Below are 122,167 nucleotides of genomic sequence, written 5' to 3'. Positions count from 1 at the left end.
TCAGGGTGAATAAAATGCAAGCAAATCCTGACAAATTTCAAGTTTTAGCTGTTGGCAAAAAGACATTTGAAAAAAACCCATCTATACATATTCAAAATTCGAACCTCACATGTGAAAAAACAGTAAAATTATTAGGCATTGAAATAGACTACCAGCTAAATTTTGATGTTCATATCAGCTCAATCTGTAGGAAAGCATCACAACAATTAAATGTTTTAAAACGTTTAGGCTCAGTTTTGGATAGACTTAGTAAACTTACTATATTTCATACTTTTATTCTTAGTAATTTTAATTTTTGCCCTCTGGCATGGCATTTTTGCACTGAGAAAAATTCCAAAAAACTAGAAAAGGTACAGGAAAGAGCACTCCGTTTTGTGTATGAGAATTTTACCAGCTCCTACGAGGACCTTTTACTTAAAGCTAAGGTGCCCTCCTTGCAGATCAGACGGATAAGAACAATGGCTCTAGAAACTTTTAAAATTATAAACAACATAGCTCCTGTGTGCTTACAAAATTTGGTGAATGTCAAAAAGTCTAAATATTCTTTCAGGTATGTAAATATTCTTGAAATTCCACAGATAAAGTCAACCCGTTACGGTAAAAAATCGTTCAATTTTGCTGCTGCTACTTTATGGAACAGCCTTCCAAACCATTTCAGGACTGAAAACAGTTTTCACATTTTAAAAAAGTCTTGTTCAGTCCTGGAACGGTTTGGACTGTCGCTGTTCTGCTTGCAGATAATTCTAATTTCTTGAGTTGTTTATTATTAATGCTGCTTTAGGTTGCTCTGGTCAAGCATGTTTTTTATTTCATTTGAAAATTTGTTGCTTATTTTTATTGCATGCTATGTAACTATGTGAGATTTCAACTTTGCATTACAGTTTGTTTTTTAATTATGTCAAAATGCACAGTTTTTATGTTATTTATATGTTTCTATATTCGGTCAAAAGCTCCTTAGAGCTTGTGTTGCTTATTTTGTACCTATGCCGAATCAAAATAAAGTTTTCTTATCTTATCTTATCTTATTCATCAATATTTGAGATTGGACAATTCGCGCCAATGCCAACTCACCTCACATCAACTTATCTCCACTTTAAACACACTCGCCCCTGTTTTGAACCAACTGGACTCTACTTTGAAAATGACTCGCTCCGTGTGTTATTTAGTAGTCTCAAGTCAGAATGAGATATTCCGCAGGATGCAAACACTTGTATGTAGCCAGAGATTCATATCGCAGTCATGGTTATTTCTGATGTAGCCTATGTCAATTAATAATACCAGAGACATATAATTGTAATATATATGTCTATGAAAAACCCGTGTACAATGATTTTTTTTAGTATAATACCGTACACATGTATGCAAAGTTGCCAGTTTTATATTTAATCAAAATTACTCTTCAGCTATCGTGTTACCAGTATGCTATGAAGATACCTCCCCTTTCTTATCAATAATTATACTACATTTTTGATTGCCACTCCAACATCAGCAATCTTAATTGTTCGGTTGTCTATAGTAGGAATATTTTACCAGTAATATTCATACTAACAAATTAATTAGTCTTTGCTGAGATTTCGGTTATTATTTGCATTATTATTCATTTATATGTTAGATATAACGCTCAGGATAAAATTCGAATATCACGGCCCAGGCCATGTGTAAATTTCCAAAAATCTATGGCTTCCGTGAATTATTTCTTAATTTACAGTTTTTGTACCATAAACAATATCAATACAAGGCTACATTAGTGTTAGATTATACTAAGAGACTGCAAAATATCAAAACAGAAAACAAGCACATTATATCTATAGGTCAACACACAGTATTCAACAGCGGATCGAATCATATTAAATAATATTATTATACTAAAGCTCTGTAAAATTGTCCCTTCTGACAAATTTTAAAAACAATAGACAAACAGTATATCAAACAACAACAATCTCTCCACGAAAAAAAAACAACATTTATGTCATTACCTCATTACCATAAAATTTATACGTATGTCGAATTACCGGTATTATTATTACAGACAAGGATATCTACTTTAGGTGTCTTGGTTTCTTACAGTATTTGTTGTTGCCTACTCATAAACGCATATTACACTTCAACACGGATGCCACATCGTACCCCAGTTTTTGGTTGGGTTCGTGTTAACCAAACTTTTTTTTGTTGTGTTTTGTGTACAGTTGTTTGTTTTTTTGGTCTTTTTTTTTGGCAATGGCGTTGTCAGTTTATTTTTTACTTATGAGTTTGAAAGTCACTTTAAATTTAAATATATATGTCATTATCTCATTATTATAAAATCTGTATACGTATTTAGAATTACCGTTAATTACAGACAATAATATCTGGATCTCTTTGTTTCTTACAGCTTTTTTGTTGCCTTCTCATCAACGCAAATGACACTTCAACTCGGACGCCACATGTGCTGCAGGATCTGTAAAATTACCTTTCCAAAGCACCTGAGATAACCCCAGTTTTTGGTGGGGTTCGTGTTGCTCAGACATTAGTTTTCTTTGATGTGTTTTGTGTACTGTTTTTGTCTTTTGTTTGTGTTCTTTTTTTTTTTTGCTATGGCGTTGTCAGTTCATTTTTTTATCTTCAACACGCGCGACACATGCATGTGGACCATCATCTACTTACCCTTCCAAAGCACTTGAGATAACATCAGTTTTTGTCGAGTTCGTGTTGTTCAGACTTTAGTTTTCTGTGTTGTGTCTTGTGCACTGTTGCTTGTCCTTTAGTCTTTTTTATTTGCCATTTCCTTGTCAGCTAATTTTTGGCTTATATGTGTTTGAAAGTCACTTTGGTATCTTTCTCCTCTGTTTCTCCTTTTTTTTCTTTCTTTTTTCTTCCAAAAACAAGATCGATATAGTTTAGTCATACTTTGATAGTGAAACAAGGGTTACTCGTGCAGTTTTTATGTATTTTAAGGAAATTTAACTTAGGAGGTGTGAAGTGATTTTAAATTATTCAAATATCCTCCAATGTCAAGACGGAAATGTAATGGATGCTTCAAGCGGGAATGTATACAACTACATGCATTGATAACCTTACGGCTTTCAGCAATTCATGTAATCTACACTGTATAGTTTGGCTTTATAAATATTTTGATATGAGCGTCACTGATGAGTCTTATGTAGACGAAACGCGCGTCTGGCGTACTAAATTATAATACTGGTACCTTTGATAACTATAGTCAGTTATACAAAAGACACCGAAATGTCAAAACGTGAAACACTTCAAATGAGAAAACCAACGACTTGAAGTATGACAAAACAATAAACACCGAATTATCTTGACTTAGGACAGCCTTACAGAATATGGCGGGGTTAATATGTTTGTAAGCGCTCAACACTGCTCTACTGAATGCAGCAAAACTTAAAAACACACATGTACATCAGTTGGATATGTCTGAACTCATCGGACATTCTGGGCGCTCTATCAGCTACTTTTGCTATATATGAGCGTCGCGCGGATATATAGTTGTTCGGGTAGAATAACATAATCTGCAATAATTTAAAACGCTAAGTCCACTCGCATTTATTATATAAATTCGTCAGATAAATATGAATATAAAAGTAGAACGTCATATGTCAGTAAGTGAAGGTTGTCGTCACAAGACAAATATAACTTATAGATAACAGCATATATGTAAGTGTAAACAAAGATTGACTTTGATATTACAACCTGTTACAGGTTGTGGATTAATACCCAAATGGGTCATGATATCTCAAACGGTTACCCAAGTGAATATAATATTTGTAACCCGAATTGGATATAATTTTGCTGTACAAAAAGTACACCCCAAAAAATAAATGAAACCATTATAAACAGTGAACTGTTTCCATCACGATTGTTATTCCTGAATGATTTTTTTTAAAAAGTGTAAAATGTATAAATGACTGAATACGCTGAGGAGGAGATTTGATATTATACTCTATTTCTCAATTACGGTCAGATTCGGCAAATCAATATCCAAACTGACAAAATTAAGAAAAAAAATGAACTAAAAATTGTAACGTTCTATAAAAAAACAGGAACATATGTATTGATATAGATAAACTGTTCCCAGAAAAAAATAAATACATCATTTTTGACAGCAAAATCAATGTATTGACGACCGCATTTGAGAAAATGAACCTGTATGTATTGAAGACCACGTGACAAAACAATATCAGCTTTACCTGGCACCACGGTGTAATAATTGGATTGGTAGTATGTAAACGCTAAAGGTAAATTAGTAAAGGTAAGACAGAAATACTTTCTACATGTTAGTTAATTGAAATGCCTCAAATTAACGTATAAAAATGTGATTTCAGTGAAAAAGTCGTGTTTCAAAATGCATTAAATGTATTGCATATCATCGCACAGCGAAATTAGTATTACGATAAAAAGTTTTAGTAGTTCCCTATAAGAAGATACGAAATTATACAGAAAATAGTGACGTGATAAAAAAAGTAGTTGTATTCATTTTTACCCTCCGCCATCCAGCATAATATATAATAACAAAAGGCTAAACTTTACACTTTCAAGACCCTCCCCCCTTTCCAATGCGTCATTTAATAGGACGTTGATTACATAAATAGACAATCTATCTCACGAAGTTTTAAACCCTTGTATTGTTAACTTGACGATTTAATCTATATCGGGGTCAGACAGACTTACTTGTTACATATTTAAATGTAAATGTTTAATTAAAACTGTTTAGTCAAGCCAAGTTATCTGTAAATAGAAAGATACGTGTTTATGTGACTCGAGTTTTTCATAATGGTTGCACAAATTTCAAAACATCAAAAGTTCAATGAAGGATAAAAAAAACTTAATTCACATAGTTTTTTCATTGAACCCCCCCCCCATGATAAATTACTGTTTTGAAAATAATTCAAAAGTGCATGGTGATGGTCATCTAACTTGCATTAAAAAGCGCCAAAATTTTACTATCAAAAGACCAACGTACGATTAATATTTATCTTATATGACTTGTAAGTATAGTACTGTTCATTCATTTCTTCAATTTCCTCACTCGCCAAACTATTATTTCAACGGAAATTTATGTATCAACAACTTATCATATTTAGAAAAAAATATTTTTGATTCGATATGGGATATTTTATTATTTTACAATGTTTTTTATCCAATTTCTGTGCTTTCTCACCGGCATTTTGGAAATGACCCCCGTTTTTCATTTTTTTTTATTATGTTTATATTTTCCAGCGAATTTTCTGCAATATTCTAATTTATTTTACTTTCTTAATGTGTTTTTTCTCTTCGCCTTTAAAAATGAATAATAAAATTTTAGAAACAGGGTCAATCGCATGTGAATCGACTCGGAGAATAGGATTTTGACAGCTAAATTCCCTTTTAATACCATTGTGCATCTCTAAAACTTAATTTTTATCAATCTGATGAATATACGATTCCTGTATCCCTGATATTCTTACAAGCCTTTGCTCATTTTTGAAGGCCGTTCGCGGTGACCTATATTTGATAATTTCTGTGTCATTTTGGTCTCTTGTTGAGAGTTGTCTCATTAGCAATTATACCACATCTCCTATTTTATATATTATAAGCGAATTGTGATCACATATATATCTGCATAGTGTTGAAGAATTTTGATCTGATAATTTTTTTTTTCGTTTAAAATATTCGTAACATCAATGTGATCGAATTCGCTCTTTCGTATATCAATATTTACATTGTAATTTTGATGGATATTATATTTCGTCGGCTCAATAGTTTACATTATCAATCGGTCGACTTAATTCTTTATTTAGTTTCACTATTAATCCAAACATGTTTCGTCAGAATACTTATATACGTTATAAGAAAATTTAGAAATTTAAAGACTATTAATTAAGTTAGAGATTAATGAAATATTAACAGCAATAATTGAATGCTTGAAGAAAATGAATTAGCCAGGGTTAGCCTATACAATAGACTGAATGTAACACTTTTTTTGTAATTAAAGGGAAAGATTTCTATATGCCATCCTCACGAATAATAAGTGATGTTGTTCCTTTATTGCATGGTGCCAGGTAGTGTCATATTGACCTGTTGTCATTTTCTGTCTTACTGCATTCATAATATATTTGCAAATGCACATTGTGATACTTTCAAAATTTCCGAAAACATACAAAAAGGTTTCACACTGATTTTCATATAGTGAATCATTGCTACACATTGCAAGAAATTTTAAATCATAAATATATTAAAAAAAAAATAGATGTGTTATTTTCCTACATCACTTTTCAGAGTGTTCCTAATCTACAATAGCTCTAAATTTGATACATTTTTCTGCAGTAAACTAATTTTATAGCAACTACAATAAATGACTGGTATTTAGAAATATGGTAACATCCCGAACTCTAAAACTTGTGGAGTTTGCTAAAGAGGAGCGTTCGTTTGCCAGCACGGGTTGAAAAATGTGACTTTAAATCAAAGTTTCAAGTTTCAATATTTTTAAGGGGTCCGTAGGGTGCTGAATGTTCTAATTTCCAGTGGCAGCCCACATTTCTGTACTTTCTTCTGGTCGACCCATTTTATACCGTGACATACTGACCCAAAGCTCTCTGTATTATAAAACACATTGTAAAAACTCTTTGATGGTCCGTTGGTGGCTTGTAGCAATGCTGAACATCTGTCATATACTTTACCCTCGTTTTCCAATGGCAGTCCAAATTGAACTGACCCTTTTTAAGGACCCATAGCTGTCTTTGCGGTATGGCTTTGCTCATTGTTGAAGGCCGTACGGTGACCGTTAGTTGTTAATTTCTGTATCGTATGGCTCTTGTTGGGATTTGTCTCCTTAGCCATCCTATCACATCTTTTTTAATACTTATTGTCTTTATTGCTAATTTGTTTTCGTCTTGAACATTCATGAAATAATAGCCACTGGACTTTTAGCAACCAACAATCAACCAATCAATATTACCGGCTGTCTATTCGGCATATACATAAGGATTTGCGCTCACGATTTCTATTATAAAAAGAACTGCACTGCAATACCTGTGCCATAATTGTTCCATATGACGTATAGATAGCCGCTAATAGGATGAGGGAGCAGGTGTGTTATTAATGAAAAGACATCTGCGATGAACGAATCATTATTACCTATTTTTCTATAGTATTATCTTTATTTTCTATTTGTTCATTAATTACTTATTGATTAACGATGTTCTTTTGATTTATATATACGAGTCTAAATTGAAAATTACGTTCAAACCTATGATTGCGTTGGATAAAAACCGCAATTTTTATACGTGTGCATATAAAACAAATTTCGTTGTAGAAGGGTCTAAAAACAGCACATGCAAACAACATTTTCCAAAAGACCAAAAAAGTGAAAAAGTCTATTTAAACAAAACGCATTTGACTAACAGGTCGAACAACTGATGTTCTTTAACCCTGCTGACTGCCATTGGCGATTGCCAAATAAAATTGATCACAAGATATAACAAGATGGATCTTGATATAAATTTAATACTAAACAGAAAAAAAAAATAACTTGTGGCCACGCTGTTATGCCACAAACATACGGTGTCAATATTTTTTTAGTACACCAGATCCGGATTTCGACAATAAATGTCTTTTCAGTGATGTTAGGGATCGAAACGGTATTTGGAAGGCCATATAAAAAGTACCCTCATTTTTAAATAGACTCCTGACTTTTAAGAGTCAATATAGGATGAACGCATCATATATACAGGAGGGAAACTATGATACAAGCCCAAACGAAAAAAATATAAACGAGTCTAAATTGAAATATGATTGCGTTGGATAAAAACCGCAATTTTTATACGTGTGCATGCAAAACAAATTTCGTTGTAGAAGGGTCTAAAAACAGCACAAACAACATTTTCCAAAAGACCAAAAATGTGAAAAAGTATATTTAAACAAAACGCATTTGACTAGCAGGTCGAACAACTGATGTTCTTTAACCCTGCTGACTGCCATTGGCGATTGCCAAATTGATCACAAGATGTAACAAAATGGATCATAATATAAATTTAATACTAAACAGAAAAAAATGAACTTGTGGCCACGATGTTATGCTACAAACATACGGTGTCAATATTTTTTTAGTACACCAGATCCGGATTTCGACAATAAATGTCTCTTCAGTGATGTTAGGGATCGAAACGATATTTGGAAGGCCATATAAAAAGTACCCTCATTATATATATATAAAAGTCTATAAAAAGGACCAACCAGCAAATTTTCTACGTACCGGATCGTCTAGAATAGGCGATACTATATGTCAAAAGTCCAGGTATATATTAATAGAAATTTATATTGAACCTATTGGCACGCATTCACACATATCAATTGTAGATTACGATGGATTATCTAGATTATTCCGGATTTGAACCTGATTCCACAACATTTTACGATCAGAATAGTGAAAATTATGAAATAGAACCATGCGATGAAATTGAAGGAGAGCCTGAGTCAACATCTTTGCCAACACTTTTACCCCCATGTAGAATTTGTACGAGGAAAGCTTCCGGGTTTCACTATGGCGTCAATACATGTGAAGCTTGTAAGGTACTTAGAAATCTTAAATGTAAAATAGAACAGCAACATACAAAAGATGGACAATATCTATTTACACATAGACGTTTACAATAAATGATTGTAGTTATTACAACATTAATATTACAATAAATAAAATTGATTAACTACATGCAACTACTGTTATCGAAATAAGAAGTTGTAGTTTATCATCAACTTAGCATAATTTCTGAATCAAAACCATATATATATGCAAAGGTACAATAATATTAAACATTATGGTCTTGCATGCGATTACGATGGCAGAATGCAAACAAAAAGAGTATTTCGAGGCGGCGGCGACAGCAATTTGCGCATACAGTATTTGTATACAATGTAAAGCTTCACATTTGAGAAGGCAGAAGTCCTGGATGCCTAATTTACTAATACCTTGCATGCAGATGCCTTATGAAACGAATTGTTCGCTTGCCATATGTTCATTGTCTTTGACCTCATTTTCATGGTTCAGTGGCTGCATGCTTGAAAACAATATTTAAGTTTTTTTGTCAGATTAGATTGAGAGTTGTTTCATTGGCATCACATCTTCTGATTGATATTACATTTGTTACTCATACGACTTTCTCTACAGGGATTTTATAGAAGGACATTACAGAAACTGACTAGAGGGCTAACTCTGCCGTATAAATGTGATCAGGACCAGAATTGTCCAATAGAAAAGGAGAGAAACATGTGTTCATACTGTAGATACCAAAGATGTGTAGACGTTGGCATGTCAAAACAAGGTAACAGTATATTTTAATATAACCTCACAGTACGCACATGTAGCTCAAATACTATAATTTTGGACAAGATCAAAGATTTTTTGGATACATTTGACAAAGTGTGAGATATGTTTCATTTTAGAACTTTAGATTGTTAATTTCGTAAATCTTCTGTTTGTGTCATACCACATCTTATTTCTGTATCTAAAATTCTCTTATGACACAAAATATGTTTAAAAATGTTGTAATTTAGTAGTGTTAGGGACGACACCAAAAGCTTAATGTAGGATGAAAAACTTAATACAAATAGTTGTGTTTATCTTACATCGATTTTCGGAATGCAACATATAGATTTGAGTTACAATTATAAACAAAATATAAAACATTCTTTGAAGTGTGTTAATGCAAACTGAAATATAAATTAAAATAAAAATTTGAAAGTTTATATATAGAATTTTGTATTTAGTTTAAAGCAATTTTTATATGAAACAATGTAATTTTGTATATTCCATTTGAGAAAAGAAACAAAAACATGCATTCAAAACCATAAACCCACTATTTATCCATGCCAATAGTGGGCGAATGAAAAACTCAAGAATCCATTTTTTGAGGCATACTTAAAATGCTCATAACTTTTTCCTAATATTTTTTTAAAGTGATGTCCAAGTCAATATACAGAACAAACATATATTGTTGAGGAAAACCGGACCCATAGTGTCAGTGAAAAAAACTATATGAATTAACTTTTTATCTTACATTGAATTTTTGATGTCCCTTAAATAATTCTATGTTTTCAATGAAATTGAAAAGCATTTCAAAACTTTAATAATAATTGTGATATAGAAAAGAAGATGTGGTATGATTGTCAATGAGACAACTATCCACAAAAGACCAAAATGACACAGACATTAACAACTATAGGTCACAGTACGGCCTTCAACAATGAGCAAAGCCCATACCGCATAGTGAGCTATAAAAGGCCCCGATAAGACAATGTAAAACAATTCAAATGAGAAAACTAACGGCCTTATTTATGTAAAAAAAATGAACGAAAAACAAATATGTAACACATAAACAAACAACAACCACTGAATTGCAGGCTCCTGACTTGGGACAGACACATACATAAATAATGTGGTGGGGTTAAACATGTTAGCGGGACCCCAACCCTCCCCTAACCTAGGACAGTGGCATAACAGTTCAACATAAGAACGAACGATAAAAATCAGTTGAAAAAGGCTTAACTTATCAGATGGACAAAAATACAAGTGGAATTGGCCCGGTACTTATACATCCCGACACAAAAAGACACAATGAACAGATCTGAGAGTACTCGCAGTTATCTGACAGCTAGTTCAAAGCCACTAACAACTAATAAAAAAATCATGCAACTAAGACTAAACTATCAATCCGTACACATCCAACATCCAATGAATTTAGTGTAAAGACGTCATAGTCATTTTTTAATTTACTTTTTCTATGTTGGATATATTTTTTTATTAAGCAATAAAACAAGGACGATATACTCATGCCCGTAGAGCCCAATATACCAAAGAGATCAAAGGGATACCGCTGGCAGATGTAAAAACAGAAGCAGTAGATTGTATACGAGTTGACGAAGGCCAACTAAATTGTTTGTTAAACAAATTAACGGAGGTCCAAGAAAAGTATATTCCTGGCCTTAGAGAACGATTTCCAAATCCTGAAGTATTCCATGCAACACATAAAGAAATTTACGTAAGTGTTTGAAATTGTTCTATCTCTTAATAATAGAAAATAGAACACTTCAACCATAAGAGCTTTAAAAACTCGGCATTTCAAAACCTCAAGTAATATAAACATCAGCACACGACGGGTGCCATATGTGAACAGGGTCTACTTAACTCTCCGGAGATCATAAGATAACCCCCGGTTTTGGTTAGGGGTTCATGTTGCTCAGTTTTTAGTTTTTGTTTGTGGTGTTTTGTGCATGTACTGTTGTTTGTTTATTGGTCTTTTTTAACATGGCATTGTTAGCTTGTTTTTCACTTCTGATTATGAATATCCCTTTGGCATCTTTCGCTTCTCTTTGCTATCTTTTCTCTCTCTCTCCATGTGCTTATTAATTATGACTATTTCCCGATCTGCAAAGTTTGTATTTGAATCCGATTAAAATTGTGTTATTTCTTCAGGACAATCAGTGTGTATTTCGTGTTGACACAAAGCTACCTTGTCAGTTACCAAAATGTCTGCCTTGTGAAAAGGTTGATGCAATGAATGAAGACGAAAAAAACATCATTAGTGAAATTATTACATCAGGTCTTGATTCGTTAATACGTTTCCAGGTGGAATTTGTAAAATGCATTCCAGGATTTAAAGATTTATGCCTCTCTGATCAATCAGAACTCCTAAAAGGTATGTTTATGAATTTGTTGCAGGAATGCTGAGTTCCAATTTTTTTGCACAGAAAGTCAAGATCTACATTCTTGCCATATATATATATATACATATCAAAATTATAAAACGATTGCTGATAAATGAATTATCTCCCTTAAATAACGACTTTAAACCAATTATAGCAAGTTTACATCCAATTGGTTTGAGTTTGTAGGTAAAGGTAATATATTTGGCTAGCTTGCATGCTAGCTGAACCGTGAAATCATTATAAGGAAAGGTATACTACCCTCCTTTAAAAGTAGTCTAGTCCAACAAACATATAGATTGGTTATCTGTCGGACTAGTCTTCTCTTAGAGGGGGATAGTTTACCTAATCTAATAATGACTATACGGTTCAGCTAGGAAGCAAGCTAACCAAATATATTACATTTGCATACACGCTCAATGCAATCGGCTGTTAAAAAAAATCAAATAGATATCTCGGACTTATGAATGTTTGTGTATTTGTCAAAGATACTGTCTTCGATATCTAAAAGAGAATGATATGCTTTTGAGTAGACGTTTTGTCATTTCTTTCTTTGTACATTTTTCTATTGTTAGCTTCAGATACATGCAAAATATTGTTTCGATTACAAATCATTTAATACAGTTCTCACACAAAGCCTTCTTTCCATGTATACATACTAATATATTTGAAAATGATCATACGAATGCTGTTGTTCTACTGTTATTCCCACGCGATCAATTTTCTTCCTTTTGACTGATTCTGTTTTTTTTTTTTGCAGCAACTTTTTGTGAATTCGGATATATTGGAGATACCTGTATGTTTAATCCTGATATGAAAGTAATGCTGGGTCTTATTAATATGCCTGCTGACAAACTTCAAATGCATGACTTGTGTGAACCAGAATTTATTGACAGCATGATGGAGTATGCTAGAAAAATGCAGAACCTGAGATTGACTTTTGAAGAAATGACAATTTTAAGAGGAATTATAGTATTATCTACAGGTAATAGAGATTTATTAAATATTTAAGAAAGAACCAATATTTTGTAATAATTTGTTGATTATCGATCATAGCCATTGTTACCAATAGAAGCATCAACAATAAGCATGTATACCTAAAGACCATACCGGTTTTCAAAATAATTTTATGTAAAATGAGATGGCATGTCAGAGTTTACTATACAAAATTATGAATATGGTTATGCAAAAGAAAGGTGTCTCAAAGTCATAAGTCGAATTTGGACCGACAAATAAAACACTTTTGAAAAAAATGTGAACTATTTGAATTAAGTTTTAAGTTAATAAAAAACTTGAACAATGTTTGGACGTAATTATAGCAAATGATATTCAAATTTCAGATCGATGTGAGTTGCAGAATCCAACCAAGGTCGAGGAAATACAGTGGACTCTCGTTCAATATTTACAATTTATGACACGGCATTCTAAAAGTAGATTGTGGACCCTTATTGGCCAGCTAACATCTCTACGCAGTTTAAGATTAGAACAAGTGGTAGGAAAACTACTAAACAACTTTAAACAAACTAGTCCATTTATGAATAGTTTTCCTGTTTTAAAAGAAGTTATAGCAAGTGTAGATCCAAATGCCTAGTGGTGAATTGTCTAATAAATTCATACATTTTTTACCATATTGTTACTTTATATATATTAAATCCTGTTTTGTATCTTGTCGACTTTATCTTGCCTGACATACAGAATAAATACATTGCTGTGTATAATACTAGTATAAGGAGTTATAAAATAGCAAAAAGAATAATACCATGTTATCGGTAAGTTTAAGGATACGAAGATGTGATATGATTGCCATTGAGAAACAAGGCAACAAGAGAATCGGCAGTTTCACAGGCTGATCACCAGAGATATATAAAAAAAAAAAGAAGACGTGGTATGATTTTCAATGACACAACTCTCCACAAGAGACCAAAATGAAACAGAAAATTAACAACTACAGGTCACCGTACAGCCGTCAACAATGAGCAAAGCCCATACCGCATAGTCAGTTATAAGGCCCCGAAATGACAATGTAAAACAATTCAAACGAGAAAACTAACGGCCTAATTTATGTACAAAAAATGAACGAAAAACAAACATGTAACACATAAACAAACGACAACCACTGAATTACAGACTCATGACTAGGGACGGGCACATACATACAGAATGTGGCAGGTTAAACATGTTCGCGGGATCACAACCCTCCCCTAAATTTGGGCAGTGGTATACCAGTACAAAATAAGAACGAACTACAAATGTATAAAAATCATTTGAAAAAGGCGTAACTCATCAGATGGATGTGGACGGTTACTTGTACATCCCAACAACAAAAAGACACTGGGTACAGATATGAGAGTACTCGCAGTTAACTGAAAGCTAAGACAATTTCACAGACATGGAGAGGCTATGTGTTGTTTGCGCGACATTTCAATGATCAAACATAGGTATGCTAATTTTCTAACTGCTCCAAGGTCTTGCGTATTGTGTGCGTAATAAGAGTACAGATTGGTACATGTCGATGAAACGAAAGAAGGGCTTACAATGCGTATTTGCGAACAGACATTTTATAAATACTATGCAAATGTCTTATTTTACCACGATTTAACCAGCCTGATCAAGCTGTTGGGTACTCGTCACATTCACACGAAGCAGAAAAAATGGTACCGTTTATGTTATCATTATCCCTTTCAAAGTTTCAGATAAGAAAATGGGGAATGTGTCAAAGAGACAACAACCCGACCAGAGAGCAGACAACAGCCGAAGGCCACCAATGTTTTTTCAATGTAGCCAGAAACTCCCGCACCGGAGGCGTGCTTCAGCTGGCCCCTAAACAAAAATGTATACTTATAGTTCAGCGATAATGGACGTCATAGTAAACTCCGAAATATACACAAAAAACTAAAAGGCAGTGGCTATTTTGCCGGCTCTGATTAAAGTATTCCTTTTCAAACCGGCTAAAAAGCATATTTCTATAGAAATGGCTTTTTTGCCGGCACCAGCAATATAGTGATTTTCTAAATTTAATTTATAGGTTATTTGTGAAGAATGAAGTTTAATATTTACTTTTGAAAAGTACTATAAAAATGTGCACTGTCAACATAAAAGAATCATATAATTACGGATGTCCCAGTAGTTAAATAAGTAAACAGCTAAAGTTACATCATTTGAGACACATATAATCGTTTAAAAACATTTATCAGTCAAAGTATAAATAACTATTAAGAATGTATACGCCCGTCGTTTTGCGTGTGAATTTTTATGTAATAATCATAAAGTTTCTGACATACGGCGACATATGAACCCCCCCTTTTTTTTTACAAAAAACTCAATAACTCTAAATTAAAAATTTAAATCATCACCAAAAAGTATACAGATTTTTAGATTGATATAACTAAGAAGTGGGTAAAGTTTTAAGCAATAATGATCAATTGTTTTTTAGATACGGCGCGACATGTGAAAACCACTCCTTTTTTTTTTTACAAAAAACTCAATATAATATAAAATTTTGAATCAAAACCAAAAAGGATACAAATCTTTAGATTAATATAACTTAAAAGTGTTTAAAGTTTTAAGCAATGATCATCAATCGTTTTTGAGATAAGGCGCGACATGTGAAAAAAAAAACACCCTTCTGTTTTAGTTACAAAGTCCCGTAACTCAAAAAGTTTTAATCTTATTTTCACCAAAAGTATACAAATCGTTTGACCACCATAAGAAACAACTATATTAAGTTCAAAATTTAGACGGCCGTATAAAATCATACAAGAATAACAATGGTCAGATGCTCCTGACTTGGGACAGGCGCAAAAATACGGCGGGGTCAAACTTGTTTTTTTTTTAGATCGCTATTCTCTCCCTATCCTATACCTCTGGTCAATGTAAAAAAAAAACCAAACACACAACAATACGCATGTAGCAAAATTAGTTCAAAAGAAGTCTAAGTCCGATGTCAGAATAGGTAACAACAGACACTAAACAAAATGACAATAATACATAAATTAACAAAGGACAACTAGCAGTTAACTGACATGCCAGCTCCAGGCCTCAATTAAAGTGATTGAAAGATTGTCTTCAATCTTGTTAAAAACCGATCTCTCACCATTCCCGTTTTCTGATATGTCGCGTGGGAGCGATGAGAGATCGGTTTTTAATTAGAGTAGATTGTCTTCATCATATAAATATTAAATGCAATCCCTCCCATTAGGGGTTTAGTATTATACCATCGTAAAATATATGAGAAGAACATGACCCGTATCATGCCAACAACTGGTTTTAGAATAAATGTGTTTATTTCCGATGCAATTACCCTATACGTGAATCAACCAAGCCAAAATATGCAATTTTTAATGACCTGACAACAGTATCGTTACGTTATCTCTTCTCAATAAGTCTGTTTAAAGGTTTTGTTAGCTTTTGAGGTGAATGTCGACATTTATGTGCTTTGTAAAGAATATTACCATAAAAATCAGATGTGAAATACCTCAACGTATAAGATGTCTGCATGTTGAATTACATTTACGAATGATATCCGTGTGCCGATGATAAAATTTAGTAAATGTTTTGACTAGTTTGTGATATCGAAAACCCTGGTGTAATAATTTTTTCAGTAATACACAAATTTCTCTCGCTAAAATCTAATACTTTGTTACATACACGAGCGAATCTTACAAGTTGAGATATATAAACACCATAAGATGCTGACAAAGGGAAGTCACCAAATAAAAATGGATTGTTTGCACCTGTCCTAAGTCATGAAACTGATGTTCAGTAGTTGTCGTCTGTCTATGTGGTTCATAAGTGTTTCTCGTTTTTATATAGATTAGACCGTTGGTTTTCCCGTTTGAATGGTTTTACAATAGAAATTTTTGGGGCCCTTTATAGCTTGTTATTCGGTGTGAGCCAAGGCTCCGTGTTGAAGGCCGTAACTTGACCAATAAGTTTACTTTTATAACATGTACAAATTGTTACTTGAATGGAGAGTTGTCTCATTGGCACTCATACCACATCTTCCTATATCTAATTAACGATAGGAAATGAAAAATCATCTCCTTGTCATAAATTTTTGTATTGAGATTCCCGTTAATGATAAAGATATCAAAATCGAGGAAAGGCCAGTGTTCATTATTAGTATTAGCTTTATTTAAAGTTAGATCAACAGGATAAAATTCTTAGTATACATACTGAAGTCTTCATTATTGAAAGACTATATGTCATCAAAATATCTATAAGTATTCTTAAATGCTTGCATCAAATGTTGTTTTGATGGGTCTTTGCTGATTTTAGTTATAAATTGTACTCATAACAATACAGAAACAGGTCCGCAATTAGTGGTGCACAGTAAGTCCCCGATTGGAATTCCGATAACTTGACGATATACGGAATCTCCAAAGCGAACAAAAACGTTATCAAGTAAAAATATAGTCCAATTGACATAGTTCTTACAAAATGACATAAAAGAACATCTGGGGGCGGGGGTTATGGTTTTTTCTTAAAAAAAAAAAATTATGATCCCCAATTTGATGAAAGAAAAAAAAATCTGTTCAAGCAGATGACAAAACAAAATATATTCTGAATCCAGATTTCCTCTGTACCTTATAGTATTAATTAAAAAAAAAGAAGATTTGATTGATAACGAAGTAAAACTAAATAAGAAATGTCTAACTCAGACAAAAAACCATACCCCTTTGAAGTTAAATGTTTTAAAAGTTTAAAATTTTCCTTTTGTCAACAAAGCTCTCGGTGCTATCAACATGGCCAATATCCTTACTTTATAAATCAGTCAGTAACTATATAGTTTCTATATACAAACCAATTGCAACGATTATTTTGAATTACAACCACGTGTTGCAGGGTCTCAATATTGACTTACGCACCTATGCTTGTTAACTATTTATATACCAATCCGGCTGGCCAAGTTATTACTGGTAGATTCAGTCGATAATTATGCCAGTCAATAGTTAAAAAGCGAGAAAGCACACGTAGGTACTTTGTTCGAATGGATAAAAAATGCGAGGTCGTTGATGCAAATCAGAATTAAAAAAAAAACCTGAATGGATCTATGAATACACGTTATATCGAATGGTGAAAGGAACACATCCTACTTCCGTGACAAATATGCTGTTGTTCCTGCAGGTAAAGCCCCCAAACATTACACAAACTACTCGGTAAATTGATAGAGTTTTGCCAATTCACATGAAAACTCAATATATACCCCAAGAAACTTACCAAAGAGGAAATCCTGGATAATCATGATAGATCTGTTCTATGTTCCTTTGTAATTTCAAACAAATATATGAAGAACTGGGTCTAACTAATAACATAATTGTCCTTACACACAACGTTATAATGCCTGGTCTTCAAATGTGCGGCGTAAAACTACTTTCATAATTATCAACATCAGTTTTATCAGCAATCAAAGCCGGGTATCACTATTATTGTGAAACTACCTATTCTAGGTGTAGTCAAGGATTTGTATATGTCACTATACAAATCCTTGGTGTAGTGTAAATCAAATGTGGCTATTTAAGTATTTAAAATTCCAAAGATCTGTTTGAGTACATACCATCTTCAAGACTCTCTCGTCTTTCAATAGTTTAAAACATTTTATGTTTTTATTTTCTGTACACAAGTATTCCTCATTTCAAACTCGAAGACAAATTACAAGAAATGGTTCTGCTTTTGTTTCCAAAAAAATGGAATGGTTAACGTATATGCAAGTATCTTGTCTAATTGACGAACAAGTCGTTATTTGTAAACATTCACTCGTATTATAAAACAAAGGTTCTCTGAATTGACTTTATCAAGATTCTTGGTTTCTAGATTACTAACAAAATTCGTAATGTTTCTTTTACGTGTTTTTATCAACAAAAATCGGCAGTCCCACATGGGAACCAAGTATGCTCCTATTCTTGTCGATTTGTTCCTTTAATTGAGGCTGATTTCATACAGGAGCTTTTTAGCAAGAACGGGAAGAAGCTAGCATTATACTATAACTTCATTCTTCGCTCTATATAGCTGCTCACTATTTAGTTTAGAATGAGGAATAAATCAATTTTTGGTGACTATATATGCATCTATCCCATTGATTCAAGTTCAAGTTCAGTCATACAGTAAAATATGTCTCATATTCTGACTTACATCTAGAAATTGACAACCAAGGTCGAGTGAAAACAAAACTTTACAACAAAAGAGAGACATTCAGCTTCCTAATAACAAACTTTCCATTTCTAAGTAGTAACATTCCAGGGCATGCACATTGAGTATATATCTCCAGTTTATAGGAGATTCCAGAGCTTGCATTTCCTATCATGATTTCGATGATAAATAGATTGTGGTTACAAGGAAGCTATTGAACAAAGAGATCAAAGTGAATAAGTTTATAGTATCCCTTCAAACATTTCACGGACACCTTCATGAGTTGATTATGAAATATGTGTTTCACAGATGCCTACGATAGGTTCCAACTTTCGTTACCAAATGCCTTCATCTTTTTCTTGAATGTGACCTACCGAATTAGACTTGTCACATGGTGTATACTTGCACGAGCAACAAGACGGTGTCACGTGTGGAACAGGACCTGTTTGTATAATATTGATGGAATTATCAAAGATTGTATATATAGCGTATTTTCTATCGAATAATGGGGGTTCGTAAACGTTCTTTAAAAAACATACAATACTGTTAACAAAGCAATTTAATGGAAGATACACACGCACACATTTTATTGCAGTTTGCTCAGGTTAATGTTATTCATTTATTTCAAGCTTGATTGTCACTTATTTTATCAACCAGAGGTAATTATAGCACTAAGTGTATATGGTATATAAGATCCACTAGCATTTTGGGGAGTCTTTTCAATGAAAAAATACAAAGTTTTTAAAATTCTTTGAGACATACTTTACAGAACAAATGTACATGGATCAGTCTCAAAATAATCTAATTGATAAAATCTACCATCCCTATATAGCAAACATCTGATATACTATTGTGGTCAACAAGTGTGTAGTGAATTGTGTTATTAAGTGCAAGACAAAAGTCGAGTGATTCGGTCTGTTAAGATTGGTATGTAGAGGATGTTCTATCAAAACTTCATCTTTTGTCTATAAGTGTTTGATGACAGTTGACAAAATTACTGGTACTCCATTGGCGGATCCATGGGGTTGGAGTCCGGGGGGTTGGAACCCCCCTTTTTTTTTGGCCGATCAATGCATTTGAATTGGGACATACCAGGGTTCTCACTAAGGCGAGTCCATGAGTCCTGGACTCATGAAAATTTGTCTGGACTCATCATTTTCAAAACTGGTGAGTCCAACATGTCCAAAGATGCATCAAAATTGAAATATTTGGTATAAACTGAACACACATATCATCATTTTATAACAATAGAATAAAAGAAATCTGAATTTATTGTCATTTCATTGCTCTTTTAGAGCCTAAAAATGATAAATTATATTGCATAAAATATCTTCTTACTGTTGGGACTCACCATGGCCAAAAATGACGAGTCCCTGGACTTGCCTTCAAAAATCATTAGTGAGAACCCTGCATACAGTTGGAACCCCCATCCTTTTGTCCTGGGTTGGGACCCCCTTTTAAAATGGCTGGATCCGCCCCAGTACTCTTACTTGATAAACAAGAGGTTACATTATCAGTACAGGTGAGCTAAAATGATAAAACAAATTACAAACGTATTTACACTAATAAATTCATTGAATGTTGAATGTGTACGGATTGATATTTTAGTCTTATATACATTTTTATTATTAGTTAATATTTGTGACTATAATTTTTTGAACTAGCTGTCAGCTGGGAACTCGGATATACTATCTACATGTATGTTCCTGCTGTCAGTAACTACTCTCATATAAATATACTGCGTGTCATTCTGTTGTTGGGGATGTATAAATACCCTAACACGGCCATTCTTGAGTTTTTGTTACAATGTTTTTCTGCTTTGTATTGATCTGATGAGTTAAGCCCTTTGCAACTGTTTGCTGTAACACCACTGTCCTAGTTTAAGGAAGCTGGCTTGTCATGTTTTGGATTTTTTGTCAGATTTTCAGGATCCTCTCGTTTTATCTATTTGAATGCCTTGAAAAAATATGCCCGGTGACTCCCATTTTTCTTTTCGTAAATCGTTTACATGTATAATGATAAGCCATCTGTAAAAATCTTATAAAATTTTAATTATTTTTTAATAGTTTGTTAGAACTAAACTTGTCAATGATAAAGCTATGAAAAGTCAAGAGAGAATAGTTTCCCGCCAAAATTTCAATGGCTAATATCTCGAAGACAAGCACGGTGCCCTTTGTTTTTTTTTTTTTGCTCTTTGGATCCCTTTATTTATCCCCCTATCAATATAAACTAGTGTTTTGAAAAGTTAATTATTTTGAAAGTGAGAAGCGAACTCCCTTAAGGGAGAGCACTCACAAATATGTTTTACTCCACCGCATTCTGTATGTACCTCTCTCAAGCCAGGGACCTGTAATTCAGTGGTTGTCAGTTGTTCATGGTCGTCATATTTTTTTTGGTGAATTGTTTTGTTATAAATTAGGCTGTTAGTTTTCTCAATTGAATTGTTTAATATATTCCTGGTCTTTTATAGCCCTCTATACAGTTCATGTTTTTCTCATTGTTGTAGACTGTACAGTTGCCTTTGACTGCTTACATCTACTTCATTGGACTATGCTGTTGAAGGGACTTGGGACTTCAACTAAACTACCTTGACCAAAAACCTTCAACTTGAAGCAGGACTTGCGGACAAATGGACAGACAAACAGAACAGATAAATGAACCCATGCAGGGACTGAAAAAACATAATGCCCCACATGGGGCATAAAAATCACCTTCCTCTCTCAACACTACTAATATTGATTTTTTTAGGTTTATCAGCTAAACTATTTTTGATTAATCTGGGACACCTTTTAACATGCATATGGCCAATATGATGAATTTCAACTTGTGAAAAGTAATTTCAAACAAGTTAGTGGTTTCTTTTTTATTATGCACAAATAGTACATTATATACAAATTAATTCAATTCTGTACAACTTTCAATATATTCACATTTAAAACTCATAAAATTTTATAATAGTACATGTATGTTATAAGTTATTATTTCTATGTGCTTACAAAAGCTACCATTTGCTTACAACATAAATATTCAATTGTTTAAAAGGTTACTGAAACAAGTCATAAAAAAGTTATCCAATAGATAGTTTCCTTATCATGCTCTATTCTTCAACAGTAACAATTGCATGAATGAAGGTAAACATCAGACTAACCACTATCATTTTCTATGTTCAGTAGACCGTGAAATTAAGGTCAAGACTCTAATTTGGCATTAAAATTAGAAAGATCATATAATAGGGAACATATGTACTAAATTTCAAGTTGTTTGGACTCCAACTTCATCAAAAACTACCATGACTAAAAACTTTAGCCTGGAGAAGAATAGGCAGACGAATGAAAGGACCCACAGACTGAAATCATAATGTGCCTAAGTGGGGCATAAAAATCAGGCCTAAAGGATTCACTTTAGGCCAAAGAATAGCCTGAAGATTCAGCTCTATCAATATATATCAAAATGGCATTAGTTTGGTTTTTAAAAGGATCTTTTTCAAAAGCCTTACTACTAGGTTCAACAAATCTTTTCATTAGAGTACATTCTCGGTTTCAAAGTCAGCACATTTTTTATTTTTACTGACACTACCAAGGTTCTGCATCAGGTTGCAATATGTTTGGAGTGTGGCAACAATGCAATCTTATATTTATCAATCTATGGCTTCAGTCTTGATTCTGTATTTTTTTAAACAAAACTAATTTATGACTTGTAGTATTTCCCTCTAAAAATCACAGCATTAATTTGGCAAAATGGAATATATACATTAAATTTTGTTTGAAATCTTCAGAAGTAATTTGTACTACATATCAACTGGCAGAAAATTTTAGATGATTGAAGTTCACATGGCTTGTTTCACATATTTTAGAATACAAAATTCTGTAAAATAATTTCATTTCAGCTTACAGGTAAGCAAAATCAATTGCAAAATTATTTTCTGAAGAAGGTGCGTTTATATACTAGCTATATGGAAAGACAATATCATAAGTACAAACACAAGCGACAACACTATTTACTTCATCATACAGAGGCTTGGTTCTTTTCAAGTTTTCTTTTGAAACATATAGAGTGTTTTATTTTGAATGGACTTTCTAAAAATAACTGGCTTTTTTAATAGAAACATGTTAAAGATGTATAGGTAATTTTAAAAACGGTACATAAAAAGGCTATAAATAATAAATTTTTCTCTTTTTTTGTAAGGAAAGGGAACTTTCAAAGGTAAACTGACCTAAAAAGCCAAACACTTATGCAACGTTATAGTGAGAATAATCATCATTTTGTGACTTCATAAAAATAAGGGAAGATTTGTTTATGTGAGGGAGTGAACGGAAAGACCGTGAATGCCTGATATTTTTATGTCACCTTCACTGCATAGGGAGAGACACAACAAGGTTACTGTAACAAATTTTAAGTTGCCTTCATGACAATCTATTTAAGTCTATCTAAGAACATGTTAAGACCTTTTTAAAAAAAACTTAATATAAAAAGAAATAAAAAAACAAAATGAATGACTTTTTCGATAACATAAAACTGATCAGGTTAAACATAACCAATGTACATCATAAAATTATTTAAAAAAATAATTCGAGTCCATCCTCACTCATGCAGGGGAAAAACCAAATAAAATTCTACATACTGTCCATTAAATTAATATTGTAATATTTGAATATGTATATATATAAATTAATGAGTAATCATAAACATGATATTAACCAAATATTTTTTTTTATAATACTGATTCTTTATCTTAAATTGATGAGAGTATACATATATAAACATTATATAAATATAATACAGAATTCACAAGTTTTTGTCACGTTAAATCTGATACTTAGGTTTTACTTTATGACTTGTAGTATTCACATTTATGGTGAGTAGTATTAAAACTAATGCCAAAAAGTAGAAAGCATTAAATAATTTATTTATATTAAGTTTAAACAGGCCATCTACTAGTTTGCTGTTTCCTTTTTACTGATGATAAAAGAAAAGCTAACCAGTTAAAGTTTAGGCTACTAAAGTGCTGTCACCTAGTGATAGTTTGAAAGCCTATTTTAAAGCACAAGATAAATGCTTAATGAGAAACTTGATTGAATAATATGCAAAAATTTTACAAACAAATCAAGAAACTTCATTTCAAAGTTAAGGTGGAGATAACTCTGTAAAATCAGCAGAACGTTTTAATGACATTGTGTTCATAAGGGAATATTAAGTTTCTCAATGATCAAAATAAGTGTTTATCAAACTGCTATATAACCAGTGTAATTTTTCTGATTAAACCGTTGGTTCAAATTTTTTAAAGTTTTTATATTTTTGTCAAAGGGTCAAAGTAAATACTTTGTCAAAATTTCAAGAAAATTAAACGAGCCAAATTAATTTTAGTTAAAGTGTTGGGTACCACCTTAAGGAGCAAAACTTTAAATATTCTTACAATATATATTCTATACATAAAAGATATTAGTAAGTTTCAGTAATGGTAATCATTTTTGTATTGCTGTGTACTAACATTTAAATACCTATATGGGGCAGATACATATGGGCCAATTTTTTGGTAATACCGTTAAATTTTTTTTACATGATATTTTTAATAATGAAACTAAAATGGAGGAGTAATGATCATAGTTATAAGTTGGCCCATTAAATATGGTTTTTGAGATCCTTTACAAATTAACTTAATTTTACTTTTAAAAATTAATTCGACAAAATAGTCAGTTAAAAAATATACACATGATGTGGTTTTGTTATAAGAATTAAGACAACAGACACAGGAACACACAAAGAAAAAGTTGTGGCCTTAATTATAATACTTTTATGTCCTTATATTAAAATTAATTATAATCGCTTGTATTCTTTATCTTTCATCTAGATAGCACTTTACACGTCTAGGGTTATTTCACCTAAATTCACTAACATTTTTCTAAAAAAAAAAGTGCTCAAGACATTTCTAGTTGTCATTTTGATTAGTTTGGATTTGACAATAAAGTAAATGTTCTTTTTTAAAATAAAATTTAAACAAAACAACCCTAACATATACCAGTAGTCATATATGTCCTTAAATAAGTGTTATTCGCTTGTAATAAAAACCGGTACTCAAGCATAAAGCTTTGCAGTACAATCACAGATATTCAGTCATGCATGACACAATTGTCTTCCCATTTTATGGGGGACAGCACTGTCTCTATGTCACACCTGATTGACTTTTTGTTTGGAATGACTTTTTAGCACTTATTATTCTTCATCGTCTTCTCTAACATATGCTAAGGGGAAGTAACCAACCTGTAAAATTAAAATATATTAAGTTAAAATCAAATTTATTAAGAATTGTCTTATATAGGTTATATTGTCCCTTTTTTATGTAAATTCCAAGACATGCATATAGCTTTAATCGCATTTCCAATAAGATAATGCTTACATTGCTTTTAATGTAGGAGCATTTTAACATTTTTATATATTCTACGTAATACATTGTCCACTTTAATTTTTGTTCTTGGTTGATTTTGTGTACATGCAATTGTATTATCTGTACATTTTATACATATGTGCATGTACATTGAAAGCTGTACACAGCCTAATTTGTGAAACTGTATTTGCTACCACTTATCTAAATCATTTATCTTTATGCTTTATACTGTTACTCATTCTAGTCTTATATTCTGAAATCTGACAGCTTCTATAAATTTACCTTGCCAGTAGTACAGTGCTCTCCCTTCCACCAGCCTTTATCACTTCCTGTTTTACTGAGTATTGCAACACGATCTCCACGACATAAAGATAATTGTGATGTAGCATTTGCAGCATAATCATAAACAGCAACTGCATAGCCAAGAATTCTGGAAGCTATAATGGAAAATAATATTTGTATAGTCAATTGTCCTGTACAGTTTCCTGAAAGCTAATATACAGAATGAAAAATATGTTATAGGATATATTAACTACTGTAAATTCAGAAATTATTGCAATGATTTTATTATTGCGAAAAATGCGATAGAGTTATAATCACAATAATTCAAAATCATACTTTGCAATTTTCTATATGAATTTTTATTTAAAAACAGGATTTTTCTCAATATCACATAAATCAAAATTTTGTTTTAGTTTAAATAACAAAATCACAATAATAAATGCACACAATAATTTCTGAATTTACAGTATCCTTTCATTATAACTTAATGAAGATGGATGCACATTAACGTCCAGTGTCCAATTAAATTTTCAGGACTATAACATGTTAAAGCAATATAAATATCAACCCTGCTTAAACAAGACAGACATGCTGAGTTAGATTTTTAACAATGGTACACACATTTCTCCTTACAGACAACTCTACTCTAAACTCTGACCAAAAGTTTACTTTTATCTTATAACTGTTATACTGTACTTACTTGCACCAAATCCAGCCTGACTTTTGATTGGATACAATAATGTGGTTTTGACACCAGGGAAACATTCTTTTAAACTGTTCTGTTGATAAAATTCTACTAGTTCCTGTAAGTGTAACATAGAAAAGAGAATAGAAGTGGGTACAACCTGATCATATAGCAGAAAACATCCAAATGACCATCAGGAAGAAAGGTTTTGTGAACTCTAAAAACTATACTGAAGTGGCAGTTTTATTACACGAAAGGGATTACAAAACAAAAAGTGCAAAATGGCGATCAAGAAATCTGATTTAAATGAAATAACCGTAATTCTTTCTGTAAAATAAAATTTGTCCTTTATCCCAATTTTTCATTTAGGACATATAGCTTTTAGCTTAGGTCATGACCTGCAAATATGACTGTTTTCAGACCCTTGATTATGACCACAAATTAATAAGGGATCTTTCATCAGATATATGCAATGATATCTCAATTTGATTCTGATTTAACCTAAGATACCAGATTTGACATCTTGAAACCTTAAATGTGACCTGATTTAAGTCTAGGTCAAGTATCTGTGACCTTGAACTTCAACATATTGACCTTATAATCAAAGTGATTTTTCTACTATCACATGTATATGTTTTTGAAAGATAATATTTTTGAATATTAACAGCTAAATTCTCAAGCAGAGACAGCAGAAACTTCACTAAGTTTACTTACAATAACTGAGGTAAATCTCTTTTCACTAAGTTTACTTACAATAACGGAGATAAATCTCTTTTCACTAGACAGGAAGTAGAACCCTGGTTCTTGATGAACTTTCATGTGTTTAAAATTATAATCCATTCTACAAGATATATACTGTCTAAACTGACAAATTTATATAAAATCATGTATTTTTATTAACATGCTTACATTATTTTTTATACCTGATAATATGGTGTTGCCTTTGATAGCTATGTCTGGCATCATTGACAAAAGACACAAAGTGCCAACACACCCAAATTGTACAAAGAATGTTAAAATCATACATAAGGCAAAAAGGTTGGCAATTAGAAGAAAAGCTTCAAGAGAGGTCTTTCAGATCACAGTGATCATAAAACTGTCAAAATATCATTAAGTAGCAGTTAATACAGTTTTTGCAATTTTTTTTTAAGCAGAACACATCAATTATTTGAGAATCAAAAAGTAACATGCTTTGTCATATCAAGAAACCAAACACATAAGTTCAGATGGGATGCATCTTTTTTAGTAAATGCCAACCTTTGACCTCATGTGTCAATCAACTTGAGACTGGTACTTACTGGAACAGTTTGGAAGTATTTGGTATCACCTAAATAGTAATAGTTTTCAGCACTTTTTTCTACACGGATATGCCGCACCTGGTTTTCATATCTAGAAGGAAAAGTTAACAGAATCCAGTTACAGGGTAATTAAGGTCATGCAATACTGAAGATTAACATTCAAAGGTTAAAAACAAGTCACAGTAAAAAGTCAAAAGGTTAATTGAAGAATTTGCAGACAGAATGTATTATAAAAACAATTGCATTCAATTGAAGTATTTTTTTCACACTATCTAGCAAATCTATGGAAATTCCACATTCTGAGAAAATAGAATAATGCCAATTTTCATGATTAATGGAAAAGTTCATTGTAACTAAAGATTCTAATCAACAGAACAGCTGTACATAAGGAACAATAGATACACTTGTAGTCTCATTGAGAGAAAAGTTAAGCACAAAATTTGCAAATTCATAGATAAAACATGAAGTTGTACAATACAGTATTAAGAATTAGTAAAAACATGCATCTGTTTCATGTATGGTTTGTTCCACAACAATTTAATTCAACATTATATGCATCAATCAATTATTCAATTGAATTTGTTCATCATCATATTGCATTGCTGTGGTTTTTATAACTAGAGGCTCTCAAGAGCCTGTGTCGCTCACCTTGGTCTATGTGCATATTAACAATGGACACAGATAAATTCATGACAAAATGGTGTTTTGGTGATGGTAATGTGTTTGCAGATCTTTCTTTACTGAACATTCTTGTTGCTACAATTATCTCTATCTATAATGAACTTTGCCCAGTAATTACAGTGGAAAATATTTCCTAAAAATTTACAAAAATTAACAAAAATTTATGAAAATTGTTAACAATTGACTATAAAGGTCAATAACTCCTTAAGGGGTCAATTGACAATTTTTGTCATGTTGACTTATTTGTAGATCTTATTTTGCTGAACATTATTGCTGTTTACAGTTTATCTATATCTATATCTATTCAAGATAATAACCAAAATCTGCCAATTTTCCTTAATATTACTAATTCAGGGGCAGCAACCCAACAACAGGTTGTCCAATTTGTCTGAAAATTTCAGGACAGATAGATCTTGACCTGATAAACAATTTAACCTCATGTCAGATTTGCTCTAAATGCTTTGGTTTCAGAGATATAAGCCAAAATCTACATTTCACCCCTATGTTCTATTTTTAGCCATGGCGGCCATCTTGGTTGGTTGGCCGGGTCATGCCACACATTTTTTAAACTAGATAGTCCAATAATGATTGTGGCCAAGTTTGGTTAAAATTGGCCTAGTAGTTTCAGAGCAGAAGATTTTTGTAAAAGATTACAAAAATTTACGAAAAATTGGTCAAAATTGACTATAAAGGGCAATAACTCCTTAAGGGGTCAACTGATAATTTTGGTCATGTTGACTTATTTGTAGATCATACTTTGCTGAACATTATTGCTGTTTACAGTTCATCTCTTTCTATAATTATATTCAAGATGATAACCAGAATCTGCAAAATTTCCTTCAAATTACTTATTTCGGGGCAGCAACCCAACAACCGGTTGTCCGATTCATTTGAAAATTTCAGGACAGATAGATTTTCACTTTATGAACAATTTAACCCCCATGTCAGATTTGCTCTAAATGCTTTGGTTTCAGAGATATAAGCTAAAATCTACATTTCACCCCTATCTTCTATTTTTAGCCATGGCGGCCATCTTGGTTAGATGACCAGGTCACGCCACACATTTTTAAAACTAGATACCCCAAAGACGATTGTGGCCAAGTTTGGATTAATTTGGCCCAGTAGTTTCAGAGGAGAAGATTTTTGTAAAAGTTAACGAAGACAACGATGGACGACGGACGAAGTGATGAGAAAGCTCACTTGGCCTTTTAGGCCAGGAGAGCTAAAAATGTGATTTTTTTTCTACCTTCAGAGATTTCTATGATTGTCTGTCTCATGCATTTCTCCCCTTTTCTATTAATGAAGTGTTGAATAAATAATTTATCATTATACCCCTGTGATTTTTGTCGAGCCTTCGACTTTAGTCGAAAAAGCGAGACTAAGCGATCCTACATTCCGTCGTCCGCGGCGGCGTCCACAAATATTCACTCTGTGGTTAAAGTTTTTGAAATTTTAATAACTTTCTTAAACCATACTGGATTTCTACCAAACTTGGACAGAAGCTTGTTTATGATCATAAGATAGTATCCAGAAGTAAATTTTGTGAAAATAAAATTCCATTTTTTCCGTATTTTACTTATAAATGGACTTAGTTTTTCTGCAGGAAAACATTACATACACTCTGTGGTTAAAGTTTTTAAAATTTAAATAACTTTCTTAAACTATCCTGGATTTCTACCAAATTTGTACAGAAGCTTATTTATGATCATAAGATAGTATCCAGAAGTAAATTTTGTGAAAATAAAATTCCATTTTTTCCGTATTTTACTTATAAATGCACTTAGTTTTTCTGCGGGAAAACATTACATCACTCTGTGGTTGTAGTTTTTAAAATTTTAATAACTTTCTTAAACTATCCTTGGTTTGTACCAAACTTGGACAGAAGCTTGTTTATGATCATAAGATAGTATCCAGAAGTAAATTTTGTAAAATGACAAATCCATTTTTTCCATATTTTCTTTAAATGGACTTTTTTTCTGCCAGGAAACAACACATTCACTCTGTGGTTAAATTTTTAAAAATTTTGATAACTTTCTTATACTATTTTTTATTTGTACCAAACTAAGACAGAAGCTTGTTTATGATCAAAAGCTAGTATCTAGAAGGAAATTTTGTTATTATTTTGTACCTGAGTATCTGTATTTTACTTATAAATGGACTTAGTTTTTCTTCCAGTTAACATTACATCCAGTCTGCAGTTAAAGTTTATAAAACATTTATTAGATTCAATACTATCCAGGATTTTTTACCAAACTTGGACAGAAGCTTCCTACAATCCAAACACGGTATCAAGCGGAATATTTTTATTGATTTTTTCCCTCATTTTTGTTGATCCTGCAATTCACAGCAAAAGTAGGCGAGACACTGGGTTCCGTGGAACCCTTACAAATTTTTATTTTCAAATCCTCAAATTGGTAGTTTTCAGAATCTAAAGCATCATGGGTAATTTCATTGTTACAATGTCATTGGTTAAATTTCAATTGTTTGAGACAATGTTAGCCAATCACAAACATTAAACATTTTGGTATGTGCTTTTGAAAAAATTATCTAGAATGCATTAGATTCTGAAAAGGCAAATTATTTCATTTTTCAGTCTGATAAATTCTCAAAAGCAAGTGAGAATAAGAAAGTAAACTTACTTTAAACTAAGTGAAAGTTCTCCTCGTCGTCCTGGATTTTCACTAACACGTATTAAAAAGGTTCCATTTGGCAAGGAAGTTAATCTTCTGACTGCTGTATCCCTGTCCATGGGACCAACAAACCTGATTTAAAAGGAGAGTATTTTTAAAATTTTAACTGATTTTAAGAATCGGATATACATGATTTGTAATGGTTGTTGACAATGCTATTTGTTTCCTGGCAATGTCATTTTAGCAGAGGTAACAAAATTAACATTTTATTTAATTAAAATATTTTGAAAGTAATTTAAAATTTGGGATATTTGAACTGTTAAAAAATCTAAAATTTCAGGACGAAATTTACTATTCATCATTCTAGTATTCAGAAGTGTTCAATTCTTTAGATATGCTTAAAATCAATCTGTAAATTTGTTGTGTTTGCAAGGAAGATTAAACAAGTAATTCTTGGTGAAATTTGACATCTTCATTTCAACAACATTTAGAGCAGTGCTTAAAATTTTTTTATAATGCAAGTCAAATAGGTGATTTGCTAAAATAAACATAGTGTTGAAAGTTCAATTTCAATGAAAAGGGCACGGCTTTGTATGAATGTGGTGGAAAAATGAAATAAAATTGAAATTTTTACTAATATTTTGGCACTCTATAAATATCAATCTGTAACAGCACTGAAAATATTTTGTTTTTAATAATCTAAAGTAAAAATTGACCACAAACATACATACCATTTATACACATTTAAATGACTGGACATTTCATTATCATTAGGGACATTCACATAACCAACAAGAGGCGAGTGTGGGCGAGGCGCAGGTGTCACACCATTCGGTGTTGAAGGATACCGAATTTTCACATCCACATAGGATTCTTTGCGTATAATCTAATCACAAAACAAAGAAAGCAGCAATTAGTCATACACAAATTTATTAATTCAATTTGAGGATTTAAGAATGCTGAAAGCTTGTGGAATGGCCAATAAATTCAATAAAAATTCCAAGGTCATACATACATTTATAATAGTAATCAAGTTCAAAACTTCAAAAATTATGCAGAAAACCATATGATCTTTAGCTGTTGTGACTTTAGGAAAACTTTTGCATGCAAACATACCAAATACATCTACAAAGTTTCTGACATTTTTCTAAAGCTTTTAGTATCTCTCTTGGGATAATCCATATTCTTAGCTGCAGAAAAATTCAATTGAAGAATGCAATTACATCAAGACCAGGACTCTTCATCAACTTCTTTTAAAATCTACTATAAAAGTTCGTTGTTTATCAAACAACTTAAGGTGGTACCCCTTTAACTAAAATTAATTTGGCTCGTTCAATTTTCATAAAATTTTGACAAAGTATTTACTTTGACCCTTTAACTAAAAAATATAAAAATTTAAAAAATTTGAACCAACCGTTTTATCAGAAAAATTACACTGGTTATATAGCAGTTTGACAAACACTTATTTTGATCTTTGAGAAGCTTAATATTCCCTTAACAACATAACATAATTAAAACGTTTAGCTGTTTTACAGAGTTACCTCCCTGTAGTGTTAGGTACCACCTTAATAACCAGGTGATCACACCATGTGTTTTTGATACAGATTACATACTTTCTATATCAATCTTTACCAAGCATTGGCAGTACGACCTACACTTTTTGCATGTGTGTCCAGATATAATCAATTGCCTTTATATTAACTGCATTACATGCATTTTGTCTTATTAGGGTAAGTTTTAATTTCTTTAATCACTTCTACATATACCAAAGTTACGAAGTTTTTATTAGTCATAAAAATTCCTAGCTTTTTATTTTTAAGTTGAAGACTGTTTTCCTACCTTATGTTCTTCTTTGACTAAATGTTGTGGAAACCAACCTTCTTCATTGCCCATAGTACCCTGTAAAAAAGTTATATATATGTACTCTAAATGCAAATATACCAACTAAATTATGACAAATTATGACAAATTATGACCTGTAAAATTGACAGCAAACTGTGTTTCTGTATTTTGATTAGAGCTTTCAGCCTGTTTGACATGCCACATTCTATGCTTATTTTTCGATCTATCAAGGAGCATAACTCTTAAAAGGCAAAAATGAAATATTTGATATAGAAATACCACTTTTTCTTCAGTTTTTTTATTTTAAAAATCAGCAGTTAATCTATGGAAATGAAATAAAGCTGTATTTTTGTACCATTGCTTGTTTTACCACTTTTTAGAAATTGGTGGTGTCCCTTTTATTCACTGTCAAATTTAATTGAAAATTCCTATTAACTGTACTCTTTATAAACTCCTTTATTCTTTTTATTGAATCCCTCAACCTGTTGGTATCTTCAGATAAAATACCAATATTTATAAAAAAAAGATTAATTAATTCATGTTTATGGAAACAGGTCCAAGAACTTGTAACTTGTACCTACCTTCCACCACTGAGGATCTGAATTATTTAAAATTTTAATTGTTTGATCTTTTCTGAAATGTAAGGGTCTCTTGCCAGCTGGTGGTGCTGGACTCCCAACATAGTCTACTATTGCTTTCACATGACCTGTAGGAATAAAATATAAAACATTTGTAAATGATTGTCATCAATGTAAATATATATTTAAAAGAAAATAATTTCTTTCTAAAATGACTGAAATCCGTTATTAAAAAAATTCTATCATGTTATATTGCTTTGCAAAAGCATTTGATTATTTCTAAAGTTAACATCATATAAAATAATCATTTTTATGCTAAATAAAGTTGAATTTGAATGACAATATACACTGTAATTAAGATTTTTATTAAAAAAAAACTTCTGCTTGCAAATTTTTTGAAGAAAGTTTTTTTCAACAATGATTTTTGTACATCATGCCATTTTGGATCTAAAGAATAGACACATTATGGACTGTCACAAGGTAGGACCGCTAGCCACTAAACCAAGGGAAGTTATAATCAGAACATCATTTGAATAACAACAAGTATGGGTTCTACAGTGCATTTAGGTACTTGTCTCACTAGCTTATATATGCTGATTTATATAATGAGTGGAAGCAACGGACCTCTGATAGAATACTTTGAAATGGCCTTACATTTCCTGCATCTTCTGGATCCTAACACAAAATAATAATTAGAAATTTTTAAATGCAATTTTAATAATAACTTTCAGAACTCTCTCATTAAAAAAAGAATAAGCTATTTACATCTATTATCTTTTGAGTACTGTAATTTCAGAAATTATTGTGTGCATTTATTGTTGTGATTTTGAAAGAATCGACAAAAATGCCAGATTAATTATTGCAATTTCAGGAAATCTGTTTACAGATGTTTGTATCAGATATGAAGATGCAAGTTCTAATTATTTGGATTGCATTATTCACATAATAAAAACCCAGCAATAATTTCTGAATTTACAATATGTCAAATTACAATAAAGTTTATTTCTCTTGTTTAATAGGTCAACCATGACATTAACACTTTAAACCAACTTATTTTAAACTTAAGTTCTTCATCGCAAACTTTGCTGCAACTTATTTTTGTGATTTTTCAAACTTGACCATGTATACATATGAAAAATCGATCTAAGTTTGACAAATTGGCAACAATTTATACTTCCAAATTATTTGTCACAAAAAAAAAATTGCTTGCAAAAAATTAGTTGGTTTATAGTATTACCTCCAGATAGATAACAAATGTTAACTATAGTGAATTTAACCATAGACAAGTAAAAGAAGGAGTACTTTTACAACCAACATGTAGATGAAAATGCAACAAAATGCTTCCACAGCCTTGTGAAGACTAGATATTTTTGTGATGTATATGTCCAATACAATTTAATAGACTATCTGTGACATATCAAAGATATTATTCATGGTTTATCAAAAAGCTTGTGAAATATTATGTCTATTTAGCCAAACAATTGTTACAAGGCAATATATATGTATGCATGATCAAACTAAATAACACTGGAAAAATACCATGGACTTATCATAAGTAGTTCCCTTCAAACAAACCTAAACACAAACTAGTACATGTACATGTAAACTAAGCAAAATTTCAAAGTCAATAAACCATATCTGAGGGGGTAGGGTTAAGTAATCTCCATGGTAATGAGATGTGTCAATGCTAATACAACTGCATACCAAATATTCTTGACCTACCACTAGTGGTTCCCCATAAACCAACTTAATCACAATCTAATAAATGAAAACCAAGCAAAAGTTTCAAAGTCAATAGACCATGACTGAGGGGGTGGTTCCAAATAATCACCATGGAAATGAGATATGTCAATGCTTATACAACTGTATCCAATGATCATTAACTTACCACTAGTGGTTCACTTTAAACTGACCTAATCACAAACTAATATATGAAAACTAAGCAAAAGTTTCAAAGTGAATAGACCATAATTGAGGGGGTGGGGTCAAATAATCTCCATGGTAATGAGATGCGCCAATACTAATACAAATGCATACCAAATATCTTTGACTTACCACTAGTGGTTCACCATAAACTAGACCTAATAACAAACTAATACCATCGCCGCCCACGCCAGTAGCAGCATACCTGTCTCGCTTTTTGACTCCGTCAAGTGAGACAAAAAAAAGACATCAAGAGGTGAACATAACATCTTCCAACAACAAATAGAAACATTGTCAAACTGGGAAGTAAATAAAACTATTTGTTTGTGTGAGTGAAAGGTTTGAAGTCATTTTCTAAACATTCATAGAATATCATGGCAGTCAGTATTATTGATGAAATACTAGATATCTAAAAGTTGAAAACTACAAAAATTTAGAACAATCTTATAGACTGACTGAATATTGACATTTTACATATATTTTAGTGAACAATACTAGAAGTTTAATAGTCTAGGTTAGTAAACGTATAAACATAAAAAAATATGATCAAAGTCTACAACCAGTATGACGTTACGTTAAAACAAGAAAAGGAAAGAAAAAAATTGAATAAAAACTAAACTAGTGAAAGATACAGAAATACACCACTACAACATTTGATTAGTTATTTTACTGACACTACAAACTTTGATTGACTAAATATTGAAGATAATATTTAGTAACAATAAAAAACCATGACAAAAAAATTGAAGAATGGACACCTTTCATAATGCTAATAAGACATGACATCCCATCATGCAATCATCTCTATCACTGGTCCATACAAGAGAATTGCAAGGTCAAACTGCTGGAAAAATTAGCTTAGTTATGGTAGTATGTTAAGCTTATGAAAGAAGCAGAAAAAGCAGCAGCAGTCTTATTGAAAAAGTAGGTCACTGTGACAACTTACTGATTTTAGCAGATGCTTCTGACTTAGCACCTAAAATTAATTACAAAATGTACACATCTTAATAAAAACTGCATATCTTTTATTGATACATCAAGTGTTTGTAATCCCTTTTTATGTCATCCATACAATACTAAACTTTTTTTTTATTCAAAATCTGAATGACTTGTCCAATCTAAATTATTATCAGGCAATTTCAACTTCAAAAAAAGAAATGAATTTGAATCAAACAAATTGAAATGTCATCTGAATCTAATACATGTATATCAACTTCAAAGATACTTTGACCAACATATAAATGGGATTGGAATTTTACAAAAATATATATTAAGAGTATAATTTTCATATAGAAATTAGATTACTAGGTTTAAATCTGTTTCTGTATATAAACTTCCATAATATAGCAAAGAGTTAAAAAAACTTTTTAAAACATATTTCTCACAATAGAATTAGAATTTGTTTTATCTGATTATAATATTAACTTAAGAGCCTATTAAGTACAGCATCTTTGCTTCAGATTGACAATCTGCACTTTTTTTTAAACAACACCTAGAGCAAGTAAACTGAACTCAAGCTCATGAACAAATACAGCTCAACAATAATGTGAAGCAAAATACTGCCAACAGTTAACCCCCTTACATGGTACCCAATCACAGACAGCCTAACTAAGTCCAAAAAATATTTTATAGAATATTTAGGACTTACCAACAACTCTTGGCGGTACAGGTGGCACTGAAAAAATAAGTTTAGAAGTTAACATAACTTTATGAAAGATGATGAGCAGTAATATAGATAATACACCTCCTAAGAATTATAACTGGAATCTCAGTCTCTGAAATAGCATGTTTATATTTAATGCAATGTATACAATTACTGTGGTTTCATTAATTTTCGTGGGAACCAATTTTCATAGATTTGGGAAACTTTGTATTTTTGTCGTTATTTGATTTTGTGGTTAAACAAAGGTCTTCGTACAATCCTATGGAAAATGTGTACTTCGATGAGCATTTAGATTTGTGATTCACCTGTAACCACGAAATCAATGAAAATTGGTATCCCATGAATCCACAGTGATTATCAATTCAGTATCTTTACCTCAGATGGACAATCTGTATTTTTGGTCTATAAATATGTTGTTTATTATTCAGAAAAAAAACAAAACATAAGGAGCAAATGAACTTAATCTGAGCTCATGAACAAATACAACTCAACAATAGTGTGAAGCATAAAAGAGAAAAAATATTGACCATTGTATTGTAATAAAAACTCTTCAGTGGCAATAGTGTTTTCTTTCAGCATTTTTATATAAATTTTCACTATACAACCCCAGTTGAGCAAATATTCCTAACTCACTTTAATTTTTTTTTAAAAAGAAATCTTTTAAAATGATGTTTTTCAATTTTTCCCTTACTGGAAAATATGTGCAAATTTTTTTTTTCACACTAACTGTTCAACAGGAAGTAACAAGTATGTAATCAATGATATAACATATTAATATTAACTGCTGTGTTATTGAAGTTAAAATAGCAAAAGAATGTAACTTATTTCATTGGTTAACAAAAATTTGAATCCTGTGAATAAAATCAATAAAACATATATTATTAGTCAACTTTTACCCTTTTTAAATTCATCACTCTCAGTAATTGCTTTTTACAATTCATACTCTGTTGTCAAAAGACCTCTCAATATAAATTAAATCCAAGACAAACGCAATTTGGTGTTGCACTTTTCCATAATGTCCCAAAAGACATGAAAAGTAGACTTTAATGAGCAATGCTATGGAAGGTACAAAAGATACCAGCATTTTTTTAAAAACATTTAAGTGTTGCTATATCTTTACAGCAAGCCTTGTCCTGTACAACTAGTAAATGATTTATCTACATGATATACTGACTACAAGGAGGATAAGGAGATAGAAGAAGTGTGGCTATATATGGAATAAATTAATGAGTGAAACACACATTTAAAATCCTACATACAATATATGTCGGTTATACCGATATCTTATATAAGTAACTATTGTTAGTCTTGTATGTGTTTTTTTTAAATGTTAGTTGTTTTATATGTTTTGGAGTTAAGTGTGATATCCTGCTGAATCCAGCCTCTGGATATGGGATTTTCTTGCTGTGTTTAAAATCATTAGTGGCTTTGGGATGTTTTCTGCTCTTTGGTAGGGTTGTCTCTTGAACACATTGCCCATTTGATTTCCATTCACAATCTTATTATATAACTATATAAATATTGATTTATTCACTAAAAATGTATATAATTGTTCAAGAAAAGAAATGGTTGAAAAAGAAAAAAAAAATGATAAAATTTAATGATATTTTTAATATTTTAACATTAAAAAATATCATACACATAGATAACAAATGTAGGACACCTATATTAATAGAGTTGATAAAATTAATGTCTGCAGAGGCTAAACCCACTATGCCACTATACTACATTGTATCACTATGAGCAGAAAAGAAATTTGTGGTAAATGCCAATGCCACAGAAACTCAACCACACAATTTCACTCAAATAGCCATCAAAAGTTCATCATACTACACAATGTACAAGTGCTAACAAATCTACAAAAGGATGTGAAGTGAATAAACTTCTACTGAGACAATGAAGTATCTACAGTTAATAATAATTGTCAACAAATAAAAACAGGAGGAAACAAGGGACAAGAACTTAACTCCAGACATAGACATAGACCATTACATCTATATTCCTTTTATTTCCTACATCAGTGGTAAAACAAAAGATATGGTGCCGTAAAACTGTATCTGTTACTGTGATTACAAATGTGTAAGCCAAAGATGAAACTAGGTATCGTGAAGCAACTAAATGTTTGCAATAGCTGAAAGCAGGCTCAAAGTACTTTTAAATCTATTGTTTAAAAATAAGATGTGGGCAGATTGCCATTGAGATAACTCTCCACCATAGAACAAATGGTGTAGAAGTTAACAACTATAGATCATTGTAAGGCCTTCAACAATAAGCAAAACCCTTGTCACATTGTAAGCTTTAAGAGGCCTCTAAATGACAAATGTAAAACAGTTTAAACAAGAAAAGTAACGACCTATATGCATTTGGTCACTGAAACTAACAAAACTGTTTGATTCATATCAGTATCTGTTCTAATTTGAAATAAGCTAGATCACTGGTATCTATTACGTTGTTTGATTTTTTTATTGTTAATCTTAATTCAATATAAATACAGAATATATTTCTGGTTAATATCATTATATATTTTTGTTAATATTTGTGAACATAAGCACTACAAGTTTTGGGTTATTACTCACTATGATGCCCTGGACAAAGAAACAAACAATATATTATGATTCATATGTATACAAAAATAAGAAGATGTGGCAGAATTGCCAATGAGACAACTATCCACCAGAGTGTAAATGAAGAAGATTTGCATTTATAGAAGAAAAGTTAAAACCTTTTAATTGGAATCATAAAATGTTTTTTACTATTAGAGTTAGGAGATTAATGCTATCTATATAAAAAAAAATAACTTAAAAAATTCTATTGAGTTTGAATCAATATTTGTACGAATAAAAAATTTGTAGGAAAATATTTCTTTTTGGTCAATTTAAAAAGCAATTTAGAACAAGACATACTTGTTGAAAGATTTAACATGCAGATGCTTTTAACTTAATTTTTGTAACCTGTTTAGTACTTTTTTCCTTCCACGATCTTTCATGCATTGCATTTTAAAGAAGAAAGAAACCCAAATTAAAATGTTTGTTAAATACAAACAAAGGTTGGCATAAATAGTGTCAGTGGTTTTTTTAATATTAATATTTCATAGGATAGTTGTACACATAAAGAAAAGTGATCAATTTTAAACCTACGACCATTCCTTGGTTGTCAACATTTACCAACAAATGTTACAACTCATTCTTCTTCCAAAGTTGAGACAGAATTAGCTGATCACTGGTGCTGTCTTGGCTATAGAACTACCACATAATATTTTTTTCATGTAATCTATTTATATGTTCCAAATGAACTTTCATTTATCTAAACTCACTACTTCTATTGGTTGAAAATGTGAGTTGTCTTTAATCTTAGGCTGAATAGAACAGGCATCGTAGTATGAGACTTATGGCAGCTGACTTTGAGGTGGGAAATTAAAAAGGATTTAGTCAAATATACCAAATACATCATCTTCCGGCATTTTTTAATGAAGAGTTTGTTATTCGTTTTTTAGTAAGTAATAGATTCTGTAAATAATAAGATTATGATTGGGTTTCCTTCTAATTTAAAGTTCCTAAAAAGTTTAACATTGACTTACCTCCCTTATTCTGTGTTGGCGACTTCCCTATACATTCTTTATGTACACACTGCTTATTGTCTGAAAAATAGGGTAAAATTGTTTGTTCATGCAGAATTAGTTGCTCCTACCAGTCTACAGAATCATTTGCCATAATACTGCAATAAATGCTATTGTGAAAACGAAAAAATTAAATCATGTAAAGAGTGTTTTTTTACAATTATGCCCCCTCTCTATGACTGTGGATTCATTATTATTCGTTGGATACCAATTTTCGTGGCTTTCATGGGTATATGCGAACCACGAATTTAAACATTCAACAAATAAGATATTTTCTATAGGCTTATATGCAGACAATGGCATAACCACAAAATTAAATATATGAAAGTTTTCTGTTATCCACGAAAATTGGTACACACGAAAATAAATGAATGCACAGTAATCCTTGTTTATAGCTTGATACTGTTGATGGTCATATGCATTGCTGATGGTAATATAACTGACTTACCTTCACATAAATATCCTTGGAAGAATACACCTCTGAAATATACAAGAAGAAAAATGTAATTGCCATAAAAGAAATGGACCAACATAAACAGTATAAATATAGATACTGCCACTGAATCAAGCATGATACAATATTTCCCTTTTGGTTACAGTTACATTTTCAAATTTAAAAAACAAAATGTATTGCATTCAGTGGTGCATTCTGTTTTTCTAATACTTAAGAAGACATGGAGTCAAACTCAATCTTTCTTTAAAATGATCTGCAAATATATCATATGTGATGTCATTTTCGCATGGTAAACTATTGTGCGACATTACAATAGCAAATTTGGGAGAAATCAAAAGATATCTGAGGTCGTCATAGAATTTTGAACAATAAAGATCGATAGAACAACAAATTGACCATATAAATCTGCTAAGAATTAGAGAAATTCTGTAACTTTCTTATCATGACGACAAACTTACATCATCATTCTATAACTTTCTTATCATGACGACAAACTTACATCATCATTCTATAACTTTCTTATCATGACGACAAACTTACATCATCATAATAAAATTGAGAATGGAAATGGGGAATGTGTCACTGAGACAACAACCTGACTAACCAGCCCAAGGACACCAATGGGTCTTCAATGCAGCGAGAAACTCCCGCAACCAGAGGCGTCCTTCAGCTGGCCCCTAAAAATTATAACTTTTTCTAGCATTATAACCCTGCAAGTTAGATTATTGCACACTATATAGGACGTTCTGATCAACCTATTCCTAAGGTATGTTTTACGATAAAATATCATATATAAACCTTGCAAAATTTATTAACAATTGAATATAAATGTGTCATCATTGTATGCAGGTTTATCTTTAATCTTGGTTTTTAGACAGATCCTTTAACTGTGTAATAGATGACAGACACTATCATAAGAAAAAGATTAACAGATTACCAATTTTTGATCTGATAATTTCAATTTTCACCTTGACATGAATGTACATATCGCCTCCGGGTGCAGGAGTTTCTCACTGCATTGAAGACCCATTGGTGACCTTCGGCTGTTGTCTGCTCTATGGTTGGGTTGTTGTCTCTTTGACACATTCCCCATTTTCATTCTCAATTTTATTATGTATTCTTAAGGTCTCTCTTTAATAACAACAACTTACCTCAATAATTTACCACAGGCATAACATTCTGTTGGAGTATCAAATGTATTCATTTTATAATTAGCACCAGCAGGAGCAGGAGGCTGGGTATTATCTCTGAAATAAACAGAAAACGTAGTAGAGACTACTCGTTCTTTGATCACTAAAAATAATTTTCACACAACAGTTTTAAATGTATTTTTACTGTATCTATTTTGATGGAGTAACTATGGAGCACAAACTTGGAATAAGAATTCTTATAGTCTTTGGTTGGAATGGAATTTTCATAATTTTTTATTGGAAAAGATTTCTAAAGCGCTTTTAACTTTCTCAGGATGGAATTCTAAAAGTGCTTGTGCCCGTAGAATATGAGTAAGATATCATTAATTATTCCAACTTTACTCAAATTGATGATATGTTCAAACAAACCAAAATATATACATGTATATCAAAAGGTCACATGGTGTACACTAGATGTTTATAGTTTCTTTTAATATGTTTTTTATTTTCACTAAAAATTATGAAAGGTGGATTTTTTCATCACATACTTTAAAAGAAAAAAGAAAACAGAAAAATATGTATCAAAATACACATTTCTCAACTCTTCATAAGTTAAGAGTAAATATAAAGTTTGTAGGATGAAAACAACTTCACTGTTTCAAACTCATATACATTTTCATAATAAGCAAAGGAAACATATCTTTTTTATTTCAATAGCAAGACAAACTGAAGGGAAAGAAAAACTTACAAAGATAATTTTATTGCCTCTATCCACTTTATTCTCATATCATCTGTTTTGGCAAAAAATGTATAAGCTATCTGTTCATCTTTCTTTGCAAGGATAAAACCACTGTTCCACTGAAAGATAATAAGAAAAAGACAAAATTTAATTAAACTTATAATTATCATCAACATGGTATATCATTTGACAAAATAAAATCTAATATCCAGCATCTGAAGCCCCATGTGGATGGAGAAGGATCTGCATTCTCTTTTGGAGTACATGATTTTCTTTCAGAACAATGAATTGTCTGGTAAAATTGAAAACATGGACATGTTTTTTTTTATACCTATGAAAATATATGTTTGGATTTTTTTATATTTGACATTTGGAACTCATGCATAGTTTTCATGTAGATCATTAATATACAACAACCTTGAATGTCGGTAGCATTAAAATGTCTACTTTTATTTCCATTTTTATCTGCCTTTCTACACTATTGAAAATATCATGTGTATTTTTTCCACTTTTCCACACTATTAAAATATCATGTGTATTTTATCTGCCTTTCTACACTACTGAAATACCATGTGTATTTTTACCAATCTTTCTATACTATCATTAAATCATGTGTATTTTTGTATGCCTTTTTACACTATTGAAATATCATGTGTATTTTACCTGCCTTTCTCTACCAGTAAAATATCATGTGTATTTTACCTGCCTTTCTACACTATAAGTTGACTCTTGTTATATCCAAGTCAGCCGGACCAGAGAAATATTTTGAGATACATGTAGTTTGACTCAAACAATTGTTTTGACATAGTGTAAGTTTCTGACACAAAAATAAATGTCAAGATCTTACAAATCTATTGCGCGATACTGTGCAAATTAAGATTTCTTCTTGAAACATTTCAAAAGTTTGAATTTTTTTTTAACCCCTTAAAAAATTGGACCCCAAAACTTTTTGAAGCCCCCCCCCCCCCTTTGGAGCAATTACCCCAACACTCAATCACTGCCTTTCCTCTGTAGTATGGAACCTTCTTGTACAATTTCAGAGAGATCCATACACTTAAACAAGTTAATGTCTGGAAACTAGAAAAATGTTTTTTTTGGCCCTTTATTCCTGCATGAATTGGGCAATTACTCCCAAACTCAATCCCTTCCTGCCTTTTGTGATATGGAATATTGTGGTACAATGTCAGAGAGATCCATACACTTACAAACAAGGAGTTGTCCAGAAACTACAACCAGATGCTCCACGGGGTGCAGCTTTATACAACCGCAGAGTTCGAACCCTGAACAGTTGGGGCAAGAATGGACACAACATTCAAGCCTGATACAGATCTTAATTTGGATTGTGATTAAATAGTTGACACAACATAGGTTTCTGACACAGAATGAATGTGGTCTAAGAACTTAAACTTAAAAAATTAAAAATGTTAAATTGGACATTTACCTATTATGGTCCAATATCCAAAATCTAAATACATGGTTAGATTCAGCATATCAAAGAACCCTCAAGAATTCAATTTTTGATGAAATCAAATAAAGTTCAATTTTGAACCCTTTAGACCTCAATGTGGACCAATTTGATAACCGGGCACGAATATCAAAAATCTAAATATATGGTTAGATTCAGCATATATCAAAGAACCCCATAAATTTAATTTTTGTTGAAATCAAACAAAGTTTAATTTTGGATCCCGATTTGGACCAACTTGAAAACTGGGCCTATAATCAAAAATCTAAATACATATTTAGATTCAGCATATCAAAGAACCCCAAGGATTCAATTTTTGTTGATATCAAAGTTTAATTTTGGACCACGATTTGGACCAACTTGAAAACTGGCCCCATAATCAAAAATCTTAATACATGTTTAGATTCAGCATTTCAAAGAATCCCTAGGATTCAATTTTTGTTGAAATCAAACAAACTTTAATTTTGGACCTCGATTTGGACCTTCTACTTGTGGTATTAAACATTGTGATACAATTTAAGAGCAATTGGAATACTTATACACAAGTTATTATCCTGTAAGTAGAAAAATGCTTGTTTTGAGCCCCTTTTTGGCCCCTATTTCATAAACAGTTGGGATCCTCATCACCAAAATTAATCCCAACGTTCCTTCTGTGGTAATGAACCTTGTTATTAAATTTCATAAAGATCCATTCATCTAAACTAAAGTTATTGTCTGGAAACAAGATGTGTCTTCGGACAACGAAGAAGACGACGATGACACAGACGATATCATACGAACCCAAAATAAATCCAGATAAATATGGGAAGGGGATCAATATTCTGGTATTAGATTGATGTATTTGTATGTGGTGGTCTTTCATAACTATAATAAGATTATTTTTGTATGTGGTGGTCTTTCATTACTATAATAACATTATTTTTACTCATTCAATTGTTTCAGTTACAATTTTTTTCTAAGGCTTTTATCAAGAGAGGAATTTCAAATTGATCTTAGCGTTATTTAGATCATTTAAAATTGACGAAATTGTTTATTCTCGGATACAAGAGATTTTAGAAAATTTAGATTTCTCTTCATTATCTTCATCTCACTCTTCCTTTTCAAAAGAAAATACAACAAGATCAAAGACGCCGATTGAGTAGTTTTTAGGTGATCACAAACAGAAGTTAATCCCCACTTTATAAACATCCAAGCTCATCAGTGTAAATTACAATAAATAGTTTTTGTAAACATTTTAAATACTTTTTCATAAACATTAACAACGAATCTCTCATTATTTATAAAAAAAAATATAAAAGAAAATCTTATGTAAACACTCATGGAAATAAAGAGTTATAAATCAATACAGTGATCAGTGACCGGAAATTTAATTACATGTGTATAGTCAGATTAACTCTTCAATCCATTTAAATCCTAGAGGTTATATTTTGACATATAGAATTGAGAAAGGAAATGGGGAATATGTCAAAGCGACAACAACCCGACCATAGAGCAGACAATATGTGTATAAGTTCGAGATAATGAATTTTGAATGCTTTTGTTAACCTTGGGACCGTCAATTTAGTTTGATTCAACCAAAATTTTGACTCATCCAATTTCGACTCATCAGGAGTCAAAACACATACATTTATATGGAACAAAGATCAGGACCACATGAAAACTTCAACTCATCCGAAATTTCGATTCAACCAAGGTCGAGATAACAAGAGTTAACTGTATCTTGTGTATTTTTACTTGTTTTTCTACACTATTGAAATATCATCTGTATTTTAACCTGCCTTTTTACACTATTGAAATATTAAAATGACACTACTTTTAACCTGCCTTTTTACACTATTGAAATATTAAAATGACATTACTTTTAACCTGCCTTTTTACACTATTGAAATATTAAAATGACACTACTTTTAACCTGCCTTTTTACACTATTGAAATATTAAAATGACACTACTTTTAACCTGCCTTTTTACACTATTGAAATATTAAAATGACACTACTTTTAACCTGCCTTTTTACACTATTGAAATATTAAAATGACACTACTTTTAACCTGCCTTTTTACACTATTGAAATATTAAAATGACACTACTTTTAACCTGCCTTTTTACACTATTGAAATATTAAAATGACACTACTTTTAACCTGCCTTTTTACACTATTGAAATATTAAAATGACACTACTTACATTTCCCTTTTTCTGTCCTTCTTTAATAGATGGCATATCTTCTACTCTGAAGGCTGCTAAGATAATGGCTTCTTTAAAATTATATGTTTCACCCTACAACAAAAAACAAAATATGCCAATAAACAAAATAAAATCTAAACTGATCCGTAAAAAAATTGTCAGTAAAATACAGAAAAGTGCAAAATATAGTAATCCTTGAGTTAAAACTTCAATTTCTAGAAAATCAATTCATTATTTACTATCTAAAGAAACATGGATTTGAATAGCTATCATTAAAATGTGATTTCACTGGTGAACTTTTGAAAGAAATGAATGCAATCTTATATAAAACGTATTATACAATTGAATATTTATACAAGTGATTTTTTGTGAGTGTAATCTTGAGCGAGTTGAATATATAACAAAACTCTTGGTCCAAACAATAAAATTTCATGATTTTCAAACTGAATTAATTGCCTAACAAATTGTTTTTTATAACTAATACTTTTTGCTCCTAGTATACAACAACACAAGGGAAAGTAATTTAAATTTTGTATGAGACCATATTTCACTCAAGTACAAAAGAATGTATATATTTAAATAGATAGTGTATACAATTTTCTTGACAATTTATAGAATTTTATTCCACCAATATGTTATATTATCTTGTACATTTAATTCTTTGATATCCAAACTTTAATAAAGGTTTCATTTTCAAAATTAAGTTGGTATTATGGAAATAAAAAAATAAGGACACTGCAAAATATGAATACCTTTAATTAAATTAGTGAACATTGTACACAGCTGATATACATATAAATTCACAAATTTCTTATTTTTTTCTGTAATCAGAAGTAACTGGCCTAGCATAATAAATGCATACTTCTAAGTGTCTTATTTTAATAATGTGCCAGTAAATAGGCATCTGTTTAAAACATACCACTGCATAAACTGAAATGAAGCAACCAGAGTGTGAAGGGGAATTGTGTAGACATATAAAGCAAACATTGAGCCTCTATGCAAACAACAAAGATAAAAGTGGTTCATCTGTATAATCAAATATGTTACTGTGGATGCATTGATTTCATGGGTACCAATTTAAATCAATTGAGAAAAAATTGTATTGTTCACGCATTGGTGACAATATAAGGGAATTTGATACGACTGTCATACAAGTGAGAGGTTTAGCTAGCTATAAAACCAGGGTCAATCCACCATTTTCTACATAAGAAAATGCCTGTACCAAGTCAGGAATATGACAGTTGTTATCCATTCGTTAGATGTGTTTGAACTTTTGATTTTGCCGTTTGATTGGAGACTTTCCTTTTTGAATTTTCCTTGGAGTTCAGTATTTTTGTGATTTTACTTTTTTGTATACCGTTATTTGATTTTCATGGATTTGTCAAAGTCTCCACATAAGTCTAGAATTTTTTTTACTTTTTTAAACATTTAAATTTGTGGTTTAACCTGTACCCATGAAAAAATAATGAATCCTCAGCATATTCCTGTAAAATATGGTAGAAATATTCTAAGTTAACCTCATTACTACATTCAAATTCTGATTTGTTTTGAAAGCAGTTTACCAATTTGAAAGGACTTTATAGTAAAGCCTTAATTTGGGTTCAGAAAAATATTGTTTAAACTCATCTCATGTAATATCTTTTTTTAAATAATGGTTTTGTATTTGTAAAACGTGCATTTCTTCTGCAAATCTATAAACCTATAAGTAATCTAGCTAAAGATGCATCAATTTCTAAAAAATTTATACTAAATATAAAAAAAAAAAAAAAAATGTTGAACACAGACTCTAAACTAAGTTTTGGTAATTCATATTTAAAAAACTTAGTAACACAATATACTTTTTACAAATGAAACTTAGTGATAAGGTTCTTAACAAAGATACCACAGAGAAATACCGGTAATACTATGCACAAATTTATAAAACTAAATTTCCTCAATCTTTTTTTTAAAAAGAAATCTAAATTTAATAGTTTTATTGACTAAGACAAAGAATTAGGGATAGTATATAACCCAAAGCCCTGAAGGAGAAAGCTACATATAGGACATTCAATACATCTAACACCTCATACATATATGTCCCTACAACTGTATCTATTATCATCCTTAGTCAAGCAAGTACGGCCGACCAATGTATTAAGTCAGAGCATACTGTAAGATTTACAAGCTTTTTAGAAAAGCATTAGACTTGCTCCAAGAATCTTTCTATATGTCATTTTATTTATTTCTATTTAACTGCTATAAGAGATGCATATTGTATCAACACCTTGATATTGATAACTATAGAAGAAAGGGATTTGCTATGTGTATTTCATTGACTTACTTGACTTAATCCACTTCATCCCAAGGGAGACATAGGGCGACTACAGTTTGTGTATTTTATTATTATACAATAAAGATTTACTTAACTTATCCCTGATGTCAATTCTTACATTAGAGGTCATTTTCCTCTAACAAAAATAATATATTGTCTCTCTTATAGCAATTGCATTGGATAACGAACATATAGGGAAGACTTGTGCACCAAGTCTAAAAGCAGCATTGAATGATCATTTCTGGTTCACATATTGGACTAAAAGTTCAATACATTTATCATTATAAATAATCTTTATTATTGATCTTTTACAAGGCTCTCTTTGTGTAAATATTGGTATCAAATAATAAGCAACATAATATAATTTGCCCATTTGGACTTCTATAGTTAAGGACATGTGTTTTCTTTCTCGTCATGCTTTATGAAATTTTTGTAATTTCACAATATGCTCTCGTCCACGTTTTAGTCAAGACACAGACACAAAAAAAAATCCAACATAAATGTGAAGTATGAGATAAACAAGTATTCTCTAGTGTGCTTGCAATGAATTATATATGTAATGTCTTAAAAAACTTGGAATATTTCTGATCTGATGGAAGATTTTTACAAAGTGATCATCTCATAATAATGCCATACCCAAAACTCGCATCCCCTGTCTGAATTTAAATATTGTGGATTCATATATTTCTTGGATACTGTACCAATTCGTGTTGATTCAGGATTTTTTTTTTTTGATTTTTTTTTTTAAAGATATTGAATCTTGTGGTTTTGTCATATTCTGCATACAAGTTTAAAGAAAATTAATTACCTTTGAAATGATTTTTTTAATTTGAATATAACCTTTCCATGCAAATTGATTTCCCAAGAATAAAAATGAATCCACAGTATTCTCTTTGCTCCAATGACAATTAGATAATAATAGAAAGAGTAAACTATAAAATATATGATCAGAATAGAACATGTAACTTTTTCTTAGACAATATATTCATAAATATTACATTCCTATGATAAGAAAATAGAAAAGTTGAAGTTAGATTTGGGAAATCAAATAATATTTAATTTCAGGCCCAATGTTGTTTTTTTTTTAAGAGAGATAACAATGTATATATTTCTCTCATTTGAATAATCAATGTTCTGATCACTGTTATGAATTTAGTGACCAGTTAAACCAAAACAAATGCAAGAATGAAGTAACATAAAATGAAATGCACAAATGGAAGATATGAGGAATACAAATAAGCTTTTACAACGCAGTGTCCAACATTCCTTTGTTTATGTGTCTTACCGAGAAAAACTTATCCACTGTCTATGATGCAAAAAAGAAACATGAATTAATGATATGATTGGTGATAAATATGATGACATGATGAAATGCTGCCTTCTGAGTGGTCAATAAAATGAGTACATGAATATCTTTCTATAAACCAACTGATTTTTTTAACAATTTTCTGTTATTTTTTATTGATCCACTTAGAATTACAATTGAAATCAGTTGGTTTACAAAACATATTCAGATTCTTCCACACTACTGAATCACTTCTAAAAGACACATAAAAATTAATAATAAGTTGTGTGATGATACTGATATAAAGAAAAATATTACAATAGTAAATAGTGCTATAAGACTATACCAAAGAATACACTCGAAATAAACTACTCTTAATATATATTTGCAGAAACTAATCTCAAGATACACTCAAATAATCTACTCTTAAGATAGCCTTTCTATTATTAGAATATGGTAATTTCAATCTATAGATGAAAGGGGAAGTGATTTGTGAAATCACAGCAAATTGTCAAAGTGAAACTAACAGTGTCCTTATGTTAAAGATATATAAATCTTAACCAATCTTCTATTTTAAACATCCAATGGAAAAGTAATGACTTAAAATGTATTAAGACTGAAATTAACTACATCCCTCCCTACCTAAAAATATTATTTGACAAATGCATAGAAAAATAATAAACTATTTGTTCTCAAATGACATCTTTTTTTTAAAGAAGAAAGATAGCTGCTGGAAAAATACTACCAAAAAAAATTAATGACATTGAAATTTTTGGAATTTTGTTAGTTTTATTTCAAGGGTAGAAAAAGAAAGCATTAGAGCTGTCAGAACGGCATTGTGTTTTATTCTGTAGCAGAAAATAAATTCAAAATTTAATCTGCCACTAACTTCCCAATGGATGTGAATGTTAAGATTTAGCCTACAACTATTCCATTCCAAACAAAGTAGTATTGAGTAAAATTCAACAAAAATATATTAAGAAGGAAGATAATTGCTAATGCTTTTCTTGAAAACAAACCTTTAATTCAATAAATTTTAGATTACTCTTAAAATCTTAATTTTCTTAAATAAGTCACGGTCTCCCTTATACAGAACTAAAAATGTATGAATCTAGATTGACAAGAATTTCTACAGAATTTCTAATTACTAGCACGCCAACTACATTTGACGTTGAATTTTCCTCTTCAACAAGAACATTTGAATCAGAATAAATTTGGATCAACACAAATTTTCTCAATTCTATTTCAAAATAGATTGTTCTTGTTTTCACCCCTATTTGATCAGAATGGAATAGCCCATATGAGAACTTTTTGCAAACATATACCTGATGATGCTGAAGCTGGATATAAAAACATCGGTATAACTTATATGTACATTTTTTGCATAAATTGCTATAAAATAGTGTAGCACACAAATTACGACACAACAAATGCTGCAGAAGAACAATATTAAAACACAATACAAATCAACAATGTGCTTAAAAATGATTTTTCCCTAAAAAAAATGTCTTCTTAAAAAATAACAACATTTGTAACAACAATATTACAAATACTAGCAGGAGCTAAATTTTTAACAAATTGAAAACAGGTAAAACTGCCAAGATCATGAAAATCTATGGTTAACAACATTCAGGAAAAGATAACTCTGAGATTACTATAATTTATTAAAATAATACATACCCGCGATTTACACATTAACATAACTTTGTCAAACAAGAAAATGTATCTGAAAAATAAAGGATATATATATAAACCTAAGAACATATTTATAAAGGCATGTACAGTATCGTTTATTTTTTCAAGGCAACCAAAATAAAATATACAGATATACAATACAACAATTAGTTGATGATTGAGGCTCCACTGTCTATGTATTTTAATCACAAATGTTTAGCAAATTGTTGATGCTTCTGTAGCCACAAAAGCACACAAAAGAATTGATTACAAAAATTTGTCAAGGAGAGACAATAACTGGTCAAGGCGAGACAAAAATTCGTCAAATCATTAATTTTAACAACAATGCTGTAAGGATTACACAGGCCAAATTTGGAAATAAAGAATCTTTAGTGAATGAGAAGAAATCTAATATTTTGCAGATTAATGTAAAGAATCAATTGATTTTAGCAGCTAAGTCTTAAGATACAAATCTGACTTTTAATTTTATAATTGTTTGGCATTGTATTTTCTAATGTTTAAGATACAAACCTGACTCTAGTTTTATTATCTACATGATTTTTTACTTTCAGTTCGCCGTCTTTCTGTAACCTCCCATAATCCTTTAATGTGGTGTTAGGAGGCTGAAAAATAAATACAGTAATATAAGCAATGACTGTGGTAGATCTATATTACTTTGTTCTTAATTTTGATCTCAACAAACAAATTTGGATACAGACTTCCAGCAGGGGTTCAACCCCTTTTCATCTATTCATATCTATTGATTTTTGAGAAAATCCATACCCATACATATTTTTCCTGCCTTTCAGATAGACATACAATTTATATGTGACATCTTAATTAGATGCTCACCACACGGGATCATTAAGATTAATTACACACAAAATTGTGTTCAACTGATATAGTACAGCGATTTTACAGGTATCTTTGCAGAAGATGAACATTAGTGACCCATTGACAAATAAATTGCTACCCATTGTTATATAACATCATTGAAATTGCAACCCATTGCTAGGTTCCAAAAAAAAATAACCTATACCAGTCTCACATCAGTGTATACCTTTATTTTGACAATCATTTTTTTTTCAATTCTTGGAGACATTGAGCATGTTTTTCTATTACATTCATAAATAAAAGTAGTAATAGATTTTTACTGCTTACTTAAAATACTTACCATTTGAAGATCACCAATACTGAAATAGACATGAACTGCTATTACATATTTTTTAACATAAATTTCTATTAAAAATCATAGTTTTTTAAAAATCTTTTTCCATACAAATTGTGTGGGTAATTTGGGATGCTATTAAATAATTAGTTAACCACAATGGGCTGGTTTTGGGATGCTTTTAAAATAACAAGAAAACTACAATGTGCTATCCATTTTTTTCACAAGATAACATTAATACATAAAGTTCCCTTTAACAAAATGAACAATGGACAATGCATGATTAAGACATCACATACTTGCCACTATTTCTACTTCAGGGATTTTAATTTCCGTTTACCTTGTTCTGAAGACATAGATCTAATTAGCAAAAGATGTCAACTAATAAAACTTCAAGTTGACTTAAATGTTGTTTTCAAATTAGCAATTTTGTTCAAGTAAAAGCCATTAATTTACTAACCTGTTTTGAATTTCTTGTATTAATTGTAAGGTTTCGTTGTCACGTTTCACCTCATTTACATATAAGGAGAGATCCTAAAATATTCAAGTTAAAATAAGAAAATATTTATTACAAGTTTAGGGTATTAAAGAATGCAGTGGTGGATCTGCAAAATTTCATAAGGAGGGGCCAACTGACTGCCAAAGAGGGGGACTGTTTCAGTCATGCTTCAGTGATTCCCTATATAAACAACCAATTTTTTCCCAGAAAAGGGGGGGGGGGCCCTTTAAATCTGCCTGTCCATTTTACATGTTTTAATCAATCAACAGCTTTTTCCTAGACTATTCATTCATGACAATACAAATTCTATAAAAAATAATTTGAAAATTTTCACAATTATACATTACTTTCACATGAAAAGTCTAAAAATAACTATTTTTGAAAAAAAGGTCTTCTCATTGAAATGTCGTACAGACACTGAGCTGGATTTGTTTAAATGATTTGATAAATCAAACATTTCTTGAAAAGTTGCCATTTAAAAAAAATGCTATTTCATTTTTTTTTATATATACAATGGACAACATCTGAAATGAAGTAGGAAATACTATTGTGACAACAATGAGTACCTTCAATAAATTCTAATGAGAATTAAAAGCAAATCAAGTGCTAGGGCCATATAACCAATGAGTTAGCTATAAAATGTTTACTACTGTTTAGCCCTGCTAATACTATATCCCTGTAGTTCATATCATATATAGAACTTGGTCCAATTCACCAAGCAATTATAAGACATATATTCTGTACACCAAAATACCTTTTTAAACATAGTATCAAAGTTTTCAAGTGAGTTGTTCATGATTTATTTCATAATCAAATGATTTAGTTTATAATTAAAAAGTGTGAGTTGCATATATAAACCTAACCCCCCCCCCCAAAAAAAAATAATTAATATATCTATATACACATATAAAAGTTTTGAAAAGATTCAAACATTTAAAAAGTTGATATAACTTACATACCTCATAGAAAAATATATCAAACAATCTAGAGATTATGTTAATACACAAATATTCTCACTTGAATCATTTCAATTTTTTTATGCTGGGCCCTTTTATTGCGGACTATACAGTATGGGTTTTTCTCATTGTTGAAGGCTGTACAATGGACTATCATTGCTTTTAATACCACTTCATTTCAACACTGGTGGATAGCTGTCTCATTGGAAATAATACCAGATCTCCTCATTTTGAAAATGATATATTACAAAAAATAATTTTGATGAAAACGTTTTACCATCATTGCTTCTAAAGCTCTTTCCAGTCGTTCCTTCTCTTCAGAACCTTTCTCTGTACTTTTTATTAGTTCCTGTAACATAAAATTGTTTATTAAAAAAAAACCAGTTTATTTACATACAAAGGATTTACTTATATAATGTTGACTATTATATACAGCCATTTTTTGGACAATTCTTACTGAAAATATGGTTAACCAGATGCTCCACAGGGCGTAGCTTTATACGACCGCAGAGGTTGAACCCTGAACGGTTGGGGCAAGTATGGACACAACATTCAAGCTGGATTCAGCTCTAAATTTGGATTGTGATTAAATAGTTGACACAGCATAGGTTTCTGACACAGAATGAATGTGTTCTAATGAACTTAAAATTTTTGTTTTCTCTTAGAGCAATTCACTATGCTGTTGAATATTAATCCTCTCAAAAAAATGTTTGAAGAAATTTTCTTTTTTATTTATGATATTTCAAATGAGAAAAATTGAACCCAATTTTTTTAATCACATCCCCCTTTCCCTTATTCCAAAACTAATCTCAATTAAAATTTCTAATGGAGTTTGCAACAATAACTACTCATTTAAATACATCATAAAATATTAAGATGTAAAAAAACTGCTTGTTATCACTGAATGGTAAAGATTATTTTAATTTATCAGTTGGTAGTAAAAAGTGAATATACATTGTATATTGTATATAACAAAGATTTAAGTTGATTCTGGACAAAGAAAGATAACTCTAATTAAAAAAAAATTTGCTATTTCACAATATTGTGCAATTAGATATTTCTTGCCATTGCGCAATACTGTGCAATTGAAAAGACTTGCTATTGCACAATACTTAATATAATAATTTTAGATCCTGATTTGGACCAACTTGAAAACTGGGCCCATAATAAAAAATCTAAGTACATTTTTGGATTCAGCATATCAAAGAACCCCAAGATTTCAATTTTTGTTAAAATCAGACTAAGTTTAATTTTGGACCCTTTGGACTTTAGTGTAGACCAATTTGAAAACAGGACCAAAAATGAAGAATCTACATACACAGTTAGATTTGGTATATCAAAGAACCCCATTTATTCAATTTTTGATGAAATCAAACAAAGTTTAATTTTGGACCCCGATTTGGACCAACTTGAAAACTGGGCCAATAATCAAGAATCTAAGTACATTTTTAGATTCAGCATATCAAAGAACCTAACTGATTCATTTTTTGTCAAAATCAAACTAAGTTTAATTTTGGACCCTTTGGACCTTAATGTACCGTAGACCAATTTGAAAACGGGACCAAAATTTAAGAATCTACATACACAGTCATGACAGTTAGATTCGGCATATCAAAGAACCCCAATTATTCAATTTTGATGAAATCAAACAAAGTTTAATTTTGGACCCTTTGGGCCCCTTATTATGTTGGGACCAAAACTCCCAAAATCAATCCCAACCGTTCTTTTGTGGTCATTTACTTATACTAACGTTATGGTGCGAAAACCAAGAAAAATGCTTATTTGGGTCCCTTTTTGGCCCCTAATTCCTAAACTGTTGGGACCTAAACTCCCAAAATCAATAACAACCTTCCTTTTGTAGTCATTAACATTGTGTTTAAATTTCATTGATTTCTATTTACTTAAACTAAAGTTATTGTGCGAAAACCAAGAATAATGCTTATTTGGGCCCTTTTTTGGCCCCTAATTCCTAAACTGTTGAAACAAAAACTCCCAAAATCAATCCCAACCGTTCTTTTGTGGTCATAAACCTTGTGTCAAAATTTCATAGATTTCTATTAACTTAAACTAAAGTTATAGTGCGAAAACCAAGAAATGCTTATTTGGGCCTTTTTTGGCCCCTAATTCCTAAAATGTTGGGACCAAAACTCCCAAAATCAATACCAACCTTCCTTTTGTAGTCATTAACATTGTGTTTAAATTTCATTGATTTCTATTTACTTAAACTAATGTTATTGTGCGAAAACCAAGAATAATGCTTATTTGGGCCCTTTTTTGGCCCCTAATTCCTAAACTGTTGAGACCAAAACTCCCAAAATCAATCCCAACCGTTCTTTTGTGGTCATAAACCTTGTGTCAAAATTTCATAGATTTCTATTAACTTAAACTAAAGTTATAGTGCGAAAACCAAGAATAATGCTTATTTGGGCCCTTTTTTGGCCCCTAATTCCTAAACTGTTGAGACCAAAACTCCCAAAATCAATCCCAACCGTTCTTTTGTGGTCATAAACCTTGTGTTAAAATTTCATAGATTTCCATTCACTTTTACTAAAGTTAGAGTGCGAAAACTAAAAGTATTCGGACGACGACGACGCAGACGACGACGCCAACGTGATAGCAATATACGACGAAATTTTTTTCAAATTTTGCGGTCGTATAAAAATTAATAAAATATAATACTTTTGAAGCTATCAACATTGTCTTAAACAAAAAGAAGACAGAATGGTTGTCAAGTTCTAAATATTGGTTATATCATATATTACAAAGTCTACTTTTAAGGGCCAAATTAATAACAATTTTTTTTTTAAATTACCCGTAATAATAGATGATATTTGAGAACTCTCTGCATTGGTACATGTAGAAGATCACGTAATCTAAATTTCCCTTCATTTGCTCTTTTTTCACAGGCCTGAAAAATAAAATGAAAATAGTCACATATTTTATACTTCAAGAGAAATGGTTCATGTAGACAAATCTTACTTAATACTGCAAACAATTCTTTCCAAGACTTTTCATGCTTAACATTATTGCTATAAAGGAACTTTTTGTGAACCACATGCTACACTGCTACCATGGATCTGTTATCACAGAGCATATTCCAAGTCATCAACACTCTTCTCATTGTATTGTGAACACAGAATAAGATGCTAGAGAAGTTAAAAGTTTATTAACAGTTTAAACATCCAATTGTTTCATTGGCAGATTGTATGTATATTTTAACAATTAGTTTTCTCGTTGTTAACACAGAATAAGATGCTGATAATGTTAACAGTTTATTAAGAGCTGTTTCATTGACAGATTGTATGTATATTTTTGTTATTACCCCACCTGGGTAATACTTTGCCAACCCTTGGCAGATTGTATGTATATTTCTATTATTACCCCACCTGGGTAATACTTTGCCAACCCTTGGCAGATTGTATGTATATTTCTATTATTACCCCACCTGGGTAATACTTTGCCAACCCTTGGCAGATTGTATGTATATTTCTATTATTACCCCACCTGGGTAATACTTTGCCAACCCTTGGCAGATTGTTTATATATTTCTATTATTACCCCACCTGGGTAATACTTTGCCAACCCTTGGCAGATTGTATGTATATTTCTATTATTACCCCACCTGGGTAATACTTTGCCAACCCTTGGCAGATTGTATGTATATTTCTATTATTACCCCACCTGGGTAATACTTTGCCAACCCTTGGCAGATTGTATGTATATTTCTATTATTACCCCACCTGGGTAATACTTTGCCAACCCTTGGCAGATTGTTTATATATTACTATTATTACCCCACCTGGGTAATACTTTGCCAACCCTTGGCAGATTGTATGTATATTTCTATTATTACCCCACCTGGGTAATACTTTGCCAACCATTGGCAGATTGTATGTATATTTTGACAATTAGTTCCTGTTGTATTATAAGCAAAGAATAAGTTGCCTGAAATGCTATGTTTATCAACAGTTAATATATCCAATTATCATATTGGCAGATGTTTTGTATATTTTGACAATTGGGTTCTTTTGTATTGTAAACAAAGAGTAAGATGCTAACCAGGTGCTCTTGAAACTAGAAAAATGCTTGTTTTGACCCCTTCTTGGCCCTTAATTCCTAAACTTTGGCCCCATAACCCCTAAAATGAATCTAAACCTTCTACTTGTGGTTTAAAACATTGCGGTATGATTTCAGAGCAATTGAAATACTTCTACACAAGTTATTATCCTGAAACTAGAAAAATGCTTGTTTTGGGCCCCTAATTCATAATTGGTTTGGACCATCATCCCCAAAATCAATCCCAACCTTCCTTTTGTGGTATTGAACCTTCTGAAAAAATGTCATGAAGATCTATTTACTTAAACTAAAGTTATTATTCGGAAACCAATGTGTCTTCAGACGACGCAGACGACGACATCATACCATTATACGATCCCAAAATTTTTTTGGGGTCGTATAAAAATGCTAACAGTTTATTTATCTAATTATATCATTGCACATTGTAAACAAAAGATTTTTACAATTAGTTCTCTCGTTGACAGATTTGTTACAGCAATCCTTTTCGGGGAGGAATAGACTTACCTCTACCTGTAGTCGTATTGATTCTGATCGTTTTAACACATCGTCAATCCTTTCTTGTGCCTTTGGTAAATTAGAACAATAATCACCATATACTAAGAGTTTTGTTTTGTATTTACAAAAAACGTCCTCCAACCTTGGTTTTCCAAGTAATATAGCATTTTGTATCTCTTTTTGAAACACTTCATGAACTCGTAATAATTTCTGAAAAAGATCAATGTATATATGTTAAATATTAAATATGATAATGAAAGCACTTCTGAAATACTTTTGTATTTACAACACAAACAGCAAAACTGACCATTTTTAATCAAGCCTTACAATAATTTTGTATTCATAAAACGCATGAGTAAATAGGAACAGCATCTTTAGCTAAATAGTAATTCACTGTTTTATTGTACAATCATTTACATAAATAAATACAATATATATATGCACAATTTTCATTATTGTACTAGAATATTTCAGATCATATATTTATATATGCTGCTCAAGTTTAGAAAATCCAAATATTTAAGATAATAAGATTGTGTAAATTGTGTATCATTTGATTGATAGATTTTTGGTGTTTTAAAGTCACTTTCAACATTTCAGCCATTTAATGGCAACCAGATTTTATGGGTTGAGGAAGCCAGAGTGCAGTGTGAGAACAGCGACCTTGGGCAGGAAAACTGGCAATCCTGATTAATTATGATTGAAATCAAATGCACCTGCCATGTGCAAGGCTCAAACTCCAAAGGTATTTTATTGAGAGTCCTAATTGAACACAACTTAAAGTACAAACTCACTCAAAACTTAACAAAGATGGTGGCAGTTGTGTATCATGCATGTGTGTTTAGGTATATAATAAATTTAACTTTTTGGGTGTTTGTTTTTTGCATCAAGTCAAAGTATGTTCTTCCTTTGTTTATTATGAGGATAAGGAAGTAACATACTTTGAAACAAGTCCAGTCTTTTACTTATCCCTAAATTACATTTACAATTGGAGTATTCAGTAGATAGTAATTCTTACCTCTATATGGTTAAATATAATATTTCTGTCATCAGGTGGTATTACATCTTTTAAAGGTTTTATAAAATGCTGAAAAGACACAATTTAACATGAAGATATCATTTGGTATAAAAAACAAAACAAAAAGATTAAAAAGATGTAATAATGTACAATTAAAAAAAAATCAGGCCACACTCTTTATCTTCTATATCAAACATAAAGTATGGGAGGTTATCCCAATCTGTGTATTAAATAGACTCATTGGATATTCACCATTATCTTTTCTACTCATAAAAATCTTGAAAATTAGTTGCTTGACAGTAGTTTTTGTTTGTCATTCATTTTCAATACAGATTTTTTTTTTATGTTTTTCACTTTTAATATAGTTGTTTTTTTGTCATCCATTGTCAACATAGTTGTATTTTTGTTATACATTGTCAACATAGGGACAATTGTAAGAGAGTTCCAAATCTTTATTTCAAAATTAACTGGTTTCAGATTCTCGGCTTTGTGTCATTTACCTCATACCATTTTTGCATCAACCACAACAACTACTTGTATTGAGACATAAACAACTGTAATCTCTATAGTAATCAAGCTTGTTATGTCTTGAACAAACTTGGACAAAAATATAGAGAACAATTCCTGTCCATTTAACCTTGCCAACACAACCAAGCCTAACTGTGCTTACTATATTGCCAAGGCAACAATGGATGAGTTGTCATGATGTCAAACAAATATGGCTGTCATGAGATATAAAACCTTTTACTTTTTCATCACTAACCAGACTGGTAAATTTTTAAAGACAACACAGCCAACAGCGGACAAAACAAATTTCATTTTTTTTTTTACCTTATATCATCAAGAACAGCCAATAGAGACTGCCTGTTTGGTATATGTAATTGAATAAAAAAAATTGCACCACTTCTTCTAATGGATTTTTTCCTCGCTCAAGTCCCGAATGGATAGATGATGATAAATATTGGATAAAGCACATATATGATACTATAACCAAGAATGTGTTTGTACACGGATGCCCTACTTAAACTATCTATGTTCAGTGGACCGTGAAAACTCCATTTTGGCATTTGAGGAGGCTCGCTGGTATAAGATTTTCAGAAAAAATTTGAACATTAATTTTTCATTACAAATTTAATTATTACCTTTAGCAGTTGTTACTTTATCAAATGGTACAAAAATCATTCCAAAATATCAATTCGTGTAGGCCCCAGGTGACTTTTAAAATGTAGATATCATTAAAAAGGCTCCAAATTATCTCCCTTTGGTGAAAAAAAAATGCCATTTTTTGGCATTCAAATTGAAATATCTTTTTTAACTCATCGGTGATCTATATTTTTTATTGTTGTTTCAAATAAGCTGTAAGTAAACTAAATAAATGTAAAATTTAAGCGATTTCTGTAATTCAGTTCTTTTTTTATTTCGATATTCAACGCTACACAAAAAAAAAGAAAAATGCCTGCTGCTGCTGCATTTTTTTTGTGTTCATTCATTAGAACAGTATATTCCTTTTCAGACTGCTGTATCTTTTTTATTATAAGAGATACAGAGAAAGTTATTGCATGAAAAATGCTCAGGAGAGTAAGAACTGTAATGCTGGACAGTTATTTCAGTAAAATTTTTATCAGGTTACCTGCAATATCAGGTAATTAACTGGTAAAAGGTGTAATTTATTACATTTGTGTTGAATTTGGAATAAAAACTACTTTTAGTCTTCATCTATTTTGTTTTTTTATCTGCCATATAATAAAGAAGACACCAATTGCTCGATTCCGTAGCGTATTGCACCATACACAACGTATTATTTTATCGTGGCACAAATCTGTGGCTCAGTCCTCAAAATTTTAGTCAACCTCCGTTTTCCCCCCTTTTTCTACGTCTCGTAATGATCAATCAAATCATATTTCCCACACGAATTGAATGTAATAAACACGTTGAGATAAAAAGAAACCTTTTAACTAATCCTCGTTGTCAGTTTCGCCATAGAAATGCTGAAATATTTCCATACTTACAGCTTCGTTTCCGATTTCCGCCATTTGCATTTGTCAAAATATTTGTTTTTATTTTCCTTCAATTTTCCTTTTACTGCATGATTTTACAATTAAAATTGCCGGGATTTCAAGCGCAAATGAGACCTTGTATATCCTCGATTCATACAAGGAAAAATTAGAGAGGACTGAAAACCGAATGGTTTAAGAGTCCTTATGAAAAATCTGTTGTCATCGCGGCATATGCTGCGAATAGCAGTTTTGGACGGCGTATGTCATCCCGGCATATGCCGTGTATAGCGTTGAAAGGGTTAGTTCAACAGAAAAAAGGACATTAACAAAAGTGTATGCTTCTTTCGAAGGCAGATTGTGAGCGTAAATGAACGGTGATCCCATTTTATTATTTCATTTTTCTGTTAAGTATAAGATAAAGTTCTTTTATAGAAAAATATAGAGAAATCCTATATTAAGTTAAAAAAAAAATGATTTAGACCCCTTAAATTAGAAAAATCATATCATAGGGAACATGTGTACTAAGTTTCAAGTTGATTGGACTTCAACTTCTTTAAAAACTACTTTGACCAAAAACTTTAACCTGAAGTGGGACAGATGGATGGACGAACGACCCACAGACCAAAAAACATAAAACATAATGCCCCTCTACTATCGTAAGGGCATAAAAAATAATGCTCCTCTACTATCATAGGTGTTGCATAAAAAATAAACAATGATGGATTGATTTTTGGTGTTTTAACATTCTTTCAGCACTGTTGGTTTTTTCGTGGTGTCAGAAAGAGTACCAAGAGGGAACTACTGACCTTCAACAGTCAATTCTAGTCAATGAAGATTAGAGTCAAAGGCAACCTGCCACTGGCTGGGACTAGAACTCACAACCTCAGGGACATCAGGCTAGTGGTACAGTAGTTAAACAAATTAGACCACTCTGCCAACAAGGCCCAATAAATAAACAAGATCTAAACATTGTTTCCATAAGTTTTACATCAATTAAATTTAAAAGAATTTACCTGGTACATCATGCGTAGTGCATCAACGTAATTCTTTTCTGTGTCATATAATTCTTTGATGCAGAAATCTCTTTTAGTGGTTGGAGGAGGCAATTCTGAAACCTGGAGCAAATCAATATAACAATTGAGGAATTTCCAAATTCACTTAATTATTGTTAGTTTATGTGCCTTCATATGTTGTCAATGGTTCTTTAACTCAGGTTTTAAAATTACTCAAAATTAACAAGTTTGAGGTTTTATATACAGTCCTAATATTAAACTTTTTTTTTTTTTTTTAATTTTATTCAAAGATGAAGCTGTTTTTATGTATCATTTATTGAAATTTGCTTTGCAGATTGCATTTCAAATTTGCTGAATCTATATCATGATATCTGACATATGAAAATAATTAAAAGCAGCTTTATAAAATATTATAATCAGACAACATAAACTTAATAGAAACTTATACATGTAGCATTTCTACTATGAGTAGTAAAAATATTAACACAAGCAAAAAAGACTAAAATTAACATGCATAAAACTATTTACATTTTTGTTATTAACCAGTCAACATATTTTGCATTACCTCTAGGATGCAGTGTTTACCTTTAAGTTTAATGTTATTGTAGTAAAATATAATCCTGGGTTATATTTTTGTTTCTGAACTGGTTTTATCAATTGTTTTTTTTTCAAATTGAGGTAAATCAAGGTTAAATTAGAATCCTTTAACCAAGGATTTAACAATAGGTTAAATTTTAACCATTGGTGACAAAATGAAACCTTAAGGTTAACAAAAAGGTCCATGTGTTTAAATGAAAACTGTATTTTACACTTTATCTCTGCTTACCTGTAATAGCAATATTCAAATGCCTAGTCTATCAACAATTTTCAAAGAAATTATTTTTATTACTCTATAATAACATTACAAGTATGTTACATTTGAAAACATAATTCTAATTTGTAAACCACAATGGTGACACAATCCAATATCAAATCTTATTTCTGTATAAAAAAACAAAGCAAATTAAAACAAACAAAAAGCTTGATATAACTCTTTGATCTATATATGTATGTAGCATATAAATTTAATAATAAGAATTGAATGCTTCTTTTCATAATTTTAGAAAGGTTGTCAAGAGTTGATCATGCAGACATTTTGAGTGTGAACCGCTTCCACAATTCATTCAAATGGGATCCTGTCAACGCCGTATAAAAAAAAGCATTTGATTCTTAACCAATTTGCGATTTTTAAAAATTACTTGATCAGTGCTTACTCTAGATTCTCTGTGCTTTTTTCTAGAACAAAGATCTTCGTAAATTTCTTCGTCATCCTCTTGATAAACTTTATCATATATTTCTTCATTGTCATCCAAATCATTTTCACTATATAATAATAAAACAAAAAAACATGCTTCAACTAAAGGATAAATCACAACATACAAATAAAATGACAACACACAAATACTGATATTGTTTGTACAACACAAGGGAGACAATTATGTTCTTGCTAAGGGGAGATAATATCTGTCTGGGTTAAGACAAACACATTGGGCACTTTTCTGTTTGCATCTGTATAGCATGAAATATGGTGTATGTAAGTGTTAAGTTAAACATACATTTTCAACTTATTTTGCCAAATAAATAATTGAAACATAATTTTGATGTTCTAAATTTTAAATTTTAAGTTTTTTAGCACTTCTTAAAGACTTATTAAGAAAAAATATTTTAGAAAACATTTATTTAAATTTTGAGAAAATTGTTGTCATCAGTTTTGCTCAAAAAATTATTAGGATTTCATTTTGGAAAATAAGAGGCTGTGTCATAAACATTGCTTTGCAAATCTGCTATAAAATGCACTCTAGTGTTGTTTGAGATTTAGTTTACTCTCCTGTGGGATAAAACAGACAGAAATCATCTCCCAAAATTTCTTGTCATATTTTCTTTCTTATATATATATATCCCTGTTTTCAAAAACATTTAATTACTAAAATCTGTTCATACACATCTAAACAGCATGCTCTGTAAGAAAAACTATTAAGATGCAAACTGAAACTAAAAAACTTCATATCACATAAACTTAAAAATTTCCATCTGACAAATCAAATCATAACTATAGCTATTCAGGTTTTGCTTGATTAACATGCTTTTAGTTTATGGCCATAGTTTAATTAACTAAAATAATCAAGCTCCCCCTACAAAAAAAGAATAAAAGGGGCTTGAAATTACAATTTTTAAAAAGATTTAATGAAAAATACAAGTACACAGAAAGGCAAAAACATCATGTTGTCTAAATATTGGGTCCATGTCCTCTCATGGAAAAATCCATCAAACACAAATAGTCAGCAAAACCTGAAGAACTGTTGAAAGTATCTTTAAAGCTTATCTTTGAAAATGGTTCAAATATACAAAGCAATTTTTAGATCAAAACATGTGCACTTGAAAACTACTTTTCTCTCAGCTGATTTTTTTTAATTTGTATTTTACTTAGTTCTTTTTTAAAATTTGTTCAGCAGCGCAATAAATATTGCTCAGGTGAAAATTTTTGGTTCAGGTGACTTTGATTTAACCAAAGTTCTGTCAACAAAATTTTGGTTTTAATACCTAATATAACAGCAGCTCTTCTTGAAATTAAATAGATTTAACCATCTCTTAAATTTGGTTTGGAATCATTTCACACAAATAACACATGTTAAACCTAAAGAACATTTCCTCCTATTTCCAAAAGATAAACTCTCTAATGATACAAATTAAATAAAACTAGATAAAACTACAACAACAAATCTGTCTTTCTGGGTACAACTAAATCCATGCTTTCAACAACATCTATCATCAGCAGTCACATGACTACCACATGACCAATACCTGTGAAGAATGTTTAACAGAACAGATTTCAACATATATTTTTTCTTCCTGGTCGCCCGTTTGGAATTCTGCTTCATCTGGCATGTCATGATCCCTGTAACAGGCACACATTCAATTTTACTCTCAATAGAGAAAAAAATTTCAACTCCCCCTTTTTTGGCCTAGACTTTTACTACTATCGTCTAGTTAGTTTGTGGTCACTCTATGTTTTTTATTCTGACTCAAATGGAGATACTCATTGCAGTTATAATGCAGTGAAATGTAGGTAAAGATGATTTAACTTAATTATAAAGAAGTGTCTTATGCAAAATGTTTCATCCAACCCAAAATGGAATTATGCCATCAACATGAAAAAAATGCAGGTCATTTCTAAAATTTAAGATGGAGAAAATACTAGGCATCAACTGACTTTCTTATAAAAATCCTTTATAACTGGTACAATAATTGGATCTAGACTTAACAGATCATTCATGTATGAAATGTAGGACCAAAGGACTTAATTTTTTAATGCAAATGATGTGTAACTGAAAAAAATTTGATCATTAAGAAATAAACTTGAAATCAATTAAACACTTGCTATTTCCTATTTCCATCTCTGCAGAATGAGGGACAGGACATTTAATAAAGGGAAAAAAAAGGATTAAGGATGACAGAATTCAAAATGGAATCATTGAAACTACACTTATAATGTATTTTGTCACTAAGGCACTAAACAACTGATAATTTTTTTTATCAAAGGATGAAATTTGTGAAGTTGAATGAAACGACATCTTGTCAATCAATGAATATATATCTTGTATACATACTACATAGGCTGATTCTAAATATAAATACACTTGATATGGTATTTTCTTTCAAAAACTAATTTTACTGAAATAAAGTCACTAAAATGATGTAAAAACAGTGAGAAACTTACATTGCCATTTCTGGTAGATGGCCGTAAATATCATCATCGTCATCTGGAACTCTTCTTGTTGACTGTCTGTGACTGGGAGCATCTGTTGGAAAACCACTACAAAAGCAAAAAAACATTTTTTAAAAATGAATGTCTATCCTACTCAATTTACACAATTTTCTACTGCTAAATTAAGTTTTTTTTTTTTAAAGTATACAATATAGATAAATAGTGCCTTCAAATAAATACAGGCATATGTTTTGGTAAAACAAATATAATATCATTCAAAGACAATGGTGCACATGCTGAAATGTCTCACCTGCTTCACTTTTGTTGGAGGTCTATTATACACTGTATGAAGGTTTTAAGACATTTCACAGAAAGCTTATACACAGAAACAAGAGAAACACCAGGAAAAAACAATTATTTTAATGAACAAAACAACAAAAAATAATTCATACATAGGTAATCTGATTGCCAAGACCCTTATTACTCTTTTATAATTACGTTTATATTTAGTTACATGACCATCAGCAGTCTTCTGAAGTCATCTTGATGGATAACTAGATGGATTTCATTCTTAAATATGCTCAACATGCTGATTCATGGTGAGACTCTAATAAAAAAATACATAATAGTAAGCCAATGCATTGGTAATCGTTTCATTTGGACTTTTTGTAATTTGGATATATATTGAACAAGACTTTGGGTCAAATCTGTAAGCATGAATAAACCATGAAAAAAGTATGAGGTCAGATAAAACTTTGAACAAGAAAACTCAACTTTGATCACTGATCCATGAAATGAAGACTAGCTAATGTAAACCCTGTCTGAATGACTGAGACATGTATACCTTTCAAATATCCTATATACAACAAGAGTGCACACGCTGAAATGTCTCGCCTTCTATACTAATCATTGATATTATGTTGATAGTCCTAAGTATAAAGCTAAGCTTTATTTCAACTGTCACATAAACTTAACATTAACCAAGATAACTAAACAAAGACCAATGAACCTTGAAAAAGAGGTCCAGGTCAGATGAACCATGCCAGGCAGACAGGTACAGCTAACAATGCTTCTATACAACATATATAGTTGACACATTACTTATAGTTTAAGAAAAATAGACCAAAACACAAAAACTTAACACTGTGCAATGAACCGTGAAAATGAGGTCACAGCTAAATAAAACCTGCTCGACTGACATAAAGATCATAAAATATTTCCATACACCAAATATAGTTGACCTATGGCATATAGCATTAGATAAAAAGACCAAAACTCAAAAACTTAACTTTGACCACTGAACCATGAAAATGAGGTCAAGGTCACATGACATCTGCCCGCTAGACATGTACACTTAACAATCATTCCATACAACAAATATAGTAGACCTATTGCATATGGTATGAGAAAAACAGAACAAAACACAAAAATTTAACTATAACCACTGAACCATGAAAATGAGGTCAAGGTCAGATGACACCTGCCAGTTGGACATGTACACCTTACAGTCCTTCCATACACCGAATATACTAGCCCTATTGCTTATAGTATCTGAGATATGGACTTGACCACCAAAACTTAACCTTGTTCACTGATCCATGAAATGAGGTTGAGGTCAAGTGAAAACTGTCTGACAGACACAAGGACCTTGCAAGGTACGTACATATCAAATATAGTTATCCTATTACTTATAATAAGAGAGAATTCAACATTACAAAAAAATTGAACTTTTTTTTCAAGTGGTCACTGAACCATGAAAATGAGGTCAAGGACATTGGACATGTGACTGACGGAAACTTCGTAACATGAAGCATCTAAAGTATGAAGCATCCAGGTCTTCCACCTTCTAAAATATAAAGCTTTTAAGAAGTGAGCTAACGCCGCCGCCGGATCACTATCCCTATGTCGAGCTTTCTGCAACAAAAGTTGCAGGCTCGACAAAAAATACATATTTTAATGACCCTAAATGTAAAACCTTTTCAACCTTCTAATTAGAGATTGTGTACATTTAATGGTTGATTATATCAGAGAGATCATAATAATTGCTAAACAAATGAGTTTCCCATATAATAATTTTTAATACATGAACAGGTTCCAGGAGAACGAGTTAAAATTCTTAATTTAAAGTTCAAAGGTGGTTTGTGTGATAAAATGAATTCAATCATTATGTATTCATCAAAATTCAAAAGACCAAAGCTTTTCGGTAGATGTAAAACTGAAAGTGCTAGCTTTAGTTACAAATAAAAGTAACTATAAGGAAAAATATACATTCATATCCAATAGTCATTTCTGAATATGTACATGTTCATACCCAACTACTTATATGATAAAATGACACTGTACTTAAATGGTAGCTCAGTAGGTCAAACATCTGAACACAATTACAGTACAGGGAGTATGTCTATGATGTAACTAGTATTTACATAAGCTAGACTGCACCAGTACTTTAAATGCGTTTATAACAAAAATTCAATAAAATCATCAAAGGATAGGTCTACTGTCTGCCGGTAAATATGCATTTTTGCAATTCTTGAGATAAAACAAAAATTACTGGTAATTAATATCTTTCACTAAAAATAGATTGGCAGTTTGAAGGAAAATACAAAATGTTAATCAACAACTTAAAGACCTTGTTTGAACTTTACAGGAACTAAATTATACAGGAAATTAACAACTTGTTCTGCAATCTATTTTAAGTCTCCTATGAGATAATTTGAAGACAACCTATAATTTTGAAATGGGTAATAAACTTTGGCAGACTGTTAAGCCTAGGATAAACAGCTGATGTGCATAAAAGATGAAAGCATTTAAAAGAACTGACACACTGAAAAGCCTACATGTATCTAAGAATATGTGGGAACATAGAGCATATAGCAATAAGGTTTATTTAAAAAAGAAAATGTGGTATGATTGCCAATGAGACAACTGTTTAAAAGAGACCAAATGACACAGGTAGTTAATATGACAACTGATACTCCCAAAATGAACGTTTATCAAGATTTCAAAATACATGTATGTTTGGAGGGAGTACTAGTCTTAAGCTTATAAGTCAAATAAACTATCTGAAAGATTTAAATTTAAGCATTATCAAATAAAACTTTATACTTCTTGTAGGTTCTCATGACACTGAATATTTACAAGGGCTGCTTTTATTAAGCGTGTATGAATGGGTCTAGTAATTATATATATATATATAAGTCTCTCCCTAAACTTCGTCTAGCAGTTAAAAATAAATAAATTCTGAAGGGATTTTTTTATATATAGAGAGAGTAGCTCCTTTTAAATGACATTAACAAATAAATGATCAATAAAACTACCAACAACCTGTTACTTTTTAATATATATACCATTCCATTTAACTGTCATTAGTTTTAATTCTAGCACAGTCATAACTTCATCAATTTCTTTCAGAAAATTATGAACATAATGGCTTTAACACAAGATGATACTAACAGTCAGTACAGCAAACATGCATGTAACACTTAGTTTAAATGGAGCATAGATTTCATCACAGTGTGAAATCTGTAATCATAATCATCATGTTAAACTGAAACTAGTAGTAGTATAATAGAAATAACAGATGGTTTTTATCTGCTTAGTGCATAACGAGTACAGCTTATACAGAAACCAAAAAGTTAAACTGAAAGGATATCCCCAAGAAAACACTAGGAACTGACAGATCATTGATGGAGGGGAGTTTTTCTTTAATAAATTGATTTTAATAAAACCAAATTCGTAAGGGTTCCACGGAACCCAGTGTCTCGCCTACTTTTGCTGTTAATCGCAGACTCAACAAAAATGAGGAAAAACATCAATAAAAATTTCCCTATCGATACTGTCTTTTGATTGAAAGAAGCTTCCAAGTTTGGTAAAAAATCCAGGATAGTTTATGAATCTAATAAATGTTTTATAAACTTTAACTGCAGACTGTATGTAATGTTAACTGGAAGAAAAACTAAGTCCATTTATAAGTAAAATACAGAAAAAGTGATTTTTTTTTACAAAATTTACTTCTGAATAATATCTTATGATCAGAAACAAGCTTTTGTCTCAGTTTGGTAGAAATCAAGGATAGTTTAAGAACATTATAAAAATTTTAAAAACTTAAACCACAGAGTGAATGTTTTGTTTCTGGCAAAAAAACTAAGTCTATTTATAAGTAAAATATGGAAAAGAGGAAATTTTTTTAAAATTTTTTTCTTCTTGATACTATCTTATGATCATAAACAAGCTTCTGTCCAAGTTTGGTACAAATCAAGGATAGTTTGTGAAAGTTATTAAAATTTTAAAAACTTTAACCACAGAGTGAATGTAATGTTTCCTCGCAGAAAAACTAAGTCCATTTATAAGTAAAATATGGAAAAAACAGAATTTTATTTTTACAAAATTTACTTCTGGATACTTTGTTATGATCATAAACAAGCTTCTGTCCAAGTTTGGTAGGAATTCAGTATACATGTAGTTTAAGAAAGTTATTAAATTTTCAAAAACTTTAACCACAGAGTGAATATTTGTGGACGCCGCCGCCGACGATGGAATGTAGTCTTGCTTAGTCTCGCTTTTTCGACTAAAGTCGAAGGCTCGACAAAAATGAAAAAGATAGTGAAAACTATTGTTTGTTTCAATTTGAAATTAGTAAAAGTTGAAATAAAGATGACTCAAAACTTGACAAATATTCTTGTTCTTGTATATCATTGAAATATTGTATACATAAACATGGTAAACATGAATTTATGTTCTGTTAGAAAAGCATGGATACAAAATAGTGTTATATACATTTAGAATTCCATAAACAACAAAAAATACTACTGTCCCTGGATAGCAGCATTGTAACGTTGTCATGATAACATTCCCTATGCACCTGGTCCAAGCCAGGATCCTGTAATCCAGTATATATGGTGGGTTAAAATACTGTCTGCCATGCATACATATATACAGTTATACAATAAACCTTTGCAGTCACAGGCCTGAAGAGTATTTGTAATTAAAAATTTAAGATTCTATTGGCTAATTAGGTCTGCAGTAAATATTTAAGTTTTTAAGATAAATATTTAAGTTTTTAAGATAATATTTAAGATCCTGTAATCCAGTATATATGTATATGGTGGGTTAAAATACTGTCTGCCATGCATACATATATCGTGTATATACAGTTTCACAATAAACCTTTGCAGTCACAGGCCTGAAGAGTATTTGTAATTAAAAATTTAAGATTCTATTGGCTAATTAGGTCTGCAGTAAATATTTTTACAGCCCAAAATGATGACATTTTACAAGCTGGGACAAGTAGGTCTATGACAAGCACAATGAATGCGATGTATTTGTTTTAGTTTAGGCCATTGGTTTTCTATTTTGAATTATTTCACATGTTTGTTATACATTTTTGTACCTGATGTTTTTATGAATTACTTGACAAAATTGTAATTTGCGTTTTGGTATAGAAGTTTTTTGAAATACTATTGCCCAGTATTACCCATTTCTGGGAGTATTGCCCAGCCCAGGAAAACCTGGACCTGGGTTTTCCCGGGCGGGTAATACTTTGCCAACCCTGGTTTAATGTGGCTTACTTATCATGCTGACTGCAGCAAACATAAAGTGTAAACACCACTGTGTCTTTTAAGACAAAGAAATAAATAAGTAAATAAATAGGGAATGTGTCCATGGGACACAGATGATGCCCCACTTGCATATAAAGTAATAACATGACAAAACTCAAGAACTTTGAAGCTAACCAAATTCATACTTGATCTGAGTTTTGGGTGATAAGATAAAAGTGTATACTTTTCAATTTTCAATTTGTAGAGGGGCATAACTCTAGGACGGTAAAAATGATGCCACCAATATTCAAACTTGATCTGTGCTATGCCCCTGTGGTAGTTAGCATTGTGTATGAGATTCATAACATTTAGTTGAGGAAAACTAAATACAGATAAAGGAAACCAATTCCATAGGTACAGATATACAGACTGCTGGACAAGGGTAAAACTTAATGCATAAAAATTATCATTTTAGCTGGATAAGGGGATTTCAGAACCTGCTACTATCTTTAACCACACATAGTTTCCATAAAATTAAGCATTAAGCATAATTTTCAGCAACAAAGTAAAGCTCATCTGCATTTAACTGCATATCTTTGTAAACAAAAAACAATTTGCTATTCTATGAATACAAAAGCTCAATATTTTCAATATGGTTAGGTGTTCAATAAGTTATGTCAAGGACTGTTGGGCTTGCTTTACAGGACAAAATACTTGGCTCATATTATTTCATTTGTACACAGACTTGTCACTCAACAGCATTAATAACTGTTGCAAGAGACAAAACTGGAAATACAAAAGTATACTCATTTGGAATTTTGAATAGACTGTATACATGTACAATGTATTAAGGTGGTACCCAACACTTTAACTAAAATTAATTTGGCTCGTTTAATTTTCTTAAAATTTTGACAAAGTATTTACTTGGACCTTTTTACAAAAATATAAAAATTTCAAAAAATTTCAACCAACCGTTTTATCAGAAAAATTACACTGGTTATATAGCAGTTTGACAAACACTTATTTTGATCATTGAGAAGCTTGATATTCCCTTAACAACGCAACATAATTAAAACGTTTAGCTGATTTTACAGAGTTATCTCCCTGTAGTGTTAGGTACCACCTTAAATTGTGATTTAGTTCAGTCATGTTAGTAAATGTTTCAGTAAAACAGAGAATGCTTACATAAATAAAACATAAGAAATCATAAACTAATTAAAAGTTGAGTTTTTGAGTAACATGAAAAGGTTTAGATATTACACAGTATGTAATTGCATGTCTTCTCAAATCAAATACAGGTACAATGTACATGTATATAAGAAGTGACTTACAGTACTTTTGAACTCCTCTGTGCAATATCTGTCTTTGACAACTTTGATAGTGTGTGCAAAACCTAAAATCAAATAAAGTTTTTTTTAGATGTCAAAACATAACTCAAAACATTTTTAAGAATTTATAAGAATGGAACAGCAATAGTGATTTGTAATTGAACCCAATGCATAACCAGCTTTAAATCTTATATACTAAAATTCATCCGAAATATTCTGGTCTAACCAGTAAAAAATATCTTGTAAATCCTTTTAGTTTCAATATAATTATATAATATATAGTTATCTTAAATGCCATGTGTGTAGACATGGTAGAACTACATGTAAATTCTGGTTAATACAAGTAAAAATACAAAAAAAATGACAAAAGCAGTACATGTATATATCTATCATTGTCTATTATAAGAAATAACATGCAAGAAATAAAAGACAATAAAATAAATACAAACCTTTCTGAAATCTTTCACATCAAACAAATCTGGTGGATCAAATAAATCCTGGTCCCTTAATCCAAATGCATTCTTACATGTCGCAAGGAATGTACGAATATTCTTTAGACATAAAAACTAAAAAATAAAATATGTAGCAATGATTATTGTGTGAAAGCATGAAATGGTAAAATATTGTGAGAAAAACATTCACTAGTAAATAGAATGGAATAAATAGAATGGAATTATTTTACCAACTCAAGGCTTATATCTTGTTATAAGCAAAAGTTTAGCAAGAACTTTCAATAACAATAGCTTTTAAATTAACTGAATCATTAATTTAGTACCTTATTGCCATGATTGCCTTAAACCCTTTAAAACTAACTGGGAAAACAAGAGGTTCCCAGCATCCTTTCATAAATAAGTTTCATAAAAATTTAAGGAGTAAACAATTTGTGTTTACCAGGTAGATTTTACTGTCTTGTAAAATTGAGAATGGAAATGGGGAATGTGCCAAAGAGACAACAACCCGACCATAGAAAAAAACAACAGCAGAAGGTCACCAACAGGTCTTCAATGTAGCGAAAAATTCTGTCTTGTACATGTCATCTCCATATTAACATGAATTAAGCTGAATTTCCTTTGATGATTAGTTTCCATTTCTAATATTTACTGGCTTTTTTAATTCATGTGTAACTTAATTGTTTGCTCCCAAACCAAGCAATGCTTATAAGTTTAACAATTTTACATAATATACTATTCAGGCATGACAGGGGTGATAATTGACTTGGAATACCCATAAAAGTTTCTTGCAGTCACTGAAAAGGGCACTACTGTGCATGGTGGTGTTTATTGAAAATGACTTCATATGAGGGATATATACTACATGTACTAAGGAAGTAAATAAATGTCATATCAATTTTTAATATAAGAAGTACATGTGTATATAGATCAATAATTCTCACATTCATGCACTTTAACTCTTTATCTACCACTGACGGATATATACGCGGTAATTAACACCGTTTAGTTCGTAGTGACTGATAAATCCGCTTGCCAGTTCACCTGTGTATTCGCAGTGACTGATCTATCCGCTGTTAACAATGCATGCGCAGTCGTGTTGACGGATATTCTCGTAAAATATACCACTGTTAAAACAATACCTAGGGGGAATTTCCGAAATGAACCAATCAAATTCGGTTTTACAAATGAATAAACTTTCAACTCGTATATTCCTTTCCATTGAAAGGTAATATGTTTACATTAAAATACATTGTTTTTAACACGTGTTTTTGTTTGCGAAATGGGATTGAAACAATGGCCGTTAAATGGGCTTCATTCTTTTTCGAATCGGAGGAAGAAGATGAAGAGTTTGAGGGTTTTAAGCAGTCTGATATAGAGGAAAGTGAAGTTAAAAGTATCGGCAGTTACAAATGTATATCAGTTAATCGGAAATAGTAAGCGAGGAACCAGAGTTGGATAACGACATTTGGACAAATAATTTGTTTTTCAACATAGTTTATTGACTTTATTAGTGTACATAATTGGATCAAAATCAAAAATATAAAAATTCAAACAATTGTGAATTAAATGCATTTTTTATTTTTAATTTCTATACTGTAATTGATTAATAATTTCATATTTAATTGCACCGCCATAAAAATTATCACACTGCAAAATATCTCTGGTAGTTAACCTACAAATCAGCTGCAGTAGCTAACTAATAAGCTGTGTGTAGTAGTGAACTGTATGATCGCCTGTGGTAGATAAGAAGTTAAATAATTCCCCCTACATCATGTACATTTCCAATGTCACAAAGTGTATGTTATAACATAAGGAATTGACTGATTAGTCAAATGACATCCTTAAGCCCAATTGACCCTGTGTCAATTGCCTCAACTCACTCATAAAAGGAACTCAAGAGTCAAAAATTGGTTTATGGAACAGAAAATAGGTACATTGCATGTACTATAAGAAAATCAATATTTGCCATGTCTGCATTGTGAATTTGAATGGGGGGATTCAGATTAATATTGCTGATATGCACCTATTAATAAACACTGTAAAAAATGGATAAAAGATCAAGAGTGCATGGTTTCTATATTTGTTTATTTACAGCAATTTACATCAGGAAGTGAAAATAGATCCGATTGGCCTCTTTCCAAATCCTTATCTGTTGGTTTACTTTTTGATTTTTTATTATGCAAATTCAGGAGAAATATTTCAATACGTCTTATATTCAATTACATTAACATCATTTTTTCTTATTTTAATAAAAACTGATCAAAACGAAAACAAAACAAACCTGGGAAAGTTGAGGTCTTGGGCTGAAATCCTTCAGGTCAACCACATTTGGACTAAGATTATTCAGTAAATGACAAATCAAAACACCATCACGTAAAGCCTGTGCTAAGTCGAATGCTGAAGCATCTGGTCCTGTCGTTTTGTGGTCATCTGGCAAAATGTGACAGCGAACCAACCAGTTCGCACACTGTCGCCACTCGTCCGCCATTTTATCTTCACGGATTCCTTGACCCGGAACTTAACTGTAAATGATTATATATTCATAAATGTATTTCAGTAGAAATGTCTCCATTAAAAAAGTCAAATTATGTTGGTTTATACTACATAAAAATCGTTAAATAATTAGCTATTCCATCAACAATTTTTTATACGAAAATAAAAACCTTAGCTTTACATGCTGGTGCCCTTACTGAGCACACTGCTTCTTGTTTCTAAGGCCTTCCTGCTTCACAAGAAATATCTCTTCAAAGATCATAGCAGAAAATATTTCCAGGTAATTAGGCTTGTTTATTCCTTATGAATTTGTTTAGCAGACAATTACCTACGCAATTATATGGTATCAAATAGAACTAAAAATACAAAGTCTAACTGTTTACCCAAAAGATCATGCATCACCATCAGCTGAACTTGAATGATGTATAAATTACTAGTCACTATAAAAATGACTATAAATGCATTCTATAAGAACCTGTCCACACTAGGACATTTTAATTGATTAAAAACGGTTCACTTTAGATTGGTTTAAGGGCCAATGAAAATAAATTCAGATCAGCGTGACGTCGCGCTATATTAGCAGCATGAAAATGTAAATTTCTGTTACTTTCACTATGCTACTATTCCTCGTTACACTTCTTCAGCGATCCCACTACGATTATACCACGTTTTCACTGCGCTTATTCTACGACCTCACTACGCTTATCAAAATCTTTCTACGCTCATCACGTTCTCACTACTACCATACAACAAGTTATCCGATTGCAACACGATCTAACACGCTTCTACTGCGATTATAGCACGTTCTTACTACGATTATACTACGTTTATACCGCCATCTTACTACGTTCTTAGCAAAAACGTGTTCCATATAAATACAGTTCCATTCCTTCTATTTCTGATTAATACGTAGATTTAGTGGAATCAATTCAGTCATGCCACCAAAATCTACTAGAACACATGGGCGTGGTGGTAGGGGTTGATGTAGAGGCAGAGGGAGCTCAGATAGTAACGAATCCTGATCAAGCAGAGATGTCGCACCGACCAATCCAACCTAAATCACAACCTATTGGTTGTCCTTAAAGCTCAAATGACTATGTTTTAGTGAATGACAGCAGAGATGACACAGATGTGTCAATAGATATAGGAAGGTGTGGTATGAGTGCCAATGAGACAACTCTCCATCCAAGTACTAGTAACAATTCATAAAAGTAAACTATTATGTGGCAGATTTTACAATAAGAAGGAATTATTGTTTTTTGTATCCATCAAAAAAGCAATTGCTGAAACTGTGAAACAGACTGTGTAATGGAGTAATGCATTATGTTATTGAATAAAATGTGTCTTTCTGAGTAAATAAAAATAAAAATTACTCTGTGTTTGTGTTTTATGTTAGAATTAGAGGGTTTTCAATTTCAAAATATTAGACATGGAATAGACATCATGACCTACTTTACTGACATCCAGCTTATTTGGAGTGGAATTTTGAAGTATTATTTATAAGTGGAGCCTAATAACATGGACTTATATTTTAATAAAAAGTCTTCTTTTGTGTTTTAATCATAACTTTAAGGCAGATTTTTATTGGTAAAGGCTAAAAAAGGTAATTTAATAATATTGTTGCTAACGTCACGTCTTTTCCGTCCATTGTGGTATGTCACGATCGCAATTTTCTTGTTAGTTCTCAGACAGCCCATTGTAGTTATTTTTATCCCGGGTTTTATAAATAATTGAAAATAGCAATCATATTAAATTTGGATGACGTAAGGGGGTCAAAGGACTTGAGGAATCAATATCATTGGCTGTTTTATTTTTTGCGAACGTTACTGTTCGAGGTTTCCGTCCAAATCAGTGTCACGTGAGCAACATATATTTATATCTGTAACTCTCCTGTATAGGAGTTACGATATCGCCCTTTGCAGAAATAGATTCGGAGTCAGTTCCTTCACATGATGGGGAAGCAAAGAAGGTAAGTTGTATATAATATCGTTACAAGAGGACCTTAAATGTATTCCGTCCATCAAAAAGACGTTCGCAACAAAACATAATGTCATGATAGTAGATGTTGCTAATGTTACTATTACGAATTGGTTTCTTGTGTATTCATTTGATATAAAGTACACCTGCAAATGACATTCTGTATATTTAGAAATTCTAAACCAGACTGTACAATTTTATTACTCCAGGCATATTTTAAACATCACTGTGTGCATACATTTTAACTTTTAAAGATGTTGTTGCTCATGTGACATGTCCAAATGTCGCTAACGTTACTAATTTTTTGGTTTCTTGTGTATTCATTTGATATAAAGTACACCTGCAAATGACATTCTGTATATTTAGAAATTCTAAACCAGACTGTACAATTTTATTACTCCAGGCATATATTAAACATCACTGTGTGCATACATTTTAACTTTTAAAGATGTTGTTGCTCATGTGACATGTCCAAATGTCGCTAACGTTACTCATTTTTGTCTCCGTCACATTAGCAACATGAAAGTAGGAGACAGAACACAATACTGTAAAATCTGCCATAGGCCAAGGTACGGCCTTCAACACAGAGCCTTGGCTCACACCGAAACAGCAAGCTATAAAGGTCCCAAAAAATTACCAGTGTAAAACCATTCAAACGGGAAAACCAACAGTCTAATCTATATAAAAACAAGAAGCATGGTTGTGCCGAAAGAGAAAATGCCTTAATGGACAAGAAGTCTAATTACATACAGACAAACAAAACCTGGAGAGATTTAATAAATTTTATGTGAAAATGACAATTAGAATGAAGGTTGTAGTATGAATCAAACGTAGTCAGGTCATAAGAAGGTCATGATGAGGACGGAAAGGGCATGGTAGAATCGTAATATGGTCTTGAACAGCATGGTGTTAACGTGGTTTAGTCATAGTGGATGCGTAGTTGGATCGCTGTGAGAACGGGATGGTCGTAGTGAGGTCATAATAACGTCGCTGTATGATCGTAGTGCAGTCTCTTCGACTAGAATCACGCTTTCGATACGCTCTCGCTAGGATGGTACAGCAACCTTTGCGATTTTAATATGACCTAACTACGATCTCACTACGCTTCTACTATGACCTGATTTCGCCACGACCGCACCACGGTGGTTTGAACATGTTCAAAGTTGGCCACACTCATCACAATCTTGAAGACCTCACCACGACCTTGAAACGACCTTACCGCAATCTACTTGATCGTACAATGATCATCAAAATTTGCCTTTTTTTTATATGACCGCAAAAATTTTGCGGTAGAATATTGGTATTATGTCTTCGTCATCAGCGTCTTCCGAAGACGATTGGTTTCCGGATAATAACTTTAGTATAAGTAAATAGAAATCAATAAAATTTTAACACAATGTTTATAACTAGAAAAGGAAGGTTGGGATTGATTTTAGGGGTTATGGTCCCATTGGTTTTGGAATTAGGGGCCATATGGGGCAGAAAACATACATTTATCTAGTTTCGGGACAATAAGTTGTGTATACATATTTCAATTACTCTGAAATTGTACCACAATGTTCATACCATTAAGTAGAAGGTTGGGATTTATTTTAAGGGTTATGGGGCAAATAGTCTAGGAATTAAGGGCCAAAAACAAGCATTTTTGAAGTTTCAGGACAATTACTTATGTTTGACTGTATGGATCTCTCTGACATTGTACCACAAGGTTCCATATAATGAAAGGAAGGCTTGGTGTCAGTTTGGAGTTAATATCCCTGAACATTTAGGAATAAGGGGCAAAAAAAGATCCAAAAAGAAGCATTTTTCAAGTTTACAGACAATAACTTGTGTTTAAGTGTATGGATCTCTCTGAAATTATACTACAAGGTTTCTTACTACAAATGAAAGAATGGAATTGAGTTTTGGGGTTCTTGCTCCAAGGGGGGTTTCAACAATCATTTCAAGTGAGCGACCAAAAAAGGGGCCCAAATAAGCATTTTTGTAGTTTTCAGTCAATAACTTGTTAAGTGTATAAATCTCTCTGAAATTATACCACAAGATCCCATACTACAAAGGGATGGTCATAGGGATAATGGATCAAATCAATAAGCAATTATGGGGCAAAAAGGGGGGGGGACAAGGGTTTTTCTGGTTAAAGGACAATTTAGACAATTTAAAAGCAGTGTAAGGGAGGTAATCCAATTCCAATCAAAATTTAAAGAATACTGTTTTATATATGTTTGATTACTTGATTACCTCCCTTACACTGCTTGAAAATTATGTTAAAGGAAGTGATAATTGTCTTGAGATGTGTAGCTGTAAATTTATTTTTAGAAGTTACTGTTTATAATATTAATTTTAACCATGACTAAGTTATTTTATATCTTAATACTTTATGATGCATTTAAATGAGTAGTTATTGTTGCCAACTTAATTAGAAATTTAAATTGAGATTTTTTGGGGAATAAGGAAATGGGGGAGTTGAAAAAAATGGTGAGGGTAAGGGGATAAAAATTTTCTCATTTCAGAATTTCAGAAATTAAAAAGAATTTTTCTTCAAATATTTTTTTTGAGGGGATTTATATTCAACAGCATAGTGTATTGCTCAAAAGCAAAAAAAAATAAAATTTTAATTTCATTAGGCCACATTAATTCTGTGTCAGAAACCTTTGCTGTGTCAACTATTTAATCACAATCCAAATTCAGAGCTGTATCAAGCTTGAATGTTGTGTCCATACTTGCCCCAACTGTTCGGGGTTTCGACCCTCTGCGGTCGTATAAAGCTGCGTCCTGCGGAGCATCTGGTTCACAGATTGTAGTGCAATCGTGGCCTAGTGGGACTGCGGTATTAAATGAACTGAATTATATATAATTATTTTGTACATGATCATCGGTCATCTGTACATGTAAACTGAACACCTCAAGTGAGGCATGCTAATGAGTTAAAAGGCTATAATAAGTTTTTATGGTTTTGTCAGTTTATCACATACATGTAATATTAGCAAATTAAAGGTCAATAACATTTGGTGTATGGAATGATTGTAAGGTGTTCATGTCTATCTGGCACTCATGGTTCATATCTGACATTGTTTATCTGACCTTGACCTCATTTTCATTGATCATTGCAATTGGTGATTTTAAGTGTACATGTATATGACAATTATAGTAGTACTTAGTAAAAACTTTGTATTAAAGACTTTCAACAAAAATTTAATCATCAAATGATGATAGTTTGATACATGAAGTTAAAGAGCAAGACATTTCAGCATATGCACGCTCTCTTGTTTTACATGTACACCTAATATAACAGACTATTGATAATCATATACATGATATAGCAGGTAACAATAGGATCTCTGTTCCTGATTTCTACAATGTAGTTATTTTTTTGAATATGGTGTACAGCACATTTTAACTTCATTTTGTATAAGTTATTTTCTTAAAACATTTTGTTTAACAAAACCAAGTAGAGAAAGTTCTTTTATATCGATGAAATCTCACTCCAACCAAAGAATTCAACAGAAGATAAAAAATGCAAAACTATGTAGTGCAGACAGTATGCGTAACATATTTATAAAAGGTGGGGCCTGTAAAGGAATGAATATGTTATCCAGAATATTTAAGTCGGTACATCATAGCATGCATGATTGATCTAGATAAATACTTCAATGGAATTGACTAACACAAGGTTCTTCACTATTTGGCTGATTTATTGCTTGTATTTCTAATAATTGAACAATGTTGAAAGTGGGATAATACTGTTTTATTTAAAGTTTCGATTAAAACAGTTTATTTATAATTTTAATTTAAAATCTCTTACACTGAATTTTAAAATTCAATTAAGCATAAAGTTAAGCACCAAGATGGGAAGCTTGTGTATATATATGGTACAACGTATGTATTTGTCTTTAACATATTACCCTTTTCCATTCTCATTTCTGAGTTTAATGTGTTTATTTTCAGATTGCTGTCTCATTGACAAAACTCCATATCTCCCTTACTCATATTTTCATTCATTTTTTGTTGGCACCAATTCTCATGGATTTTGTTAGATTCTTGGATTTTGTTAGATTCTTGAATTCATGGTTTCTCAAACTGTGGTCGCCCTATGTCCCCAATGGGACGAAGTGGATTAAGTCAAGTAAGACATGGTTTCTCAAAGTCTGTATACAAGTCTATAGTAGACTTATACATTGTTGATCATTTAGATTTGTGGTTGACCTTCACCCATTAAATCCACAAAAATTGGTATTCTATGGATAATAATGAATCCACAGGATAACATGTAAAGATCAAGGAGGTATGAGAAGCCTAGATGTATATAAAACTTTGTTTATCTTGTACTCTTCAAAATTTTCAATCCTTTTTTTTGGAGTGAAGCTATTTTGGATTACATATTATATTTTTGTATTTCTGATTCAATTTACAGCTTTTACATTAATGCTAGCAAGACAAATCTTTGTTTGGCTTGCTTGCTTTGTTTGCATCAATGTTTGCTCAAGCATGGCAATTAAGATAGGCGGGGTTTCAGCTTGTATACATCATACTTAAATTTTATTGGACGCTATGTTTGAGGTTAAGGACACTAAATTTTCAAACATCACATGACAAATATTCTCACATGTTGCCTTACCTGTAAATATACAATACAGGCAGGATTCTACTTCGTCAAAAATTATCTCCCCATTAAGCCAGTTCATTTTCACAATCGTAGAAATGGAAGCCAATTTTTTTTAATTTTTTTTTAAGATATGCATTTTCATCATCCAACTTAAAGAGTGTCGTCAAGTACTTTTAGTAAAATAGCTATTCGAACACACCTACTCTGATTTTGTGATTCATTGAATAGGTATTTCATCTTTTAGTACTGTGATTTTTTTTTATGTTATAAAGTCAACCTGTAGCTTTGCTATATAAAACTGATAGAATTTGAAGCGAGATGATGTATCAAATACTCTTGCTTTGTACGTTTTCAAGACAAAATATTCATCTCAAACACACCCTAACATATTTTTTCTTGAGTCACATAATGGAAGGGCAGACACGGTTTTAAACTGAACTAATAGATTGATATGTTATAAAAAAAAAAACAATATTAGGTCAATGTCACAAAAATATTAAAAAAAAATTGTACTCGGCGCAAAACTGTGGAAGGCCAGTTTCAAGAAAAAAGTTTATATTTTTCTTTCATTGACCAATTATTGTATTTTTACAGGTGAGGAAACATGTGAGAATATTTGTCATGTGATGTTTTAAAATTAAGTGTCCTTAACCTCAAACATAACGTCCAATAAAATTTACGTATGATGTATACAAGCTGATTAAGCCCCGCCTATCTTAATTACCATGCTTGAGCAAACATTGATACAAACAAAGCAAGCAAGCCAAACAAAGAATTGTCTTGCTAGCATTAATGTAAAAGCTGTAATGTACATGTAGGTTGGAGCTAATCGAGTGTAACAACAATTTTACTACAATTGCTATCTATAATTTATGTTAATAGCCATGGTTATCAAAATTATCAAATCATTATTTATTTCCTGTTAGTATTTTAAATTATATAAAGGTTATGTTTTACAAACTACAAAGAAGTATTATCTCCAGTATCCACTGATGAGATAAACACAATCTTTTTTAAACCGCCTACATGCTAATAAATTGTTAAAAAGAAATTAACTAAAAAATACTGGTACAACATGTACAAGCTTAAGTTAATCTCAGCAAACAAAATTTAACAATTTTATGGTAAGCTTTTTCGTTATTTTATTTTGATGCATGTAGTAACATGTTAATGATTTAGTAATGTTTATCTTTATTATACCCCTGCTCCTAAGGGGGTGGGGGAAACTGTCTATCCATCTGTCAATCCATCAGCTTGTACATATGTCTGACCGTCCAATTTAAAATTTCATCACATTTTTCTAAGGAACTGTTTGTTATCAGGCTTCCATGTCAGGTTGATATCTACTGTTTGACATGTTTCCAGATTTGTTGCTCATCAACTTCCTGTTTTCCAAAAACTTATATATTCTAGACATAATACCAATACTTTATTTTTTTCTATGCAGAGGCACAAAAATCAAAACTCACTGCCACGAAATCATGCTGATTGTGGTGTTAAACACTAAAAGCTAATTAATCAATCAGTTCTAGAAAACTACAAATAACTGTTTCCTGAAATTTGTTATCAGGCTTCATGTCAGCATATTTATCAGTGTGACAAGATTTCAGATTCATCTCTCATCAATTTCCTGTTTACCAAATATGTATGTATTGTTCTTTTACATTTGGAAACATTACAATTAAGAAAAGGACATTTAACAATTGGAAAGGAAAAGTAATTTCTTTTGACATGGATTTTAGAAAGATGATTAATTTTGATAGAGGGAAAGGATGGTTTCTTTAATTATCCTACTGGAAATTCTACCACCTACACATATTTACATAAAACTGTAATGAATATCGGTAGTCCAATATCATGAATATCATTTCAAATTGTCTAAGTGATGAAATCTTAGGCAAATTGATGGATCACATAATAGTGATCTAAATCATGATCTTCATCCTCAGGGACAGGTTATATAGATATAATTTTAAAACAGAAGTAAAAAATGGGAATTGTCATATTTGGACCATATTGAGAGGTTTTTATTTTTACTCCAATTCAAGATTTAATTAAGTTGATTCTTTAGGAAATTTTAGGAATTCTGCATAGTTTAGAATACTTTTCATTGGAAATGGTTTCAATTTTTCAGTTTCTTAGGAACACTAGGAAAAATCTATGCAAGGAAATTGAAAATGCACAATTTGATGAAACAAAATATTGATTGTGTAAGACTCATCATTGTATTCTATTTATTGTTCCATAATTTAATATTGATTCCCAGTATCTGTCAATGATAACAAAATTCTGTCTCTTCTACTGTGACTCATAAATAAATGTGTGAAAATGTGTCAGCTTTTGTCTTAGAAAGGGATAGAAATGATTAGATACATTACGATAATTTCGACAACACCATTTAGGAGGGTAAAGATAGTGGTCTAACATTTCTTTAATCTTTTTTTAGACCACATTTTTCTATTCTATATTTTTTTGCCCATTATTCTCTATTCTTTATATGTAAAGGGGCACTAGCTGACAAATTCATGTTCACCGATTCTAAGTAAATTCTCATATTTAATTTATAACAATGTAAAACATTTATCCAAACTATTAAAAGTCTAAATAAAACAATAAACAAGGCACAGACATGAAAATACGTAGCTTTGTTTCGTGTGTATTTGAGTCTAGACACCATCTAATTATTTATAGAGTTGACCTCTATAGTCATCCGATGACCATATAAGCGATGTAAACATAAATATAGATATAAATAGATTAAGCAAACACATGCTGTTGAATTATTCTAGGTCTGTTTAATTTCATATTACAGATAAAAAATAAATGTTTATCATTATTTTTAGCTCACCTGGCCCGAAGGGCCAAGTGAGCTTTTCCCATCACTTTGCGTCCATCGTCCGTCGTCGTTAACTTTTACAAAAATCTTCTCCTCTGAAACTACTGGGCCAAATGAAACCAAACTTAGCCACAATCATCATTGGGGTATCTAGTTTAAAAAATGTGTGGCGTGACCCCGCCAACCAACCAAGATGGCAGCCATGGCTAAAAATAGAACATAGGGGTAAAATGCAGTTTTTGGCTTATAACTCAAAAACCAAAGCATTTAGAGCAAATCTTACTGGGGAAGAATTGTTAAACAGGTGAAGATCTATCTGCCCTGAAATTTTCAGATGAATCGAATAACCCGTTGTTGGGTTGCTGCCCCTGAATTAGTAATTTTAAGGAAATATTGCTGTTTTTGGTTATTATCTTGAATAATATTATAGATAGAGATAAACAGTAAACAGCAATAATGTTCAGCAAAGTAAGATTTACAAATAAGTCAACATGACTGAAATGGTCAGTTGACCCCTTTAGGAGTTATTGCCCTTTATAGTCAATTTTTAACCATTTTTCGTAAATCTTAGTAATCTTTTACAAAAATCTTCTCCTCTGAAACTACTGGGCAAAATTAATCCAAACTTGGCCACAATCTTCTTTTGGGTTAATAGTTTGAAAAATGTGTCCGGTGACCCGGCCATCAAACCAAGATGGCCGCCATGGCTAAAAATAGAACATGGGGTAAAATGCAGTTTTTGGCTTATAACTCAAAACCCAAAGCATTTAGAGCAAATCTGACGTTGGGGTAAAATTGTTTATCAGTTCAAGATCTATCTGCCCTAAAATTTTCAGATGAATCGGACAACCCATTGTTGGGTTGCTGGCCCTGAATTAGTAATTTTAAGGAAATTTTGCTCTTTTTGGTTATTATCTTGAATATTATTATAGATAGAGATAAACTATAAACAGCAATAATGTTCAGCAAAGTAAGATTTACAAATAAGTCAACATGACTGAAATGGTCAGTTGACCACTTTAGGAGTTATTGCCCTTTATAGTCAATTTTTAACCATTTTTTGTAAATCTTAGTAATCTTTTACAAAAATCTTCTCCTCTGAAACTACTTGGCCAAATTAATCCAAACTTGGCCACAATCATCTTTTGGGTTAGTAGTTTGAAAAATGTGTCCGGTGACCCAGCCATCCAACCAAGATGGCCACCATGGCTAAAAATAGAACATGGGGTAAAATGCAGTTTTTGGCTTATAACTAAAAACCCAAAGCATTTAGAGCAAATCTGACATGGGGTAAAATTGTTTATCAGGTCAACATTTATCTGCTCAGAAATTTTTAGATGAATCGGACAACCTGTTGTTGGGTTGCTGACCCTGAATTGTTAGTTTTAAGGAAATTTTGCTGTTTTTGGTCATTATCTTGAATATTATTATTGATAGAGATAAACTGTAAACAACAATAATGTTCAGCAAAGTAAGATTTACAAATAAGTCAACATGACCGAAATGGTCAATTGACCCCCTTAGGAGTTATTGTTCTTTATAGTCAATTTTTAACAATTTTCATAAAATTTGTAAATTTTTACTAACATTTCCCACTGAAACTGATGGGCCAAGTTCATTATAGATAGAGATAATTTTAAGCAGCAAGAATGTTCGGTAAAGTAAGATGTACAAACACATCACCATCACCAAAACACAATTTTGTCATGAATCCATCTGCTTTCTTTAATATTCACATAGACCAAGGTGAGCGACACAGGCTCTTTAGAGCCTCTAGTTACCTGTATTAGAATGTTTATTTGTGGATCGAATCAGTCAATGATTAACCGTACCTTTGTTTCACTTTCAATGTTGACATCCTTCCTTTAAATAACTTTACACATACAATTCACATGTTATCCATCTGAAGCTAAGGGGTTAAATTAAAGTTCACATGAATACAGATTCAATGAGGTCAAATTATTCACTTGCAAGTGAATAATTCATAATCAATATTTTTTTGCTTATTTTGACAAAATTGAACCTTATTGGCTACTTAAAAGGAATTATTAATTCACTATATATTTGTATTTTATTACTGATTGAGCCAAAAAAATAATATATTAGGTTTTTCATATATCTTGTAGCTAGTGCCCCTTTAAGCACCCCATATTCTCTATACTTTTTTTGCCCTTTATTTTTCACATTTTGCATATTATTTTCTATCGTGTACCTTAGAAGCATAAAATTCATTATTTGATCAATTGAATTTGATGCTTTTGCATATTAAGATGTCATTCACAATATGCTAATTAAACTAAAATGAAGAAAAGAAGGAAATATAATTTTGTAATCTTACAGAAACCAATATTATACTTCAAGGATTTTGTATCTCCTTCCAAGTTCTTATTCAGATATGACTATTTAACTGAATAACAATATTTGACAATAAGAACCCAAATCCTGATATGCATGTATGCTTTTCAGTGTATACATGTATATGAATTTTGATGATCTATTTTACATGTAAATTTTTTTTTTTTTAGGTGAAAAAAGGATGAAAGTTTATTACCAATGAGTAAGACACCATCTTATTATGACTCCTCCTATTTTGTGCATCAAAGATACGAAGATACATCGCTGATGATATTTCAACAGCAACAACGAAAAAAGCGTGATTCTCAACTTGAATTAAAGAGACGTAGTTTTACAGATCATTCTGCTTCAGGTGGCCAAGCACATGTTGATTTCAGTCACTATGGGAACTCTGGAGTGGTTGCTAAGAAAAAAACTATACAGAATTTAAAAACTGATACAACACCAGTCCAATCAACCATATGTAGTATAGTTTGATGTAATTTCTGCCTAGCTGTATATATATTTTTAGCTTTGCTATCATTAATTTCAAACATTTATCATTTCTGTACTAACTTTAATAGTGGTCAGTCCTTTGCTTGAACTGCATGCTCAAGTTTTGATATTGTCTCATCAAGGAATCTCTAGCTCAGTTTATTAAATTTTCTAATTGAACAAAAAAACTCAAACATCTAATCAAATCTACCATGGAGCTTCACCCATTTTTAGAACCAGATACAATTCCAAATCATGATCTTTGGTATGTTTTGTCCACATTTGGAGATTGTCCATCAATACGTGTTGGACACACTTGCACCTATATCAGAGGAAATGGTGAGAATGACAATGGAAAACTTTATGTTATAGGTGGTGCTAATCCCAGCGGAGCATTCTGTGATACGTTTGTACTTGATCTCAACACAATGCAGTGGGATATTATGGATTTACCTGGATTCAGGGCACGGTATGAACATGCAGCATTTATTCCGCCCAGTAGTCCAGAAAAAATATTTATTTTTGGTGGTGCTGATAATACTGGCAATATGAATGACGTTCAGATTTTTGACACTGTGAAAAACACATGGTCCACTGCTGAGGTATCTGGGAACCCTCCAACTCCACGAACATTTCATACAAACTCACTCGTGGGTGATAAATTAGTTGTGTATAGTGGAGGACACTCACAAGCTGAACCAGTTCAAGATCGACAAGTTCATTTCTTTGATACAATATCATTAACCTGGTCTACCAAGATCATTAAAGGAGATGCACCCAAGTCAAGACATGGTCATGTGATGGTTGGTGTTGGTGGTAATCAGATTTATTTACACGGAGGAATGGCACGATCTTCTTTCTTTGATGACTTCCATTGTTTAGACCTGACCAAAAATTCTTGGTCCCATATCAAAAATAAAAAAGTGTACCCCACAGCAAGAGCTGGACACAGTGGAACTTCTGTTGGTAGCATGTTGTTTATTTGTGGTGGAATGAACAGAGATGGTGCTTTAGATGATCTGTACAGATTTGATACAAGTAAGTTTTTTACTGTAGATTCATTTGTTTTTGCAGATTGAAGAAAAAACTGCCTGTATTTTTCTGTATATTTGATTTTCAAAATTTTACAAAGTGGGCAAACAAGCATATAGGAAAGAAAATTTGTACTTAGTTGGACATATAAATTCTGGTTCACTTTTACCCATTTTATCACAGAAATTGGTATTCGACTAATGATAATGAATTCACAGGAATAGATGTTAAGTGTAGGATGAACTTCCTGAATTTTATCAGATTTTGTCGATAAAAACATTTTATCTTGTAAATCTTTTTAAAAATAAACAAAAAAAGGACAGTAAGAAATTTCAGATATTTAACAGACTTGTTACTGCTTTCAATTACTATTAGAATACCACAGAAATCAATAAATGTCTTTCTTTATCTATTTTTAGCACAAGGTAATTTGTTCTCAGTTATTTAACAGACCCCTTTCTGTCATGTTCTATTTTTGGAATATATATGGTTCTATTACAAAAATCAATAGATATCTTCCTGGTTGAAGTATGTTCTATTTTTAACCACTCAATGGAATAATTTGTTTTCTTCCTTGTTATTTCATTCAATGAAATTTTTTGTAAAATGCACTTATATCATGTATATAGCATAGATATACTAGTTATTAGTTAATACCATTTTAGATAGAACTGAAATTTTTCAGTTTCGTTAATTTTCTGTTTCATTAGTTTAAATAAGTTGTTTAGTTTGCCATAAATATCCTTTTAATGATAACTAATAAAATTGAGAAAGGAAATGGGGAATGTGTCAAAGCGACAACAACCCGACCATAGAGTAGACAACAGACGAAGGCCACCAATGGGTCTTCAATGTAGCAAGAAACTCCTGTACCCGTAGGCGTCCTTCAGCTTGCCCCTTAAAAAATATGTATACTAGTACAGTGATAATGGACGTCATACTAAACCTATATAGTATAGGTTATAGATATATTACTTTAGTAAAACCCTTGCCAAAGTTTGGCATCCCTTTTCCTTTTCAAGCTGTGTAAATAAGCAACTTTCCTTTCGGAATGGTTACGTGTGCAGGGAGAGTGCAACACTCTCTCTGCATCTTAAAGATCACTTGCAACTCAGTTAAAAGAAATTTAATTAAAATTGTTCAGAGAACAACTTTTCTAAATTCTAGCAATCAGTATAAGTTGAATTTGACTGATTTATGAAGGAATTTATGCATATAGACCTCCAACATAGTGACAAAAAAGGAAATAATTAGGGCCCTATAGTGATCAGTCTGTCCGTCCGTCCGTCTGTCCGTAACACTTTAACTTTGTGTCCGCTCCATATCTAGAGAACCATTATGATTTCATACTTTATACTTTACATGTTTATTAACCACCACTAGAGGGCGTGTCATGATGTATGTACAACTTCCTAGGTCAAAGGTCAAGGTAAAAAAACTTTGGTTTCAGTTGACAACCCTGTGTCCTGTGGTGAAGATCTTGTCCGCTCTATATCTTGAGAACCGTTATGATTTCAAAGTTTATACTTGACATGTATATGAACCAACACCAGAGGGTGTGTCATAATTTATGAACAACAGCTGCCTAGGGCAAAGTTCAAGGTCAAAAACTTTGGTTTCAGTTGACAACCCCATGTCCTATGGTAAAGATTGTGTCCGCTCTATATCTTGAGAACCGTTATCATTTTAAAGTTTATACCTGAAATGTATATAAACCAATATCAGAGGGTATGTCATAATTTATGTACAACTTCCTAGGTCAAAGGTCAAGGTCAAAAACTTTGGTTTCAGTTGACAACCCCATGTCCTATGGTAAAGATCGTGTCCGCTCTATATCTTGAGAACCGTTATCATTTCAAAGTTTATACTTGACATGTATATATATAAACCAAACACCAAAGGGTGTGTCATAATTTATGTGCAACTTCCTGGGTCAAAGGTCAAGGTCAAAAACTTTGGTTTCAGTTGACAACCCCATGTCCTATTGTAAAGATCGTGTCTGCTCTATATCTTGAGAACCGTTATCATTTCAAAGTTTATACTTGACATGTTTATAAACCAACACCAAAGGGTGTGTCATAATTATTTACAACTTCCTAGGTCAAAGGTCAAGGTCAAAAACTTTGATTTCAGTTGACAAACCCATGTCCTATGATAAAGATACAATTTTTTAATGCACATTATTCACAGCAGGGCCCACAGAGATGGCTCCCATCTCAATGATATCTAGTTCTTTCTCAAATTATGTCAATCAAAACATATTCATTATCAACATACAATATTTATTGTATGTGACCAAACTGAAAGTCACCAAATTGATTTTATAGGATCAAATGAAACACATAGCATACTGGGGGAAAAGAACCATATATGAAACACATAGCATACTCAGGCATGACTGGGGGAAAGAAGCCTATAATACATGTAGTGTTTTTTTTTTAGATAAATGATAACCTAGATTTGAAATTATTTTTACTCGGTATAAGTGTGTCCCCAATAACAGTAGAAAATTCAATAAAAAAAAAAAATTTCATTGTACTAATGAAAAATCAAAATCGTTCTAACTTTTCTATGTCGTGTTTTGAATTCCCACATCTGCGCAGAAATCTACAATGTACTTCCTTTTCCCGGTCTCGTTTGCATGAAACTTTGAGTAAAATATATATTTATCAGTCTAGTATAAAATAGGAAGGAACACAATATCAATTTCATTTTTAATAAGGGAAGACATCAAAAGTTCAATGTAGGATAAAAAACTTAATTCACATAGTTTTTTCACTGACCACCACCCCCCTCCCCCTTCTTAACTTAATTTGGGAAAAATTGATTTACCAATAGGGATATATGTAAAAATCGATTTTAGATATACAAAACTTGCAGAATTTTAACCCCCCTCCCCAAACTATTTGATTTAAATTTTTTTATCCTACATCGATCTTTTGATGTCGTCCCTAATTCCTTGATATGAAAAAACGTTACCTAATGATAGCGTTTCTTTGTTAACATTGCATATGACGTCATAACTTAAATAACGTCACAACTAAAATCCCTAACAACAGAACCAAAATCAGAAACTTTACGGTATTTCCGTTTTGAAATTAAGATATGTTTGAATTAAAAAATAATCATATGACTTCGTCCCCTTTCACAGGCAATGCCTGCATCATGTTATAGATACAAAATGTATACAGAATATAAGACATAAAATTGGTTTATATAATTTGATGGATAATGCTGTTCTGATCATGAGCTTTTAAAATTTGAAGAAAAAAAAAATAGAAATTGACAGATTTTGGAATAAGCCACTTGTGTTACCTTTTAAATAAAATTCCAAACATTTTAGATGATAATTTATAACCATGCATAACATGTCAAATTTAAATTTTTAGCCTTGCAGCTGTTTTGGTTCAGGTGTTACAGTATGTACACACAAGTTGATTCAGTTCAAAATTATCATGTGAGGTGAACTGTTTTGCAGTGATTCACGTAATATTTTATGCCAGCAAGAGAAATAAACTGTATCACCTTGTAAAGTATTGTATACATGTACTTAAAAAGATTGAAAATCGGGAAATCTGCAAATTTGAAAAAAATAACCAGATCTTTCCTTAGTATTGATAAAAAAATCTTCGAGATAAAATTTAATCAACCTTAAGCTTAACTCAAAATTATATAACACTAACAGAAGCATGACTAAATCAGCAAATTCTGCAATGTCATGATTAATAAAGTGTCAGTCACTGTTACCGTTCATATTCCAGGCTGTAAAACGTGGTGTAAGATAGAATTAGCTGGACCAACACCAACATGTCGTCTCGACTTTGGTATGTGTACTATAGAACTATCAAGAGATCTTCCATCAACTACTAGTGAAAATACAGATGTTTTGGAGACCTCAAAACATGCACAAGAAATTCTAGAACTTGCTATGAAGCCTGGAAGTGCCAGTTCTAGGAGCAGTAGTACCATTGGCAGTGCAAGTTCTAGAGATCGACAGTTACCAGAAAGTGCAAGTTCTAGACCAGGAAGTCGACAAGTTGGCAGTGCTGGCTCCAGAGAAAGCTATCATGAATATAATTATGGTTTGTACTACAGTTTTCATTGCATGACTAGAACCTCTTATTAGTTTTACTTTTTTTGCTGTATCTGTAAAAGACAAAAATAGCATTGTAAGTTTTTAACCTATCGAAACTGAACCCCTTCAAGACTAAATACTTTGTTCAGTTGGTGGTGTTATATTGCCTTTCCTTGGTCCCATGTATATTTTTATGGAATTACTTTAACGAAAAAAGATTGAGTATAACACACAAAATGTACCGATGAGGATTTCAACTTGAAACAGACACATGAAAATTAAATCTACAGTTTAGTATCATATGCTTTCTGACACATTTATATTCCCTGTTAAAATTGATCTACTTTTATATCATTTCGTAATTTAAAGTGCTCAGATTTAAATAGAAGTTTTAAAACATACAAGTTGTTAAATAAACATGATTCTTTAAATTATTTCAGAAAGTTCCAGTACAGGCAATGATATTCAAACTCTTGAGGAAGGGGAAAATCTATCTGACGAGGAAGAAACTCCTAGAGCTGAAGGTGCTACTTCAAGTGTATTTAATGACTTCATTAAATCTAAACATACAATGAAGATGGTGCTTATACATGGTGGAATGGATACGGAAGGAGAAATCTTTGATGATACCCTTGTGTATTTGGTGGAATGAAACTTTTTGTCCTTTGAGCAATATGAACAAACAAGTTTTATGACATGAGTGTTTGATTAGTAGAGATATATTATGAAGAATGATGTAAATTTTTTTAATTTCTGAATTTATAGAGATTTTAGAACAATTGCATGAAGGACAAATGTGTCAAATGAGCAGATCCAGGACAAATATTTATTTTACTTTGTAATGGTCATCTGGCCCATACAGCCAACTGAGTTATTCTCATCAATATGCATCCATCGTTTGTGATCTTTTTCAAAAATCTTCTTTTCTGGAACTAATGGGCGAAATTTAACCACAGTTGGCCACAAACATCATTGAGTACAAATATGATGGATGCATCTTGTTAACAAAAATTTATAAACAGTACAAGATGACAAAAGAACAGATTTCAGCCTAGAATCAATTTAAAGTCTTCAATGTTGGAGAGTCACAGAGTTAAAGTTGTTCTTGGATCTAAATGAACGGCACAGGCTCTTTTGTAATATGATTTAGAAATCAAAATGAACTTGTCAGAGTATTAAGTAGAGCCTTACCTTAAATTTGAAACTGACTATCAACAAATATGTTGTACATTTAATAAATAGAATTAAAAAAAGGATCACTGATTCTAATGATTATTTTATATCTAATGCTAATGTTCAAAATCAGGTACCAAATTCTTTATATAGATTTTCTAATAGTTTAGAACGGGCCAAATCTCCGTTTTTTGCCAATTGCTTGGGTTCTGGATCTGCATACATGGATTAATTAGCTATGAAACAAATTGACTTTTTTTTTCATTTTCATAAAGTTAAATCCTTTTGTGACACTGCAGTCAAGAATATAATCTGTAATAGAAAAAAAATGCTATTTTACATTTGCTCAAACAAAAGACTAGTCAATTTTTCTAGGTTTAACTCTTTGCTATCTGAAAGTTTTTTAAAGACATTTACTCTGCAAGGACTTTTGGTATCAATGTATTGCAATTTTATTTGCACCTTCAAAACTGTTTAAAATATGATATAAAAATAAAATAGAAACATTGTAATTACTGACAGATTAATAACATATATAATTTTTGTTTAAATCATATCTAAATCATAATTATCGAATGTATGGTGTAAAAAGTTGTCTTGTGTCAAAACCAGTTTCTGTAAGTGTAGCTTGATGTTTCAATTTGATGTTTTTAACCATTGAGATTCAGAATGTATGACTATATTGATGCAACATGTGTTCTGCCTGTAATTTAACTTTACCTGCATGTGTCTCAAGAATTTTCATCAGATCTGTAGTAAAATTATACTAGATTTAAACCATTAAAAGTAACGAGAAATGATTTACAAATATCTTTATTCACAATAAATTGTGTACAATTGTGAAAAACGTTATCAACAATACAAGGCTTATAATTTAGAATATGGTACATGTGTTTTTCAACACAAGATTTATTAGGTGCACTCAAATCACTTGGAAGGCCATATCAGTATGAAATTAAAGAGCATTGACAACCAAACAATTCTTCAACTTGAACCAAATCTAGCTAATGCCATTTAAGCCTGAGGAAAGAAAAAAAACAACAGTTTTTTAGCTCACCTGGCATAAAGGGCTAAGTGAGCTTTTCTCATCACTTGGCGTCCGGCGTTGTTAACTTTTACAAAAATCTTCTCTGAAACTACATGGCCAAATTTAACCAAACTTGGCCACAATCATCATTGGGGTATCTAGTTTAGAAAATGTGTCCGGTGACCCGTTCAACCAACCAATGCTGGCCACCATGGCTAAAAATAGAACATAGGGGTAAAATGTAGATTTTGGCTCATAACTTTGAAACCAAAGCATTTAGAGCAAATCTGACAAGGGGTGCAATTGTTTATCAAGTAAAGATCTATCAGTTCTGAAATTTTCAGATGAATCAAACAACCGGTTGTTGGGTTGCTGCCCATGAATTGGTAATTTTAAAGAAATTTTGTCGTTTTTGGTTATTATCTTGAATACTATTATAGTTAGAGATAAACTGTAAACAGCAATAATGTTCAGCAAAGTAAGATCTACAAGAATGTCATCTTGACCAAAATGGTCAGTTGACCCCTTAAGGAGTTACTGCCCTTTATAGTCATTTTTTACCAATTTTTCATAAATTTTTGTTATCTTTTACAAAAATCTTCTCCTCTGAAACTACAGGGCCAAATTTAACCAAACTTGGCCAAAATCATCATTGGGGTATCTAGTTCAAAAAATGTGTCCGGTTACCTGACCAACCAACCAAGATGGCCGCCATGGCTAAAAATAGCAATAATGTTCAGCATCTACAAATAAGTCAACCTGACCAAAATTGTCAGTTGACCCCTTAAGGAGTTATTGCCCTTTATAGTCAATTTTTAACAATTTTCATTAATTTTGTAAATTTATGTAAATTTTTACAAAATAATTTCCTCTGTAACTTATGGAAAAAGTTCAGTATAGATATATAGATAATTGTAAGTAGCAAGAATGTTCAGTAAAGTAAGAGCTTCAAACACATCACCATCACCAAAACACAATTTTGTCATGAATCCATCTGTGTCCTTTGTTTAATATGCACATATACTAAGGTGAGCGACACACGCTCTTAAGAGCCCCTTGTTCACATTTGTATTAACATTGATTTTAAATAAAAACTGTTACAAAATACAAAAACACCTAATTTTAAATGCATTCATATTTGATTTTTCTGATATCACAAATTTAAATGTAACATAAAAATGGTAGGGAAAAATTACCAATGTAAAATAATCAGAACATGAGTCCTACACAAATAATTTGATACAGTTAAGTAATGAAATATAATAATTGTCTCATGTGAACTGATAGAATGTAAACTCTAGGCTATTGTACTAAATTAGTAATAAAATGGAAATGGGGAATGTGTCAAAGAGACAACAACTTGGCCATAGAACAGACAACAGCAAAAGGTCACCAATTGGTCTTCAATGTAGAGAGAAACTCCCGTACCCGGAGGCGTCCTTCAGCTGACCCCTAAACAAATATATACTAGTTCAGTGAAAATGGACGTCAAACTAAACTCCAAATTATACAAGTAACTAAAATAAAAATAGTAAGTTGGATTCTGCAGGTCAGGATAAGATTTGTATCAGTGCATCACATTTTTTGCTTTATTTGGAATGCATTTATAAATATAAAAATATCCATGCTGGAGAGACACCCAGTTTGCAGATTTTCTATATGTTCAATAATTCATGTACTGTAAACTAAGAAATTATTGGTTTTTTTGCTAAAAATGCGGCTGAAACAGTATCGCAATAAGAAGAACTCGCATTCTTATATCTGATACATATAACTGTAGGCAGATTTTCCTGAAATCGCAATAATAAATGCATGTAATAATTTGGGAATTACAGTACATATTTTAGTTCCTAAAATCCATGAACTTTATGAGCTTAATGATTTGTCAGGAAAATTAAATCAGCAATCAATGAAATTCTAAAGAATTATTGTAAGATAACTGGCTTTTTTTTGCCACCTAAGCATTTCATTTAAAATGATTTTGAATTATCTCCCTTTCCATAAACATTTATTTGAATTTTGGTAACCTTCTGCCTAACAATCAACATTGTAAATCTGCATATGAATTTCTTTTTACTATTTACCTTTGAAATAAAATAAATAATATAGAAACATGAAATAGCAAGTTGATAAACAAATGAATTGAGATCTACAAATCACTTCATTGATGAAAGTATTATTATGACTGTTAATGGCAGAGCTATATGATTTTATTTTCAAATATATTTTTCACCCAACTGAATGTGTTACATATAAACTGAGACTACTATAACACATGTTATAGTAGTCTCAGATATAAAAAAAGATTTGGTATGATTTCCAATGAGACAACTCTTCACATGAGACCAAAAGACACAGAAATTAACAATTATAGGTCATTGTACAGCCTTCACCAATGAGCAAAGCCCATACAACATAGTCAGCTATAAAAGGCCCCGAATTCACAAATGTAAAATAACACAAATGAGAAAACTAACAGTCTAATTAATGTTGAAAAAAATGTACGAAAACCAAATATGTAACACAGCAAAAAATGACTACCACTGAATAACATGTTACAGGCACATACATACACTCAAAATGTGACAGGTTTAAACATGTAACCATGATCTAATACCTAACCTGGAACAGTTGTGTAATAGTACAACATACCGGTAAGAGCAAACTACAAAAATCAGTTGAAAAAGGCTTAACTCATCAGATGGATACACATAGACACAAAAAATAGACATGGCCAGGTACCTGAACATCCTAACAACAGAATGACACGAAGTACAGATTTGAGAGTATTCGCAGTAACTGACAGCTAGTTCAAAGCAAATAACAACTAATAAAAAAAAATCATGCATTTTAGATTTAATTATCAACCAGTACATATCCAACTTCAAATGGATTTGGTTTAAAGACATCATAAACAGAGAGAAAACTGACCTTGTGCAATGCCAAGATATAGTTGATTAAAATTTTCCTATAGATTAAAATCTAACACACTGCATTATTTTCATTTACTTATATTTACTCACCTGAATGAAGGTGTAACATGGCTGCACTTCATTTTTATACGACCGCAAATTTTGAAAAAATTTTCGTCGTATATTGCTATCACGTTGGCGTCGGCGTCGTCGTCGTCGTCGTCGTCGTCGGCGTCGTCGTCCGGCGTCCGAATACTTTTAGTTTTCGCACTCTAACTTTAGTAAAAGTGAATGGAAATCTATGAAATTTTAACACAAGGTTTATGACCACAAAAGGAAGGTTGGTATTGATTTTGGGAGTTTTGGTCCCAACATTTTAGGAATTAGGGGCCAAAAAGGGCCCAAATAAGCATTTTCTTGGTTTTCGCACTATAACTTTAGTTTAAGTTAATAGAAATCTATGAAATTTTGACACAAGGTTTATGACCACAAAAGAACGTTTGGGATTGATTTTGGGAGTTTTGGTCTCAACAGTTTAGGAATTAGGGGCCAAAAAAGGGCCCAAATAAGCATTATTCTTGGTTTTCGCACAATAACATTAGTTTAAGTAAATAGACATCAATGAAATTTGAACACAATGTTAATGACTACAAAAGGAAGGTTGGTATTGATTTTGGGAGTTTAGGTCCCAACAGTTTAGGAATTAGGGGCCAAAAAGGGACCCAAATAAGCATTTTTCTTGGTTTTCGCACCATAACGTTAGTATAAGTAAATAGAAATCTATGAAATTTAAACACAAGGTTTATGACCATAAAAGGAAGGTTGGGTTTGATTTTGGGAGTTTTGGTCCCAACAGAATAAGGGGCCCAAAGGGTCCAAAATTAAACTTTGTTTGATTTCATTAAAATTGAAAAATTGGGGTTCTTTGATATGCCGAATCTAACTGTCATGACTGTGTATGTAGATTCTTAACTTTTGGTCTGTTTTCAAATTGGTCTACATTAAGGTCCAAAGGGTCCAAAATTAAACTTAGTTTGATTTTGACAAAAAATCAATCAGTTAGGTTCTTTGATATGCTGAATCTAAAAATGTACTTAGATTCTTGATTATTGGCCCAGTTTTCAAGTTGGTCCAAATCGGGGTCCAAAATTAAACTTTGTTTGATTTCATCAAAAATTGAATAAATGGGGTTCTTTGATATACCAAATCTAACTGTGTATGTAGATTCTTCATTTTTGGTACTGTTTTCAAATTGGTCTACACTAAAGTCCAAAGGGTCCAAAATTAAACTTAGTCTGATTTTAACAAAAATTGAAATCTTGGGGTTCTTTGATATGCTGAATCCAAAAATGTACTTAGATTTTTTATTATGGGCCCAGTTTTCAAGTTTGTCCAAATCAGGATCTAAAATTATTATATTAAGTATTGTGCAATAGCAAGTCTTTTCAATTGCACAGTATTGCGCAATGGCAAGAAATATCTAATTGCACAATATTGTGAAATAGCAAATTTTTTTTTAATTAGAGTTATCTTTCTTTGTCCAGAATAGTAAGCAAGAAATATCTAATTGCAAAATATTGTGCAATAGCAAGATTTTTTTTTAATTGGAGTTATCTTTCTTTGTCCAGAATCAACTTAAATCTTTGTTATATACAATATACAATGTATATTCACTTTTTACTACCAACTGATAAATTAAAATAATCTTTACCATTCAGTGATAACAAGCAGTTTTTTTACATCTTATTTCCTTATCTTATCTAAAATGTTTTTAGATAATGTATGTTGGACATTTGCCAGACATTACTATGATGTCATTTTCTATTTTTATTTGCCCATTACTTTATGTAAATAACTTCATTGGAAATTTGCCAATATAAAATGTTGCTGATGAAGTTTTTTTTATTGTTTTATACAATAAACAATGTATATTCACTTTTACTACCAACCAATCTTTACCATTCAGTGATAACAAGCACTTTATTTTACATTTTAATATTTTATGATGTATTTAAAAGAGTAGTTATTGTTGCAAACTCCATTAGAAATTTGAATTGATATCAGTTTTGGAAAAAAGGAAACGGGGATGTGAAAAAAAGGGGGGGGTTAAATTTTTCTCATTTCAGATTTCATAAATAAAAAGAAAATTTCTTCAAACATTTTTTTGAGAGGATTAATATTCAACAGCATAGTGAATTGCTAAAAGGCAAAAACAAACTTTTAAGTTCATTAGACCACATTCATTCTGTGTCAGAAACCTATGCTGTGCCAACTATTTAATTTTAGATTTAAAAAGTTTGAAGAAGAAATCTTTAATTGTAAAATTTGTAAAATCTTGACATTTGTTTTGTGTAAAAAAAAACCCATGTAATGTCAAAAATTTGATCACAATCCAAATTCAGAGCTGTATCACGCTAGAATGTTTTGTCCATACTTGCCCCAACTGTTCAGGGTTCGACCTCTGCGGTCGTATAAAGCTGCGCCCTGCGGAGCACCTGGTTCGAAATTGTTTCTTACAAGATTTCTAGATGATTTTTAAGACTCTATGCTTGATGGCAAAACATGTAGACCAGAATTAACTCTTCCCATATCACAGCAGTAACATACCCTCTTCCCCTTTGTATGGTGTTTACATATCTCATGTTCATGTATGTTCACACTATACGGACTTTATATACAGGAGTGTACTCCTTACGCAGAAACTGGTCCAACTTAGTTAGGAGGAGGAAAGATTAAAAATGACACTCCTTAAATTTTATGGACACCCTCAAGAGTTGGTGAAGAGATGGGGTGAAAATGTATGTCTGTGATGTCCAGTGTCTTTATCTAAACTAACTAAGGACATTCCCAAATGTGACTGTTTTGCTGAGTATGAATTCGCATGGTTAGAAGACGTGTCACAGTATTTATTATCCAATATTCGTGTATTTAGTTATGATATTGTATTTGTGATATTGTTCAATGTCGTTTTAGTTGTAATTCTATTTTTTTAATTTTCTATTCTTATGTTAAAGTAACATAAATTAAGGTTTATGTACCCTTCTGTAGCCATTTTTGTACGAACTAACTTTTCAAACTTCAATTGTATCAAAACTACAGATATTATGAATAATAGAGATAGGCCATTTTGTACATATTCCAAGGGGAAACTTGATGCAAAGCATTATTTTTTTACTGTTCCATTGCATTTAATAGAAAAAGAGGACTTTGTGGCAAATAAATTAAGATTTTTATAGAAAATCCACAGCCTTTATCCTTATACTCTCATATTTGGCAATTTAATGACTGATAGATATAGGATCAGTGCATGCAGTGCTAGCATTGATTTCCTTAAAACAAGTTTATAAATGTAGTTATTGGTTAAGACAAGTATAAATATGGCCAAAATCAAGTACACCTTTTAGGGTGCGCTCGACTTTAGTGACTCAGCACGAGGTGTTTTGGAATTTACAGGTTACTTAGAACTTTTTGTAAAAAATAAACACTAGCACATCATAGAAAATCAAGTGAGTAATTTATGTTTCAAATTTTATAACAAAAATCTCTGTATTAAAGGCTGTGGATTTTCTATAAAAATCTTGATTTATTTGCCACAAAGTCCTCTTTTTCTATCAAATGCAATGAAACAGTAAAAAATAATGCTTTGCATCAAGTTTCCCCTTGGAACATGTACTAAATGGCCTATCTCTATTATTTATTATATCTTTAGTTGTGATACAATTGAGGTTTGAAAAATTCGTACAAAAATGGCTACAGAAGAGTACATAAACCTTAATTACCCAGTTCATTTATAAGATTTTAGTTTTGAGCAACAAAACGTACACGATATATTTGTTTTTGTTTGATTTATAAGATATACCGAAAAAGCTAGATCATACAATTAATCATCTAATTACCAACACTTTAGTAGGGTTCTCAATATCGAAAAAAGACGTCTAGTTAACGAGTTTAAGTTAACGGAAATCACACGGCTATATTTATATGCAAACTATTGTAAACTCATTATATTTTCCAATCATGAATGTCGTCGTAAGCTTCCGTGGTCACGTTTTTCAAAATTTTGTTTATTAGGGTACGCAAAGATACCTCATCATACAGGCCATCTTCAACACGAAAAATAAAATTATTGCTTTCTCTGTTATTTGTTCAATTTATACTTATCATTTAGCTTAAAAATTTAAATGTATCATATAACGAAAGCTGTAAAGAATTATATGATTTAAGTATAAGTACTTCATGATTTTAGTAAGACTTTTTTTTTAGCTGAAATTTACCACATTTTGAACGGAAGAAAATTTATTGCGTGTTACTTTCACGGGATGTTTACTCTGATTCCAACAATAAGACATGGTTCATATGTGTGCCAAATATCTTTCGTGTAATGTTAATCGGTGAGAAGAAAGGCAATTTAAAACATAAATTCAGTGATAATTCTGCCTTGATTCAAACACACCTTTTCTCGTGCCGTTAATCGTTCTGTAGCTTACACTACCAGGTCATTAACTAGGACAATTGTCACTTACTTCATTTCTCTTTTTTCTTTTTGTATGGTCGATTTGTATGTTTTGAATAGTCAAATTAGTTTGAAGATCGTTGTTTTGTTTTAGGAAATATTTTTTTTGTAGATTTTTATTATTTTAATGTTTTTTTTTAATTGATAGTTTTGTTATAATTGTAATATACAAATCAAATCCTTCGGTCACGTTTCAGACCCGTAATATGGCACAGATTCACAGTCCTGTTAAGCCCTAAACGAAGTAGGAATGACATAAAAATGGGATAAGTGGGCTATATGTCAGGGTTCTTCTTCTGAATTGCTTATTAATATGCGAGGAAATAGCAAAAACAAACCCTTTATCGACGCTCTTGGAGCACGGAAAGATCATATATATTTTAGTATATTGCATGATGCTTCAGACCAAGACCATCTTCGTACCGATGATAACAAAATATTGTTCCACCGTTCTTGCTATAAATTTTACACTAGCAGACACAACTACAGTTATTTTTAAGCTGAATCAAGTTTTTGTTTGTCTGTAAAAGTGTTTCAGATCATATAAAGAAGGTCATCAAATTTCTGACCGGACTTCCTCATTTATCTAGCTAGCACTTCCAAGGACCCTTAATCTGCTCAGGAGTATTGAGGTTTTAAGAATTATTTTTACACCCGATGAAGTAGATACTCGCATGATTTAATTTTTACATGCTATTCATGTAGACAAAGAGTTCAGTGTGAAAGGAATCAAGGGTAGGATAATATTATAGTCACAAGATAGAGATGCACTGATCTTATGCGTTCATTACTTTCCTTCCATGCAGCATACGCATGAGGTATGGTTTCAAACAGGCACTATAACTTACATACAAGATATGCGCCACTATATACCTGTCCAGGAAATATGTAAAAGTCTCGGGTTTGCAATCTGTAACATTCTACCAGCCGCACATGCTGTAACATGATGCGATACAACGTCATCCCTGTTTAGGATCTGTAAGCGCACTATTTTTTAGTCTTGAAGGACAACCCAGATGATTTCACCGATTTGTCAAACCTTTCTAATTGTGACATCGATGAATCTATAGATGCAGCTCGAGTTCTTGTTGTTAGGTTTAATGATCTCAAGTAAAAACTCAAAATAGATCATAGTGACCTAAACAAATTGAGCGTAAAATTGGCTACAATTTAAAATGTGTCCCTTGTCAAACTTCCTCCTTGTGAATCTACTTTTAAACGATATGTAATAAGAGCTTCACTCCAGACAAAAAAAATGATGTCTTCCCATATAACAAAACTACCCTATCATTCTCCTCTTCAGTTCGGATAGGAAAAGAAGAATGACTTGTTCCTGTCTATATCGAAGGTCAGATGTCATATGAAATTCTGCAACATTTAGATTGTACTTGTAAGGGGAAATCTGTGTTTTCAAAGGGTTGCATTTGCTTCGAACAAAATCTATCATTTACAGATCTTTGCCCATGTCAGGCAAATGACATATGTCAAAATGTAAATTACTCGTCTGGTTGCAGTTAGAAACATTGATGACGACGATGGTGACGATGTATAATATTTCATATTTCTGTTTGTACCTTATGAATCATTGTTAGCTATCGAATTAAAATTAAGCAGTCCATAATATTTTCTAAACAATAAATAAAACATTTACTCAATTTGGAAATCGTGGGAAATATAGTATATGTAGTAATAATCTATCTAGTTGGAAAAGATATGTAAAAAAAAAAACACAAACAACCCTCTCATATGGTCTCTGACCTTGACGTGGTTGGTGGGCTTTAGCTACTGTAGACTATAGAACGAAGTGTGTTATACTTGCTTCGATCATAATTTTCTATTTGCATTTGTTCTTTTTTTCGTGTTTTTGCTATGCTGTTGTCAGCTTGTCTTCATTTTATAAGTTTTTAATGTCCCTTTGGTTTCTCCGACACGCACAAATTTCGAAACATATCATTTATATATACTTTTTTGTACCCAATAACAGAAATTTGATATTTACCTAGAAATTGACGTGATTACACCTTACTATCAAAAGACGTGAAAGTTTTTTTTATTTTCGACAAATTATTAAAGTTAAGATCTTAAAACATCTTTAGATATTACTTGTAATGAATTGAATACAAAAAAAAATTTAAAATTTAAAAATTGAATTAGGTAAAAAAAAAGTCAATCTAAAGTCATTTTTGGCGATAAAAATATAAAATATCTTAACTGTAGATAGAAAAGATTTTTTTCTATAAATTATTTGTTTTCATTTTGCTCCAAACGCATATATGTAGGAGAAACAAGCTATCTAAATGTGAATGTGCATTTTTCTGGAATTTTTGCTTTGACCTATGACCCCGATTTAAAAAAAAACGTGACCACGGCAGTCAACGACGACAACGGTATTTCGATGAGGCTTGTTCTCCTCTTTCCAATAATATAAAATATAGCCGTGTGTTATTCCGTTAAGGCAAATTGATAAAATTTGTTGATTGGGCACCCTACTAAATACTTTAATAGTATTGTAATTGTTATTGTTATTAAATTTCATAATTACAAACCTTATCTTGAACTATATCTAAATTAATTTTAGAAATTTACCTGTGACGTCACTTTTGTGCGTCGATCCAGTCGTGTGACAGACAATATGTGTTTTTGTTTGGCTGTTCGTGTTAGTTTTTATTCTATGGTTAGTCACCACTTCGGTGTTGACATGTATATCAATTATATGGTCATTTTCATAAATTTACTGTTTTCAAAAGTATAAATAATTCTATATATACTAAGGATTTTCTTATCCCAGGCAGATAACCGTAGTCGTATTTTGGCGCTATTTTTTGGAATTAAGGGTAATCAATGCTTTTCGTCTTTGTTTGACTTTCTTTACTATTTTGACCTTAGCGTCACTGATGAGTATTGTGTAGACGAAACACGAGTCAGGCGTATTTAATTATAAGCCTGATACCTTTAATAACTATTAGCATGTCTATTGTATTGTTTATTTGTGTATTTCTCTGTCCTGTATGCGGTTCCATTTATTTTTGTACTGTAGTCCTGTCATGTCATGTTGTCATTTTAGTGTCATAACAAATATTGCCATAAAAGCGCGAGGTTTTGCTAGCCGCAAAACCCGGTTAAACCCATAATTTTTTCTTAAAAATTTCCTGTGCCAAGTCAGGAAAACGGCAGTTGTTATCTTATAGTTCGTTTCTGTGTGTGTTGCATAGTCGTTGGTTTATTGTTGCACTTCAGTGTTTCTATTGTTTCGTTGTTTTCCTCTTATAGTTGATGTGTTGCCCTCAGTTTTAGCTTGTAACCCGGATTTGTTTTCTCTAAATCGATTTATGAATTTCAAATAGCAGTATATTACTGTTGCCGTTATTTATAGGACGAGTGAAGCACTTTCTGTATCTTTCAGCAACTTTCTTGGGGTCCGTTGTCACTTTGGCAATCAATTAAACAATCAATCAACATCGATTTTGAGCCATTGCAACAGATGTATTACTACATTCTCGGGAAAGGTGTTCACTGCACGTTAACTATCTCTTGCAAATAGTTATCAAAGGTACCATGATTATAATTTAGTACGCCAGACGCGCGTTTCGTCTACATAAGACTCATCAGTGACGCTCATATCAAAATATATATAAAGCCAAACAAGTACAAAGTTGAAGAGCATTGAGGATCGAAATTCCTAAAAGTTGTGCCAAATACGGCTAAGGTAATCTATGCCTGGGATAAGAAAATCCTTAGTTTTTCGAAAAATTCTAAGTTTTGTAAACAGGAAATTTATAAAAATTACCACATTATTGATATTCATTTCAACACCGAAGTGTTGGGCGTTGTCACCCTGACAATCAATGAACAATTGTATGGACTCAGTTGCAATCAATGAAAGAGAAAAATGATGATTGATAGATTAACGGGACTCATAAGGACCCACGATAAACGGAATAGTTTAGTAGGCTACAAATGTATATGTATATGTTACAGGCATTTTCTAAAATTACGCTCTTACTTGTGCCGTTATCACATAGTAAGCAATAATCACACTGTGCAAATTTGATAAGTTATTTGATATATGCTTATTGTTCTTATTTTGATGTAAATTCCATTATATGAGACTGAACACTTCCATCCTTTTTTCGTCATCAATATCTTCCTGAATATGCATAAAATATTACAGTGATCCTGAACCGTCTGCATAATATGCATAGAACAATGTACCTAAATTAGCTAAGAGTCCTGTTTTGGGCAAGATGATCAGTTTTAATTCTTATCAGGACATCATATAATTTCTAACCTCGCTGTGATTTTGGGTCAACACATTGTAACTATAGATTTCAATTTTATTTCAATCTGCTAATATGATAGTGTGATCACATCAAATATTATTAAATGTTTGTTGGATTTCATTTTGATATTTCGGGACATTATGATTATCCATCTTAATTTCAAGTTAAACAAATTTGGTTCGAATTCTTCTTATCACGTGCTCTCAATAATATTCTTGTAATTTAAATTATGTTTTATATTTTGTGTAATTTCATTTTGTTTTTTGTTCTTTTGTGTGAGAAATTATTTTTGTTGAGAACTATAAACACAGAAGCGTAATTAATTGACAAATCATTTGTAATACATCATTCTATGGCTAATCTAAGTTCCAGATATGGGGCATTTGTACGCATGTTTATGTTCCTGGCACGAAACAGCAACTTTGAAAATATTATGTAAACCCACGAAAAGATCGTTCGATTTGTTACAATTCATCATATCATAGGGAGAGAACACAAGTTTTGAATACAATTTAATATAATTTAAACAAATCACGAAAATCATGTAAATACACAATGAAAGTACAATAGAATTTCGTTTATATTGAAATTATAGTTTTCTTCTTCTCAATAATCTTAAGCCTCATAAATTGTTGACGATCTCTATTTCTCTGATAATACTCGTTGAAATTTGCAACAATCATTGCAACTGGCATTGCTAAAACAATTATTCCACATATAGCGCAAAATGATCCTATGACCTGACCAATCGGTGACTTTGGCACATGATCGCCATAACCAACGGTCGTCAAGGTAATTATAGCCCACCAAAGACCGTATAGCAAGTTAGGAAAGGTTGTCGTTTCCTGCATTTCTGCATAAAAAATACAATTAGCAAACAAAAGTGCAAATAGTAAAATCGTGAAGAAAAACAGCATTAATTCTTTCCAGCTAGCCTTAAGTGCTAAAACTAAAACATATAGACCGCTAAATTGTTTTGCCAAACGAAGAAATCGGAATATTCTGAACACAGTGATGCAATTACATATTTTGTACAACGGTAAAATAATGTTTGAATGTTGTGATAAAAACCATCCCGGGTTTCTGTCCACCATGACTCGAACCATTATAGCGGTGAAAAGTAAAGCATCCAAAATATTCAGCCAATCCTTAAAAAACAACCTTTTATCAGGACAAAAACAGACGCGAAATAAAAATTCGATGGCGAAGTAAAACGCTAAAAATAGATCGAACAGCATCAACCATTCGGGTATCTCCCTTGTTTCGAGTATCATTTGTTTTGTGTTATTTTCATCCAGTTTTAGAAACCTGATAACATCAGAGATGTTGTAAGATGGGAATTTCCTGTTATCTGATCGTAGTTCTGGCATGGTTATCAATAAGGTGGACAAAGCTGACAAAAAAACCACTGTGAAGTAGAAACCATTATAAATCTGAAAGAAACAATGCAAAAAATATATGAAAAGTATACCAATAATGCATTATTAGTCAGTACAAGAGAGCATGGAAGTACTCCATTCTCCTTTGAGACTTACATGCACTAGTGTTGATGTTTTTCGGACAACTTAGTAGACGCCTCACTTGTGACAAACATATGAAACCCAAAAATATAAAACCCGACCTACTCTAGCGCAAAAAAAGGCAACGTACAACAATAGAATATATAGTGAGTTGAGAACAAATTTAAAGAAAAGTCCAACGGTTTAGATTAGAAAAACAATACTTCGATATCCCGATTAAAAACCATTTCGCTATCTGTATTTTAAAACTTCTTCAATTATCAGTTATTCTAGTATGCAAGTTGAAATATGTTATACAATGTAATGTCTCGAGGAGGAAACCAGGTGTGAAATCGGCCCGTATTATGGTTGTAAAAAAACTAATCATAGGTACCAGGCTTAAACATTTGTTACGCTAGACGTGCGTCTCATCAACAAAAGACCTGTTTGAATGTTACTATTTTACCCAATTAGCCATTTAAATGAGTCAATGCAACAATACTCCCACACCCTCGTTTTAAGACATTGACGTTCTAGAGTATTGCTAGTTTCCTTGTGTAATATCTACCTTGTAAATCTCATTCAGCAAAAACATTTATATATATTTATTTGTTTGGCCATAAAACCAAAACAAGAAAGGATCATCTCGAACTGGTATTATACCTCTTGCTTCTTGAGACAAGACAGACTAGTGCGGGGGTACACGGTGTTAGCTTATCCAGTTGTAGCGAATTTTGCCTTACAAAAAGTAACTTTTGTGCCTTCAATTATGATTTTGCCAATTACGTAGAATCCAAAAAAAAAAAATGAACAGAAAGCGAATTATTGATGAAAATGATAAATAGAACATGTAATGGTTTCGCTTCATATTCATATACATTTACCAGTAATCCCACTGTAAAATTGTTTATAATAGATCAAAAGCAATTAAAGAACGAAATACAATACTAGTACTAATAGAATTAATTAATTTATCATATCGTCCTCACTAAACACTTATCCCGTACAATGCCGTATATTTAAATAATTATTTCAGTAAAGTTTTCATGATTTACATTTATCTCTAAATGAGTTCAATGTCGTATCTAAAATAAATATTTCAGCAAACAATTTCATGATTTTGCTTTTAATCATTTTATGTTTGTGTTATTGTACTATAGTAAATTTTCGTATTTTTTTCTTTAAATTTTGCTCATATGCTTGGTCGATATGCCAATTTTGTGCTTCTTGTTACATATTTGTTTATTTTTATAGTGATTAAGATTATAACACAATGTTGACTGCTGTACCCCTATTTTTGACATTTATACCTATTATGCCTGTTTGTTTTGTACAAACATCGTTTCCAATATAATTGAATTTAACGCGACTGTCATACAAGTGAGAGGTTGAGCTAACTTTGAAACCAAGTTTAATCCACCATTTTCTACATAATAAAATGCCTATACCAAGTCAGGAATATGACAGTTGTTATCCATTCGTTTGATGTGTTTTGGCTTTTGAAGGTTTTTTTTATTCCATTTAGCAAAATGTTAACAAATAATATACAAGATTTTGTTTTTAGCCTGTTGACAAGTGAACTAGTCATTTGTTTGAGGAAGGAAAGTGAATTATACTTTGAAAAAAAAACTAATCTGACTCTAACAAAAATGTGTCTGATATTGATCTCATCAAGTGCTTCATTTTTGTTTTTTTTAAGAATATACTTGTTACGTTTTCAGTCACTTTCTTTTGAATTGGATACATATTGAGTGGACTAATTACCTTATTCGTATGAACCGAATACAAATATATGAAGACAACAGTAGTGAGTGTGACGTTGTTTAAATCTTATAATTTGGTTGAAAAGAGACAAATCATGGTAACAAACAGTAACTGGGGAATCGCATGAGCTCCATTTGAAGGGAGCGAGACCCTGTGAGTCTGCAGATCAAGCGTCGCATACTTTGAATACATCAGTTATCTGCATACATTAGCATTATCATCTATTATAATATGACGTGCTTCTTTCGCTCTGTGAATAAACCCATGTTCTAAATCCATTTGCACATGCGTATATTGACTACTGCCGAATAATTAATTTTATCAAATTGGCATGCATTTGATATATTTCATTAACTTAAAACACTTCCCAACTATAAAATGATGCACTAATTCATTTTTTATGACTGTAATGTGTGAAATTAACATATTTGACCTAGATACGACATCCGTTCATGCTGGCTGTTCAAACACCTCCCTCTGAAAAATCAAAATGAAAGACATTTGCTTGTTTACAAACAAAAAGGGAGTTTCATGGAAGAGCCTACACAAACCGTCTACATTTCTACACATCGAACATAGAAATTACCTTAATTGTCCTCATCAGAATCGCAATAATTGATGCAAGCTATTCTTTATTCTAATGCAACAACGTTAAGCTCCGACGGCATCAATTGGGGATTTGATGGTCGCAAATACCCGTTTACTGTCTCCGCTAACGCGTCGCCAGTAAACTTAATTTGCGACCATCAAATCCCCAATTGATGCCGTCGGAGCTTAAAATACAATACAGTTATCTCCTAATTGTAGTTTTTACATGGGCAGGAATCATATTCGTGTTATTTTAGCCCTCACTATCGCTCGGGCAAAAATAATCACGCATATAATGCCTACCCATGTTAAAACTACGATAAAGAATAGTTTGCATCAATTATTTCTTGAACATTATTTTCTGCAATTTCGGAGATAACCTCTCATTGAGTAATTACTTGTTGTTTGCTGAACATCCAGCGTCAAACATCATTTTTTTTATTCAGAGCGATGACAAAATTACAATTATAAAGTAATCGGTAGGTTCTTTAAAATCGACTGACCAGGATAAATTACCCAATTGCCGCTTATTAATAATTTGCACTTTTAAATCAAAATTTTGAAACATTGTCCCATTTCTAGAACTTTTTTAATAACTTACTCCTGAGGGAGGTTTTATTCCCCGAGGGTATCACATGTCGAGATATCAACGCTTCTGTGTTGACATGAATTATCATTGATATGGTCATACTTAAAAATTAAAACTGTTCACAAAACTTAATTTTTGAAATACTATGCCATCTCTTCCTCAGGAATGGATTACCTTAGTTGTATTTGGAAAACTTTTAGGAATTCAACTTCGTACTTTATTTGGTCTTTTAACACTTTTACATTCGAGTGTCACTGATGGATCGTATGTAGACGACAGGCGGGTCTGGCGCGAAATATAAAATTTCAATCCTGGTATGAATGATGAGTTTATTTACAACTACGGGGTCCATGCTACTGTTGATGGAGTCTTTATTCCATGAGGTTATCACCAGCCCAGTAGTCAGCACTTCTGTGTTGACATGAATAATCATACGTTTAAATTAACTGTTTACAAAACTTATAATTTTTGAAATACTAAGGCATCTCTACCTCAGGAATAGATTACCTTAGCTGTATTTGACAAAACTTTTATTTGGCCTTTCTAACAATTTTTAATTCGAGCGTCACTATATTATGAGTCTTACGCAGACGAAACGCGAGTCCGGCGCAAATATGAAATTTAAATCTTGATATCTATGATGACTTTATTCAAACGAATAAGCAGCACAACACCAGGATATATTATATATATCAAAGTAATTGTTAATATAGGCATGTTTTGCAACTTTGTACTGGGTGAAACTAAAGCCTGATTTTTTTTTACTTCTGCATGTCTGAAGTTGTAGACTTGGCATCCGTTACGCTGTGCGGAATGCATACCTATGCAGGTTAATTCATTCAGAAATCGACTTTAAATATAAGGTCTGTTTTCAGAATATAGCAGTTTGAAGTTGCAAGGCAATATGTCTGCCCTTTTAAACACCTCCTATTTTTCCAGAAGGAAGTCAAAATAACGAACTTTGTGAAAACATAAGATATAGTAGTAGTGTTCAATTGCCTTTTCCCTCAATACTCGATTGGACGTGTAGCAAACAATAATCAATCAAAGATAACGAATGCGTCTTTCGAATAGCATTACGGATGAAGCATCCACACCAACGGATGTTTACCCTTTTAATGTACATGATCTTAATCCGGATTAACTACATGCATGTCCGACTGTTTTAATACTCAGGTATGTCTATTTGTTGCTTGACATAAGATATCTGAATTGACTTGAGAAAACAATATTTCTATCTATCCTGTAATTTGTCATTTTACTTTATAGAAATGCGTCAAAATAAAAAAATGCGATTCTCGTTTCGCATACAAATAATTTGCTTGGTAACCTGCTTTAACTATATGCGAACAGTCACGGGCAATATTTACGTTGCAGCAAGTTTTGTGTGCCTCCTCTACGCGTCTACGAACAAGCAATATCGAATTTCTTAAAAAAAAAAAAAAAAATGAATCGGACAACCCATTGTTGGGTTGCTGCCCCTGAATTGGTTATTTTAAGGAAATTTTGCTGTTTTTGGTTATTATCTTGAATATTATGATAGATAGTAATAAACTGTAAACAGCAATAATGTTCAGCAAAGTAAGATTTACAAATAAGTCAACATGACCGAAATGGTCAATTGACCCCCTAAGGAGTTATTGCCCTTTATTGTCAATTTTTGACCATTTTTGGTAAATCTTAGTAATCTATTACAAAAATCTTCTCCTCTGAAATTACTTGGCTAAATTAATACAAACTTGGCCACAATCATCTTTGGGGTATCTAGTTTAAAAAATGTGTGGCGTGATCCGGCCAACCAACCAAGATGGCCGCCATGGCTAAAAATAGCACATAGAGGTGAAATGTAGATTTTTGCTTATATCTCTGAAACCGAAGCATTTAGAGCAAATCTGACTTCGAAAAATTGATCATCAAGTGGAAATCTATCTGCCCTGAAACTTTAAAAAATGAATCGGACAACCAGTTGTTGGGTTGCTGCCCCGAAATAAGTAATTTGAAGGAAATTTTGCAGATTTTGGTTATTATCTTGAATATTATTATAGAAAGAGATAAACTGTAAACAGCAGTTATGTTCAGCAAAGTAAGATCTACAAATAAGTCAACATGACCAAAATTATCAGTTGACCCCTAAAGGAGTTATTGCCCTTTATAGTCAATTTTGACCAATTTTTCGTAAATTTTTGTAATCTTTTACAAAAATCTTCTCCTTTGAAACTACTGGGCCAAATTTAACCAAACTTGGCCACAATCATTATTGGGGTAACTAGTTTTAAAAATGTGTGGCGTGACACTGCCAACTAACCAAGATGGCCGCCATGGCTAAAAATAGAACAAAGTGGTGTAATGTTGATTTTGGCTTATATCTCTGTAACCAAAGCATTTAGAGCAAATCTGACGTGAGTAAAATTGTTTATCAGGTCAAGATCTATCTGCCCTGAAATTTTCAGACAAATCGGACAGCCTGTTGTTTGGTTGCTGCCCTTGAATTAGTAATTTAAAGGAAATTTTGAAGATTTTGGTTATTATCTTGAATATTATTTTAGATAGCGATCAACTGTAAACAGCAATAATGTTCAGCAAAATAAGATCTACAAATAAGTCAACATGACCAAAATTGTCAATTGACCCCTTAAGGAGTTATTGCCCTTTATAGTCAATTGTTAAAAATTTTCATAAATTTTTGTTACTTTTTGTAAATTTTTAGGAAATATTTTCCACTGTAATTACTAAGCCAAGTTCATTATAGATAGAGATAATTGTAGCAACAAGAATGTTCAGTAAAGAAAGGTCTACAAAGACAGCACCATCACCAAAACACCATTTTGTCATGAATTTATCTGTGTCCATTGTTAATATACACATAGACCAAAGTGAGCGACACAGGCTCTTCAGAGCCTCTAGTTTAGCAATGTCATTGTCAGTTTATTTTGAGTTTGAATGTCCCTCTGGTATCTTTCGCCCCTCTTTTATGCAAATTAAAATGAAATTTGATGAATAATATAAAACTATGCTTAATGTTCATTTTGATTGTGAATTTTCATATTTTTGATAAAAAAAATGTACCAATATTGCGATTCCATCGGTTATTGGTTTGTCCATGGATTTATGAGTTTTGAACAGCGGTAAACTACTGTTGCCTTTATTTAACTTTTTTGTCGGTTTTGGTTGTACATTATTGATGCCAATACATGATTTGCATCTATTTACAAAGCTTTTCGCCTTGAGTTTATTTCAGAAACAACAAGTGTGTGGTGAGATATCAAACCTGTGTTTTACATTTATATAAAATATTGGTTTAACACAGAGAACGATTATCTGCATAAATCACCATCTATGATCATCTATTAGTATATCGGAGCGTTTGAAACTGATATGTTTTGTTATGAAAGAACATTATGTTCCCTCAAACATCAATACGGAGTAATTCATTTGTATTTTGATATTCAATATAAAACTATCAAAGTAATTGAACAATGTGAGAACAAAATATATTTCAACAATACTCGCTTTCAAGAAAATATTTATAAATATCGTTTACAATGGTTTATGATTTAACCTATTCTTGCACTCGAAATGTTGGAGCTAACTTTATCGGCCTAATTCATATTTAAATTATTTGCATTTGATTATCAAATTATTTTTTTTCGGATATCGAGAGTTGTTAGACCAATTTGAACATTTAAGACAACTCTATGGGAAATACACGAATATGGGAAATTTTTACCCAAATGTATTAATTGATACGACTCGAGACTATACAAATACGTGTTAAGTGATGTTTGATTCTTATAAATGATTGGGTAGCTGAATTATGCACGCACTTCAATCAATTAACTCTCTGTAGACAGGATGGCAATGGACCGAGTCTTGGTAATGGATAGATGATTTGTGATTACCTATCAACACTAGTTTTAATAATTCATTTTCTTATTTTACGGCATCAAAGAAACGCATCAATTTGCAAATTTGTGTTAATGGCTATATATTTGTTGAGAAATGACAATTTTGAATTAGGAAATAAAATATTATTAATGATATAGGATTATTTGAAGAAAAAAAATAATGACTTAATTTGAATTCACTGCATTTTAAGTGTTTAGATCTTTGATTTTTGCTCCAAGAGAACTTAAAAACCCCTTTTTTTTTCTTTTTCGGTAATGTTCAATAGATTTTACATACTTTACATATGGAAAAGAGCGCCCATGTCAGCAGTTTTAGTCGCAATAAGATCTCCGTACTTCTAATTTATTATGTTCAGTCGTTAAAATTACATGAATAGTAAAAACGTATTCACAAAACATCCGAACTCCAACGTACAGTAGAATCCATAACAGAAATGTCGAACTCCAAGGTAAAGAAGATACGCACAATTTGGAATTTAAACCTGGGTTTAAAGCTAGGTAAACCTCTACATTTGTAAGATTCTCTTTACTTTAAACTCACAAAAAATACCACAGGCTTATAATAGGTACACCAATCGTGCAAAATGGTTTCATCTAAGTTATTGATCAATAGATATTGTCGCCTCAATGTAGAAATGTTTCTTCCTCGCAGACATGGTGAACTTGACAACGTAGAATGAAGTTTGTGTATAAAGTATTTGGACAGAATTTGATAAGAGCTTTGTCCAAGTAACCATCATACCTCCAAAATAACAGTTTGGTGTCAGACATCGAGTAGCAAATAAAATTGAGAATGGAAATGGGGAATGTGCCAAAGAGACAACAATCCGACCATAGAAAAAAACAACAGCAGAGGGTCACCAACAGGTCTTCAATTTAGAGAGAAATTCCCGCACCCGGATGCGTCCTTCAGCTGGCCCCTAAACAAATATATACTAGTTCAGTGATAATGAACGCCATTCTAATTTCCAAATTGTACACAAGAAACTAAAATTAAAATAATACAAGACTAACAAAGGCCAGAGGCTCCTGACTTAGGACAGGCGCAAAAATGCGGCGGGGTTAAACATGTTTGTGAGATCTCAACCCTCCCCCTAAACATATTTTTGGAGACAGGTCTAAACAAATCTTAATATGAGACAATTTGGTAGTTTGGCATAAAAAGTACAAGAACTTTGAATCTCTAAAGCAAATATGTAAGACACAAATTAAAAATATGATATATTTCATTTAGTGGTCCTTGTCAACATCGGATAGATTAAAGTAATGTAGATAAATAACGTTTCATGTTCGAATTTCAGGTGCAAAAGTAAATTGTGTGGCCCTATACAATACAAACGTTGGTGTTTTTTTTAGAACGTTTTTGTTCTAATGGCTTAACAATGTCTGCTTTTTAACCTGTGAAAGTGTATTATCCGGTATTTTAACAAATCGAACTTTGCTCGTAACTCATTTTTTTGACTTTAATAAACAGAATTGTTTCGAAGTTAAGTGAACTTTTAAACAAATCAAATACCGTAAAGTGAACTTTTAAACAAATTAAATACCGTAAAGTGAACTTTTAAACAAATCAAATACCGTATAGCGGGTTATTTTCGCGGGTGCAAAGTTTCGTGATTTTCATTGAAGGTATACGAAATATTTTGGCGGTATTAATTTTGGCCGATTCAACACTTTTATCAATGACTTTGCATGTTCACTTTTGAATTGGCGGAATTTATTTGAGCGATTTTATTATATCCGCGAAAATTTACACCCCGCGAAAATAACCCGCTGTACGGTACTTGTACTATTGAAACCTATTAGATAAACAATGAAAACGAAACATTTAAGAAAGTGTTGAATAGTGTCCGTGAAAAAAAAATGAGATTGAAATATAATATATAATAACTACGATCGATGTTCTGTCAAACCATTGTCACAAACACGGGCCAGGCGCCACAAGTTAATGAAAGAAATGAGTCGTAATCTATCACGATACAGTTGTCAACAATTTGTTTGTATGCAAAATAAAATAGCTGTTTTCTATGAATAAATCTCGTTTCTGATATACAATTACTTAATAGGCTCTATGTACTTGCATACCATAGATATACGAGTCAATATCCATCGACGAAGTAGTTGTCCGAAGTAATCGCCATACGAAACGCCGAAAGCCTAATGTTGAATACAAAGTTAATTTAATAAAAATCAAAAGCAAGGTCTGAGTTGCTTACTCAATATTTAGTTTTCTATATTGTGTTTTGCAGACTCTTGTTTGTCGTTTTACGTTTTTTCGACACTTCATTGTCATTTTGTTTTCTACTTATGAGTTTGGCTTTTCCTTTGGTATCTACTGTTTCTCCTTTAAAATATTAAATACTTACTAGAAATACTCAATGTTTCTTTACTAGAATGAGTTGTTGACATTTAGATAATGTTCTAGATACTACAGAGGAATTAATCCTATTTTGTTAAAACACAAAAATTGCTTTCAACTGTGAATCGAATAACATAATTGTAACAACATTAATTCTCAAATGATTTCCTGTTTTATAGAAAATAAAAAAATACTATCAATGATTAATTATATTGATTATTAACCTTTCATGTAGTATAATGACAATGCAATATTGTATTAGGCATGACATAAGAGAATAAAACCCACTTTAACACCTGCATTGAATTTGACTGTACCATTGAAACCATTTTTTGTGTCTGAAATTTTTATGTACAGTGTATTCTATTTATTATGTGATAGATCTTGCTTCAAGAAAAACAGATTACGATTTACATAAATATATTGAAAAAATTATCGAAAAAGAATGAACGGAAAGTCTATTTTTTGAAAGTAAATATGCTAACACTAATTTTACACACTATTGATAGATTATAATACTCTATTTTCGCTTCATCGTTTTCAAAACTAAATTTGATAAGCTTTTATCTTCAGGGAACTTTCCAATATATTTCATATCCTTTAGGGCTTTTTTAATTAATTAATTTTATTATACTATGTATTTCATCTCGATTTAAGACTGCGAAAGCAGAACAATATGTATTTCAATTTCCAGACCAAATAGGGATATATTTTTACAGATAACAAAGATTTGATAACGTATCAAATAAAGCTGCCTCTGACTTGGGATATGAAATAGAAAACATGAATAAAAGGTTAATGTTAATCCTGGTATCTAAGATTAGTTAATTAATAGCATTCACAATTATAATTAACATTACCTTAGCTTGATTTGATGACCTAGGTTCGGATAAGAAGTTCCACACACGAACTCTAATTCCTTTTACATGTTCGGTTGAAATGTATTCTTCACTACTGCTTACATTTTCTAAATCCCAGCCATCTAATTCTTCAGTCGAACCCGTGTCTAATGCCTTCCGTAAATTTTGAATGATAGTGTCGTTTTTGCAGTACTTTACATACGTTGAATAACAACATTCTGATATAGTACTACTAATAGATAAACCCCAATATCTTAATTCCTGATGCCAAAGTCCACTGCAAAGATGATTTGGAAAATGCAACGTGTCGTTACGATAGAAGTCTAATATAGTATTGAATAGCTCTGGATTTCGATCAAAGAAATAAATATGCTTATCCTTTCGATAATGTGGAGAATCTTCTGTTAAGGATCCCAATTTGGTGTTTGGATATTTTTGTAAAGTTTCCCAGAATGTAACGAACACTGTACCTCCAACATTTAAAATGACCTCGTCTTCATCCATTGTTAAAACATTGAAATTAACACTTCATTATAATTGATTTTGGTAAACGGAACGTAAACTAGTTACAGCATTGACACTACATTTTATAGCCATGAATACTAGACGAATTAAAAATTAATATTTGGTATTTTATTTATTGACAAATTAGCGCAATTTCAATATGAGAGTATGACTCTTGAAAATATTGCTGTGCAAACATATTTTGAGGACACAAATGATTCGTTTGCAATTAAAAGATGTCCCATGGGTGTTCATGGTGAAAAACCTGATCGCTTAATAGCAATAACTCATATATTATTAAACCGATACATATATATTTTAAAGCTGGCATTTAATTTACTATTCCACCACGTTTCAAAATAGATTTATCCCGATGGTGCAGAGTATATCTCTACTGAAAGAGAGGCAACAGATACCAATGGGATATTCAAACTCATAAGTAGATTTGAACATGCTGACAATGCTACGGCAAAGCAGGACGGAAAAAAAGATTAAAAGACATATGATAGTATACAAAAGACAATATATAAAACTTAAGATTATGCTACACGAACACCACAAAAAACCGTGGGTGACCAAAGGTGATTCGCAGGGTTAAACAGAGTCTGATCAATATGCGGCCCCCGTTGTAACAATCAATCTAGATACAACAGGACTTAATGTTGAGTTATATATATATGTAGTTTTCAATTTAGACTCGTTTATATTTTTTTGTTTGGGCTTGTATCATATTTTCCCTCCGGTTTATATGATCCGTTCATCCTATATTGACTCTTAAAATTCAAGAGTTTATCTAAAAATGAGGGTACTTTTTATATGGCCTTCCAAATACCGTTTCGATCCCTAACATCACTGAAGAGACATTTATTGTCGAAATCCGGATCTGGTGTACTAAAAATATTGACACCGTATGTTTGTGGCATAACATCGTGGCCACAAGTTAAAAAATGTTTTTCTGTTTTAGTATTAAATTTATATTAAGATCCATTTTGTTACATCTTGTGATCAATTTTATTTGGCAATCGCCAATGGCAGTCAGCAGGGTTAAAGAACATCAGTTGTTCGACCTGTTAGTCAAATGCGTTTTGTTTAAATATACTCTTTCACTTTTTTGGTCTTTTGGAAAATGTTGTTTGTGCTGTTTTTTAGACCCTTCTAAAACGAAATTTTTTTTACGTGCACACGTATAAAAATTGCGGTTTTTATCCAACGCAATCATAGGTTTGAACGTAGTTTTCAATTTAGACTCGTTTATATTTTTTTGTTTGGGCTTGTATCATATTTTCCCTCCGGTTTATATGATCCGTTCATCCTATATTGACTCTTAAAATTCAAGAGTTTATCTAAAAATGAGGGTACTTTTTATATGGCCTTCCAAATACCGTTTCGATCCCTAACATCACTGAAGAGACATTTATTGTCGAAATCCGGATCTGGTGTACTAAAAATATTGACACCGTATGTTTGTGGCATAACATCGTGGCCACAAGTTAAAAAATGTTTTTCTGTTTTAGTATTAAATTTATATTAAGATCCATTTTGTTACATCTTGTGATCAATTTTATTTGGCAATCGCCAATGGCAGTCAGCAGGGTTAAAGAACATCAGTTGTTCGACCTGTTAGTCAAATGCGTTTTGTTTAAATATACTTTTTCACTTTTTTGGTCTTTTGGAAAATGTTGTTTGTGCTGTTTTTTTTAGACCCTTCTGCAACGAAATTTGTTTTACATGAACACGTATAAAAATTGCGGTTTTATCCAACGTAATCATAGGTTTGAACGTAGTTTTCAATTTAGACTCGTTTATATATATATTAAAAATCAAATACACAAAAAGAGTTTTAAAAGCAGCATTGTCTATCGCTTTCATCCATCTTGGGACTTTTCAAGACTATGAACGTCGTTATGGGGAACACATTAGTATTATGACGTAACGTCATTGTTCGTAACATATACGTAGTATGACGCGACGTTATTGTTCATGTAACTACTAAGCATTAAGCTTGGTGTCAAACACTTTTATGAATTTTCTCTCTAGTTCTTTACGGTATTCTTCTGTTGGTTCCGTACATTTGAAGAACGGGAAAAACTTGAATTTTCCTCCCGCACAAATGTCTAAATGTTCGCTCAACGGATTTTGTCTGTACTCGGGTTGCCGTATTTGATGTTTATGGATCCTTACCCGTTCACACACACTATTTCCTGTTTGACCTATGTAATTTTCTTTACAGTTGACACAAACCGAGAAATTGTCGACGGCAGATTCCTTTAATTTGTTTGTAGTATTCACCATCGAAATAAAAATTATTTCCCTCAAAGATGATTTTCAAAGCTTTTACAATGAATTCCGTATCGAATCTGCCGTCGACAATTTCTCGGTTTGTGATAACTGTAAAGCAAATTACATAGGTCAAACAGGAAATAGTGTGTGTTAACGG

The 122,167-nt window shown here is 31.7% G+C and overlaps 4 protein-coding genes across 11 annotated transcripts; 2 read left to right on the top strand and 2 right to left on the bottom strand.

Moving 5' to 3' along the window:
• Positions 1-4,105: 4,105 nt before the first annotated feature.
• Positions 4,106-13,340, top strand: LOC143063714 (retinoic acid receptor alpha-like). Of its 3 annotated transcripts, none has more exons than XM_076236039.1 (7): positions 4,106-4,215; positions 8,335-8,547; positions 9,143-9,296; positions 10,780-11,012; positions 11,447-11,669; positions 12,437-12,661; positions 13,017-13,340. In XM_076236039.1, the coding sequence occupies exons 2-7, from the start codon at positions 8,341-8,343 to the stop codon at positions 13,265-13,267; spliced, it is 1,293 nt and encodes a 430-aa protein (XP_076092154.1). In that variant the 5' UTR covers positions 4,106-4,215; positions 8,335-8,340; the 3' UTR covers positions 13,268-13,340. The 3 variants fall into 3 exon arrangements, with proteins under 3 accessions (XP_076092154.1, XP_076092152.1, XP_076092153.1); XM_076236037.1 differs by having other exon boundaries at positions 4,109-4,235; XM_076236038.1 differs by having other exon boundaries at positions 4,114-4,249.
• An 8,312-nt stretch (positions 13,341-21,652) lies between these two features.
• LOC143063712 (proto-oncogene vav-like) lies at positions 21,653-76,431 on the bottom strand. Of its 6 annotated transcripts, none has more exons than XM_076236030.1 (30): positions 76,194-76,431; positions 73,910-74,026; positions 73,464-73,525; positions 66,608-66,703; positions 64,104-64,212; positions 62,851-62,952; positions 59,841-59,909; positions 58,832-59,032; positions 57,063-57,158; positions 54,528-54,599; positions 53,256-53,329; positions 52,802-52,820; positions 52,159-52,250; positions 51,634-51,679; positions 49,954-49,974; positions 46,358-46,450; positions 42,717-42,826; positions 41,990-42,085; positions 40,833-40,864; positions 40,346-40,405; positions 36,754-36,780; positions 36,052-36,081; positions 33,186-33,310; positions 32,602-32,661; positions 31,494-31,648; positions 30,772-30,894; positions 26,907-26,994; positions 26,169-26,271; positions 25,469-25,623; positions 21,653-25,062 (listed from the first exon to the last, which is right to left on the bottom strand). In XM_076236030.1, the coding sequence occupies exons 1-30, from the start codon at positions 76,398-76,400 to the stop codon at positions 25,015-25,017; spliced, it is 2,688 nt and encodes an 895-aa protein (XP_076092145.1). In that variant the 5' UTR covers positions 76,401-76,431; the 3' UTR covers positions 21,653-25,014. The 6 variants fall into 6 exon arrangements, with proteins under 6 accessions (XP_076092145.1, XP_076092147.1, XP_076092146.1 ...); XM_076236032.1 differs by lacking the exons at positions 26,907-26,994; positions 64,104-64,212 and adding exons at positions 27,452-27,542; positions 65,692-65,785 and having other exon boundaries at positions 76,194-76,430; XM_076236031.1 differs by lacking the exons at positions 26,907-26,994; positions 49,954-49,974 and adding exons at positions 27,452-27,542; positions 51,279-51,293 and having other exon boundaries at positions 76,194-76,430.
• A 113-nt stretch (positions 76,432-76,544) lies between these two features.
• Positions 76,545-95,730, top strand: LOC143063713 (uncharacterized). Its single transcript, XM_076236036.1, has 4 exons — positions 76,545-76,685; positions 88,347-89,688; positions 93,444-93,764; positions 94,198-95,730. Exons 2-4 carry the CDS (start codon positions 88,863-88,865, stop codon positions 94,407-94,409), a joined length of 1,359 nt encoding a protein of 452 aa, XP_076092151.1. The 5' UTR covers positions 76,545-76,685; positions 88,347-88,862; the 3' UTR covers positions 94,410-95,730.
• A 12,431-nt stretch (positions 95,731-108,161) lies between these two features.
• LOC143062042 (potassium voltage-gated channel protein egl-36-like) lies at positions 108,162-119,730 on the bottom strand. The gene is made up of 2 exons (XM_076233892.1): positions 119,227-119,730; positions 108,162-109,095 (listed from the first exon to the last, which is right to left on the bottom strand). The coding sequence occupies exons 1-2, from the start codon at positions 119,728-119,730 to the stop codon at positions 108,241-108,243; spliced, it is 1,359 nt and encodes a 452-aa protein (XP_076090007.1). The 3' UTR covers positions 108,162-108,240.
• Between the last annotated feature and the right edge of the window lie 2,437 nt (positions 119,731-122,167).

This window comes from Mytilus galloprovincialis, chromosome 2, assembly GCF_965363235.1.
Source record: "Mytilus galloprovincialis chromosome 2, xbMytGall1.hap1.1, whole genome shotgun sequence".
NCBI lineage: Eukaryota > Metazoa > Mollusca > Bivalvia > Mytilida > Mytilidae > Mytilus > Mytilus galloprovincialis.
This window is presented reverse-complemented; position numbering and strand designations above follow the sequence as displayed.

Excerpts from the sequence above, each read along its gene's own strand:
- LOC143063714 (XM_076236039.1), top strand. The coding sequence starts at position 8,341 with ATGGATTATCTAGATTATTCCGGATTTGAACCTGATTCCACAACATTT. Across the intron at positions 8,548-9,142 it reads ATACATGTGAAGCTTGTAAG|GGATTTTATAGAAGGACATT; the intron begins GTACTTAGAAAT and ends CTTTCTCTACAG. Across the intron at positions 11,013-11,446 it reads CAACACATAAAGAAATTTAC|GACAATCAGTGTGTATTTCG; the intron begins GTAAGTGTTTGA and ends TTATTTCTTCAG.
- LOC143063712 (XM_076236029.1), bottom strand. The coding sequence starts at position 76,400 with ATGGCGGACGAGTGGCGACAGTGTGCGAACTGGTTGGTTCGCTGTCAC. Across the intron at positions 64,213-66,607 it reads CATCTACCAGAAATGGCAAT|TGAAAATGATTTGGATGACA; the intron begins GTAAGTTTCTCA and ends ATTATTATATAG. Across the intron at positions 25,624-26,168 it reads TCAGGCTGGATTTGGTGCAA|CTTCCAGAATTCTTGGCTAT; the intron begins GTAAGTACAGTA and ends TTTCCATTATAG.
- LOC143063713 (XM_076236036.1), top strand. The coding sequence starts at position 88,863 with ATGGAGCTTCACCCATTTTTAGAACCAGATACAATTCCAAATCATGAT. Across the intron at positions 89,689-93,443 it reads TCTGTACAGATTTGATACAA|GCTGTAAAACGTGGTGTAAG; the intron begins GTAAGTTTTTTA and ends TTCATATTCCAG. Across the intron at positions 93,765-94,197 it reads CTATCATGAATATAATTATG|AAAGTTCCAGTACAGGCAAT; the intron begins GTTTGTACTACA and ends AAATTATTTCAG.
- LOC143062042 (XM_076233892.1), bottom strand. The coding sequence starts at position 119,730 with ATGGATGAAGACGAGGTCATTTTAAATGTTGGAGGTACAGTGTTCGTT. Across the intron at positions 109,096-119,226 it reads GGTCATCAAATCAAGCTAAG|ATTTATAATGGTTTCTACTT; the intron begins GTAATGTTAATT and ends TGTTTCTTTCAG.